Source organism: Oncorhynchus nerka, linkage group LG2, assembly GCF_034236695.1.
Source record: "Oncorhynchus nerka isolate Pitt River linkage group LG2, Oner_Uvic_2.0, whole genome shotgun sequence".
In the NCBI taxonomy this organism is placed as follows: domain Eukaryota; kingdom Metazoa; phylum Chordata; class Actinopteri; order Salmoniformes; family Salmonidae; genus Oncorhynchus; species Oncorhynchus nerka.
In genome coordinates this window covers 23,248,784-23,369,941 of record NC_088397.1, presented here as the reverse complement: position 1 = coordinate 23,369,941, position 121,158 = coordinate 23,248,784, and the positions used below count along the sequence as shown (strand labels likewise).

Here is a 121,158-nt window from a genome sequence, read left to right as displayed (position 1 = left end):
AATGTTGTGATTGACAGAGTCGAAAGCCTTGGCCAGGTTGATGAATACGGCTGCACAGTAATGTCTCTTATCGATGGCGGTTATGATGTCGTTTAGAACCTTGAGTGTGGCTGAGGTGCACCCATGACCAGCTCTGAAACCAGATTGCATAGCGGAGAAGGTATGGTGGGATTCAAAATGGTCAGTCTTCTGTTTGTTAACTTGGCTTTCGAAAACCTTAGAAAGACAGGGTAGCATTGATATAGGTCTGTAGCAGTTTTGGTCTCGAGTGTCACCCCCTTTGAAGAGGGGGATGACCGCGGCAGCTTTCCAATCTTTGGGAATCTCAGACATTACGAAAGAGAGGTTGAACAGGCTAGTCCGGGGGTGTCCTCGGATGGGGCCACAGTGTCTCCTGACCCCTCCTGTCTCAGCCTCCAGTATTTATGCTGCAGTAGTTTATGTGTCAGGGGGCTAGGTTCAGTTTGTTATATCTGGAGTACTTCTCCTGTCCTATTCGGTGTCCTGTGTGAATCTAAGTGTGCGTTCTCTAATTCTCTCCTTCTCTCTTTCTCTCTCTCGGAGGACCTGAGCCTTAGGACCATTCCCCAGGACTACCTAACATGATGACTCCTTACTGTCCCCAGTCCACCTGGCCGTGCTGCTGCTCCAGTTTCAACTTCCACCTGACCGTGCTGCTGCTCCAGTTTCAACTGTTCTGCCTTATTATTATTCGACCATGCTGGTCATTTATGAACATTTGAACATCTTGGCCATGTTCTGTTATAATCTCCACCCAGCACAGCCAGAAGAGGACTGGCCACCCCACATAGCCTGGTTCCTCTCTAGGTTTCTTCCTAGGTTTTGGCCTTCCTATGGAGTTTTTCCTAGCCACCGTGCTTCTACACCTGCATTGCTTGCTGTTTGGGGTTTTAGGCTGGGTTTCTGTACAGCACTTTGAGATATCAGCTGATGTACGAAGGGCTATATAAATAAATTAGATTTGATTAATAGGGGTTGCAACAATTTCGGCAGATAATTTTAGAAAGAGGGGGTCCAGATTGTCTAAGCCCGGCTGATTTGTAGGGGTCCAGATTTTGCAGCTCTTTCAGAACATCAGCTATCTGGATTTGGGTAACGGAGAAATGGTGGGGGCTTTGGCGGGGTGCTGTGGAGGGTGCTGGGCAGTTGACCGGGGTAGGGGTAGCCATGTGGAAAGCATGGCCAGCCGTAGGAAAATGCTTATTGAAATTCTCAATTATAGCGGATTTATCGGTGACGATGGGTGATGACGACTGATGATGACTCTAATGATGATGCTATGAACCACAGCTCTAGCGTCGACTAGTCCCAGCCTGCCGGCTTGGCAGTGACCGTCGACTAGAAAATATCCTTGCATGAAATCTTTGAGAGTGTGCAAGGTGGAACCTCAGTGTGTAGCATACACCTACTGCCATGGCATCCTCATCCAAGTTTGATAAATTCAGTTCTTCAAAGACAGAGACATCCATCCCATTGTTCAAATACTTTGTGCGTGAGCTCCAATGTACTTTGACCATGCCAAATGACAGAACCCTAGCCATGCCAAGCCTTGCGAATTTCCATTTCCACCATATGGACAAATCATTTGCTTCGCTTGTTCTGCCTGATCTCTCCGTCACAGTTCAGACTAGAGGTCTTCACGAATCCACCTGTGCCCGAATACCCGAGACTAGATCCTGGACCTGAGCAGGTTCGGATCCAGAATTATATATATATATTGTCACGGGTCTGGGTCAAATCTGATATGATTGTCACGGGTCTCAGGTATGTGTAATTATAACTGAGTTGTCCTGTCACGCCCTGACCGTAGATTGCTTTGTATGTTTCTAGTTTTAGTTTGGTCAGTGTGTGATGTGGGTGGGTATTCTATGTTTTGTTCTATGTTTGTATTTCTATGTGTTTGGCCTGGTATGGTTCCCAATCAGAGGCAGCTGTCAACAGTTGTCTCTGATTGAGGACCATACTTAGACTGCCTGGTTTCGCCCTTGAGTTGTGGGTAGTTGTTTTCTGTCTTTGTGTGTCTGCACCAGACAGAACTGTTTCGTTTGTTCCGCTTTGTTGTTTTTTTGTTCTAGTGTTCAGTTTCTTTATTAAATTTACCTTGAACATGTACCACGCTGCACCTTGGTCCTCTTCACCTTCTTCCACCTACGACAACAGTTACATGTCCGGAAGGACCTGTATAGAACCAAACGCGATGCTGCAGTATGGAGAGAGACAGAAATTGTATAATTTATGCTGCTGCTCTTGCTTTTTACGAGACTGGCACGTGTAGCTTGTTGTTGGCCAATCGTAAGTGTCGTGACTTTACCTTCATTAATCTGATGACTGTTATTTATTTAATCCACTAGCTATGTTTAATTATTACCCGATTCAATTAATTGTATAACAATTAACTCATTAGGATTTGAGGCACCACGGAAGAAGTTGTTTAGAGTTCCCATCTCCCGAATTAAACTCTATAAGGTCTTTACCTATAGCATCCATAAAACAGTCAACATATTAATTATAACCTCTTATCAATTCTCATTCTGACCTACTTGGATCTGCAAGAACCCCAGCCTTGAGCATTATTCAGTACTATACAAATTGGTTTGATCATTTATTTACTAGCTTACTAAATGAGTGTGAATACACACTTACATGAGACAAGGGTTCCTAGTGGACTGACAAAATATAATGGTTTATTACACAGAGTTGGAGAAAGGCACATTCTATAACTATTCTCAAATTAATCATATACCTTGCACCCAAACCACCGCCCGCTTGGAATAAAAAATAATGAATGTATTTACGTGTGAAATGCCTTCGTTCATGGTTAATCTCAGTCGGAACCAAGCCTTCTCTGAAAGTTGTTGTGGTGGGATCTCCTGTTGGTGTAAGGCTCTGATTGTCCACAAGAGGTCACAATGTACCTCTTCTAAATTGTCTGTAGTTTAAATGATTCCCATTGATGATGAGCATATTAGGGAAGCCTCACTTAGATTCGCTTTTCTCGATATCTGACTTAAGACCGCTAATCAACTGTACCAGTGATTTGTCTGAGGTGTGCTTCTCCTCTCTTCCTCCTCGTGTTGGCATTCAGGATTCGGACCACGATGGACATGAGCTGCAGCTCTTAGTCTCTCTGGAGCAAGGTGAGTTAATTTATTCACCCCGTGTTGAGGTTCAAAGCGTCAACCATTTCAAAACATGTAGCTCTCCTCCTCACGTTTCCTGGTCTAAAGTTTGATTTTGTCACCAAGGCTTTTTATGCACTCTGGCCAAAAGGGGCGTTCTGTCATGCTGACACGATCTCTGAGCTCACTCGAGCGTGGCTAGTTACTGTGCATAGTTTATAGGAAAAACAATTATCTCATTAGAAAACTAAAATCACAGTCCTATCTTAACATAGGATTGTTAAGACATTGCCATTTTAATGTCATCACAAAATAGACATTAGTTTTCCTTAGACCATCTCTCATCATTCCACACAATCAGATGTTAGAAAAATTGTTCCAGTGTTCACTTTTGGGACGTTAGAGTTTTGGGTGTTCCTTTGGTTGATACTAAAGGGTAGAAAGAGAGTCTCCCTCAATGGTAATTTAAGACAGAGTGTGAAGGTCGATCATCCAGCAGCCTCCCCCCTCCTCTGTGGGATAGAGAGAGAGGCTTGATTTTATTGTATTTTTATTTATTAACCTTTATTTACCTAGGTAAGTCAGTTAAGAACAAATTCTTATTTATAATGATGGCCTACCCTGGCCAAACCCGGACGACACTTGGCCAATTGTGCGCCGCCCTATGGTACTCCCAATCACAGCCGGATGTGATTCAGCCTGGACTCAAACCAGGGACTGTAGTGACACCTCTTGCACTGAGATGCAGTGCCTTAGACCGTTGCGCCACACTGTCACAATCTCGCCAGTCTGATCCTCACAGGATAGTCATCAAAGCAGCAATAGGCTACAGTCAAAGAGTTAGGAGATATGTAATCACAGGAATATGGAAATAAAATTATGGAATTAAAAGTTGGAGACGGATAGGCTACAATTACCAAAAGCCAACAGGTAGGCTGCTACTTAATATTCTGAATGGAGTTGTAACTGATTGTAACTGCGTAGGACAAGAAAGCTCATGCAGCCTCAATTAGTCTAGCTATCTTAACTAGATTCTCCCGGTTTGATGCAGTCAAGACCGGTACTATGTAATCATATTGGAGATAAATAATCTTGCTATAGCAGCTATTAGTCTAATATAGTGCGAGTCGGCGTGGTTGGTTGCTGTCTCTCCCTCCCTCCTCCCCACTTACCGTGTCACTTGCTCACACTCACAGTAGCCTACACACACATCACAGGTGAGCTTTCTACCTCCTCACCCTTGCGCCTTATAAGCTCAGGTTAATAAAGTAGCTTAAAAATGTACTTTTCTGCTGCTTCCCTCACTCGGATCGGGTCTGGATCCAACCAGGTCTAATCGGAATGGGTTTAGTTGTCCTTGGGTCCGTTCGGAACTGGTCCAACTTTTTGGACCTGTGAAGGCCTCTAGTTCAGACCAAGAGCTGCCTAACAAATGATGCAGGGCATCTGATTGCTTTCTACGTAGAACACATGACAGCACCTCTTCAGCCGCCAGGCTTACCAATTCAGTAGCGATACTTGCTTTCTATCAGAAGGCGCTGCAGGCACGCCTCGCCGCAAACTACGATGCTGAGACCATGAAAGAACTGTCTACGGTTACAGACCTACTCATCCAATGTCTTCGGGAGAATGCTCAGATTGTTGGGAAATCAAATTAAAAATCATTGGCAACACTGTGTTGGCAACACTATGGTTAGGGCAGTCCAAGCTCCCTGACAAAGAGAAGGTTCCACTCCTAGGTGTACCCATATCACCTGGCCAGACATTTGACCCAGCAGCGGCCCACCTCCTCCAAGTGTCTGAAGAAGACAAGGAAGCAAATATGGTGCTTCATCGCATCATTCCAAAGCCAAGAATGCATCCGGCACAAACCATTACTCCCATCACAGGGCCCCAACTGGGATGCCGAGAAACCAGCCTCAGACTTGTGCTGTACCTGCTCAGGAGTGGAGGAACAGACACTCTCAGCCCTACCGACGAGGTGGTAGCGCAGCATCGCCCAAGAAGCAGAGGTGCACCATGTGCAGGCCGTGTCCCCTCTGCACGCTGAGCAGCACGCTGAGCCTCGTTCCTGACAGGAATGACTCTCTAGCGCAACATCATTTCCTTGAGCACCACCTTTCCAGCTGGAAAAGGTCAACAGCCAACAAATGGGCGCACTACAATTGTCAGTGACCCCTACACTTCAGGGGTGTCTTGAAAACAACAGCTCGCATTTCCTCCTGGAAAAGCATGCAATCGAAGAGGTAGAACCAGAGTAACAAAACTGCAGGTTCTAAACAAATCTATTTTCTGGTGCCAAAAAAGGGCAGAGGCCTCGTTCTGATCCTGGACCAAAGGTGTCTGAATCATAATCGTTCAGCACTTCCCTTCAAAATGCTGCTAATCAAAACCATCCTTCAGTCAGTAAAACCAGGTGATTGGTTCACCACAGTGGATCTGAAAGACACATACTTTCATATCTCATTCTACCTGCACACAGAAAATACCTGAGATATGCCTTCGAAAAGGTGTTTTCAGTTATTTCACTCGCCCCTCGGCTTGACACTGTACACTCAAATCATGTTTTTTTTTTAAAAATTTATTTCACCTTTATTTAACCAGGTAGGCTAGTTGAGAACAAGTTCTCATTTGCAACTGCGACCTGGCCAAGATAAAGCATAGCAGTGTGAACAGACAACACAGAGTTACACATGGAGTAAACAATTAACAAGTCAATAACACAGTAGAAAAAAAATGGGCAGTCTATATACAATGTGTGCAAAAGGCATGAGGAGGTAGGCGAATAATACAATTTTGCAGATTAACACTAGGGTGATAAATGATCAGATGGTCATGTACAGGTAGAGATATTGGTGTGCAAAAGAGCAGAAAAGTAAATAAAAAAAATTAAAAAACAGTATAAAAACAGTATGGGAATGAGGTAGGTGAAAATGGGTGGGCTATTTACCAATAGACTATGTACAGCTGCAGCGATCGGTTAGCTGCTCGGATAGCTGATGTTTGAAGTTGGTGAGGGAGATAAAAGTCTCCAACTTCAGCGATTTTTGCAGTTCGTTCCAGTCACAGGCAGCAGAGTACTGGAACGAAAGGCGGCCAAATGAGGTGTTGGCTTTAAGGATGATCAGTGAGATACACCTGCTGGAGCGTGTGCTACGGATGGGTGTTGCCATCGTGACCAGTGAACTGAGATAAGGCGGAGCTTTACCTAGCATGGACTTGTAGATGACCTGTAGCCAGTGGGTCTGGCGACGAATATGTAGCGAGGGCCAGCCGACTAGAGCATACAAGTCGCAGTGGTGGGTGGTATAAGGTGCTTTGGTGACAAAACGGATGGCACTGTGATAGACTGCATCCAGTTTGCTGAGTAGAGTGTTGGAAGCCATTTTGTAGATGACATCGCCGAAATCGAGGATCGGTAGGATAGTCAGTTTTACTAGGGTAAGCTTGGCGGCGTGAGTGAAGGAGGCTTTGTTGCGGAATAGAAAGCCGACTCTTGATTTGATTTTCGATTGGAGATGTTTGATATGAGTCTGGAAGGAGAGTTTGCAGTCTAGCCAGACACCTAGGTACTTATAGATGTCCACATATTCAAGGTCGGAACCATCCAGGGTGGTGATGCTAGTCGGGCATGCGGGTGCAGGCAGCGATCGGTTGAAAAGTATGCATTTGGTTTTACTCGCGTTTAAGAGCAGTTGGAGGCCACGGAAGGAGTGCTGTATGGCATTGAAGCTCGTTTGGAGGTTAGATAGCACAGTGTCCAATGACGGGCCGAAAGTATATAGAATGGTGTCGTCTGCGTAGAGGTGGATCAGGGAATCGCCCGCAGCAAGAGCAACATCATTGATATATACAGAGAAAAGAGTCGGCCCGAGAATTGAACCCTGTGGCACCCCATAGAGACTGCCAGAGGACCGGACAGCATGCCCTCCGATTTGACACACTGAACTCTGTCTGCAAAGTAATTGGTGAACCAGGCAAGGCAGTCATCCGAGAAACCGAGGCTATTGAGTCTGCCGATAAGAATATGGTGATTGACAGAGTCGAAAGCCTTGGCGAGGTCGATGAAGACGGCTGCACAGTACTGTCTTTTATCGATGGCGGTTATGATATCGTTTAGTACCTTGAGCGTGGCTGAGGTGCACCCGTGACCGGCTCGGAAACCAGATTGCACAGCGGAGAAGGTACGGTGGGATTCGAGATGGTCAGTGACCTGTTTGTTGACTTGGCTTTCGAAGACCTTAGATAGGCAGGGCAGGATGGATATAGGTCTATAGCAGTTTGGGTCCAGGGTGTCTCCCCTTTGAAGAGGGGATGACTGCGGCAGCTTTCCAATCCTTGGGGATCTCAGACGATATGAAAGAGAGGTTGAACAGGCTGGTAATAGGGGTTGCGACAATGGCGGCAGATAGTTTCAGAAATAGAGGGTCCAGATTGTCAAGCCCAGCTGATTTGTACGGGTCTAGGTTTTGCAGCTCTTTCAGAACATCTGCTATCTGGATTTGGGTAAAGGAGAACCTGGAGAGGCTTGGGCGAAGAGCTGCGGGGGGCGGAGCTGTTGGCCGAGGTTGGAGTAGCCAGGCGGAAGGCATGGCCAGCCGTTGAGAAGTGCTTATTGAAGCTTTCGATAATCGTGGATTTATCGGTGGAGACCGTGTTACCTAGCCTCAGTGCAGTGGGCAGCTGGGAGGAGGTGCTCTTGTTCTCCATGGACTTCACAGTGTCCCAGAACTTTTTGGAGTTGGAGCTACAGGATGCAAACTTCTGCCTGAAGAAGCTGGCCTTAGCTTTCCTGACTGACTGCGTGTATTGGTTCCTGACTTCCCTGAACAGTTGCATATCACGGGGCTATTCGATGCTATTGCAGTCCGCCACAGGATGTTTTTGTGCTGGTCGAGGGCAGTCAGGTCTGGAGTGAACCAAGGGCTGTATCTGTTCTTGGTTCTGCATTTTTGAACGGAGCATGCTTATCTAAAATGGTGAGGAAGTTACTTTTAAAGAATGACCAGGCATCCTCAACTGACGGGATGAGGTCAATGTCCTTCCAGGATACCCGGGCCAGGTCGATTAGAAAGGCCTGCTCACAGAAGTGTTTTAGGGAGCGTTTGACAGTGATGAGGGGTGGTCGTTTGACTGCGGCTCCGTGGCGGATACAGGCAATGAGGCAGTGATCGCTGAGATCCTGGTTGAAGACAGCGGAGGTGTATTTGGAGGGCCAGTTGGTCAGGATGACATCTATGAGGGTGCCCTTGTTTACAGAGTTAGGGTTGTACCTGGTGGGTTCCTTGATGATTTGAGTGAGATTGAGGGCATCTAGCTTACATTGTAGGACTGCCGGGGTGTTAAGCATATCCCAGTTTAGGTCACCTAACAGAACAAACTCTGAAGCTAGATGGGGGGCGATCAATTCACAAATGGTGTCCAGTGCACAGCTGGGAGCTGAGGGTGGTCGGTAGCAGGCGGCAACAGTGAGAGACTTATTTCTGGAGAGGGTAATTTTCAAAATTAGTAGTTCGAACTGTTTGGGTATGGACCTGGAAAGTATGACATTACTTTGCAGGCTATCTCTGCAGTAGACTGCAAGCAAGCATGTGAGCAACACTCTCTCCAGAAAGAGTGGTGTCATTGCCAAATTGCCTTTCAACATTCAAACCGAGAAAACAGGTGACCGTGCTAGAGAGTCAGAGGCTCCTAGCTGCTGCAGTCCATGTTGTACCATTGGGCTTGCTCCACATGTGGCCAATAGAGTGCTGGTGTCCCAGAAGAGACTAGCACAAAAAGCTGACAATTTCAATGAGTTGCTGGAGAGCAATACAATGGTGGTGCCTAGCACTTCAAACTCCCAGTGGAGTTCTCCTAGCCACAGATTACAACCGGGTGACTTTGACCACAGACACCTCCCTACAGGGATGAGGAACAGCCTTGAACTAGTCAGGGGTCTATGGTGTATGGTCAGCACCATGGACAACACCTCACATCAACGTACTGGAGCTCAATGCGGTTCACCGTGCACTCCGTCACTTCCTCCCAGTACTATAGGACTAACGTGGTTGCACACATCAACCACCAGGGCGGACTGAGGTTTATAGCACTGCAGCAGGTAGTAATGGAGCTACTGCTTTGGGCAAACAGACACCTTACATTCCTCAGAGCAATACACCTGCCGGGTGTGGGGAATCAGGCAGCATACCTTCTCTCTAGTGGAGGCCCTTATCCTTCAGCCTGGCGGATACAGTGGGCTGCTGGAAGAGTTTCCAACAATTCTCTTGCTCCGTCAAGGTCTTGAGGAAGATCAGTCTCGAGAGCACGTCAGTTCTACATGTTTGATCCACATTGGCCACAGCATCACTGGTTTTCAGACCTTGTACAGCTGACAACCTCCCAACCATGGGATTCCCCTCTTCGAAAGGACCTCAGCATACTGAAGTTGTGGGTGTGGCCCCTGAACGTGACTGCCTTGTAGCTGCAGGGTTGCCCTCCTTGGTAATTGATACAGTTCAGGCAGAGAGGGCATCCTCTATGCTGGAAAGTGGAATTTGTTCTGTAATTTGACTTTTCTCCAGTAGCTTATGTCTGCAGGGAAGTCCCCATCTATACTGAAGTGTTGGTCCCATGTCTCATGAGCAGAAATAAAAGTTCCCAGAAATGTTCCATACGCACAAAAAGCTTTGTTTCTCTCACATTTTGTGCACAAATTATTTTGCATCCCTGTTAGTGAGCATTTCTCCTTTGCCAAGATAATCCATCTATCTGACAGGTGTGGCACATCAAGAAGCTGATTAAACAGCATGATCATTACACAGGTATACCTTGTTCTGGGGACAATAAAATACCACTCTTAAATGTGCAGTTTTGTCACACAACACAATGCCACAGATGTCTCAAGTTTTGAGGGCGCACGCACCTGGCATGTTGACTACAGGAATGTTCACCAGAGCTGTTGCCAGAGAATTGAATGTTCATGTATCTACCATAAACAGCCTCCAACGTCATTTTAGAGAATTTGGTAGTATGTTGAACCGGCCTTACAACCACATGTAACCATGCCAGCCAGGACCTCTACATCCAGCTTCTTCATCTGTAAGATCATCTGAGACAAGCCACCCAGACGGTTGATGAAACTGAGGAGTATTTCTGTCTGTAATAAAGCCCCTGCTCAGTCATGTGAAATCCATAGATTAGGGCCTAATGAATGTTTTTTAATTGACTGATTTCCTTATATGAACTCAATAAAATCGTTGAAATTGTTGCATGTTGCGTTTATATTTTTGTTCAGGATACATTAAAAGTGTATATGGCAGCCATCTTTATGGGTCATGGCCAGATTGCAGGTGCATCAGAGGCATTCTAGAATTACAATTAATTAAAGGTGCCCAACAGGCTATGGCCCTCCAACGCTCCTTCAATACCCTCATGGGCGTTAGATGTTGTCCTACGATCACTTATGAGCCCACCATTTGAGCCCCTGCCTTCACTTGAGCTATACCACATGACCAAAAGTATGTGGCCACCTGCTGGTTGAACATCTTATTCCAAAATCATGGGCATTAAAATGGAGTTGGTCCCCCCTTTGCTGATATAACAGCCTCCACTGTTCTGGGAAGGCTTTCCACTAGATGTTGGAACATTACTGCGGGGACGTTACTGCGGGGCTTTAATTCAGCCACAAGAGCATTAGTGAGGCCGGGCACTGATGTTGGACGATTAGGCCTGGCTCGCAGTCAGCGTTCCAATTGATCCCAAAGGTCAATGGGGTTGAGGTCAGGGTTCTGTGCAGGACAGTCAAGTTCTTCCAAACCGATCTTGACAAACCATTTCTGTATGGAACTCACTTTGTGCATGGGGGCATTGTCAAGCAGAAACAGGAAAGGGCCTTTCCCAAACTGTTGCCACAAAGTTGAAAGCATAGGATCGTCTAGAATGTCATTGTATGCTGTAATGTTAGGATTTCCCTTCAATGGAACTAAAGGGCCTAGCTCAAACCATGAAAAATAGCCCCAGAACATTATTCCTCCAACACCAAACTTTACAGTTGGCACTATGCATTGGGGCAGGTAGCGTTCTCCTGGCATCCGCCAAACCTAGATGCGTCTGTCGGACTGCCAGATGGTGAAGCGTGATTCATCACTCCAGAGTCCAATGGCAGCGAGCGTTACACCACTCCAGCCGAAACTTGGCATTGTGCATGGTGATCTTAGACTTGTGTGTGGCTGCTCAGCCGTGGAAACCCATTTCATGCAGCTCCCAACCAACAGTTTGTGTTCTGATGTTGCTTCCAGAGGCAGTTTGGAACTCGGTTGTGTGTTGCAACCGAGGACAGAAGATTTTTACTTCAGCACTCGGCGGTCCAGTTCTGTCAGCTTGTGTGGCCTACCACTTTGCGGCTGAGCCATTGTTGCTTCTAGACATTTCCACTTCACAATAACAGCACTTACAGTTGACAGGGGCAGCTCTAGCAGGGTAGAAATTTGACAAACTGACTTGTTGGAAAGGGGCATCCTATGATGATGCCACATTGAAAGTCACTGAGCTCTTCAGTAAGACTATTCTACTGCCAATGTTTGTCTATGGAGATTGCACGGCTTTGTGCTCGATCTTATACACCTGTCAGTAACGAAATAGCTGAAACCACTCATTTGAAGGGGTGTCCACATAATTTTGTATATATGGTGTATGTGAGCTCTCAGTCAATTGGCTATTGTTTCAGCCAAGCGTGTTGGAGAATTACATGCTCTTTCTACCCATCCTTCCAGCCTCACTTCAGCAGAACATGGCTCTAAGGCAGTGCTTCTGCCAAATCTAGCAAATCTAAGGTGCTTTCATCGTCACATGCTAACCAGCCCTTAATCATAGAAGCATTTCACCTGCCTCCTCACAGGAGTCATGAGTTGCATATCCTTTGCCCAGTTAGGGAACTGACTGCCTATCTTGCTGCAACAAGAACTGTTTGTCAAACGGAACATTTTTTTGTGTGTTAATAGGGAGAACACCAAAGGTTGCACTGTTTAGAAGCAGAGACTGGAACATTGGATTACCAATGCAGTGTCAAAATCATACACTGCAGCAGGTACACCAAGTCCAGACAGCGTGGTAGCACACTCCACCAGGGGTATGGTCACTTCATCGGCCCTGTTCAGAGGGGCCTCCCTGGACTCTATCTGTGCTGATGCAAGTTGGAAAACACCCATGACTTTCATGAGGTACTACACACTCAATGTTATGCCCACACCATCAGTGGGGTGTGTGAATCTGGACACAGCACACTAGCTCAACCCAGAAAAGTGAGCGCACCGTGAACCTTGTACATACTTACTTATCAACCATCAGTGAGATGGACGTTCTAAACATTGACCTTCCACTCTTGGTGCTGTTGCACCCAGTCGAAGCCTCATGTTTTAAGTTCTAGCTTTCAGCTTGCTTGTCTATAAGGTTGTAAATCACAGTTGAAAGTCTGTGTTACCCTGTTGGGTAATTATATTTTGCTGCATCCTGTGTGGATACAAGGATGTCCCTTGGACTCATCTGGACTAAGTTAAATGGGGGGTTATCCCACTCTGTTGTCCGAAAGAACTCTTTGGTACCACCTCTCCCATAGGTTGTTTAGTGACATGTTGCAAATCGAAAGAGAACGTTACGGATGTAACCTTGGTTCTCAGAGTTGAGTAACAGGTCGCTAAGCTTTCATGTCTTTCCGCCACCTCCATGGGGTTATGTGAAGTAATAGACATGTAACGCCACACCGCCTTTTATAATGACAGGTCACGTGAGTACAGTAAGGGTGTGGAGTGACTGTACAATGGTTGGTTCTAATCCTGAATGCTGATTGGTTAAAACCGCATTCCAGTCGGTGTCTATTTCACAAGTTACCACCGGCTAAATCTATGACGTTGAAATGCCTATTTACTCTGTTCCATCTCACTGCACAATCCACTGTCTCATCCACCCTGCCAGGAAATGTATAAACTTGACCTCCACTATAAAAAACAGACATTATCTCCCTTTTCTTTTAAAGACTAGAATTTGGTTTTCAACAGCAGACTTGTATAAACCTTGCTGTCTGTGTCTCTGACCTTTTCAATATTGTTTCAATGTTGGATTGCGATCTCCACTGCCCCATATAAAATGAACATATCAGAACGACACTGACAGCATATTGAGCTGGTTGTCATAGCAACATACTTTTTCAGTTGACTGGCTAAATCGATACTTTGTTGCGATAACTAAAATGGACAAGTGGAACATGTATTTTGATCTTTTCGACGGCATTACTATGGATGAATGGGAAAAAGAGATGGCAATAATACCCAGGCATGCAGATTTGAAGGATACCGCATTGAATGACCTAGAGAAAAGCTGCAACGAAAAAAAACACAGTTAAGATACAAACTGAACTGTGCGTTGCTTCGAGGGCTGGCTAGCAGAGAATAAAACAGTTGTTGACTTCAAAACGGTCACTAAGGAAGAGTTTAACATCCTTCTCCGACAGTTTTATGGAAATGTACGAAATGGGAAGGGGGAGCAGTACAGCATATGTAGTTACCTGGCACTCCGGAGTGGGCTCAACCGGTTTCTAAATAACCCACCCATCGGTCGCAGCTGGTGCCTTATGCAGGACACTGAATTTACCACCTCATGTATTTCAGGGAAACATCAAACAGCTAATACGACAAGGAAAATATATCACAATCAGCCACCCTCCCTTCATCGATAAGGACATGGCCCAGCTCCAAAACTCCCAGGCTCTGAATCCCGGTACACCAAGGGGTCTGGTCCAGAAAGTGTGGTTCGACCTCCAGTTACATCTGGGTCGAAGAGGAAAAGACGGGAACAGACAACTAAAGCCCAACGGCCTAAGGTATGTTGTTCATAACCTGTTTGTTATTTCTAAGGTGCACTCGTAATTACGCTACTGGAAAACAATATAACAATGCATTCTCTCAGATACGCCACTCTCGCATATAACGAGGCCATAAAGAATCATCTAGACCCAAGGGAGACACCGGTGCCAATATATCCAACAAACACCGGCCTCTCGGGCATTATAACTTAAGTCAGCTGTGGTGGATAACAACGTGAATGTATGGTTTCATTTATTAAAATCAGCTCAAATCAATATCATGAATTGTCTTTATTTTGTCTGAATAATATATAAGAACGTTGCCAGTCGGTATGGCATTTAGAACGAACGACTGGGTCGCGTCCACTGATACAGAACAAAAAGAATGAAGCAACCCTAGATTTGTGTCAGGACTATATCTTGTGGAAGGATGAAATAGTACAAATAAATGTATCAAAATAACTTTTTTTATGAAAATATGTTGATCATTATTTCCCTAAGTTGGTAACCCGTTGTAAAAAAAAAAGTGATAATGCCCTAGAAGCTGACATTATCACTTAAACGTTTGATATGTCTCAGCCTCCAGTATTTATGCTGCAGTAGTTTGTGTGGGGGGGCTAGGGTCAGTTTGTTATATCTAGAGTACTTCTCCTGTCCTATTCGGTGTCCTGTGTGAATTTAAGTGTGCTCTCTCAGGGGACCATGCCTCAGGACTACCTGACATGATGACTCCTTGCTGTCCCCAGTCCACCTGACTGTGCTGCTGCTCCAGTTTCAACTGTTCTGTCTTATTATTATTGGACCATGCTGGTCATTTATGAACATTTGAACATCTTGGCCATGTTCTGTTATAAGCTCCACCAGGCACAGCCAGATGAGGACTGGCCACCCCACATAGCCTGGTTCCTCTCTATGTTTCTTCCTAGGTTTTGGCCTTCCTAGGGAGTTTTTCCTAGCCACCGTGCTTCTACACCTGCATTGCTTGCTGTTTGGGGTTTTAGGCTGGGTTTCTGTACAGCACTTTGAGATATCAGCTGATGTACGAAGGGCTATATAAATACATTTGATTTGATAGTAAGCGTTTCAATCACATCGCGTGAAGGAGTTCCCATAAATCGCTTGGCGACAGACTACTCAGAGAACCAAGGCTACATCCGTAACCCAACGTTGTTAGCGGGCACATGGCGATGTCAATATTGATGCAGTGAGACAAGGAACTGACAGTGGTGAGGTTTTCAACTGCACAAAATAGGTTGGTTTTCATTTGCATTTTCTCACGTTACCTCTGAGGTTGCTTTTCTATAGACACCTACCTTTCCAATGTTATTTCCGGTGCAGTGGGAATCCCATTAGCTTTGACAGCTTTACATACACACTGTAGGCGTAGAGATGTTATACAATCTATGCAAATGTACAGCAGCATGAATTGTTTTGGTAAAAAAAAATAAAAGCACGTCATAATTGTGTCTAAAACACGCTGCTCAGTGCCCTGAAAATAAATCCCATACATTCCTAATTGCATTCCAATCCAATTATTTAAATTGCACTGTAGGCTAGCCTTCAGCTGGGAGGTGAAGAGGAATGTATTTCTTTAGTAATAGCTCCGTGGAACAAAAGGAGACACTTGCGTTGCATTTCAACAGAAACTAATTTGCATAATAACGCTTACATCACTTGTTGATCTGAGGAGATTCCCTCTGATAGGACATGAAATGTGATTCATTCAGATGGCGCGCCAGGTAGTGGTTAGAGTGTTTGACTTGTGACTGAAAGGTTGCAAGATCGAATCCCAGAGCTGACGTGGTACAAAATCTGTCGTTGCAGTTAACCCACTGTTCCTATGCCGTCATTGAAAATAAGAATTTGTTCTTAACTGACTTACCTAGTTAAATTTAAAAAAGCATAACTTAATGACACACTAAAGCACATAGCTGTCACTGACCAAACCTTTAAAGTAGAATTAGAATGTTAGCTGTGGCTATATGTTGTCAGTCTGAGTCCTGTTCTGAGCCCCAGCTGTTACTGTGCCACATCTTGTTTACAGCAGGGGCTATGGTTGACCTAGTTGCTGCTGACAAGCCTAGGGGCCAACATCACAGACATGGAAACACACACACACAGATTGTAATTCAATTTGTATGTTTCTAGACACACGCTCCACTGTGATTAAGAAAGAATAAAGCAGGTCAATTCCATGCTAACAGAATGCTGAGACTCTGATTTTTCAATTCTAAATGTTTAACATTTTTCCAAAAACACATTTACTTGAACAGTGCAGATGCAAAGTTTGGTAACAGAAGGACGGCACAAACAGCACAAACCATTCTTCTGTTAACAAACTTTGAATTTGCACTGTTCTTCAAATGTTTTTGTAAATTGTTCAATGGAAATTGTTAAGTCGTCCTTGTGCATAGAGTTTTATGGTTTGTTTAACTTTGCAATCATTGGTTTTTGTTTGGCATACATTTTAAAAAATCGGAGTCAGCATCATTACCGTGGAATTGCCTAGCAGTCAGTTGCTTGATCATTTATCTGAACATAATGGCAATGTGATTGTCTTAACCTATACACTTGGCAGCCTAGCGGTTAAGAGCGTTGGGATAGTAGCCAAAAGGTCGCTGGTTTGAATCCCGAGCTGACTAAGTGAAAAATCTGTTGATGTGTGCTTGAGCAAGACACAACCCTAAGTTGCTCTGGATAAGGGCGTCTAGCTAAATGACGAAAATGTAGTGCTTTTCCTCAAAGTTCTACTGAATAATGGGACCACAACTTCAGACCCACTGGCTCTCAGCCTCATGTACTTTGCACACAATGTCATGACAAAGGCAGTGAATTTCAGACCTGAAGATACTGTGTCATTATTGGCATTTATATTAAATATGTTGGAAATCATTTAAAAGTTCCAGACAAAGCGATTACATTTACAGTATAAATCATAATACAGCATCAATACATATTTTGTTGAGCGAATAAGTAGGTCTCATTTTCCATTCAACAGGAGTAAACAGAACAGAGTAGTCAACATCAAAAGAAACCAGTATGTCCTCAGGGGTGAGGAAAGTCCCACCCACCATTGTCTGTCTGTGAGGATGGCTATGATTGGTATCGGAGTATTTCAGCTGCTGTCATTGGCTGTCAGTCTTGGGCCACGGACTCGTTCCATGGTAAACTGAGCAGCTCCTGGATCTTCTGTATGTCCTTGTCTACATCCTGGATCCGCCCACTGCTGCTCAAATCACCAATCAGGTCATCCGTCAACTGCAAACGGGCACTCCTTGAGGGCGTAGGAAAAAGTGAGTGAATACTAGGAGTAAAAAAGTGTGTGTGTGTGTTTTGATGCCCATGGAATGTACCATTCTGCCAGTTTTAGTTCATACAGCTCTCTGCGCTCCCTCCTCTCCCGGACTGTTTCTCCTGCCAATCCCTGCATGGTGCTGATCAGAGCTCCAGCCAATCCCTGCATGGCGATGATCAGAGCTCAAGCCAATCCCTGCATGGCGATGATCAGAGCTCCTGCCGGCACCCTGACAAGAGATGACATGAGCCGAGCTGACATCACCTTCATTCCAACATGTCAATGTTCTGCGTCACATTAAATTCTGTCACTGTGGCTGTCACTTACTCTCAGTAACCCTCAGACTGTTATACAATATAGAGAATTTGGCCAACTTTAGAGATGGACGCCATGTTGCTACCTCTCTGAGCATTTCACCCGATATCAACTACAGTTCTCATTCCAACCCCCCTAAACTCAGTTTAGCATGAAGAGCTGTGGTGGCTGTCACTCACTTAGTAACCCGCCCCGCCCCTATCACCTCATCCACGTGTCAGGACTATGAGGGAGGTAGGGGCAGACATTTGGAGCGTGATGTGTTATCTGATTAGCTGCCTGCTTTCATCCCCCCACGTTGCACCTGGCTGAGGCTGTGGGTGCTCCCGGGACTGTTTGCACACATCAAACACTCAGTCCAGGTGGCTGGGCACTGAGGCAGACATGAACAGCGCTCTGCTTCGCTCTGGAGACACAGCAACATGGATGTTGGATCACATACACCCAGTTCATTACTACTCTAAAAACCTTTACTGACACATTAGATATACATACAAATCAAAAGGGGAAGAGAGGCAGGAGAGGAAAAAGAGGGAGAAGACAGGTGAAGAGGAGAGGACAGAAGGGACTAGTGCAGCAGAGATAGAGGAAGCTGGATGGAGATGAAACGCTGGCGTAACAATGGGGTGGTAAAAATAGAGGGGCAGCTGCTGCCTTGGCCTCCCTCCCTGCTCTTCTGCCCAAAACACAACCCTCTGCAACGCACATGAGTCCCTCTGGCACCCAGCGCATGGTTAGGGGGAGGGAGGGGGCAGCTGGGTAGCAGAGGGGTTGCAGGGAGGGGGGCAGCTGGGTAGCAGAGGGGTTGCAGGGAGGGGGCGCAGCTGGCAGCCAGAGACTTGCTTCTCACATTCTTCAGGCTGTAGTATCTGGCTCCCTCAAATTGCTCCTCAAACCCTCAAATTGCTCCTCAAACCTCTTCACTGTAAACACTATTAGTCCAGGTAACCACTTTGTTCAAAACCAGCCCGTTATTTTGCCACTGAAAACCCTTATATCATATCCCACCCCATGGTTGCTCCTATGGCCGTGCCTGCCACCAGTCACCCAGAGACCCAGGTTCAGCCTGAATAGGCCTCCTGTCACAGCTGCTCAAACTCACACAGGTAGGAATGTCATACTCACACATTTACAAAATCACACTTACCAAGTGCCTTCAGAAAGTATTCACACCCTTGACTTATCCTACATTGTGTTACAGCCTGAATTCAAAAGAAAAAATGCTCACCCATCTAAACACAAGTGAAAACATGTTTTTAGAAATTAGCAAATGTATTGAAAATGAAATACAGAAATGTCTCATTTACATAAGTATTCACTCGAGTTAATACTTTGTAGAAGCACCTTTGGTGGGGATACAGCTGTGAGTCATCTTGGTTATGTCTGTATCAGCTTTGCACATCTGGATTTGGGGATTATTTCAACCTGTTAAGTGAGATGGGGAGCGGTGGTGTATTTCCACAGATTTTCAATGGGATTCAAGTCTGGGCCACTCAAGGACTTTCACAGTCTTGTTCTGAAGCCATTCCAGCATTGCTTTGGCTGTATGCTTGGGGTCATTGTCCTGTTGGAACGTAAATCTAAGGTTGTTTGCAATGAAGCAGGTTGTCATTAATGATTTGCCTGTATTTGTCTCCATTAATTGTTCCCTCTGTCCTTACCAGTCTCCCAGTCCATGCCACTGAAAAGCATCCCCATAGCATGATGCTGCCACCACCATGCTTTACGGTAGGGATGGTGTTAGATGGGTGATGAGCTGTGCCTGGTTTTCTCCAGACGTAGTGCTTTGCATTCAGGCCAAATCATCAGACTACAGAATCTTTTGAGTCTTTCACTCCAGGCGTGCTGTCATGTGCCTTTTTCTCAGGAGTGGCTTCCGTCAGGCCACTCTCCCATAAAGCCCGGATTTCCCAATGATGGAGACCACTGTGATCTTGGAAAATTTCATCACTAGAAATTGTTTTTATACCCTTCCCCAAGATATATGCTTCCTCACAATTCTCTCTCGAATATTTACTGTTATGCACTGTCAACTGTGGGGCTTTATATAGACAAGTGTGTTTCTTTCTAAATCATGTCCAAACAATTGAATTGGCCACAGGTGGACTCCAATCAAGTTGTAGCGACATTTCAAGGATGATCAAAGGAAATTGTATGCACCTGAGCTCAATTTGGAGTGTCATAGCAAATGGGCTTGAATACTCATGTAAATTAGATATGTTTTTCATTTTCAACAAATTTGCTGAAATATCTTAACATGTTTTCACTTTTTCCATTATGGGGTATTGTGTGTAGATGGGTGACAAATATTTAATCCATTTTGAATTCAAGTTGTAACACAACAAAATGTAGAATAATTGAAGGGGTATGAATACTTTCTGAAGACACTGTAGGAAAAGTATTCATTATCAGCGTTTTCTTATCTAATAAATTATATCATAATTAACAGTATATATCAACAATTATTTCACTAGGACCCATTTATACTAAAACACTATCGTAATGATATTTTCATAAATCACAAGACTCATATACAGTGTCTTCGGAAAGTATTCAGACCCCTTGACTTTTTCCACATTTTGTTACATTACACCCTTGTCCTAAAGTGGATAAAATAAATAAAAAATCTTCAGCAATCTACACACAATACCCCATAATGACAAAGCAAAAATAGTTTTGCAAATGTATTAAAAATAAAAAACAGAAATACCTTATTTACATAAGTATTCAGACCCTTTGCTATGAGAATCAAAATTTAGCTCAGGTGCATCCTGTTTCCATTGATCATCCTTGAGATGTTTCTACAACTTGATTGGACTTGGGGCGGCAGCAAGTAGCCTGGTGGTTAGAGCGTTGGGCTAGTAACCGAAAGGTTGCAAGATCGAATCCCCGAGCTGACAAGATAAAAATCTTCGTTCTGCCCCTGAACAAGGCAGTTAATTAAATTGATTGGACAGGATTTGGAAAGGCACACATCAGTCTATATAATGTCCCACAGTTGACAGTGCATGTCAGAGCAAAGACCAAGCCGTGAGGTCGAAGGAATTGTCCGGAGAGCTCCGAGACAGGATTGTGTCGAGACACAGATCTGGGGAAGGGTACCAAAACATTTCTGCAGCATTGAAGGTCCCCAAGAACACAGTGGCCTCCATCATTCTTAAATGGAAGAAGTTTAGAACCACCAAGACTCTTCCTGGAGAGAAGGGCCTTGGTCAGGGAAGTGATCACGGGAAGGTCACTCTGACAGAGCTCTACAGTTCCTCTGTGGAGATGGGATAACCTTTTAGAAGGACAGCCATTTCTCTCACTCCTCAGTAAAAGGCACATGACAGCCCACTTGGAGTTTGCCAAAAGGCACCTAAAGGCAAAAAACCCCCAAGATTCTCTGGTCTGAATGCCTGAATGCCAAGCGTCATGTCTGGAGGAAACCTGGCACCCTCCCTATGGTGAAGCATGGTGGATTGAGGGAGAGATGAATGGAGCAAAGTACAGAGAGATCCTTGATGAAAACCTGCTCCAGAGCACTCAGTAGACTGGGGCAAAGTTTCACCTTCCAACAGCACTGCCTGGTATGGCAACTGCTCGGCCTCCGACCTCAAGGGAATACAGAGGGTAGTGCGAACGGCCCCGTACATCACTGGGGCCAAGCTTCCTGCCATCCAGGACCTCTATACCAGGCAGTGTCAGAGGAAGGCCCTAAAAACTTGAACATCTCTGGAGAGACCTGAAAATAGCTGTGAAGCAACGTTCCCCATCCAACCTGACAGAACTCTCCAAATACAGGTGTGCCAAGCTTGTAGCATCATACCCAAGAAGACTGGCTGTAATTGCTTCAACAAAGTTCTCAGTAAATGGTCTGAATAAGAATGTAAATGTGATATTTCTGGTTTTGCTTTGACACTATGGGTTATTGTGTGTAGATTGGTTAGGGAAAAAACTATTTAATCAATTTTAGAATAAGGCTGTAACCTAACAAAATGTGGGAAAAGTGAAGGGTCTGAATACTTTCCGAAGGCAATGTAGGCAATTCAAGGGTTTTTCTTTATTTTCTACATTGTAGAATAATAGTGAAGACATCGAAACTATGAAATAACACATATGGAATCATGTAGTAACCAAAAAAGTGTTAACCAAATCAAAATATATTTTGATAAAAATATAGCCACCCTTTGCCTTGATGACAGCTTTGTACACTCTTGGCATTCTCTCAACCAGCTTCATGAGGTAGTCACTTGAAATGCATTTCAATTAACAGTTGTACCTTGTTAAGTTAATTTGAGGAATTTCTTTCCTTCTTAGTGCGTTTGAGCCAATCAGTTGTGTTGTGACAGGGTAGGGGTGGTATACAGAAGATAGCCCTATTTGGTAAAAGACCAAGTCTATATTATGTCAAGTACAGCTCAAATAAGCAAAGAGAAACGACAGTCCATCATTACTTTAAGACATGAAAGTCAGTCAATGTGGAACATTTCAAGAACTTTTAAAGTTTCTTCAAGTGCAGTCGCAAAAAACATCAAGCGCTATGATGAAACTGGCTCTCAGGAAAGGACGACCCGACACAGGAAAGGAAGACCCAGAGTTACCTCTGCTGCAGAGGATACGTTCATTAGTTACCAGCCTCAGGAATCGCAGCCCAAATAAATTCTTCACTGAGTTCAAGTAACAGATACATCTCAACACCAACTGTTCAGAAGAGACTGCGTGAATCAGGCCTTCATTGTCAAATTTCTGCAAAGAAACCACTACTAAAAGGACACCAATAATAAGAAGAGACTTGCTTGGGCCAAGAAACATGAGCAATGGACATTAGACCGGTGGAAAATGTGAGATTTTTGGTTCCAACTGCCGTGTCTTTGTAAGAAGCAGAGTAGGTGAACAAATGATTGCAGCATTTGTAGTTCCCACCATGAAGCATGGAGGAGGTGTGATGGTGTGCTTTGCTGGTGACACTGTCGGGTGATTTATTTAGAATTCAAGGCACACGTAACCAGCATGGCTACCACAGCATTCTGCAGCGATACACTATCCCATCTGGTTTGCGCTTAGTGGGGCTGGCATTTGTTTTTCAAAAGGACAATGACCCAACACACCTCCAGGCTGTGTAAGGGCTATTTGACCAAGAAGGAGAGTGATGGAGTGCTGCATCAGATGACCTGGCCTCCACAATCACCCGACCTCAACCCAATTGAGATGGTTTGGGATGAGTTGGACCACAGAGTGAAGGAAAAGCAGCCAACAAATGCTCGGCATATGTGGGAACTCCTTCAAGACTGTTGGAAAAGCATTCCTCATGAAGCTGGTTGTGTGTGCAAAGCATTCATCAAGGCAAAGGGTGGCTACTTTGAACACTTTTTAGGTTACTATATGATTCCATATGTGTTATTTAATAGTTTTGCTGTCTTCACTATTATTCTACAATGTAGAAAATAGTAAAAATAAAGAAAAACCCTTGAATGAGTAGGTGTGTCCAAGCTTTTGACTGGTACTCTATGTCTTGTGAATTATTACTGTAAAGTCATTGAATAAGTGTGGGTGTGTATAATACATTGAGGCATCCTCTCCATTTGAAGTAACTCACCTCCTGCGTAGTGGCTGAGGGTATACTTGTCTCTGCACACAGTGCTGGCAGAACACACACACACACACACACACACACACACACACACACACACAGCGAGAGAATCAACCAATGTCAATCAGCACAGGAGAACAAACTAATATAGTGGCCACATAGGAAAGAGTCCCATAGCCATGTAGTCATTGTTTACTTGAATAATGTGACGAAGGCTGCTACTCTCCAGCTCCACCTCCAGCCGTACCGCACAAAGCCCCGGATGGCTGCGTTATGGGCAGAACGCTGGGGGAGACACAAACAATAGGAGAGAGGCGTCACGGTCATAAATTACTCCCTGCCGAAGAGATCCTTGATGCAGTCCCATCCAGTGTCTGGGAACTCTGGCTTACCCACGAGGCTGGGTAGGGGGGAGGGGATCTGTACCGGGGCAGGCGTCACACTGTCAGCTGCATGGACCCTGGGGAGGAGGCGGCCCAGGGAGGGCATGGCTAGCTGGAGACCCCGCAGTGGTCCGGTGCAGAGGGTGCCCTGGGGGGCCGAGGCTGCCTGCTGACATGGGGCTGGGGACACCCAGGGCCGTCCAGGAGGATGCATCATGAACGCTTCACCAGCAATGGGAGCTGGATCTGAGAACACATGGCCAGGAGCTAGGATGTTACAGCTAATCCTTCTGCTAAATAAATGCCTTTTGGGCAGATGAAGAGAGAGCAAATGTACAAGATACATACACAGTGCAACAGCTGTTTTAATACCGCATCTGACATTGCAGTCATTGTTGATATATGCATATTATGTACTGTATGAAGTAGAGTGTGCAATATTCTAAAATACAATACCTACTGTACATTTTCAGGGTTGGTATTTATTGTTATGGAACTTTAACACTTGCTGGAACATTGACAAATAATGTCTACACTGGTTGGAAGTGACATGTGGGTCAACAACACCCAAGCCAAAGTAAAGGTGATCACTTACGTTATGTAGCTATCGTATGAAGCAGAACGACACTCGATACAATGTTACGTTTGCATTCAAGTGGAGCAGGTGAGGTGACACGGTTACCAAAGACGGTACATGTCTTCACCATAACTTCACGTTCTCAAAGCATATTGTTCCATGCGAAGCAGGCAGCGAGATAAGGGGGCTTCATCATGCTAACTGTGTAAGCTGTTCAGCAGTTCCGTGCTTTATGAAGCAGTCTATTATTTGTCTAACGTAGTTAATCATTGTTATATCACAGACTACGTTTGAACGGTTAAATTGTTTACCGAGTATTTACCTATTTAATGTGAAATGTCCTTGTATTTTGTTTTTCTGCTTCTGCTTTCCACCCGCACACCGCTGAACTGCTAGCTGGTAAATTGAAGATATTTAGTTGGAGAGCACCCCCTTCAGGTGGAGGACCAAACATACACATTATACGGAGACCATTCTGAATTTACTTGAGATTTGAATGGTTTATTAGAGGTAAAAAATGATACATTCGATATAAAATGTTATTGCATCATATCACAACATTGTCATTGTGTTTCATGCCAAAAAATAGCATCAATTACTGTTAATTAAAGGCCAACAGACAAACCAAAACCATTCCACTGATTTTGCAGGTGAATCACCTGCCATTGATAGTACAATTTCTGTGCATACAATACTCTGACTAACCATGAAGATCACGTCATATGTTTTGACCACAAGCTGAACATAGTTTTTTGGCATTGTACCTCTTACTCTTTGGTCAAGACAATACACAGCACAAAGTACCTTCCATATGTGTGTGCCACAGCTGTAGAATCAGAGAACTATAACACATACATTCTACGATGGGAATACTAGAACATATTCAACATTTCGGGACCATTGTGGCTTATACTCATCTTTTCCAAGACAGGTCCAAGTAAAGTAGTGTAGTGACAGTGGGTTTGACATGTCATTCTACATGAATGAATAATGTTCTATTGGCACTTGGTGTTGAGTGTAGTTATTTACTGCTTAATATGTAGTGTTTCAAGCTACATCGTATCTCTACAGTATATGGCAATGGTTGTGCATTATTCTTCTTAAACAGAGGCAACACTCTTGAGGTGAGGAGTGTTTTGGTTGTGTTTGTAGTTGAATGGACCACTGGAAATCAAATGGAAGATGTAAGTATCAACTCCTGAGCAGTATACAGGGCTTCGGTCACACACTAGAGGGCAGTAAGGGAAAGCTGTTGGAAAATAGCCTTTTAGGTGTAATTTCCCAGAAACAACCAATTTCATTGATTTTTCACACAATTTCAGTGTGGGGTGAGATAGTAGAAATCAGTTGATGGCAAACGCTATCAAGCTCTTCCTAAATCCTCTACTCTAAGTTCCTTTCAAGGCATAAAGTCACTGATATTTTGAGCATGGAAAGACTAAATACCAGGCCTGGGTTAAAATAAATGTGTATTTGATCATTTGTTATTTAAATACTTAAATACAGAGAAAATAAGTATTTTCAAATAATGCGGCCCGAATCAACTACTTCTATTGGAATTATTTGAAAGTATTTTCAAATAACTTCCTATAAACAGCCTACTATTTGAAAGTACTGTATTTTCAGAGGGTTTGCGTTAAATGCAGAAGACACATTTCAGTTGTACAACTGAATAGGTATCCCCCTTTCAAATACTAATTTCAACAACAACAATAATCTAATACCTGGACTAAATGCATGGGAGTGTATTTGAGTATCTTCAAATACTTTCCAAGTGTATTTCCAAATACACTCCAATATTCAACTACTATATTTGAAAGTAATTATAATACCCTAAACAGTATTTGAACCCAGGTCTGCTAAATACAAACTGTAAACCGTGTGATAGAACCAACATATACAGTATCCTACTCTTTCTGTGTGCTAATCCCAATGGTCATTTCAATCCCAAATAGCCACTTTCTTCTTATAGCGTTTTTTCAACTCCTAAATCTTCTATAACACAATACTTTAAAAAAAAGGTACTCCATTACATCTAACCATATGGAGAATCTATGGGGAGACCACAGCCTAAATGTGAAGACCAGCAATTCTTCATTCTAAGACCAGCATTAGGGACATTAATAAGCAGTGTGAACAAATATCAATCTGCAGCTATCTATTGACTGGATCTCCATATAGTCTAGACAGTTATGACACACAGCCAAGCCAGATGGGTCACCTGAGGTCAGAGAGGTCCTGTTTGACAGGGATGTAGTGTACCCAGGGTAGCAGCTGGGGATAGAAGAACTCCATCCACTCCCTCCCTACATGGAAGACCAGAGAGCCACACAGGAACAGGTGCTTGAGGCGGAAGCTGGCCGCCACGCCCCGGAAGTTAAACAGGTACCTGAGGGGTTAGAGGTCAGATGATGAGGTAGGAATTGTGGTGGAAATCACAATGTGTACAGGGTAAGGAAAAAGTTAACCCTGTCCTTGGTAACTGGTAGTCTGTAACAGGTGGGGCCACGATTTGGAGCCCTGGCCTTACGTGCAAATGTAACTGAAGCTGACAATGCACACCTGTAGTGTTTCATACCATAGCTGAAGGTGTAAGATAAATAACCAGGGTTAATTAACTGACCTTTGAAACAAGTAACGAAAGTTTCCCTCTCAAGTCATGAAAACCAGGGCCATGTTTACTCAGTCAATCTATAAAATCTCTGAAGCTAAAAACATTTTTTTTTAACAAGTCTAATTTTAGAGTGAAGCCACATCTATGCACTTGATGTAAAACATTGTATACACAAAACCAAGCGCAATACATTTCCACCATAATATCTTGTTCTTACTTGTATTGACAGTGCTCCACCAGGGGAATCTCCTGAGCTGGTGGTCTACCTAGTGTGTCCTTGGCAAAAAATAAGAAGATATTGAACAGTTGTTGATATTGCGGTCGAAAAACATAGCACTGCTCTCAGTGCATTTCAAGCGGCAGGTAGCCTAGTGGTTAGAGTGTTGGGCCAGTAACCGAAAGGTTGCTAGATCGAATCCCAGAGCTGACAAGGTAAAAAAAAAATGTTGTTCTGTCCCTGAACAAGGCAGTTAACCCACTGTTCCTAGGTCGTCATTGTAAATAAGAATTTGTTCTTAACTTACTTGCCTTGTTAAATAAAAAAGCCACTGTCACACAGACATTTGCATTGGTAGTTCCAGATAGACTTCCAGGCCTGGTTCTTGGTGTACTCAGCATCCACCAGGTCTGGAGCCTCTCTGGACCAGGGGGTCCCTCTCAGGACTAGTCCTGGAGCCTCTGAAGAATCCTCTGGACTCCTTCCTCTTCCAGGGCCACTGTGCTGCCGATCTAAGACAGTGTTTGTGAATAACAGAGAAAATGATCTGGTAGTATAAATAAAATACAAATGTTTCCTTGTACCACAAGTAGGTCAACCCTACTTTTTAAGAGGTCCCATCATCCATTCCAGTGGGATATATGGGCCCCCCTCCCAAAACGTCCAGGCAGGATACATGATGTCATGGTAGTCAGCAGTCTAAATGCACACAACACACTTTAATTTTACACTAACAAATGCCATCACATTGGACAACTCTCTTTTACTACTTCCAACAAATATATCTAATGTACAAAAGTAAAAACATATTTCGAAATAACATAAACAAGCAACACTGTTGTGTGTGTATGTGTGTGATGAGGACATGCATGGTTGCAGAGCTGACCTTACTGAAAGACAGGACAGGCAGGATAGGCTGCACCCAGCCTGGCACCTGAGGGTAGTCCCACACGTCCTCCACGTCACGTCTGTCAATCACCTGCAGGATGAAGTGCTCCACCCCACTACACCTAAACCAATCAGAGAGACAGGCGGGTGAGACATGACACTACACCTAAACCAACCAGAGAGACAGGCGGGTGAGACATGACACTAAACCAATCAGAGAGACAGGCGGGTGAGACATGACACTACACCTAAACCAACCAGAGAGACAGGCGGGTGAGACATGACACTAAACCAATCAGAGAGACATGATGACGGTATCATATTAACTAGCTCGCTACTGATATTGGCCTAAAGATAATAAATGTTACTAAATGATCGACCACTAATTAATGGACCACATTTATCATACAAAACCAGGGTCTGACTTCTAAGCTTGATGAGAAACACTTGCGCACACACAAACTCAAATTTGTACACAGACTAATTGTAATGTTTTTATTTCCTCACCTGGCTGGGAACATACAGTTCTGTTCCCGACACAGTTTACCATTAATGATTTGGTAATGGGTGCCCACACCACGACAAAGCGTGTCCGTCATGAGCTCCTCAGACACTCCCTCTCTGAAGGGTCGTAGGTTATCATTCAAGACACTGGATGGATTGAGGACAATGGAGAGAGAATGAAAGATCTGCTCTAACAAGGTAAACAACGGCTTTTTGGTAAAAAGCTGAAACCCTTTTGTATAGCAATATTGTTTTCATGGGGAGGAACATCTGTTCTCCTGCATGCATTAACTGCAGTTGTATGGGCTGCAAGGCTTGTATTGTTGCGTGGCTTTGGTGATATTTTCAAGGTATATCTGCCACCTGTCACCATTACCTAATAAAACAGAGCTTGTTAGGCAAAGAGCATGCACTTCCTGGACTACTGAAATACAGATCAGTATGCATGATTGCTTACACACTGAAAGCCTGTGGCAAAGGCTACTTACACTGCCTTGGGTTGTAAATATGGGATAAGCTGCACACTAGTATTTAGAAGAGACTGAGGTCAGGAAAGGCAACCTGGTCTCAGAGCATTTCGTATTATTCTGTACATAAATCTAAGACACTCCATTTCATATGATATGTTACAAATTGCAATTAATATGATATGTTACGTATTCCAATTTGTTGTGACTAACATTAGCTAGGTGGTTAACTTTAGCTAGCGGTTTGGGTTAAGGTTAAGATTTAGGTTTGCTAACCTTTTTAAAGTAGTTGCAAAGTTGCTAGTTAGCTAAAATTGTCCATGATGAGATTTGAACTCGCAACCTTTGGGTTCCTCGACATTTGCGTTATATGCCCACCGGACCAACCACCCTCCATTCGTTTTTCCCTTGAGTAACCTTCTGTCTTATGTAACCATACTAAACGTAAAATACTGTATTTTACTAATTTACTATGTTATGATTTACATTTACTATGTTACATCTAGTCTATGAGACCAGGCTGGGTTAGGGTAAACATAAGATAATCCGAAGTAACATTACTACAAGTAGCGTTACTACAAGTAACGAAGCTAGCACCAATTAGCCTGGAACTAGCCCATGCTAGGCCCCTATCCCGGCTAGCAGAAGGCCAACAGCCACTCTTAGGCTATAATACCCTTTTTGCCAACTGACCCGGACCCCCTTCTACTGCCGGTACGGGACACGGAACCCCGCCGATTCTTCACGACTGGACTACCGACGAAATCTGCTCGATGGGGTACTTAAACTGACTAGCCCGCTAACGTTAGCTGTCTAGAGCACACCGGACTGTTAGCTTAAGAGGCTCATTGGACAAATTCTTCGGCCACTATACCTATTTTGCCAATTGGCTTGGTTTACCACACGGAGCCCTGCTGATCCGTCTGCTGACATATTCAGCACGAGGGGGCCACAACAGACTTTCTTCCGTCGCGACGTCCTTCTAAGTTGCCTTCTGCTAGCTGCTAGCCACGGCCCTCTAGCTGCCTGAAGCCACTCACTGGACTCCCATGAATACTCGGCTACGCATGCCTCTCCCTAACGTCAATATGCCTTGTCCATTGCTGTTTTGGTTAGTATTTATTGCCTTATTTCACTGTAGAACCTCTAGCCCTGCTCAATACACCTTAGTGAACACTTTAATTCCACCTCCAACACATTCAGTGACATCACCTGGTTTTCATTGTCACTCTATGCACAGGTTTACCCCCACTGTATTCACATCCTACCATACCTTTGTCTGTACATTATGCCTTGAATCTATTCTACCGCACCCAGAATTCTGTTGCTTTTACTCTCTGGTCTGAACGAACTAGGCGACCAGTTCCTTTAGCCGTACCCTTATCCTACTCCTCCTCTGTTCCTCTGGTGATGTGGAGGTTAACCCAGGCCCTGCAGTGCCTAGCTCCACTCCTATTCCTCAGGCTCTCTCATTTGTTGACTTCTGTAACCTTAAAAGCCTTGGTTTCATGCATGTTAACATTAGAAGCGTCCTCCCTAAGTTTGTTTTATTCACTGCCCTAGCACACTCTGCCAAACCGGATGTCCTAGCCATGTTTGAATCCTGGCTCAGGAAGACTACCAAAAACCCTGACATTTCCATCCCTAACAATAACATTTTCCGACAAGATAGAACTGCCAAAAGGGGCGGAGTTGCAATCTACTGCAGAGTTCTGTCTTACTATCCAGGTCTGTACCCAAACAATTTGAGCTTCTATTTTAAAAATCCACCTTTCCAGAAACAAGTCTCACTGTTGCTGCTTGCTATAGGCCACTCTGCCCCCAGCTGTGCCCTGGACACCATATGTGAACTGACTGCCCCCCATCTGTCTTCAGGGCTCGTGCTGCTAGGTGACCTAAACTGGGACATGCTTGACACCCCGGCCATCCTAGAATCTACAGATTTGGGTTTACAGATTTGGGGTTGTTGATGCCCTCAATCTCACACAAATGATCAATGAACCCACCAGGTACAACCCCAAATCTGTAAACACGGGCACCCCCATAGATATCATCCTAACGAACTTGCCCTCCAAATATACCTCTGCTGTTTTCAAACAAGATCTCAGCGATCACTGCCTCATTGCCTGCATCCGTAATGGGTCCGCGGTCAAACGACCACCCCTCATCACTGTGAAACGCTCCCTAAAACACTTCAGCAAGCAGGCCTTTCTAATCGACCTAAGCATGCCCCTTTCAAAAAATGTCGAACCAGGAACAGATATAGCCCTTGGTTCTCTCCAGACCTGACTGCCCTTGACTAGCACAAAAACATCCTGTGGCGTTCTGCATTAGCATTGAATAGCCCCCGTGATATGCAACTTTTCAGGGAAATTAGGAACCAATATACACAGGCAGTTAGGAAAGCTAAGGCTAGCTTTTTCAAGCAGAAATTTGCATCCTGTAGCACAAATTCAAAATAGTTCTGGGACACTGTAAAGTCCATTGAGAATAAGAGCACCTCCTCCCAGCTGCCTCCCCGATTTCTCCTTCACCCAAATCCAGATAGCTGATGATCTGAAAGAGTTGCAAAATCTGGACCCCTACAAATCAGCTGGGCTAGACAATCTGGACCATCTCTTTCTAAAATTATCTGCCAAAATTGTTGCAAACCCTATCACTAGCCAGTTCAACCTCTCATATCGTCTGAGATTCCCAAAGATTGGAACGCTGCAGCGGTCATCCCCCTCTTCAAAGGGGGAGACACTCGAGACCCAAACTGCTACAGACCTAGATCTATCCTACCCTGCCTTTCTAAGGTCTTCAAAAGCCAAGTTAAAAAACAGATTACCGACCATTTCGAATCTCACCGTACCTTCTCCGCTATGCAATCTGGTTTCAGAGCTGGTCATGGGTGCACCTCAGCCAAGTGACAGGTCCTAAATGATATCATAACTGCCATCGATAAGAGACATTACTGTGCAGCCGTATTCATCGACCTGGCCAAGGCTTTCGACTCTGTCAATCACCACATTCTTATTGGCAGACTCAATAGCCTTGGTTTCTCAAATGATTGCCTCGCCTGTTTTACCAACTACTTCTCTGATAGAGCTCAATGTGTCAAATCGGAGGGCCTGTTGTCCGGACCTCTGGCAGTCTCTATGAGGGTGTCATAGGGTTCAATTCTCGGGCCAACTCTTTTCTCTGTATACATCAATGATGTCGCTCTGTATACATCAATGATGTCGCTCTTGCTGCTGGTGATTCTCTGATCCACCTCCACGTAGACGACACCATTCTGTATACTTCTGGCCCTTCGTTGGACACTGTGTTAACTAACCTCCAGACGAGCTTCAATGCCATACAACTCTCCCTCCGTGGCCTCCAACTGCTCTTAAATGCAAGTAAAACTAAATGCATGCTCTTCAACCGCCCGTCCAGCACCACTACTCTGGACGGCTCTGACTTAGAATATGTGGATAACTACAAATACCTAGGTGTCTGGTTAGACTGTAAACTCTCCTTGATGACTCACATTAAGCATCTCCAATCCAAAATTAAATCCAGAATCGGCTTACTATTTCGCAACAAAGCATCCTTCACTCATGCTGCCAAACATACCCTTGTAAAACTGACCATCCTACCGATCCTCGACTTTGGCGATGTCATTTATAAAATAGCCTCCGACACTCTACTCAACAAATTTGATGCAGTCTATCACAGTGCCATCCGTTTTGTCACCAAAGCCCCATATACTACCCACCACTGCAACCTGTACGCTCTCGTTGGCTGGCCCTCGCTTCACTCTCGTCGCCAAACCCACTGGCTCCAGGTCATCTACAAGTCTCTGCTAGGTAAAGCCTTGCCTTATCTCAGCTCACTGGTCACCATAGCAGCACCCACTTGTAGCACGCGCTCCAGCAGGTATATCTCACTGGTCGCCCCCAAAGCCAATTCATCCTTTGGCCGCCTTTCCTTCCAGTTCTCTGCTGCCAATGACTGGAACAAACTGCAAAATTCACTGAAGCTGAAGACTCATATCTCCTTCACTAGCTTTAAGCACCAGCTGTCAGAGCAGCTCACAGATCACTGCACCTGTACATAGTGTTATGAGAATTATGTTCTCAATGTTCATAAACTGAACCTCAATTAACTACTCAGTCTGAAACCCAGAATTTATAAGATAGTGGTTGAAATGAAAACCGAGGCCCAGCCATCAATAGTCGAATGTTTATTCACGAGGACGTCCTAGTCCGTTGTACAAAACGATCCATTCTTATACTGGCTCCTTATGCACATACCTTCACACACAAACAGCAGGTATCCTATGCACATACTGTATCACTACCCAGCCAACAAAGATTAGGGAGACGGTGAGAAGTACTCCCTGTCCTCCCCCAAGATTAAGGAGACCCTGAGAAGTACTCCCCGCCCCTCCCAAATCTCTGAGGCCTAGCCAGGTCGGCACCGAATTTTGCTCAGACAGTCTGTGTTTAAGATACTATAAAGATATTTTGTACAGATATATTTTACCCTAATTCTGACTAAAACTACACACATCATTAATTATAATTTTACTTACTAAAACTACACACATCAGATTATAATTTTAGGATTCTAATAATTTTCATAGAATTATAAGGTTTCAGAGTGAATTATTTCATCATTATCTTTCAACATTTTTTTTTTCTTCACATAGCCAATCTGTAAATAGCCCATCCAACTACCTCATCCCCAAACTGTGTTTATTTATTTATCTTGCTCCTTTGCACCCCAGTATCTGTACTTGCACATTCATCTTCTGCAAATCTACCATTCTGCAAATCTACCATTCCAGTGTTTAATTGCTATATTGTAATTACTTCGCCACCATGGCCTATTTATTGCCTTAACTCCCTTATCTTACCTCATTTGCACTCACTGTATAGACTTTTTGTTTTCTTTTTTATACTGTATTATTGACTGTATGTTTGTTTATTCCATGTGTAACTCTGTGTTGTTGTATGTGTCGAACTGCTATGCTTTATCTTGGCCAGGTCGCAGTTGCAAATGAGAACTTGTTCTCAACTACCCTACCTGGTTAAATAAAGATGGGGGAAAAAGTGACAGACCTGTTGCATTACATTAACTAACCTTAGCTAAAGTAACAGTTTGAGCCACACCGTTAATCCAAGTTCCTATTTTTTTTAAAGGGTGCCTTGGGAAAACTCTGTATCCGATATTGTATTAAGATTTCTGCTAAAAATGAAGAAATATATATTATTTCGCATGCAACCAGTTGTTTCTACTTGCTACGTTAGCTAACTTAGCCCAGTTAACGTTAGCTAACAAACTAACTAGCTGGGATGAAACCCGGCCACAATGAAATCAACTCCACAAAACTGTAAAGTTAGAAGAGGGATGAAGAGCCACGGCAGCTTCGTTTTCTTCGCTCAGACAGTTAGCAATGACTGATGCTTGGTCAGCCTCTAGTTGGGTCTGAAAACACTTACCGTAATTACAGGTTTTGACGTATCTCCCCGTAATATTGTGACCATTTTGTGTGTGTTCTGTCACCCTGGTCTCATAGACTAGATTTAACATAGAAAACGTAAATCCGAGACACCCAAATTAGTATGATATATTATGTTTGGTATAGTTACATAAAACAGGTTACTGAAAGCTACAATATTTTTAATTTGGAAATATATTTCACAACGATTTAGATGGTACAATGATTCTCTACACAATGACTGCTTGTTTTGTTACATAAACTGAAATTAGGCGAACTATTCGAATTTTAGCAACCAGGAAATGGCAGAGCTATTACTGCATAGTGCCTCTTTATTAAAGAAGCACTATGCAGAAATCGCTCCTCCATTTCCTGGTTGCTAAATTCTAATAGTTCGCCTAATCTCATGACGGATAACTTTAGCATTTTAGCCACTTTGCAAATACTTAACATGTTAGCTAACTTTAACCATTTAACCTAACTCCTAACTCTATCCTTAACTCCTAACCTTAACTCCTAGCCACCTAGTTTATGTTAGCCACAACAAATTGGGATTCATAACATATTGTACGAATTGCAATTCGGAACATATCATACGAAATGGATGATGGACATCCACAAATTAATACATACCATAGGAAACGTAACATATCGTACTACATGGCGGGAGACAGATTTCCTTTAACTATGTTTACATGTAGCTCTGAGTCCAGGTTGGTTCTGTACATTGCTTCTTTTTGTTTCAATGGAAAGAGGCCTCAATCTGCTGCTCACTTGATTTGAATTTGATCAAACACAAAACGCATTCAATCACAGTTATGTACACACCCTTGTTCCACGCTGTTAGTCCTCCTGACAAATATAGGACACAGACATATTACATTTGTAAACTTTTCTCTCATGTCTTAGATGGCATTGTAAGTGTTATTTCAGCCCTCTCTACCCGGCCGTGGAGCTACATTACACAATGAACAAATCTGTATTCAGTACGCTCATCTGCACCATGGTAACACATTGTTAGTCTGGGTACCAGTCTGTTAAGATATCATTCCACTCCTTGCCATTTGGCATATGACACGAAGTACAAGGATTGGAATGTTAGCTAAACACACTGTGGCTTCCTTAGCACAAACAGTGGCTTGTGTGAGGGCAATGATTACATTTCCTTCACATTGTAGATCAGGCTTTAGACCTATTATTCTTTAAACACTCTACTGTATTAGGATAACATGCATTGCTGTAACAGCACTTCACATTACTGAAAACACACTCATTGCTAAAATAATGGGGATCCTGATCAACTTCTCTCCTCCGCCCCACACCCCAACTCCTTGGCTATTCCCCCGACAGCTAGAGAGATGTTTCATCATGTCAGGCGCTGATAGAGAGACAGTGGAAACCCCCTGGGGTTCTCCTATCTATCTGTCCTCTTTTCTGCAGCCCAACAGTTATTTTAAGCCCAGAAACAACTGGCCTCCTAAAAATACCCCGAAAGTGCGATAGAAAGGTGATCACTTGCTATTTTATTGTGAGATTTCCACTCTGCCAAAACTCCCCGGATTCACTTTTGGGGACCTATTTTTTTCAACCACAGTGTGAGGCAGGCAAGAGAGAGAGCAGGAAAGAGAACTAGAGAGAGAGAAAGAGAGAGAGAACGAGGAAGGAAAAGAGGCAGAAAGAGAGCTAGAGAGAGTGCGGAAGAGAGAGAGAGAGGGAGGAAGAGAGAGAGGAAGGGGAAGCGAGAGAGAGGCAGAAAGAGAACTAGAGAGAGAGAGAGTGAAATAATACAACCAAAGCTGGAGACTTTAGGATAAACAATAATTCTTCTCTTGCTTGTTATTTTCAAAAACGTATTTTTCTGTTTCTTTAACTGGTGCAAATTGGTGGCTAGTACTGGCTACTACCCATTGAAGGCTCAAGGGTTCTAGTTCTGTATAGTTTCCCCTGCTTCTTCCAGTTCCTACTCATTGTCCACTAGTGGGCATTTCCCTCTAAGAAGCATGCAGCTCCTCTGGCTGTCCCTATTGCCCTGTCTGTACCTGGCCTCGCTGTGCTCTGCAGAGCAGGGACTGGAGTTCCCCAGCTTTGACGGGAAGGACCGCGTTCTGCACATCAACGAACGCAACTACAAGAAGGCTCTGAAGAGGTTTGACATGCTATGCCTACTCTACCATGAACCGCAGCCGGCTCACAAAGGCAGACAGAAGCAGCTTCAGATGACTGAGCTTGTGCTGGAGGTAAGAGGGGGAAGAGGAGATGAGGTGAGAGTGGAGGAGAGAGGGGGGGAGAAAGTAGTGCAGGGATGTTCAGATGCTATAGGTCAGCCAACAGGGGCCAACATTCCTTGTCTGAGGGTCAGTGTTATCCGGAATCCTTGGGATGTCCCTACCCCCCATTGAAGTTGAAATTTAAAATGTTTAAATTAAGAGTTAAGATTAGGGTTAGGTAAGGGTTATGGTTAAGGCAAAGGTTTAGGGTAGATACGTTCCAAGGATCCCGGATAGTAAATGTTTTCTGGTAAACAAGGTCAATAAGGTAGTGAATAGGATTATGGGATTATTATTCAACCCCAAGACAAAATGTGTAGAGCACAGACAAAAGGTAATTTTAACAGATGAGGATGGGGACATGTAGAGCTTTAAGGCTTAATGGTAACCACCGTGAATGTATACATTTAATTTGATAATTGACATGGAAGATATATTACACATCCTAGTTCCTTGGATACATCTTTGTAAAAGCACCTGTTTGTTCCCAAGGTCAGCATCGTCTTTCCATCACATTCAAGCTGGTTGATTTACATGGCTTCCCTCGCTGAAGTTAACCGTCTGTCACTTCAACTCCGGTGACATCTTAAATAGAGTTGACATCTTTATGCGCTACCAGGACATTTTAAATGAGGATTGCTGGACACTGTGTGGACAAGAGAAATAAGTTCTGTGCCTGGACAGCTGCTATATGACCATATTAGAAGCCTTTGTAAAACAAAGATTTGATGTCAGAGATTACTCAAAGCCAAATGGCACCTCAATCACACATACCTTTCTGTCACCCAACTACCTCATCCCTATATTGTTATTTATCTTTTGCTCCTTTGCACCCCAGTATCTCAACTTGCACATTCATCTTCTGCACATCTATCACTCCAGTGTTTAATTGTTAAATTGTAATTATTTCGCCACTATGGCCTATTTATTGCCTTACCTCCCTAATCTTACTACATTTGCACACACTGTATATAGATATACTGTATGTTTGTTTAGTCCATGTATAACTCTGTGTTGTTTTTGTCACACTGCTTTGCTTCATCTTGGCCAGGTCGCAGTTGTAAATGAGAACTTGTTCTCAACTGGCCTACCTGGTTAAATAAAGGTGAAATTTAAAAAAAAATGAAAACTGTTGATTGGTAATTTCAGAGAGAGAATTACCTTGTTTCTCTTGTAGAACAGAGCAATATCATACCATCAGGTCGTGATGATTATGGGTATTCCCATGTTGATTCCCCCAATGTCCCAGCACTGTTTCTAGGTCAGCTTATAATTATAGTTTATACAGTGCATTCTGAAATTATTCAGACCCCTAGACTTCTTCCACTTTTTGTTACATTACAGCCTTATTCTAAAATAGATTCAATTACAAATGTTCAATCAACACACAACACCCCATAATGACAAAGTGAAAGCAGGATTTATACATTTTTGCTCATTTATTAAAAATGAAAAAGAGAAATACCTTATTTACAAATACTGTGCTTCTACACCTGCATTGCTTGCTGTTTGGGGGTTTAGGCTGAGTTTCTGTACAGCACTTTGATATATCAGCTGATGTAAGAAGGGCTATATAAATCAATTTGATTTGAATAAATTTGATATACATAAGTATTAAGACCCTTTGCTATGAGACTCGAACTTGAGCTCAGGTGCATCCTGTTTCCATTGATCATCCTTGAGATGTTTCTACAACTTGATTGGAGTCCATCTGTGGTAAATTCAATTGATTGGACATGATTTGGAAAGGCACACAAGGTCTCGTATGTGGTCCGACAGTTGACAGTGCATGTCAGAGCAAAAACCAAGCCATGAGGTCGAAGGAATTGTCCCACAGTATTGTGTCGAGGCACAGATCTGGGGAAGGGTACAAACATCTTTTTGCAGCATTGAAGGTCCCCAAGAACACAGTGGCCTCCATCATTCTTAAACGGAAAAAGTTTGGAACCACCAAGAGCAATAGGGGGAGAAGGACCTTGGTCAGGGAGGTGACCAAAAACCCGATGGTCACTCTGTCAGAGTTCCTCTGTGGAGATGGGATAGCCTTCCAGAAGGACAAACATCAACAATCAGGCCTTTATGGTAGAGTGGCCAGACAGAAGCCACTCCTCAGTAAAAAGTATATGACAGCCCACTTGGAGTTTGCCAAAAGGCACCTAAATGACTCTCAGACCATGAGACACAAGATTCTCTGGTCTGATGAAACCAAGATTGAACTCTTTGGCTTGAATGGCAAGCGTCACGTCTGGAGGACATCTGGCATCCCTACGGTGAAGCGTGGTGGTGGCAGCATCATGCTGTGGAAATGTTTTTCAGCGGCAGAGAATGGGAGACTAGTCAGGATTGAGGAAAAGATTAATGGAGCAAAGTACAGAGATTCTTGATGAAAACCCGCTCCAGAGCGCTCAGGACCTCAGACTGGGGTGAAGGGTCACCTTCCAACAGGACAACAACCCTAAGCACACAGCCAAGACAATGCAGGAATGGCTTGATCCCTGAATGTCCTTGAGTGGCCCAGCCAGAGCCCGGACTTGAACCCGATCGAACATCTCTGAAGAGACCTGAAAATGGCTGTGCAGCGACGCTCCTCATCCAACCTGACAGAGCTTGAGAGGATCTGCAGAGAAGAATGTGAGAAATTCCCCAAATACAGGTGTGCAAAGCTTGTAGCGTCATACCCAAGAAGACTCGAGTCTGTAATCGCTCCTGAAGGTGCTTTAACAAAGTACTGAGTAAAGGGTCTGAATACTTATGTAAATGTTATATTTCAGTTTTTTCTGTTTAATAAATTTGCAAAAATGTCTAAACCTGTTTTTGCTTTGTCATTATGGGGTATTGTGTGTAGATTGATGAGGGAAAACAACTATTTAATCCATTTAGAATAGAATAAGGCTGCAACATAACAAAATGTGAACAAAGACCAGGGTTCTGAATACTTCCCGAATGCACTGTAACTACTTACTTGGCTCATGAACGTGAACTAATTAATGAAAGAGGCTCCATTGCTTCTTGTGACAGTAAAGATGCATACTAAACAGTAGCTTAACTATTTGCAAACATCTGTTTTTCAAAAAGTGAGAAGTACCCACCCCAGTCACAACAAAAGGACCTCAGTCAAACTCCACTTTAGCCCTCTGCAGTGCAGTGGGAGTTTGGAGGCCTTTGTTCCTCTCGGAGGAAGTGTTCTCTGAACAGTAAACAGTGCTGACACTTACAAAGGAGTTTCTCCCACAGTCAGTCCACAGGGTGCTCTCCTCTATGACCTTGGTGATCAAAGCTGTGTAGACAAAGACAGCACTGGCTGCTGTTGCTAGCCCAAATTCCAAGCATCAGGGAGAGAGGAAGTTGAGCTTGAAAGCAGGTTATATATTTATAATTCCCACAGTGGACTAATGCAATGCTGAATATGTCTAATGATTTGAGGTGGATCATAAGGAAATAAGTGCCCACAACACCCCAAACAACACATTGTTGCTACGTTGTTGAAATACGTTGTTGAAATAATAAAAGTTGGCTGATGACAAATGTTGTGTCTTGTTAAATCCTCAGCTGACTGCACAGGTCCTGGAGGACAAGGACATTGGCTTTGGGATGGTTGACTCTCAGAAGGATGCCAAAGTTGCCAAGAAACTGGGTACGTCATAATTTGTCATAAACTCAGCAAAAAAAGCGAACATCCCTTTTACAGGACCCTGTCTTTCAAAGATCATTTGTAAAAAGCCAAATAACTTCACAGATCTTCATTGTAAAGGGTTTAAACACTGTTTCCCATGCTATGTTCAATGAACCATAAACAATTAACGAACATGCACCTGTGGAACGGTCGTTAAAACACTAACAGCTTACAGACGGTAGGCATTTCAGGTCACAGTTATGAAAACTTAGGACACTTCTACTGATTCTGAAAACACCAAAAGAAAGATGGCCAGGGTCCCTGCTCATCTGCGTGAATGTACCTTAGGCATGCTGCAAGGAGGCATGAGGACTGCAGATGTGGCCAGGGCAATAAATTGCAATGTCCGTACTGTGAGACGCCTAAGACAGCGCTACAGGGAGACAATATGGACAGCTGATCGTCCTCGCAGTGGCAGACCACGTGTAACAACACCTGCACAGGATCGGTACATCCAAACATCACACCTGCGGGACAGGTACAGGATGGCAACAACAACTGCCCGAGTTACACCAGGAACGCACAATCCCTCCATCAGTGCTCAGACTGTCCGCAATAGGCCGAGAGAGGCTGGACTGAGGGCTTATATGCCTGTTGTAAGGCAGGTCCTCACCAGACAACACCGGCAACAACGTCGCCTATGGGCACAAACCCCCTGTCGCTGAACCAGACAGGACTGGCAAAAAGTGCTCTTCACTGACGAGTCGTGGTTTTGTCTCACCAGGGGTGATGGTCAGATTCGCGTTTATCGTCGAAAGAATGAGCATTACACCGAGGCCTGTACTCTGGCGTGGGATTGTTCTGGTGGTGGAGGGTCCGTCATGGTCTGGGGCAGTGTGTCACAGCATCATCAGACTGAGCTTGTTATCATTGCAGGCAATCTCAATGCTGTGTGTTACAGGGAAGACATCCTTCTCCCTCATGCGGTACCCTTCCTGCAGGCTCATCCTGACATAACCCTCCAGCATGACAATGCCACCAGCCATACTGCTCGTTCTGTGCGTGATTTCCTTCAAGACAGGAATGTCAGTGTTCTGCCATGGCCAGCGCAGAGTCCGGATCTCAATCCCATTAAGCATGTCTGGGACCTATTGGATCGGAGGGTGAGGGCTAGGGCCATTCCCCCCAGAAATGTCTGGGAACTTGCAGGTGCCTTGGTGGAAGAGTGGGATAACATCTTGCAGCAAGAACTGGCAAATCTGGTGCAGTCCATGAGGAGGAGATGCACTGCAGTACTTAATGCAGCTGGTGGCCACACCAGATACGGACTGTTACTTTTTATTTTGACCCCCCTTTGTTCAGGGACACATTATTCCATTTCTGTTAGTCACATGTCTGTGGAACTTGTTCAGTTTATGTCTCAGTTGTTGAATCTTATGTTCATACAAATATTTACACATGTTATGTTTGCTGAAAATAACGCAGTTGATAGTGAGAGGACATTTCTTTTTTTGCTGAGTTCATATTCCTGGTCAGGTCATATGGTCAGGCAAATCCCTGGTCACAAAACACGAATATGGAAACAAGGCTTCTGAACTAATCCTTTACATCAAAATACCATAACCTCTACAAAATAGGTATTTGTCAAGGCTTGTTTTCCAGTTGGCACTCAGTCACCAATGCTTCCTGAATCCTCCTTTCCTCTGGGCTCTCAGGTTTGGAGGAGGAGGGCAGTATGTACATCTTCAAGGACGACCGTGTGATCGAGTTTGACGGGGAATTCTCAGCAGACACCCTGGTGGAATTCCTGCTGGATGTGAGTAGGATCAAAGGGGAGGGAAGCGGGAGGTAGGAGGAAGAGGGAGGTGGGACAAGGGAGAGAGAGGGAAGAGGGAGGTAGGAGAGAGAGGGAAGAGGGAGGTAGGAGAGAGAGGGAAGAGGGAGGTGGGACGAGAGAGAGAGAGAGAGAGAGGGAGGGAGGAGAGAGAGGGAGGGAGGAGAGAGAGGGAGGGAGGAGAGAGCGGGGAGAGGGAGGGAGGAGAGAGTGGGGAGAGGGAGGGAGAGGGAAGAGGGAGGGAGAGAGAGGGAAGAGGGAGGTAGGGGAGAAAGGTAAGAGGGAGGTGGGACAAGGGAGAGAGAGAGGGAAGAGGGAGGTGGGACAGGGAAGATGGAGGTAGAAGAGAGAGGAATGAGGGAGGTAGGGTAGAAAGGTAAGAGGGAAGTGGGAGAGGGAAGAGGGAGAGGGAAGAGGGAGGTAGGAGAGAGAGGGAAGAGGGAGAGGGAAGAGGGAGGTAGGAGAGAGAGGGAAGAGGGAGGTGGGACAGGGAAGAGAGAGGTAGGAGAGAAAGGGAAGAGGGAGGTGGGACATGGGAAGAGAGAGGTAGGAGAGAAAGGGAAGAGGGAGGTGGGACATGGGAGAGAGAGGGAGGTGGAAGGGGGAGGTAGGAGAGAGGGAAGGGTGAGGTAGGAGAGAGAGGGAAGAGAGGTAGGAGAGGGAGAGAGGGGGAAGTGGGACATGGGAGAGAGTGGTAAGAGGGAGGTGGAAGACAGCAGGAAGAGGGAAGTGTCTCTTCCTCCAGTGTAAGAGGGATAGAACCGCAAGGGGAGAAGACTTCCTAGCTCATCATGTTATAAAAAATGAACAGCCTCTGCCTCATTAGATGATATGTAAATGCTGCAATGTAATGCAAGGCTCAGCAGGAGAATACTAAGTCCTCTCCCCCTTGTCTTTCCTGGGAAAATAAACAGAGTTAGTGTTTGAAGGGATGTTGTAACTGGTAAAGACAGCTGGTGGTGTAGTTTGAAGGGATGTTGTAACTGGTAAAGACAGCTGGTGGTGTAGTTTGAAGGGATGTTGTAACTGGTAAATACAGCTGGTGGTGTAGTTTGAAGGGATGTTGTAACTGGTAAATACAGCTGGTGGTGTAGTTTCAAGGGATGTTGTAACTGGTAAATACAGCTGGTGGTGTAGTTTCAAGGGATGTTGTAACTGGTAAAGACAGCTGGTGGTGTAGTTTGAAGGGATGTTGTAACTGGTAAATACAGCTGGTGGTGTAGTTTGAAGGGATGTTGTAACTGGTAAATACAGCTGGTGGTGTAGTTTCAAGGGATGTTGTAACTGGTAAAGACAGCTGGTGGTGTAGTTTGAAGGGATGTTGTAACTGGTAAATACAGCTGGTGGTGTAGTTTGAAGGGAGTAGAGAGGCAACATGATAAATGAATAAAAGATAAACGCAAGGAGTAAACTTCTGTTGCTCATGTACAGTACAAGCAAAGCTTTTTGCCTGGTACACGTGGCAACTATTCTGTTATTAAAGGCAACTCACTCATCACAGCCCACTCTCTCCCACTGTGTTAATTAATGGCCATGCTGTTGTGCTGCTCTGCCCCATAGGTGTTGGAGGACCCAGTGGAGCTCATCAGTAACCCTATGGAACTGAGGGCCTTTGAGAGGATGGAGGAAGACATACGCCTCATTGGTTACTTCAAGGGAGAGGACTCATGTGAGTCTGTGTATGCCAAGGCATGCATTATGAGATGGCCTGTTCACACGAGTCAAACAAGTGAATTGTGTGAGGAACTCATGGGAGTGAGAAATTGTCTCTTGCTTTAAGGTGCACTCGTCTCAGTGTAGTTTCATACGTCAGCTGTCCAAATCAGCCCCCTTAAAATCTCCCTGCTGTTCCTGCCCAATACTCCCCAGAAGCTCACTACTCCACATAGGACCTAATAGAGGCAATTAACCATTAAGCCAGATGCTATAAAGACACTTTGCTCTGGGCTGATCTACACTCCTTCTTGCCTCCCGAGAGGCTTTTAATAGTTTCTAGTTCTCTGTCTAATAGGTCGAGAGCAATTATAGACAGTGCTGCTCCAAAGAAGAAACAGAGAAACGAGAGAAGGGAAGATAAAATCTCATATTTGACAGAGGCGTGATGCAGCTTTTATTAGGAAAAATCCTATTTCGGAGAGAAGATTGTAGGTCCTACGGCCGTGACCTTATTGAGAGGATAGCCTGGCGCCTCAGAAGCTGGATGTAAAATGGTTCTGTTACTGAGGAGGAGGAGGAGGGAGAGAGATTACGCTGGGAAATTGAAATTGAATGTCAACCCTTGTTTTCCTGATCACAGCTTTCTGAAGGAAGATGAGTTTTGAATGCAATCCTACCAAACTGTAATCTGTTTCTTTCTCTCTCTCTCTTCCTCTTCTTCCATTCTATCAGACTACAAGGCGTTCCAGGAGGCCTCAGAGCGGTTTCAGCCCTACATCAAGTTCTTCGCCACATTCGACAAAGCTGTAAGTACAGTACAGTCCACAAACCTGAATCGAGTCAAACCTGTGTGCGTGTAGACAGTATCTAGGTCCGTTTCTACACAACATCGGTGATGGATAAGTTGTGTGTTGTGATGCAGACGGCGAAGCACCTTTCTCTGAAGATGAACGAGGTGAACTTCTATGAGCCCTTCATGGAAGAACCAGCCATCCTCCCTGGCAGGCAACTCTCAGAGATGGAGATAGTGGAGTTTGTCCACCAACACAAAAGGTAACCCGAAAAAAGAGTTCATTTAAGGGCTTGAACACACCAATAGCGTTTGCCTCCCGAGAGTGAACCCTGTGTGCAAACCGATTTTACATGTAGAATCGCGTGAAAATGTTGTCAGTCAGACTTCACTGAACGATCGGTAGATGAACAGGAGATCCACATTCAATGCGACCCTTTAGTTCTGTGGTTCTAACTTCTCCCGTTGGTGCAGATGGATCATTAGAATCCAGTCATTTTTCATATCATCACTGCTATTCTTCCTGATCTCATATGGATGACCCAGTTTACTGTTGGATATTCTTGAAAAGTTGTGTGTCTGCGGTCTGTCTTCCGCAGGGCGACTCTGAGAAAGTTGCGTGCAGAGGACATGTTTGAGACGTGGGTGAGTTACCTACAGTGTTACTGTACCTCTCCCTGAGAAAAGGGAATTATACTGGTGGTATTATATGTGTACCCTTTACAAATTCAACGTCCCTTTCCCAGGAGGATAACCTGGATGGGATCCACATCGTAGCCTTTGCTGAGGAGGAAGACCCAGGTTTGTTGATCTTTTATCTTCTCATTTGTAAAACTGGAATCCTTAAATGGTGAAACTGCAACGTCCGTTTGGAATGTTACAACAACAAAGATGGAACAGCAGAATATGTACTGCAATTTCCTCTTTGGCCACACAATAAAAATAATAACAAAGGTGCTGGGGCGGACAGTGGCGCTGTTTCCCCTAATGCGGAATCCATATTTAACACAGTACATGGGTAGGGACACAAATGGGTGCGTACAAATATCTCTAAGCTGTCCATCTGTGATTTCTCCAGATGGTTATGAGTTCCTGGAGATCCTGAAAGACGTGGCCAGAGACAACACCAACAACCCTGAGCTCAGTATAGTGTGGATAGACCCTGATGACTTCCCACTGGTATGACCTCTGACCCCACACACACCATCATACTGTATATAATTACCTATTTCATCTGGTGTGCTTGGTCAGCTTTATAAACTGCACCAATGCCTTGTCTGTCTCCCCGATCTAGCTGACCACATACTGGGAGAAGACCTTCAAGGTGAACCTGTTTAAGCCTCAGATTGGAGTTGTGAACGTGACAGATGTAAGTTGAGCTCTCCTTTAACTTAAGTTGTGTTCCACCTGTTGGTTCAATTTAATGGTAAGATAACACCTCTGGACATCTCGTTACAATAGAATCTGTATTACCTCATGAGCTGAAGACAAAATTGAATTGGATGAGGTGGCCAGTGGTTGAACTTTGATCCCCACTGTGGCAGGCGGACAGTGTCTGGCTGGACATGTCCAACGATGAAGACCTGCCCACAGCTGAGGAACTGGAGGACTGGATCGAAGACGTGCTGTCTGGGAAGGTCAACACTGAGGATGACGATGATGTGAAGGACGATTATGACGGGGTTGACCGGGAGGATAGGCACCAGAGTGACGATCACGATGATGACTATGACGACCATGATGACAGTGACTAACCTGCAGTCCAGCAGAGATTGCATGTTTTATTGAACAGTCTGGTATTTTATCTTGTATTTTCATGAAAATTGTAGGGTAAAATGGTAGTTATAGAGAATTATCGAATAGTAAACGCTTGGTTTCTTTGGGATTTATTTAAAGATGTCCATGTATAGCTTTACTACTTGATACCAGGTATCTGCAGTGATATCTGCAGTGTTCAGTTCTTTGTACTAGAAGCACTAAAATAACCAATTGTTACAATGCAATTTCTCAGACCATAGCACGTAAATACTTAATTAGACTGTGAAATAAACTGCAACACCAGTACATCATAGAATGACTTGTTACATTTTCTAAATGAAAGCTAAAGCTTCTTTATGGCAGAGGATTGTAAAGGTTCTTATGAGTCCAGGTTGTGTTGTCTTGATTCCATAAATACTTGATTGTATAATTATGTGATTGTGTATGAATAAATGTAATGTAACCTAAAGGTTTTGGGTGTGTGATGTGTGTGTCCCAGTGGAGGCTGGTGGGAGGAGTTATAAGAGGGCGGACTGTTGTAATGGCTGGAATGGAATAAATGGAACGATATCAAACATATAGAAACCACGTTTGATTCCGTTCCATTTCTTCCATTCCAGCCATTACAATGAGCCAGTCCTCCTATAACTCCTCCCACCAGCCTCCACTGGTGTGTACATGCAGTGGTGTAAAATACTTCAGTAAAAATACTACTAAGTAGTTTTTTGGGGTATCTGTACTTTACTTGACTATTTATATTTTTGACAACTTTAACTTCCCTACATTCCTAAAGAAAATAATGTAGTTTTTACATTTTCCCTGACACCCAAAAGTACTGGTTACATTTTAAATTCTTAGCAGGACAGGAAAATGGTCCAATTCACTTATCAAGAGAACATACCTGGTCATCCCTACTGCCTCTGATCTGGCGGACTCACAAAACACACATGCTTAAATTGTAAATGATGCCTGAGTGTTGGGAGTGTGCCCCTGGCTATCCGTAAATTTAAAAAACAAGAAAATGGTGCCGTTTGGTTTGCTTAATATAAGGAATTAGAAATCATATTTTAACTTTTGATACTTAAGTATATTTAAAATCAAATTATTTTAGACTTTTACTCAAGTAGTATTTTACTGGGTGATTTTCACTTTTACTTCAGTCATTTTCTATTAAGGTATCTACAACTCCACTGTGTCCTCCTCCCAGAGCGCTAAGAACCTTGGCGTGATCCTGGACAACACCCTGTCGTTCTCAACTAACATCAAGGCGGTGGCCCGTTCCTGTAGGTTCATGCTCTACAACATCCGCAGAGTACGACCCTGCCTCACACAGGAAGCGGCGCAGGTCCTAATCCAGGCACTTGTCATCTCCCGTCTGGATTACTGCAACTCGCTGTTGGCTGGGCTCCCTGCCTGTGCCATTAAACCCCTACAACTCATCCAGAACGCCGCAGCCCGTCTGGTGTTCAACCTTCCCAAGTTCTCTCACGTCACCCCGCTCCTCCGCTCTCTCCACTTGCTTCCAGTTGAAGCTCGCATCCGCTACAAGACCATGGTGCTTGCCTACGGAGCTGTGAGGGGAACGGCACCTCAGTACCTCCAGGCTCTGATCAGGCCCTACACCCAAACAAGGGCACTGCGTTCATCCACCTCTGGCCTGCTCGCCTCCCTACCACTGAGGAAGTACAGTTCCCGCTCAGCCCAGTCAAAACTGTTCGCTGCTCTGGCCCCCCAATGGTGGAACAAACTCCCTCACGACGCCAGGACAGCGGAGTCAATCACCACCTTCCGGAGACACCTGAAACCCCACCTCTTTAAGGAATACCTAGGATAGGATAAAGTAATCCTTCTCACCCCCCCCTTAAAAGATTTAGATGTACTATTGTAAAGTGGCTGCTCCACTGGATGTCATAAGGTGAATGCACCAATTTGTAAGTCGCTCTGGATAAGAGCGTCTGCTAAATGACTTAAATGTAAATGTAAATGTATCTATACTTTTACTTAAGTATGACAACTGGGTACTTTTTCCACCTGTGTGTGTGCGTGTGCATGTGTGAGAGAGTGCACTTCAGGCCCGTCATTACAGGGGCTTCTGGGTGGCGCAGTGGTCTAAGGCACTGCATCTCTGTGCAAGAGGCATTACTGCAGTACCTGGTTTGAATCTAGGCTGCATCACATCTGGCCATGATGGGAGTCCCATAGGGCGGCACACAGTTGGCCCAGCGTTGTCCAGGTTTCACTGGGGTAGGCCGTCATTGTAAATAAGGATTTGTTTTTAACTGACTTGCCTTGTTAAATAAAGGTTAAATAAAAAATAATAAAATACTGAGGTCAGATCTCACACTGCCAGCCAGCCAGAGTCCTGACCAGCATCCTCTCTGGCTATTCACTTCTCACTATGAATTATTCAAACCGTTCTGAATAATGCAACATCGTTAGTCCTTCTAATGCAGGGTGAGAAGCACAGGCAGCCCACCCCACAACCGCAACCACACACACACTTAACATACACACACTCTGGGTGAATCGGTGTTACTGGGTATAAATGAATAATGAGAGATTCAGTTAAAATCACCCCCCTCCAGCTACTCATATGCTGTGGTATGCAGACGGTATGTTTGGATTATGGCAAAATGCATAAACATGCCATTCTATGGCTGAAGGGATGTGGTGGAGGAGCTAAGAGGTTGTATCCGCAGGAGACAGGACAGATGACTGCATGTTCTCCCTGCACCAAGGGAACCAGGGAATGAAAACACTTAAGACCAGAATGAGTGTGTGAATTATGGTTGTGGCCCCCAGTGAGGGTCTCCAGGGCCTTCAGTTTTATTGATACCCGTGTCATGACAAAACGTGATGTTCAACATGAATAATGGCTGAAGTAAATGCAAAGAGCGGCTGGCATGTAGTTCATTGGTTGGGTTATTCAGTGTCCAGCACAAGCTCTATGAAAGATGGGATTAAGGAAGGGTTTGGTCGAGAAGGGATACAGCTTTTGTTCAAATTGACTTTTCGGAGCTGGTTTAGGAGAAGCAGCAGGTTAGGGTAATTAGGTTAATGTTAGGAAAAGGGTTCGTTTTTTTTATTTTAGGGTTAGCTAGAATCATTTCTAGACATGGCCCTAAGATAGAGGATAAGAGTAGGTAGAGAAGGAGGCTGGATGGAGATGACCTCTATCAGCTCAACAGTGTGGCCCTAACACTTGTTCATTTTTTGTGGGGTACTTAGAGGGAGGTTTATTGCAGGTACAAAATCAATGAAAAAGAGACGATTGATTGAGGGGGAGAGTTACAGTGCCTTCGGAAAGTATTCAGACCCTTTGACTTTTTCCACATTTTGTTACGTTACAGCCTTGTTCTAAAATGGATCAAATCAAACCAATTCCTCAATCTACACACAATACCCCATAATGACAAAGCGAAAACAGGTTCAGAAATAGCTTATTTAGGTAAGTATTAAGCCCCTTTGCTATGAAACTCGAAATTGAGCTCAGGTGCAGGCCCCTAGAGCTGGCCACCCGGCCAAACTGAGCAAACAGGGGAGAAGGGCATTGGTCAGGGAGGTGACCAAGAACCTGAAGGTCACTCTAACAGAGCTCCAGCGTTCCTCTGTGGAGATGAGAGAATGCCAAGCGTCACACCTGGAGGAAACCTGGCACCATCCCTACGGTGAAGCATGGTGGTGGTAGCATCATGCTGTGGGGATGTTTTTCAGCGGCTGGGACTGGGAGACTAGTCAGTATCGAGGCAAAGATGAATGGAGTAAAGTACAGAGAAATCCTTGATGAAAACCTGCTCCAGGGCGCTCAGAACCTCAGATTTGGGAAAAAGGTTCACCTTTCAACAGGACAATGACACTAAGCACTCAGCCAAGACAACGCAGGAGTGGCTTCGGGACAAGTCTCTGAATGTCCTTGAGTGGCCCAGCCAGAGCCCGGAATCCGATCGAACATCTCTGGAGAGACCTGAAAATGGCTGAGCAGCAACGCTCCCCATCCAACCTGACAGAGCTTGAGAGGATCTGCAGAGAAGAATGGGAGAAACTCATCAAATACAGGTGTGCCAAGCTTGTAGCGTCAAACCCAAGAAGACTCGAGGCTGTCATCGCTGCCAAAGGTGCTGCAACCAAGTACTGAGTAAAGGGTCTGAATACTTATGTAAAAGTGCTATTTTTGCTAATAAAAAAATATAAAAAACTGTCTAAACCTATTTTTGCTTCGTCACAATTCAATCAATTTTACAATAAAGCTGTAATGTAACAAAAAATTGGAAAAAGTCAAGGGGTCTGAATACTTTCCGAAGGCACTGTATGTGCACCTGCCACTATTAGTGCACATTTAAAGGCCCAATAAAATCAAAAATGTGATTTCCTGTGTTTTATATACATTTCCACAAGGTTGGAATAATACTGTGAAATTGTGAAAGATGCTATTTTAGTGTAAACGCTACTTGAAAAGACCACCTGAAATTTCAGCCTGTTTTGGTGGGATGCAGTAAATTATGTTATAAATTAAATCTCAATGTAATTGTAATGTTTCAGATTGCTTTGGGTGATTTCACTATTTTTTTTTTTTTTTACTTACCCCAAGCAACGATTCACTTCCTCATCATCGTTGTGCAGTACGGGGCCTCTAAAAAAACATGAACAAATGCTCCAAAAACACCCAAATATGTCATTTTAGAAACGGAAACGCTCTCAGTATCGTGATGCAGGTGTTTAGATGTTGTACACATTAAATTGTCATTCCGAATATGATCCACAACGTTATATTCCATGCGATGTTTCCCCTACCCAGCTGTTCCATTCTCCGTGTAGCCTCCTGCTGGAATGGAAATAGAGATATCGCTCGAGTCGCAACAAAACGGAATATAATGTTGCAGTTAAAGTTCTGAATGTTTTTGGAGCCTTTGTTCATGTTTTTTTCAGAGCCCCCATACTGTGTACTTTTCTCAAAAACAAGTGAAATCACAAAAAAAAGTGTCTGGACCCTTCTATAACATGGAATTTACATTAAAAACATAGATTTTGTTGTGAAAAAGCAAACTTCTCATTTAATAGACCAATAAGAAAGAGTTTCAAACCTCTGCCAATAACAGCCAATTTTCTGTTTTCCCCTCCCCTCTCAGACCACTCCCAGATAGTTCCAGCAACAGTAAATTCTTGCTTGAGAAATTGCCCTTTGCTATTTTTGTTTATTTTTCGACCATTTTAATTGAAAATAATCAGAGTAAGGTACTTAATTGTTACTCAGAAATAATTTGATATTGTGATAAAAACAGCTGCATTGGTCCTTTCAGTGTGTATTCCTGATGTGTTTCAGAGTCAAGCTCCTTGGTCAGGAGAGCTTCGTCAGACTCTGTGAGCACAGGGTAGTACTATAGATCTGCCCTACCCAGAACTGATCTTGTTCAGCAGAGCCCAAAGCCCAAAAGGCCCGACGCAGCGCAGGCTGTGAGAATAAAATACCACTGATCTCTCCCCTCTGCTTCAGTCGGTCTGCACACAGCCAGGCCAGCACACATCACCAAGTCATTACAAAACCAAATGAGGGAAAGTATGAGAAAAAAAAACATTCTATTTAGATGCAAATGCTTCTCGTTTCCTCTCCACACTCTTGACAATGTATTTCTGTGGCTCTTCTGGAGAGCGAAGGAGAAGCGAGGGTTAAACCGGTGATAGATGAGTAGTGACAGGTGGGCCCGCAGCAGGTTTTCGGGGGATGAGGTCGTGTGCGTCGCCGCTGCACACATTCATTTACCCACAAGGCTGTGTGGGGCCCCACTGAGAGCCTGACAGCAAGCCAATTACTATGGGCACCATGACAACAACCAGCCAGCCCCAAAATAACCCAACAAGGTGACATTTGGCTCATATAGCAGGATCAAACTGTTAATGGGCGATGACAGAGCAGAATGTTTAAAAATGGGGTTTGACAGTTAATAGGTCATAACACACTGTGGTACTTGTGGGTAGTCTGGCTGCACTGTAATAATTTATAAAGTAGTGGAACTCTAGTCTGGACAATTATACACACTGACAGCTCCTTATTGAGCCTTCACAGAAGAGGCAACAAGTAATGGTCATTTCACTTTCTCTGCCTGGGTGACAGTCAATACAAGAGATTTCTTAGTAGCAACGTCACTCATCGTCGCACCTATAACCACCCTAGGACCACAGAGATGCCTAGGATATAGTTGTGTGGTCCAAAAAAATATCCTTTCAATGGAATGCTTGAAAAACAGTCCTTCTTAGAGCCAGTTAATACATGTTCATACAAAAGTTTATTTTACACAAATGCCTGTTGTATAGTGAAATTGACACATTGATTACAATGTGTTGTCAGGTCAGTAAAAAGCAGAGGTCTACAGTATGGGTGCAACCTGGCTAACCTTTAGCCTGGTCGCAGATCAGTTACTGCCAGGTTAGCAGAACCTGGCAGTAACAGCACAAACAGATCTGTGACCAGGCCAGCAAACCTTGACAGAGGTCAATACCCAGGTTAGCATTTATTGGGATGACTCCTGTACCGGAGGCAGCTCTACAGAGTGGTCACTAGCTGGCACAGGCACAAAGGCATGATATTAACCACACTGCTAACACTAACCTTAAATTAAGAACAAAAAGCTATTTTTTTGTTTTGATTAATTTTTGCCATACAGACAATTTGACTTTGCCACTGGCACATCTAGCGGAAATCGCTCAGTTCTGCCTCCAGGGCAAGACTAATCCCAATAAACGTCAATCTGCGGTCAGTACAGGGAAGGCTGAGCATGTGATAAGGGAATGGTATATGCACACGCTTAGCTACATAAATACATACAGTGTAAAGACAAAGTCCATCAATTATGGGTACAAAAGACTCCCAGTGCTAAGTATAAAAAAATTGTTTTCATGACGACTGAGAAAACAAAGAGAGTTGCATTTCCAAGTGGCTTTTATGAGCCACATGCTAACGGTTAAAAATGGTTTGTGTATAACCTGCCACGGCACCATGCGTTTGTTTGTGAATGTGTCAGCACCCAACAGTAACCCATTGCCATTGTCTGACACCTTCTGGTTTGTCTGCCAGGGGGCGCCCACGGACAGTTTTGTTTTCATGAATGACATGCAGAGCTGTAATACCGTGGAGGACCTCGACAAACCGGAAGTCCATTCTACATGGGGATTTATGAGATCTTAAGTAGATAGGATCCTGATCACCTCTGAAACAATTCATCCTGGATGGATCTCAATCTGCCACCCACATTCACATGGGGAGAATATAGGATTCTGATGTCATGAGTGATTTTTATGTTCATCCTTTTAAATAAGGAACAGACTCAAAGCTATCAGGTCCCCAGATTCACAGCTCAACATGATATCTCGCTTGATGACATTGCAATAGAAGATGAACCAGACGGGTGAGTTACAAGGGAGGCTCCTCTTCACCCCCTAGTACCATACCATCTCAAGAGGCGATTAGCTTAATTAACCGCTTAGACTTTCAATGGTAATAGCTGCAGAATAATCTATTTATATAGCCCTTCTTACATCAGCTGATATCTCAAAGTGCTGTACAGAAACTCAGCCTAAAACCCCAAACAGCAAGCAATGCAGGTGTAGAAGCACGATTCTGAATAGAGTTCTGCGTACCGTGTACAAGGTACACAGGCAGATTGAGGCTGTGGTCCAAATCAGTGTCATACATTAGTTGTATATGTGTATCTTCTCTCCCGGAGTGCTCTATCAGGCAAAGTAAGCGTGATATAAGTGAAAGCCTGAACCCTGAGAAGAGATATATGCGGGGAATGAATGTGTCGCTTTATAAAAAGGTAACTTAAGTTTCAGCAAATGCAGGGTCCTTAATGGACACGTTATCAAAATATGACTACGCTGGGAAGTGGGACCATCCTATGAAAAATGTAAGAGTGGAACGAGACAGCAGCACATCTCCAAAATCCATTACAGAAGCTGTAAATATTGACTTACATCAGCAATCAGGATCCTATGGGATTCCTAATATGGGCGACTATGGGATTCCTAATACGTTTGAAGAGCTCTGCTTTACAAACCAGCCATGAGTGTATAATGGTATGTTGAAAATGTTACATAAGTTAATTTGGGATATGGATGGACCATTCTGAGCCCGTTTTGACAGTAGTACTTATAAAAGAACATAGTCCTGTATAGTACAGAATAACCTGGTTATAGAGAGAGATTTGTGGACGAGATGTACTGCAGTATAACATGCTGTTCTATTGCGACATTGCGCCTGGGAAAGTGCTGCTGTATGCATAAAGCCATACTACAGTACACACTTTGAGGTCTAAAATATATATATTTTTAACAGATCCCCTTGGGGTGGTAATCGTATAAATTGGCATTGAATTAGAATTTCTATTTAACATCACCAATAACAGATAAAACAAGGTTGTTTTTAAAAATATCAGAATAACAATGAATGCCACCGATATTTATGTCTTGCTCTGTACATCCACAGATCGGGATATAAGGAAATGGGAGGGAGATTGACCCAGTACACAGACTTAAACAACATATCACAATGTGTTTATACATAATCAATATACAGATGTAGAGAACATGTGCATGTAACATTAAAAAAGACAATTAAGTAGCTATAGTTTCAGAACAGCAGACAGGCCTGAGACGTGTGTTAAAATAAACATTTTGTCCAGAAGTTAAATAGTGGCAGTTCACCATCTGTAGTGGTTTGGCTGAGGGGGAATGAAGGAATGTCCATGGCAACAAACAGTAATGTCATTTGACTCTTTGGTGAGATGTCAAAATGGCCGTCCCCCTCCTTCGGTCTCCACCTTCTGTCTGGAGTCATGGAATTAAAATAATTCCTTGTCTTGAGCTCTGCATCAGTCTTTCAGAGGTGGAACAACTGATTGTGTTCATAGACATTGACACATATGCAGTTGTGTGCACACATTGTTCATCTACAGTTCCATCTCCACAGAGTCCAGTTCAATCTTCTGTGTGTGCATGCAAGACAAGTCAAATTAATCACCGGTGTATATTTTTTTTTAAACATTTTTTTTATATTAACTCATAAACCAGGTAAACCATAGATAAAAAAGGATAATATATTCCAACATGTGTAACATATATTCATATATAATATAAAAATCCAAAAATAAAATAAAACTGCAAACCCAAAATAAACACATTTTGAAAACAAAACTAAAAAAAGGTGTGTGGTGGTAAAAACAGTTGTCCAGTTCTACACAGAGGTCTCTGACTGTAGCCGCAGGACGAACTTGTGCGACTTGGGGTCGATGAACTCCTCTGAAAGCTGGATGTAGGGGATCCTTTTGGCCGTCACCACCAGGCTGAAGTCTATGCACTTGAGGAGGAAGATGGCGCCCTCCTTGAGGCCACTGGTGACCGACACCTCGCTGACCAGAGTCCACTGCCGGGCCAGCCAGCGCTCGCGGCCATACTGCAAGGTGGGCCAGGGGGTCAGGTAACTCTCCAGGAAGGCCTATGAGGAGAGGAGTTAGCACTTTCCCAATAACATAATTATTTGTTACTACTATACAAGTAAGGTGCCACTCAAAGGAGTTGGTCAAAACCAGTGGGGGATGATGGTGGACGGGCTCATTGTAATGGCTGGAATGGAATGAAATCCCAAACTATTCCATTCCAGCCATTTCAATCTGCTCGTCCTCCGATTTCTCCTCCCACCAGCCTCCACTGATGAGAACACTTGGTCACCTTGGGCGTCATGTTGTTGGTGATGCAGAAGGCCAGGTGCTGCTGGATGCTCTCCATGCTGTGGCAGTGCTGCTGCCTGGTGGTGCGAAGGTACTTCTGCAGGGAGCGGGCCATGGAGGGGAAGATGGCCTGGGCGGCCTCGCGCGGGTCCATTACGTCCCCGGGGGCTTTCTTCTGCTCCTCCTCCTGCATGCGCCTGATGTGTGTGAAGGCCTCCTCTACCGCCACCACCAGTCTAGGAGGGCACATGAAATGTGGTTGTTCAGTGCGCAATGTGGTTGTTCAGTGCACAATGATGGAGTGTATACTTCTACTACCGGGGCTTTGGAAACATCTAAAAAGGCTTTACATGGCATAGGAGTAACTACAAAAATATATAGAACTAAAACAATTACCTGCACTTGTCTTGAATTAGCTTTTAACTACAGTACCAGTCAAAAGTTTGGACACCTACTAATTGAAGGGTTTTTCTTTATTTTTACTAAGACATCAACACTATCAAATAAAACATATGGAATCATGTAGTAACCAAAAACGTGTTAAACAAATCAAAATATATTTTATATTTCAGATTCTTCAAAGTAACCACCCTTTGCCTTGCTGACAGTTTTGCACACTTGGCATTCTCTCAACCAGCTTCATGAGGTAGTCACCTGGAAAGCATTTCAATTAACAGGTGTGCCTTGTTAAGTTAATTGTTGGAATTTCTTTCCTTCTTAATGTGTTTGATCGAATCAGTTGTGTTGTGACAAGGTAGGGGTGGTATACAGAAGATGGCCCTATTTGGTAAAAGACCATGTCCATATTATGTCAAGAACAGCTCAAATAAGCAAAGAGAAACAATAGTCCATCATTACTAAGACATGAAGGTCAGTCAATCCGGAAAATGTCAAGAACTTTGAAAGTTTCTTCAAATGGAGTCGCAAAAACCATCAAGCGCTATGATGAAACTGGCTCTCATGAGGACCGCCACAGGAAAGGAAGACCCAGATTTACCTCTGCTGCAGAGGATACATTCATTACCAGCCTCAGAAATTGCATCCCAAATAAATGCTTCAGAGTTTAAATAACAGACACATCTCAACACCAACTGTTCAGAGGAGACTGCGTGAATCAGGCCTTCATGGTCTAATTTCTACAAAGAAACCACTACTAAAGGACACCAATAAGAAGAGGAGACTTGCTTGGGCCAAGAAACATGAGCAATGGACATTAGACCGGTGGAAATCTGTAATTTATTTAGAAGTCAAGGCACACTTAACCAGCATGGCTACCACAGCATTCTGCAGCAATATGCCATCCCATCTGGTTAGCGCTGAGTCGGACTATCATTTGTTTTTCAACAGGACAATGACCCAACACACCTCCAGGCTGTGTAAGTGCTATTTGACCAAGGAGAGTGATGTAGTGCTGCATCAGATGACCTGGCCTCCACAATCACTTGACCTCAAACCAATTGAGATGGTTTGAGATGAGATGGACTGCAGAGTGAAAGAAGATCAGCAAACAAGTGCTCAGCATATGTGGGAACTCCTTCAAGTCTGTTTGAAAAGCATTCCAGGTAAAGCTGGTTGAGAGAATGCAAAGCTGTCATCAAGGAATAGGTTGCTACTTTGAAGAATCTAAAATATATTTTGATTTGCTTAACACTTTTTTGGTTAATACATGATTCCATGTGTGTTATTTCATAGTTTTGATGTCTTCACTATTATTCTACAACGTAGAAAATAGTACAAATAAAGAAAAACCCTTGAATGAGTAGGTGTGTCCAAACTTTTGACTGGTACTGTACTTTATTTAGGGAAAACTTTCTTACTACAACTGTGTCTCACCTAGCTATCTTAAGATTAATGCACTAATTATTAGTTGCTCTGGATAAGAGCATCTGTTTAGCGATTCAAATGTAAATGTGATCTAATATCAAACCAAAGAGAGGAGACATACTTTAGTATCCGTTTGGTTGGTAAGTCCAAACGGCTCCTTTACCACAAATATGTAGAGAAACAATCCCCATATGTCCTTCCATTCATTTACCAAACAGCCGAAAACCCCCCAAACCTGTCTCTCACCGGGCCTTGCGTTTACGGACGCGTCTCTCGTGCTCCGCCTCCTCGTAGTACAGCTCGTTGTGACTGGTGTCTCGGCGGCGGGCGGCAGCGGCAATCATAGCCCGAGACTGGGAGTGGGCCAATCCGGTCGCTGCGTTGTTCTCAGGGCCTAGGGAGGCAGACAACAGAGGGATGTTCGGTTAATACAGGTGTTCATTACTTCCATTGATACAGAATCTTGCAAAGTCAGAGTGTCAAGATATCTCCACAGTAAAAAAACATGCCATATACTCAAAGTAACACAGACATATAGACACCTTTAAAAAACTGTGTGACAACTGAACAAACACTGTCTTTGAATAGTAGTAAACCATAAAATCGTAAAGGACAGAACACAGTAATCAAAAAAAAATTGGATATAGTTGAAAATGCATGTACCAAGTTCAAACCACCACACCCACGCAACCACTGTAACATTCTGTTATTCCGGGTTCTTAGCTACTCCGCCTCTCTGTGTCTTTGAGCGGAGCCGAGTGTCCGTCTTAATACACTTCCCCGGCCAACTTCAAAAGTTGAATGTCAGTCGCATGTCATTATGAGAGTGTTAATATGCAAGAGAGCGACGGCTCATGTTAATAGAGGCTAAGAGAGGGAGCTGCTGCAGTATTCATGTAGGCTGGCAATTCAGGACTGGAGAATTGTATTATATATCCAGGCCCTATTTCTCCAGTCTGAGAAACGGCAGCCATGTTTGCACTGCCAGTCAGGTCATGAACCCGTCAACTCACCAACCCAAAAGAGATTTGTTTTCTTTTGAAGTAGTAATGTTGGGGGTTAATACCACAAATAAGAATTACCTGGTGATCAAAAGAACACGGCTTGCTTGATGTAAAGGAGAGAGCCCTGTGGGTCTGTACATGGGCATGTCAGTATAAAATATAATACTGAAAAGCTAAACATTTGGAATTAAGGGTGCCTGTCTATGACTATCATGATTCATTTCAGCAAAGTCATGTCTCCTGCCAACTCATCTGAAGTGTGTGTTCTAACAGCCTCTACCATGCTTAGTGGTTAGGTGATGGACCTTGGTCATGGATAATGGAGGGAGGACAGTCTCTCTCCTAGACTACCCCAAATCACTGTCCCTGCTGCAGTTACTGTGATGACACTCCCCAGAGACCAGCTCCTCAATGAGGAGAACAAGAGGAGAGTGACAGTGGGCAGTATAGCTATTGATTTAACACTGCTGGCTGTCTCATCTCTGAGCTCTACTGGAGGGAGGAGGGAGGCAGAGAAAGAATAGAGGGAGGAAGAGGGCAAGAGCCAGAGCGAAAGAGAGGCAGGGGGGGTACACTTATGGGGAACACAGAGAAGGAAATTGCTTCATGAGTAGTCACAAGCAGTCCTGATGCCTCTTCACTTCAAAACATGTTCAAACAAATGCATTTATTTCGTTTCCCTCTCTCCAGATATCCTATTAGATTTCGCTCTTGCCCAGAGCTGATTTTACAAATTATTATTCCATATCAGAAACAGTCAAAGCAAGTGTTCAGCTAAAAGTGAAAATGTATAACACACTAGTAAATAGAAGCAGCGATAAATCGTCACTGGGTCAATGTCGATAGTGACATCACATGTTTTGGGTGTGGCCTACACAAACGAGTTTAATCATTTCACAGCTGTGTCTCTAAACCAATGAGGCATGCCAATTACAGTGGAGAGCAAGGGGATTGGTTTGGTGTGCAGCTCCAGTGAGAGAGAGGCGGGTTAGTCAGTGAGTCCAGACAGTGTTCAGAGATGCAGGGTTTTAGTGAGAGACAACTACTGAACTTACTGTCCAAAAGGTAAGCTTTCAGTTTGGCTTTAAAGACCTCTGGGTGTTAGAGAGCAACCGAGGAGAGGAGAGAGTCAAACATCAAGCCCAAAGGACAGATAAGAGAAACAGATATAGAAGAAATGGATAGATAAACCCAAGGAGTCTCCATGCACTCACCAGTGGCGGGGGATGCCGGGAACTCACCATCCACATTATAGACCTTAAGGCCGGCCAGGTGCTTGGCGGCCCGGGACTTCGAGGCGGTGAGCAGGGCCGGGTTGTGGACAGAGAAGTCCCTGTAGTAGTTCTCTATGATGGCCAATGCCGCCCGCTGAATACTGAGCACACACAGGCACACACACACACACACACGCAGGCACACACACACGCAGGCACACACACACGCAGGCACACACACGCACGCAGGCACACACACACACGCAGGCACACACACACACGCAGGCACACACACACACGCAGGCACACACACACACGCAGGCACACACACACGCAGGCACACACACACACGCAGGCACACACACACGCAGGCACACACACACGCAGGCACACACACACGCAGGCACACACACACGCAGGCACACACACACGCAGGCACACACACATGCAGGCACACACGCAGGCACACGCAGGCACACACACACACACGTAGGCACACACACGCAGGCACACACACGTAGGCACACACACGCAGGCACACACACGCAGGCACACACACGCAGGCACACACACGCAGGCACACACACGCAGGCACACACACGCAGGCACACACACGCAGGCACACACACACGCAGGCACACACAGATAGAAAGAATAAGGAGAAGTAGATTTAATTGGAACCTGGACATAGGATACATTTTTTTTACTTAAGCTAATAAAATCCACGATCAGAGACACAGAGCGAGAGACACACAGACAGAGAAAGAGAGACACGCACAGAGAGAGAGACAGACACACAGAGAGAGAGAGAGACAGACAGAGAGAGACACACAGAGAGAGAGAGAGACAGACAGAGAGAGACACACAGAGAGAGAGACATAGATAAAGGGAGAGAGAGAGAGAGAGAGATATGGAGAGAAAGAGGAAGATTGAGAGAGGAGTGGAGTCATAAGCACCAGGAATGTGAGTGTGACTGTGTTACTTTGAGCCATCATGTTATCATTAACCCCCCCTGAACACAGGGACATATCCCTGCTGTCTAGGCTCTGTCAAATTAAACCAGAACAGAACCTCACAGCACCGCTGGGAGAGAGCGGCTGAGGTTAGAGAGAGACAGACTACTTCCTATTGCTGCTGCAGCATAGACACCATGTCCCGGCACAACATGCCATGTCTTGCCTCTCAAAGACGGCAATATTTCACCAGTTGAGACTTTACATACGTGTTCTGTTCTTGTGCTTTAGCAATCCATTATGTAGCAACCGAGTATGGCCTGAACACATCTCTAAGTCATTGTCTACACAGACATGTAGTCAAGTGATCAATGTACCAGTGCTGATTAGCCAGATACACAATACCAATTCATTAAGCGTGTGTATCCATTTTGTTTACGTGCCTTTACGGTTTTGATCTAGAAATGCCAGGGATAATTTTCTGCTGTAGCTCATTGTAGCCTACTGATCCAATCTAGCCCTGTTAGTACGCTGCTGAGACAGTCAGAGCCCAGTTCCTCTGCGTTGTAACTGCGTTGGGCCCACTACCAGAGCAGCAGCAGATGCAAGCAGCTTTTCACAGGCCTACAGAAGCACAGGGCAGGCCTTTCTCCTCCCTCTCCCCTTTCCCCTCCCTTCCTCTACCAGGGACTCATGTCATTTGTTAAGACGAGCGAGGGCGCTAACTTTACTGTTGCAGACAGAGTCAGTGAGGAAGTACCACGTGCTGGCCTGGAAGCATGTGCTTCCTATTTCCCCCTGGGGCAGCCAGGCAGCACACTGAGGCTACTGTCCCTCTCTGTAGACAGACACAGGCCTCTCTTCTAACCCATCCTCTTTATTCCCCTATTGATACTACACCATGAGAAAGGTTTACTGCTGTGTACCGTTCCACATGGAAGAGTGAGTAGGAGAGAGAGAGAGAGAGCGAGGAGATAGAAACTCTCTTGGGACGTCCTAACAGTAGTGACATGGTGGGGGGGGGGGGGGGGGGAGAGGTATGCAACTTTACACACCCAGTGCTGACGCAGGGGAAATGTCAGGCTAAGTGACAGGACATTATGGACATGTTCTCGCCCTCATTCCAGTGCAGTATATATATATATATACACACACACACACACACACACACACAGTGCCCTCAGAAAGTATGCAGAAGCCTTAACTTTTTCCACTTTGTGGTGTCACAGCCTGAATTTTAAATGGATACTATTTAGATTGTGTGCCACTGATCTACACATAATACCCCACAATGTCAAATTGGAATTGTTTTTCTGAATGTTTTACAAAATTACATTTTTTTTATGATTACTCCATATCTGTACCACGCATACAATTAGCTGTAAGGTCCCTACAATACAAAAACATATCTTTGAGCATGGTGAAGTTATTAAATTACACTTTGGATGGTGTGTCAATACACCCTGTCACCGCAATGATACAGGCGTCCATCCTAACTCAGTTGCTGTAGAGGAAGGAAACTGCTCAGGGATTTCACTATGAGGCCAATAGTGATTTTAAAACAGTTACAGAGTTTAATGGCTGTGATAGGAGAAAACGGAGGATGGATCAACAACATTGTAGTTACTCCACAATACTAATCTAAATGACAGCGTGAAAAGAAGGAAGTCTGTACAGAATAAAACATATTCCCAAACATGCATCCGGTTTCCAATAAGGCACTAAAGTAATTTTGTCCTGAATACAAAAGCGTTTTGTTTGGGGAAAATCCAACTGAAAACATCACTCACTGATTACCACTTCATATTTTCAAGCATGGTGATGGCTGCATCATGTTATGGATATGCTTGTCATCAGCAAGGACTAGGGAGGGTTTTTCTGGTTAAAAATACATGGAATAGAGCTAAACACAGACAAAATCCTAGAGGAAAACCTGGTTCAGTCTGCTTTCCAACAGACACTGGGAGACAAATTCACCTTTCAGCAGGACAATAACCTAAATCTCAAGGCCCAAATATACGCTTGAGTTGCATTGAATGTTCCTGAGTGGCTTTGTTACAGTTTTGACTTAAATCGACTTGAAAATCTATGGCGAGACTTGAAAATGGCTGTTTAGCAATGATCATCAACCAACTTGACAGAGCTTGAAGAATTTCAAAAATAATAAAAATGGGTAAACATTGTACAATCCAGGTGTGGAAAGCTCTTAGAGACTTACCCAGAAAGACTCACAGCTGTAATCACTGCCAAAAGGTATTGGCTCAGGGGGTGAATATCTATGTAATCAAGATAGTGTTTTATTTTTTAATTCATCTTAAAAATATATATAATTTTTCTTTGTATTTTGTAAAGATTAAATGTCACGCCTTGGTCTTAGTATTTTGTGTTTTTAGTTATTTGGTCAGGCCAGGGTGTGACATGGGTTTGTTGTGTTGTAGTATTGGGGTTTTAGTAGGCATTAGGATTGTGACTGAGTAGGGGTGTCTAGCATAGGCTTGGCTGCCTGAGGCGGTTCTCAATCAGAGTCAGGTGATTCTCGTTGTCTCTGATTGGGAACCATATTTAGGTAGCCTGGGTTTCACTGTGTGTTTGTGGGTGATTGTTCCTGTCTCAGTGTGTTTGTATTTCACTAGATGGGCTGTATAGGTTTTCGCGTTTCGTTTGTTGTATTGTATATAGTTGTTATTTCATGTATCGTTCATTTTTCATTAAAGAACATGAGTAACCACCACGCCGCATTTTGGTCCGCTCCTCTTTCAACAGACTAACGCCGTTACAGAATCACCCACCACACCCGGACCGAGTGGCGTGGTAACAGGCAACAGCGACAGAAGCAGCAGCGAAAGGAGGAACGGACATGGGAGGATGAATTGTTCGGAGAAGGACCCTGGGATCAGCCTGGAGAATATCGCCGCCCCAAAGAAGAACTGGAGGCGGCGAGAGCTGAGAGGCGCTGTTATGAGGAGAAGCAACAGCGGCAGCAGGATCAACAATATCGGGACTACACTACTTGGGAGGATATAGACAGGTGGGCGGTCGACCCAGAGAGAGTGCCGGAGCCCGCCTGGGATTCGCTGGAGCAGTGCGAAGCAGGTTATAGGAGAATGGAGTTGGAGAGACAAACACGGCGGCGCAGAAGAAAGCCCGAGAGTCAGCCCCAAAAATGTATTGGGAGGGGGCTCAGGGAGAGTGTGGCAGAGTCAGGAGTCAGACCTGAGCCAACTCTCCCCGTTTATCGTGAGGAGCCAAGGAGGAGACCAGAACCAGAGCCGGTGTTAGAGGTGAGCGAAGCAGAGACTGTGAAGGAGTTAATGGGGAAAGTGGAGGAGAGAGTAATGAGGGAGTTGCTAGTTTGGTGCTTTAGGTACGATATTCGTCCGACGGAGCGTTTCGGGGATTTGATGGCACCTGGGTCAGCGCTCCATACTCGTCCTGAGGTGCGTGTTAGTCGGCTGGTGAAAATTGTGCCAGCCTCACGCACTAGGCCTCCTGTGTAGCTACCTAGCCTTGCACGTCCTGTGCCAGCCCTGCTCTCAGGCTCTCCAGTACACCTTCACGGTCCGGTCCATCATGTGCCACCTTCACACACCAGTCCTCCGGTGGCAGCTCCCCGCACCAGGCTTCCTGTGCGTGTCCTCGGTTCAGTACCACCAGTTCCAGCACCACGCACCAGGCCTTCAGTGCGCCTCGCCTGTTCAGCGCAGCCAGAGCCTTCCTCCTCTACAGCGCTGCCGGAGTCTCCCGCCTGTTTAGCGCAGCCAGAGCCTTTCTCCTCTCCTGTGCTGCCGGAGCATCCCGCCTGTTTAGCGCAGCCAGAGCCTTCCTCCTCTACAGCGCTGTCGGAGCCTCCCGCCTGTTCAACGCAGCCAGAGCCTTCCTCCTCTACAGCGCTGCCGGAGCCTCCCGCCTGTTTAGCGCAGCCAGAGCCTTCCTCCTCTACAGCGCTGTCGGAGCCTCCCGCCTGTTCAACGCAGCCGGAGCCTTCCTCCTCTACAGCGCTGCCGGAGCCTTCCGCCTGTTTAGCGCAGCCGGAGCCTTTCTCCTCTCCTGCACTGCCGGAGCCTCCTGCATGTTCAGCGCAGCCAGACCTGTCAGCCCGCATGGAGCAGCCAGAGCTGTCAGCCCGCATGGAGCAGCCAGAGCTGTCAGCCCGCATGGAGCAGCCAGAGCTGCCAGTTTGCATGGAGCAGCCAGAGCTGCCAGTCTGCATGGAGCAGCCAGAGCTGCCAGTCTGCATGGAGAAGCCAGAGCTGCCAGTCTGCATGGAGAAGCCAGAGCTGCCAGTCTGCATGGAGAAGCCAGAGCTGCCAGCCCGCATGGAGCAGCCAGAGCTGTCAGCCCGCATGGAGCAGCCAGAGCTGCCAGTTTGCATGGAGCAGCCAGAGCTGCCAGTCTGCATGGAGCAGCCAGAGCTGCCAGTCTGCATGGAGAAGCCAGAGCTGCCAGTCTGCATGGAGAAGCCAGAGCTGCCAGTCTGCATGGAGAAGCCAGAGCTGCATGGAGAAGCCAGAGCTGCCAGTCTGCATGGAGCAGCCAGAGCTGCCAGTCTGCATGGAGCAGCCAGAGCTGCCAGTCTGCATGGAGCAGCCAGAGCTGCCAGTCTGCATGGAGCAGCCAGAGCTGCCAGTCTGCATGGAGCAGCCAGAGCTGCCAGTCTGCATGGAGCAGCCAGAGCTGCCAGTCTGCATGGAGCAGCCAGAGCTGCCAGTCTGCATGGAGCAGCCAGAGCAGCTAGATCTGCCAGTCAGCCAGACTCTTCCAGATCTGCCAGTCAGCCAGACTCTTCCAGATCTGCCAGTCAACCAGACTCTTCCAGATCTGCCAGTCAACCAGACTCTTCCAGATCTGCCAGTCAACCAGACTCTTCCAGATCTGCCAGTCAACCAGACACTTCCAGATCTGCCAGTCAACCAGACTCTTCCAGATCTGCCAGTCAACCAGACTCTTCCAGATCTGCCAGTCAACCAGACTCTTCCAGATCTGCCAGTCAACCAGACTCTTCCAGATCTGCCAGTCAACCAGACTCTTCCAGATCTGCCAGTCAACCAGACTCTTCCAGATCTGCCAGTCAGCCAGACTCTTCCAGATCTGCCAGTCAGCCAGACTCTTCCAGATCTGCCAGTCAACCAGACTCTTCCAGATCTGCCAGTCAACCAGACTCTTCCAGATCTGCCAGTCAACCAGACTCTTCCAGATCTGCCAGTCAACCAGACTCTTCCAGATCTGCCAGTCAACCAGACTCTTCCAGATCTGCCAGTCAACCAGACTCTTCCAGATCTGCCAGTCAACCAGACTCTTCCAGATCTGCCAGTCAACCAGACTCTTCCAGATCTGCCAGTCAACCAGACTCTTCCAGTCAACCAGACTCTTCCAGTCAACCAGACTCTTCCAGATCTGCCACCCACTTTCTACTGTGTTATTGACTTGTTAATTGTTTACTCCATGTGTAACTCTGTGTTGTCTGTTCACACTGCTATGCTTTATCTTGGCCAGGTCGCAGTTGCAAATGAGAACTTGTTCTCAACTAGCCTACCTGGTTAAATAAAGAAAAAAAAACATTAAAAAAAGAAAGACAATTAAATCCCAATTGTAACAAAAAAAAGGTGGAAAAAGGCATGTGAACACTTTCTGAAGGCACTAATATATATATATATATATAGCAGCTTTACCACTGCAGGGAGTATTGTGTAGACTAGCAGCAGCTGTGTGTCCCCTATAGAGGGATTAAATCCTGGGATTCATCTCAGAGTAGTGCTGGATATCCCATATGACTGATACAGAGAAAACATCCACTAACACCCTTCGTCCTGCCGTGGTCGTGAACATATGGAGGAGGCAGGTGGGTTCACAAACCCACAACTACGATGTCAAATACATGGATGTATAAACATATTGCTGCTATGGTACACAGACAGACCGCTGGTATGTTACACAGACAGACAGACACACACCGCTGGTATGGTACACAGACAGACAGAGACACACCGCTGGTATGTTACACAGACAGACCGCTGGTATGTTACACAGACAGACAGACACACACCGCTGGTATGGTACACAGACAGACAGAGACACACCGCTGGCATGACACACCACTGGCATGGCACACAGACAGACAGAGACACACCGCTGGCATGGCACACAGAGACACCGCTGGCATGGCACACAGAGACACCGCTGGCATGGCACACAGACAGACAGAGACACACTGCTGGCATGGCACACAGAGACACACCGCTGGCATGGCACACAGAGACACACCGCTGGCATGGCACACAGAGACACACCGCTGGCATGGCACACAGAGACACACCGCTGGCATGGCACACAGAGACACACCGCTGGCATGGCACACAGACAGACAGAGACACACAGACAGAGACACAGACAGACAGAGACACACAGACAGACAGAGACACACAGACAGACAGAGACACAACGCTGGTATGGCACACAGACAGACATTCTGACATCGCCAAAACAAAGGCACACTAAAACAACTTTGTCAAGTTTTAAATCCACTTATAGCTATGATTCATTTATACATACTGTATGAAGATGTTTCGTCAGACACACGCAGTTGTGCATTAGCACAAACCACTAAACCAACTTCCTAAAGTTAACTACACTATATACACCCATTGTGACTAAGGCAGCACTTTGAGCAGTCAGGGTCTCCGGTGCTCGGTACTTTGATCAATTATTAAACTACAGCAGAGAGAGGAGACGAACCAATAAAGCCCAAACACTGACCTAGATATGAGCCTGCCTGTGGCTCTTCTCTACCATAAGTAGCGACTTCTTATGGTAGACCACACTGGAGATGGGGGACAATTAATGAGGAGAATAGCGAGATTCTTGCAGAGGTGAATCTCTGGTAATGTTGGTGTTAGGATCTTGAGCATTTCCTCAGGCTTCTTCTGCCCTGAGATTGGCATCAAAGAACAGCCAGGTCAGAGTCAGACAGGAGAACAGGCCTCCTGGACAGGTTCATTGTTCTGATATCCCATCAGACACTTGCCAGACAACCTGCCTGCCAGACACAGAGGAATGTCCTCACCAGTTGCCTGGGAATGGAGGAGGACAGGCATGGGTAAATGGCTGGAAACACACCCAGTCTCCACTGGAACCTGAGAATCTGTGCGTGTGTGTGTGTTATGAGTGTGTTTGGTATGAATCTTCTCTGACCAGATGCTCAGTGTGGCCTGTAGGGAGCACTAATTAGCTGTTTGTTTACAAGTGCATACAGACAACAGAGAGAGTGATGCTGCGTTGGCCAGCTGAGGAAAATAGCACGGCGCTTTATGAGCGACAACAGCCCCAGGGCAGCCTCTAACAACACTAGTGAAGCAGAGGCTAAAGCACTTTATATGTCCATCATTTGCCACTGTACTGAGGTAGACAAAGGTGAACCAAAGGGCCCCGGCATAATACCAACATATGTCATGTTTGAGGCCCTCACAAAGGGGGATATGCGAGAGTGAGAGAGGATTTTGACAGTCTTACTACATCTTTCAGCAACTCGTCATGAGGTAAAACCTCTTCCTGGTACAGTCAGACGGCACATCAAAAGGACAGTCATTACAGACCAGGTTCTTCTAGTCTGAGCTGTTCTCTCTGGCTTATTACTTCTATTACTCACACACACACACACACACACATCTTACTTTCTTTTCTCTGCTCTCTCCTTCTCAGCCTGCTCTACCCAATGAGTTGTCCTGTCTTAATTTCTTGAAAGTATCTCCTCTCGCATCCTCCCCCTCTCCGTACCCCCCCCCCCCCCCCCATCAGTCTCCCTTCCCCTGCCCCCTCTCACTCACCCGCCCTCTCCCTCCGCATCTCACCTGAGCTGGCCCAGGTTGTAGTGGCGTGTCTCTCCGTCGGTGGAGCGCGTGACGCAGACAGAGAAGGCGGGCTGCAGCTGCCTGAGCTCCAGCAGAACGATGGCCAGGTAGTGGATGAAGAGCAGAGCGTCCACTAGAGATACAGCGTACTGTACGATGCCCTGGTAGTTCTCATCCTGGGAACAACAAGACAACCCAGCAGCTGTTAGTGTCAATACACTACATACAGTCGTGGCCAAAGGTTTTGAGAATGACACAAATATTAATTTTCACAAAGTCTGCTGCCTCTGTTTGTATGATGGCAATTTGCATATACTCCAGAATGCAATTCATCTGATCACTCTTCATAACAAAGTCCCTCCTTGGCATGCAAAGGAACTGAATCCCCCAAAAACATTTCCACTGCATTTCAGCCCTGCCACAAAAGGACCAGCTGACATCATGTCAGTGATTCTCTCGTTAACACAGGTGTGAGTGTTGACGAGGACAGGGCTGGAGATCAGTCTGTCATGCTGATTGAGTTTGAATAACAGACTGGAAGCTTCAAAAGGAGGGTGGTGCTTGGAATCATTGTTCTTCCTCTGTCAAACATGGTTACCTGCAAGGAAACACGTGCCGTCATCATTGCTTTGCACAAAAAGGGCTTCACAGGCAAGGATATTGCTGCCAGTAAGATTGCACCTAAATCAACCATTGTCGGATCATCAAGAACTTCAAGGAGAGCGGTTCAATTGTTGTGAAGAAGAAAGTCCAGCAAGCTCCAGGACCGCCTCCTAAAGTTGATTCAGCTGCGGGATTGGGGCACCACCAGTACAGAGCTTGCTCATGAATGGCAGCAGGCAGGTGTGAGTGCATCTGCACGCACAGTGAGGCAAAGACTTTGAGGATGGCCTGGTGTCAAGAAGGGCAACAAAGAAGCCTCTTCTCTCCAGGAAAAACATCAGGGACAGACTGATATTCTGCAAAAGGTACAGGAATTGGACTGCTGAGGACTGGGGTAAAGTCATTTTCTCTGATGAATCCCCTTTCCGATTGTTTGGTGCATCCGGAAAAAAGCTTGTCCGGAGAAGTCACGGTGAGCGCTACCATCAGTCCTGTGTCATGCCAACAGTAAAGCATCCTGAGGCCATTCATGTGTGAGGTTGCTTCTCAGCCAAGGGAGTGGGCTCACTCACAATTTTGCCTAAGAACACAGCCATGAATAAAGAATGGTACCAACACATCCTCCGAGAGCAACTTCTCCCAACCATCCAGGAATAGTTTGGTGATGAACAATGCCTTTTCCAGCATGATGGAACACCTTGCCATAAGGCAAAAGTGATAACTAAGTGGCTCGGGGAACAAAACATTGATATTTTGGGTCCATGGCCAGGAAACTCCCCAGACCTTAATCCCATTGAGAACTTGTGGTCAATTCTCAAGAGGCGAGTGGACAAACAAAACCTCACAAATTCGGACAAACTCCAAGAATGGGCTGCCATCAGTCAGGATGTGGCCCAGAAGTTAATTGACAGCATGCCAGGGAGGACTGCAGAGGTCTTGAAAAAGAAGGGTCAACACTGCATATATTGACTCTTTGCATCAACTAATTGTAATTGTCAATAAAAAGCCTTTGACCCTTATCAAATGCTTGTAATTATACTTCAGTATTCCATAGTAACATCTGACAAAAATATCTAAAGACACTGAGGCAGCAAACTTTGTGAAATTTAGTGTGTGTCATTCTCAAAACTTTTGGCCACGACTGTAGGAACACACCAGTGGAGGCTGCAGAGGGGAGGACGGCTCATAATAATGGCTGGAACAGAGCGAATGGAATAGCAGACACATAGAAACCATGTGTTACATAACATTCCACTTATTCCGCTCCAGTCATTACCACGAGCCCGTCCTCCCCAATTAAGGTGCCACCAACCTCCTGTGGTACACACACATTCATGACAAGAGATCTACACAGATGAAAGCAATGCCAAACAAACTGAATACTTGAAGAGGCAGATGTGGTGGCCAGTAATTAGACGCATTACAAACACTGTGAGTGTGAGTCTCTCGCTCTCTCTACTGTACCTGGGAGTCCAGTATCCTTACGCCATAGAACAGCCAGTAGGACACAACGAACAGCAGCACCAGCACGGCCAGCAGCGCTCTGAACACAAACACACGGGGCAGGCCGGCGCGCGGAGCCCGGAAGAACAGCGCCCACACGGCCAACAGCAGTATCAACAGCTTAAACGCCACGGAAATAAAGAGGCCCTCGCAGGCCGTGCCGCACACCAGAAGCTTGTCAGGCCAGAGGAGGTGGGGGAGAGCCAGGAAGGCCAGGGGAGTGAGGAAGACCAGCAGGCCCAGAACCACAGCCAGGGTCAGGCTAAAGTAGCGCCGGCAGTCCAGGCCCACGCTATCCTCCAGGTCCTTGGTGATCCGGACAATGTCCTCCTGGGACAGGCTGTGTTCCGACGTCCCCGTGACGGCCGTGGTGGTCTCGCCCCAGTTGTCATCCTGGGAGGGGGGGGGAGAAGAGTCAGTGTTAAATACTGTAGCATATGAGCATGTTACTACTAGAGTCAAATTTATTAGAGACAGGAAAAGTTATAAATCTGGCAAGTCAGGCTGGAATTGTCTACTCTAGGCTCAGTTCTATAGACAGCTTAAAGCTGTGCTCATTTCCGTTCAAAAGTCAACCAGGGAGGGGATGACGAGCAAACAAAGAGTTAGAGAACAAGAGAAAGAAAGATGGGAAATGGAAAAAGAAAACAGAATGGACTGACTGCCTGGGGTACGCGAGGCGCTGACGTCTGTGTTTTCTGGCAACCACAGATAATAAAGGTAATTTGTGACTGGCGAGAGCTACTAAAACAACACAGATAAGAGCCTTTATAACACTGTACCAACACAGGCCCACAGTAGACTGCTAACTGAGCTGACAGAGAGGGCTACCCAATACAAACCAACAGGGAGACTGGACAGACAAGACCAGAGACTATCTATCCATCTTGCTGCTCTTTCCCTAGTTCCCCAACGACAACAGATGGAGCCTGATTTGATTTCCTCAGCAGACTCCAATTTAAATCAGCAGGCAGCTAAAAATAGCACAGAGGGGAGAAAAAGGGAATTCATACAGGATGCATTTACCATCCATCTGTATAGGGGACTGCACAGTGTGTGTGTGGGGGGGGGTTCTCTCTGTCCCATGGCCCTAGGAGTTAAAACAGCACAGGATGGGCAGAAGGAGGCAGAACACTAGAAGACCAAGCTTTACAGAGACACTATCCCCAGTCGGAAAGATGCAGCATCCACAGTTAATATCCCACTGTAATCAGGCCAGCTCCTACTGCAGTGTCCAGAGACAAACTACATTTAGTTAAATGTTGCTGTTGTGGGTTCAATACATTAGAAGTGTATTTGATGTCCCTATCCCAAGCCCCTTACAGACAACCCACCATGGTTATTACATTGTGTTCAACTTCAAAAGGAGGTCAAAATTGAATGAAGTCAGAGAGCACCAAGTGAGACATATAAAATCTAATTGTATTTGTCACATGCGCAGAATACAACAAGTGAAGACCTTAGTGAAATGATTACTTACAAGCCCTTAACCAACAACGCAGTTAAGAAAAATATCTCCAAAAATAAGAAATAAAAGTAACAATTAATTAAGAGCAGCAGTAAAATAACAATAGCATGACTATATACAGGGGGTACCGGTACAGAGTCAATGTGGAGGCTATATACAGGGGGTACCGGTACAGAGTCAATGTGGAGGCTATATACAGGGGGTACCGGTACAGAGTCAATGTGGAGGCTATATACAGGGGGTACCGGTACAGAGTCAATGTGGAGGCTATATACAGGGGGTACCGGTACAGAGTCCGTGTGGAGGCTATATACAGGGGGTACCGGTACAGAGTCAGTGTGGAGGCTATATACAGGGGGTACCGGTACAGAGTCGATGTGGAGGCTATATACAGGGGGTACCGGTACAGAGTCAATGTGGAGACTATATACAGGGGGTACTGGTACAGAGTCAATGTGGAGGCTATATACAGGGGGTACCTGTATATAGGAGTCTTATGGCTTGGGGGTAGAAGCTGTTTAGAAGCCTCTTGGACCTAGACTTGGCGCTCCGGTACCGCTTGCCGTGTGGTAGCAGAGAACAGTCTATGACTAGGGTGGCTGGAGTCTGATCATTTTTAGGGCCTTCCTCTGACGCCAACTGGTATAGAGGTCCTGGATGGCAGGAAGCTTGGCACCAGTGATGCACTGGGCCGTACACACTACCCTCTGTAGTGCCTTGCAGTCGGAGGCCGAGCAGTTGCCATACCAGGCAGTGATGCAACCAGTCAGGATGCTCTCGATGGTGCAGCTGTAGAACCTTTTGAGGATCTGAGGACCCATGCCAAATCTTTTCAGTCTCCTGAGGGGGAATAGGTTGTGTTTGGTGATGTGTACGCCATAGAAACTACACCTCCGCCGCTCCTCCATTCCTACAGGCTGAATTCCATCCATTTAGTAATAAAACCTCTTATATCAAGACTTTCTGCCAATTCAAGCGGGCCAAGGGAGGGGTTGACGACACAGTCAAATGTCCAGGTTCTTATCTGAAACAGTAAAACTGACCCACCTAACGGATAACATTCCTGATACAATCCTGACCGATAACATCCTGACAGTCGTAAATACCCATTAGTCCAGTGAGTCTGGCCTCCAGAGAATAATCCTTATAATGGACCAATGGGTAGGCTGTAAATCAGTGTAGAGCTGCTGTATGACCTTTGGGGCGAGGAGGTCACAGGGTCAAGACAAAGGTGGTTGTTATGTAACTGCACATTTCCATTTAGGTGGAAAACAAACATCCACATCGGATTGAATGTTCAGGTCACATGGCTGGCTTGAATTGCACCATTCAACACTGGAACATATTTCAGTGCCATTTCAACAGTTCCCTCCTGTGATTTTGATATAGGAGTCAGCTGACCCCATTGTGTAATTTCCGGGTGGTGTTGAGCATCAGCACCTTAACTCTACCACCACAGTCCATAGCAAAGTCTCCACCTCCCCACTGAACCAGGAATAGCTGTGTGTCCACAGAGAACACACCAGGGTTATTACCTGACCTACAAACCCAAACCTGCCACAGTAATGAGTGGGGAAAGGGGTAGAGGAGGAGAGGCAAGGGAATTGATGCAGCTCTCAACTGTGTGAGAGTGAGAGTGTGTGTGTGTATAAGAGAGCCCTCATTAACACTAAAGGGTGTTGAAGAGGTCCTTTGCCACGCCATGGTGAGAGTGTGAAACAATGGATTCTTCAAAACACAAAGAGAGAGAGAGAGACAGAGAGATGACTTTAAGAATAGAATCACATTTTAAATCAATCGTCTCATTCTGATGAAGTGATCTAGAGAAACACTCCATTAAGGGTTTTCCATTGGTTGTCCCGTACCAACCAGGGCTGGCTTTAGATAGAGAGTTTGGCGATTTTGGATGGGGAAGTTTGGGCCCTTGCCTGCCTTGGGTTTCCCTGGGCTTGCCTGAGTATAACACTGACCCAAATCTCCTGATAGGACTAGAGAATCATCAGGGTGCTGATCTAAAAGCAGAGAGAGATGCCTGCACCTGGCTGGCACCACTACCATTCAACACATTCACCGTCACAGACACACAGAGGAGGAAAGGGGGAAGACAACATAGCGAGAGAGGAGAGCCGAAGGGAGACAGGAGAAAAGGTGAATGAGAGAGAAGGGAGAGGGATTGTAGAGTATTACATCCCCCACACACACCTGTCAGGCCTGTCCACAACATAGTGGTGGGGGAGGGGTTATACAGTGAAAAGTCAGCTGAATAGCCATTGAAACATCCAATTTGACATGTTCTCTCCCACACGCTGATACGCATTCAGAAAGAGGGGGGAGAGGAGAGGGGAGACGGTAAAGAGAGTACACTGGATAGAGGGGAGTGAGCGTCACTGACATCCCAATGGCAATGAGCACTCCTGTGAAATCTGAACAGACTGAAGGAGCGACAGACAGAGACAGACAGAAAGACAGAGGTGCCTAAAAACTAACATTCTGAGTGCTGAGAAACTGGGCAATAAGACATCTACCCAATCTATACACACGCTAGGCAGCCTAGCAGCTAAGAGTGTTGGGCCAATAACCGAAAGGTCGCTGGTTAGAATCCCTGAGCCGGGCAAGGTGAAATAAATCTGTCGTTTTACCCTTGAGCAAGGCAGTTAACCCCCTAACACCACCTGCTCCCCGGGCGCCGATGACCTGGACGTCGGTTAAGGCAGCCTCTCTGATTCAGAGGGGTTGGGTATGAATGCAGAAGACATTTTGGTTGAATGCATTCAGTTGTGCAACTGAGTAGGTTAATCCCCACTTCCCTTTCACACATGCAAATAATCCAAACATTTTCACTCAGGACTACTTTCATTCTATTATAAAAAATGAAGAGACAATCAGGAAGGAAATGTTTGTCAAACCAAAGTGTAGAAATATTAATGTTGCCAACCATTCAGTGTGTGTGTGTTTCTAACGTGTCACCGGTGGGAATCTTTCTCCACATACAAATTAAGTGAAATAGAGTAACACTATGCGTGACTATAAATACAAGCTATTGTCTCCAATGTTAAATCACATGTCCATAAAAAGGGCTGGGTGCTGCTGTGGTCTGTGGGGTAGATCAAACAGGGCCCTTTGCTCAGAGACGGAGCATAAGCACTCAACAGACTCCCGGGAAATGAGCGGTGTGTGGTTCTATAAATATAGCAACGTACAGGGGACATTCCTAGAAGCTGTTAACATTCAGCACCAACCACAGTTGTGACAAGCAATGCAAAGCAAACAAAGCTGCCAATTACATGTCAAGACAGAGAAGGTGGGCAGTAGCAATGTTCTACACGAACATGGAGGAAGTAGGTGGAACAGTCCGGAACAAGGTGGGAGTTCAGACTGCCAGAAAGAGTCAGTAGGGATAAATAGGAGTTCTCCAGGTAAAATGATGACTTCTATTTAAACTAAACACTTGTCCTCTAACCCTCCTATCACATTGTGAGATGCGGCTCATTTTGAAATTCATGTAAAATGACCATAAGATTCCAGCTTTGTCATCACCGCCGTCATCACAGAGCAGATTTCTCCCTCCAAAAAGACAGACATTTTTAAATCACTTCTAAAACAGTGGTCTCACAGACAACAGCCACACCAAAAACACTGTCTCTCTCTGTATTTAACAAATGCACGCACACTACTTGAACACGAATGGCTTGCCAGTTGCATGCATGTCAACTCCTTGGATCCAGACCTCAAATATCCACTTATATAGAAGGACATGTTACAGCCCTTGGCCATCCAACACACAGTCCGTTGTTACTGTGTCTTACCTGGCCTGACTCTGTGCATGGCCCTGGGCTGAGAGCAGGAGTGTCCCCAGGTGGAGCGCTGGAGTCTTCCTCTTCCTTGGAGGTCTCCACCACCATCACCACCTCCACAGTCTCCATCAAAGCGGAGAGCTCATGTTGACACGGCAAACTTTAACGTGTAACAGCGTCGCCCGGCCAGGACAGGGAGAAGCTTGGCCATAGAGATCCAGCTAGTGTATCTCTCCACTCGGAGACAACCTACACTGCTGCAGCCTCACCACTAGATCTCCATCACTCCCCGAGAGAGATTGTACTGTATGGGCTGTGTGTCTCTGGGTTTAAGTACAGGCTTTGAAAAGCAACACACTCACACAGAGAGACATCACATGGGATGGGGGGGTGAAAGGGCCAGTGGAGGATGAAAGGGGGTCCATTAAAGAAACAGCCATGCCCCCCAGAGAGAGAGAGAGCAAACAAAATAATAAACCAATTAGGCTCAGAGGGCTCCTGCTTGCCACCCCATTATCCCCCCCATCTTTAAACGCTCTTTTCTATTCCTTCACTTCCCTGGGGCAACTTCTCTCATTCTCTCTCTGCTCATCTTTGCTCCAGTGAAAACCACTCTGTCCATTCCTTCTGAGCCACTGAGCACTGCAGTGTTACGACTTCCCTGATCCCTCGTCAGCAAAGGGCCTGTAGAGGGATCTGGGCGGTTTGGGCCAACAAATGAACACACGGTGACGATGACAGTCTTTGTACGGATGAACTGTTCATAGACATTGGATTGCAGGGTTTTAGCAGCCTCTATGTAGGATGACAATACAACCACACAGTCACACCAACGTTAGAAGACCCCTTGCTACTAAAAGACGGAGACGTCCTTAAAATAAACATAGAAACTCTTCAGATTCAAGTAAAACTCAGATCTCCAAAAGGACTGGAGTGGACATAGTAACTCACTTCCTGTGTGAAGAAGCGACGTCATTAGGGTTGCACATTTTGGGGAATATTCAAAGGTGGAACATTTCCATGGGAATTAACAGGAATTAAAGGAAATATATGGCAATTAATTGTAGATGTTTTTTGCATTGGATTTAAATACCATATCATAAGGGACACAGAAACATAACCATTTTTCTTTATAAGTAGACATAATTGCAAATGATTAAATCCTTCCAATAGAAATAAAATGTAAAAAAATTGTTACGAATTTAACTTTAATTAAATGAGTTGACTCGTCACATGTGATGATTTCACTGAACAACAAAAGGGAATATTGAATAATCCCCAATGATCCATCGCATCTCCCAAAAATATTTTCAACATATGTCTGAAAATGATAATCTAGCAACTAAAGCTTTGGTTGTCTTCCTCTCAGGCTTCCATGTCTTCTCCCTGGACCTCCTCAATGTCCACCTCTTGAACATCAGACTCTGAGGCCTCATCTTCACTGTCAATTTCCAACCTTGCTGAGGATGGCTATTTGTCAGGCTCAAAAATACTCAATTTCCCAGGTGGCCACCAATTATTCAACCCTTGTGTTGGTCAGCCTGTTGTGTGCATTGGTGTGTGTGTTCCCAAACAAGGACCAGTGGCGATCTGAGGCAACTGATGTTGGTGGGATTTAGAGGATGGTGGAGGCAACAGAGAAAGAGCCTCTGATCCACAAAGTCCCTTCCACCAGGTGGCTGATGAGATATATCTAGAGTATTTCTCCTGTCCTGTTAGAATTTAAGTACGCTCCCTCTAATTCTCTCTCTCTCTCTGAGGACCTGAGCCCTAGGACCATGCCTCAGGACTACCTGGCCTGCTGACTTCATGCTATCCCCAGTCCACCTGGTCATGCTTTCAACTGTTCTGCCTGGGGCTATGGAACCCTGACCTGTTCACTGGATGTGCTACCTTGTCCCTCACCTTCTGTTTTGGACTCACTCTCTACCGCACCCGCTGTCTCTGAATGATTGGCTATGAAAAGACAACTGACATTTACTCCTGAGGTGCTGTCCTGTTGCACCCTCTACAACCAGTGATTATTATTATCTGACCATGCTGGTCACCTATGAACGTTTGAACATCTTGGCCATGTTCTGTTATAATCTCCACCTGGCACAGCCAGAAGAGGAATGGCCACCCCTCAGAGCCTGGTTCCTCTCTATGTTTCTTCCTAAGTTCCTGACTTTCAAGGGAGTTTTTCCTAGCCACCATGCTTCTACATCTACATTGCTTGCTGTTTGGGGTTTTAGGCTGCGTTTCTGATGTAAAAAGGGCTTTATAAATACATTGATTTTGTGATAGGCCTCGTTGATCTCTGCACCAGACAGGATGCTTTTGCCAGTATACGTGGGGTCCAACATGTACGCAGCAGCATGTATGGGCTTCAGGCAGCAGCATGTATGGGCTTCAGGCAGCAGCATGTATGGGCTTCAGGCAGCAGCATGTATGGGCTTCAGGCAGCAGCATGTATGGGCTTCAGGCAGAAGTCTAAACGCTTTTTTTTGTATTTCAGAACTGCAGTTTCCTCTGTTTGGAGCAACTGTGAAGTGGGCAGGGCAGTATGGATTTCTTCTCTTACATCTACAAGCAGAGTCTGGACATCAGACAGGATGGCATTGTCTCCCTCAATCCGTTCAATGGCTACCGCTATAGGTTTCAGGAGTTTCAGGATGCTTACCACTCTCTCCCAAAATACATCATCCAGGAGGATCCTCTTGATGGGGCTGTCCATATCGGCAGACTGTGATATGGCATTTCTTGGAGAGACTCCTTCCCCTCCAAGAGACTGTCAAACATGATGACAACACCACCCCAAAAGGTGTTGCTGGTCAGGTTCAATGTGGTGCTCTTATTCTTCTCACTTAGCTTGGTGAGGTAGATTGCTGCTATATCTTGATGACCCTTCACATACCTAACCATTTCCTTGGCTCTCTTGTAGAGTGTATCCATTGTTATTAATGCCATGATGTCCTTGAGGAGCAGATTCAGTGCATGAGCAGCACAGCCAATGTGTGTGATATGAGGGTAGGACTCCTCGACTTTAGACCAAGCAGCCTTCATGTTCGCAGCATTGTCTGTCACCAGTGCATATCTTCTGTGGTCCAAGGTCATTGATGACGGTCTTCAGCTCATCTGCAATGTAGAGACCGGTGGCTCTGTTGTCCCTTGGGTCTGTGCTCTTGTAGAGTACTGGTTGAGGGGTGGAGATGTTGTAGTTCAACCACCCATCAGAGACATTCAACCACCCATCAGAGATGATTGCAATACAGTCTGCATTCTCTATGATTTGCCTGACATTCACTTGAACTCTGCATCCAGCAAAAGAATAGATAAAGCATGTCTGGTTGGAGGGGTGTATACTGGGTGAAGAACATTCAGAAATCTCTTCCAATACACATTGCCTGTGAGCATCAGAGGTGAACCAGTTACATACACAGCTCGAGCAACACATTCATCAGTATTTCTGACTACGTTACTCCATTGAGTAAAAACAACGTCTGATTCTAGGAGGTCCATGAGCTGTTGCTGTCCATAAGGTGTCTAATTCATCATTTTTCACCCCAAATAGAAGTGGAGGGACTTTGGTCAGAGGTTACTTGTTGTGAGCGCTGAGGGAACCTTATGCACTTGGCCAGATAATTCTGCATCTTTGTTGCATTCTTCACATATGATTTGGCACAGTATTTGCAAATGTACACAGCTTTCCTTTTACATTAGCAGCAGTGAAATGTCTCCACACATGATAGTGGCCGTGGCATTTTCCTGTAAAGAAAAATGAGTAAGAAACCCCAAATGCAATTCCATGTAGAGATAAATAGTTAAGCAGTTAGATGAAACAACTCCTTCGTAAGATAAATGTTTTAAAATGAAACATGTATGGAAACAGGTGAATTAACACTCAGTTAGCAGGCTCAAGCAAGCTAAAAACCCAAAACGAACTAGTAGAAATTGTTAACAAGTTAGAAATGATTTAAACACACTTTGCTGTAGGCTACTATTTACTAGTTAACAAAAAATAATGCATGTCGTATAAAATATATTCACCCCACCCAGTATTGGAATCAAAACTTACCAGAAAGCATGTAGTCCTTGGCTCAGACAGTGTAGTAGTGTGGGCTCAATAGCATCTCATTAGTGTGCAAGATCTTGAGAATCAGCTGTATGCAGAGGTTGGCTTTGAATTGGGGATAGTTTAACCAAAATATGCCACAAGACCTAGAATTACCATTTGTGTATCCCACAAAAAAAAAGGTTCACTGTTATAAGCTAACTTTCTGAATGAATTTAAGCAAAATTCCCTAAATTAACTTCCCATGGAAAACTTCTGGAAACTTACCGGAAAGTTTCCGACCCTTTGCAACCCTAGACGTCTTCAACCACTTGTCTCCTGCATAGACGGCCTAGAACTCGCCTCAACCCCAAGAAAACCGTGCCAGAGCAAGGAACTTGCATGAACAGAAAACACACAGAAACATGGAATAATTTTGTTTAAGAGACCACAACTCGTAGAGAAGGAGACTCAACTCACCATGGAACAATGGGGGGTGTGGAAAAAGACATGAGAACAAGCCCCGTGCTGCATCCAAGGTCCCGACATCGCTACTACTGTACCTCGTACTTCCCCAACACAGACCTACCTGCAGTCTGCTTAGAAATGCACTGTAGTCTGGTTGTTACCTCTTTACCTAACCATCTCAGAGGACAGGCACGGCTTTAATTGGGCAGAGTTAAACTGGAGGGAGAGACGGGGGTAGACAGGGGTGGGGATGTAGAGGTGCACATGTTATGGGGTTGGGGATCAGAGGCTGACAGAGGTTAGTTTGATGTCCCATACGCCTGTCCCCCTTTGGATTCTGACTGCAGTAAATTACTACAAAGACCAATTGGCAGCCGAAAACCGGATTCTCATTCACTTCAAAGCCGAGGTCAGGTAGTACACGATCATCACACAGATGTGAACACGTGCACTGGGGAGTACATGTGCAGCACACTGTGTAATGTGCCTTTACAAAACAGAATTAGCCTACATAACACAAACAAGCTTTGAGGTGGAGGCCTGGAATGAGTCACACACACACACACACACACACACACACACGTACCATGTCTAATTGTTGGGTTCTAAGGATTCTGATTTCATTGACATCCCGTGAACTATAAATAAAGCTAGATCCACTTTCTCTTTTCAAACAGTCCTCTGTCTGTGTCAGCAGGAGAGGTGGGAGGTGGAGGGCTGTTCATTCTCAAAGAATGCTTCTTGGCTCTTACATATCATGTTTCTCCTGGGTGCCACTTCACATAATGGTGGAGCAGAAAGGACCTAGAGTGCATTCCTCAGATGCACAACTCTTATACCCGAGATGAGTACTTCAGAAGTCACCATTCCACATCTATGGTCTACCGTTACAACACTGATATAATGTATCATACGTGTATGCGAGTAGTCAAGACGAATAGGGACCGCTACTGTTCTCTCGACTGGAGAGGGTTGAGAGTCAGCGCACTAGCATAGCCTGGAGGCTGGAGCTTTGGACTGGTTCCCTCAATGGCAGCCGTTCAATATTGTAGCAAACTGCTCTGTTCAAACATCACTGCAGAATCACCTAGAGCTGCAAGCTCATAAAACTGTCAAGGCAAATGATGAGAAAATGGAGCATTTTGAGACCAACGCCCTGATTTGCCAATTCAAATACTGTACCCAAACACACAATGACAAACATACCGTATAAAGTATTTACAGTGTCACACAACAAGTTTTCCTGACAAGCTCAACGGAAAACCCCCCGAAACACACACAGTCACACACACATGCACCCTGACACACACAGTCACACACACATGCACCCTGACACACACACATGCACCCTGACACACACAGTTCTTTCTGGAAGGCTGGTTATAGCAGAGTAACAGAGGGACACAGCTACACTGAGAGGTCACAGCTTGCTGAGGGCTGGCACCCTCCTGACAAACACAGCCCCTGCATCCGGGCTCACACACCGTGTCAAAGACACCACACAGTACACACACACACAGTGTCAAAACATAAAAGATATTCACACATACACAGCGCTACAGCCAACCCCCAGACACACACACACTAACCAATTACACAAGGTGAAAAGCATGTGAGTATGTCTGGATACATATTTCCAGAAAATAAACTTCCAGCCGGTCTGTACTAGGGATATGCACGGTTACTTGAATATTCGAATACTAACGGACGTTAGTAATCAAATACTTGTGCGAGAATTCATTTTAGCAAGCAAAAAATTATTATCGGCCTAATTTAACACTGAAAAAACTCTAAATAAAATGTTAATATCCATGTGATATGACAATGATACAAGGATATACCATGACATTTAAAATTATTCATTTAATAAAACTAACTTCTCAATGTAGTTTTTATTACGCGACCCACAAAAAGACCGGTAGCTTTCGCGTATGTAGCATGTTGTTTATGCCTTTCACTAATGCAATGCAAGATGGATTAAAATAACAGAATTAAAAGCTAGCAAAATGAGAAGTGGTAGGCTACAACGAACTACCAACAGGTAGGCTGAATGGGGTTGGGGAGAAAGCATAGCATGTGGCCTCAATTAGCCTAGCCAGCTATAGTTGGCTAGCTTAGCTAGCTTCTCTAGGCTACTCCAGTCAAGATAGATATGGGAGGCTGCTACAAATCAGCTAGTCTTGGCTATAGCCGAGTTGCATTGGCTACTGCTTCTTGCTCTCCTCCCCCCCGCACAGACGTTACACACACACACACACACACACACACACACCGCCTTAGCCACCTTAGTGAGTGGTAATGAGTGCAGCCCTGTACTGTGGGGACTGTGAGACTGGCAGGGCATAGCTTTTAACACAGCAGCTCCTCTCCATCTCTGAGGAGATTCCCAGAGAGCCTGTATTATTCTGTCTGATGCCTATAGTACGCCTGTCAGCATTACCGCAGGCAGGCTGGGCCACAACATGAACACATATACTGACTGAGTACTGCTGTTCGCTGGCAAATCCTGTTGAGGCGCTTAATATATCACACACGCACGTGCATATATACATGAACAGTACTAAATACACACCCTGTGTCGTGGGCACAAGTCTTGTTCATCCCGAGGAAGGGAGTTTGTCAAGTGGGTCAGTAAGGGTTATTGTAATGGCGAGAGAAGGGCTGGTAGTGGTAGTGTTGCTCTGGGCTATACTCCACTGTAGTGAAGATAGAATTTGCACGTGAACGGCAAAATCTCTTGTCCTCCAGTCTGTGTATAAGCCATAACATCTGGATCTGTCCAACTGTCTGTCTTGCTGTTAACATCTATTTTTATATCCCTCCCTCCATCTCTTCAAGGGCCAGGCAGACCTAGCACTCAAAGCCCACTTTCAGCAGTACTTTATCAGCCAAAGCCAGAAACCCTTAAAGCCAGAAACCCTTAAAGCCAGAAACCCTTAAAGCCAGAAACCCTTAAAGCCAGAAACCCTTAAAGCCAGAAACCCTTAAAGCCAGAAACCCTTAAAGCCAGAAACCCTTAAAGCCAGAAACCCTTAAAGCCAGAAACCCTTAAAGCCAGAAACCCTTAAAGCCTGAAACCCTTAAAGCCTGAAACCCTTAAAGCCTGAAACCCTTAAAGCCTGAAACCCTTAAAGCCAGAGTGCCCAGTGTTTAACACCAGAGACTATGTGCACATTGATCAGCTTGCTGTACAACACAAAGGGACATAAACATACTGTGTGTAATCTGAAAGCCTCAATCAGGCCTGTGAAGTCCTCAGCTCAACCAGAAAGGCACAGGGCTTACCCGGACAGTAGATAGACTCGCTCCCATGAGGGGATTTATACATTTGTATTACAAAGAAGTTGTTTACCATAAATCCAACTACAAACACTGATAAACAGCCACGTGAGCTGAGCTGTCCACCGGGGCATACTGTATGTGTCTGTACCTTTATGATTAAATTACCATCAAAATGAGGCATTGCACAATAAATACAAAATCAGGGGGGGAAAAAAACAACATAGGAATACAGAAATGTAAAAGTTAAGGAGTTGTCATGTGAGAAAAAAGGTCAAGTTCATATTTGGAGGGTTTCCAGCAATGTTGTTTGTTCCCTGTCTGGGCTGTGTGGGCTGTGTGGGCAGGGATTGGCCTACCTGGACCTCCTCCCCCAGTACAGACGAGTCTCCCAGCAGTGGTTCTGCTGGCGGTGCGTTGATGGTGACAGACTTCTCCGAGCGGCTGCCATCCTTGCTGCGTGACTTGTGGTGGTCGCGGCTGCGTTCCCTGAGAAACAACGACAGGTACACCGGGTGAGTCGACGGGTACGGGGTTACCATGACAACCAGCAGACCGGAGGAGAGGAAGAGAGCATGTCGGCGTGGCGATAGCAATGGACTGCCACACACTGGATTTCAAGCAAAACCTCATGTTATTTCTCTCTTTGGTTCCCATTCTCTCCCTCTTTCCTCCATAGCGTCAGCAACAACAGGGTTAAAGGAGCCATCATCCCCTACGACATTAATCCTGCTGGCTTTTACTTTGAATTTCTTTAATTAGTATTTTTTCACAGTGAACGTCTGCAGGGGCTTAGCTGAAAACTCAGACACACACGAAAATGCTAGAACAGGCAGACATTGTTTGAATCAGAAAAGAGGACCAGGGGCCAAGGGGAATAGAGGACGAGAGGAATAGGGGACTAGGGAACCAGAGGAATAGAGGACCAGGGGAATAGAGGACTGGGGGACCAAATGAATAGAGGACTAGGGAACTAGAGGACTAGGGAACCAGAGGAATAGAGGACTAGTGAACCAGAGAAATAGAGGACCAGGGGAATAGAGGACTAGGGGACCAGAGGAATAGAGGACTAGGGAATCAGGGGAATAGAGGACCAGAGGAATAGAGGACTATGGATTCAGGGGAATAGAGGACTTGGGGACCAGAGTAATAGGGATCCAGGGGAATAGAGGACTAGGGATCCAGGGGAATAGAGGACTAGGGATCCAGGGGAATAGAGGACTAGGGAACCAGGGGAATAGAGGACTAGGGAACCAGGGGAATAGAGGACTAGGGAACCAGGGGAATAGAGGACTAGGGACCCAGAGGAATAGAGGACATGGGGAATAGAGGACTAGGGAACCAGAGGAATAGAGGACTAGGGAACCAGAGGAATAGAGGACCAGGGGAATAGGGGACCAAAGGAATAGAGGACTATGGATCCAGGGGAATAGAGGACTTGGGGACCAGAGTAATAGGGATCCAGGGGAATAGAGGACTAGGGATCCAGGGGAATAGAGGACTTGGGGACCAGAGTAATAGGGATCCAGGGGAATAGAGGACTAAGGATCCAGGGGAATAGAGGACTAAGGAACCAGGGGAATAGAGGAATAGGGAACCAGGGGAATAGAGGACTAGGGAACCAGGGGAATATAGGAATAGGGAACCAGAGGAATAGAGGACCAGGGGAATAGAGGACTAGGGAACCAGGGGAATAGAGGACCAGAGGAATAGAGGACTAGGGAACCAGGGGAATAGAGGACCAGAGAACCAGGGGAAAAGAGGAATAGGGGAATAGGGGACCAAAGGAATAGAGGACTATGGATCCAGGGGCATAGAGGACTTGGGGACCAGAGTAATAGGGATCCAGGGGAATAGAGGACTAGGGAACCAGGGGAATAGAGGACTAGGGAACCAGGGGAATAGAGGACTAGGGGACCAGAGGAAAAGAGGACCAGAGGACCATTAATATAACTTAACCCTTCTTTTACCAGGTAAATTGACTGAGAACACATCCTCATTTACAGCAATGACCTGGGGAATAGTTACATGGGAGGGAGGGGGGGGGGGTGAATGAGCAAATAGGAAGCTGGGGATGTATAGGTGGCCATGATGGTATGAGGGCCAGATTGGAAATTTAGCCAGGACACCGGGGTTAACACCCCTACTCTTACAATAAGCTTCATGGGATCTTTAGTAACCACAGAGTCAGGACACCCGTTTAATGTCCCATCTGAAAGACGGCACCCTACACAGGGCAATGTCCACAATCACCGCCATGGGTTATTGGGATTATACATTTTTTGACAAGACAAAAGAGTGCTTCCTACTGGCCCTCCAACACCACTTCCAGCAGTATCTAGTCTCCCATCCAGGGATCGACCAGGAACAACCCTGCTTAGCTTCAGAGGCAAGATAGCCATGGGAGACTAGGGGAGCAGAAATCTAGGGGATTGGGGACCAGGAGAGTAGAGGACTGGGGGACCAGGCCTTTAAATGCTGATTTAAAGCATATTCCATTCCTTGCCTACCTCATGATCCAACTACTGCCAACTACCAACCAAACCGTTGTGAACTCTCCACTACTTCATCCCATGTTAAATCTCCCCGCGAGGCCCATTAGCATACTGACCCTCTTCACCTCCCCACTCCCCAGATCCTGTGTGGGAGTGAGTGACAGACAGGGTTTCTCCATCCATCCCCATACAGTACTACACATGGTCTGTGACCACTGCAGCTCTGTCATGGCTCTACTACCCCGGACACCGAGGAGGCTCATCGCCCTCCCAGCCTCCACTAATCTGATCTCTAGTCAATCCCATTCTATTTCCAATTGCCCTCAGCCATGGTACTGTGCTGTAGCTAGATACTCATGGTCTGGTCTGTTACAGAGGGGCAGTGTGAGAATAGAAGAGAGATGAGGAGAGAGAGAGAGAAACAGGCTAGTGTGGAGATAGCAGGGCAGGCTAGGTCTGATCTAATTTATCGAAGAGGGATTACGGGGGAAACAAGTTACAGAATGAAATTGTGTTACGACATTATTAAAACCTCCAGGAATTGTAAATGCTAGACAACAAGGGCTGAATTCTAACCGGAGTGCCACCCAGTGACATCTACAAACAACTTCTGGGACAACCATGATTTAAAACACACACAAACCTCTAGTTATGTTGAAGACCAAGTACAGTTCAAGATATTGCTGCCATTTTTCTTTTGACCCAAAATGTTAATTTCTTGTCCTCTGAGCTTATCTCCGTGTTAGGAGTCTTCTGTGAAGACTAGGGTTGCAAAGGGTCGGAAACTTTACAGTAAATTTCCAGGAAATTCTTCTAAAAAATGTCCATGTGAAGTTACTTTTGGGAATTTTGCTTAAATTCATCAAAAAAAGTTAGCTTACAACCGTGAACCTTTTTTGTGGGATACACATGGCAAGTCTAGGTCTTGTGGCATATTTTGGTTAAACTATCCCCGATTCAATGGAATTGCAACCCTTTGCATGCGCAGTGCACTCTTCCATCACATGCGCAGTGCACTCTTCCATCACATGCGCAGTGCACTCTTCCATCACATGCGCAGTGCACTCTTCCATCACATGCGCAGTGCACTCTTCCATCACATGCGCAGTGCACTCTTCCATCACATGCGCAGTGCACTCTTCCATCACATGCGCAGTGCACTCTTCCATCACATGCACAGGTGATTCTCAAGATATTGCACACTAATAAGATGCTATTGAGCCCCAACTACTACACTGTCTGAGCCAAGGACTGTATGCTTTCTGATAAGTTTTGATTACAACACTGGGTGGGGTGAATATATTTCTTGTGACATACATTATTTTTTTGGTTAACTAGTAAATTGTAGCCTAAAGCAAAGTGTGTTTAAACAATTTCTACTAGTTCGTTTTTGCTACCAAGTGAGTTTTAACTTGCTTGAGCCTGCTAACTGAGTTAATTCACCTGTTTCCATACATGTTTCATTTTAAAACATTTATCTTACAAAGGAATTGTTTAACCTCTTGCGTGTAGGGGGTAGTATTTTGATGTTTGGATGAACAATTATCCAAAACTAAACTGCCTATTTCTCAGGCCCAGAATCTAGACAATACATATAATTGTCAGATTAGGATAGAAAACACAAAAGTTTCCAAAACTGTCAAAATATTGTCTGTGAGTATAACAGAACTGATATTGCAGGTAAAAACCAGAGGAAAATCCAACCAGGAAGTGCTGTTTTTCCTGAAACCTCTGTTCCATTGCATGCCTTCCCTCCATTTAAAGGGATATCAACCAGATTCCTTTCTCTATGGCTTAAACATGGTGTGAACAGTCTTTAGACATAGTTTCACGCTTTTATACTGAAAAATTAGCGCGAAAGATCACATTGTTTCATTGTATGGCTGGGTGCCACCAGAGTTTTGCATGCGCAATAACTTGGAGCAGACATTTTTTCTCTCTCTCCTATTGAAAAAGCTACGGTCCGGTTGAAATATTATCGATTATTTATTGTAAAAACAACCTGAAGATTGATTATAAAAAACGTTTTACGGATACTATTTGGAATTTGTCTGCCCCGTCGTGACCACTCGAGCCTGTGGATTTCTGAACAAAACGCGCCAAACAAATGGAGGTATTTTGGATATTAAAATAATCTTTATCGAACAAAAGGAACATTTATTGCGTAACTGGGAGTCTCGTGAGTGCAAACATCCGAGGATCAAAGGTAAGCGATTAATTTTATTGCTTTTCTGACTTTCGTGACCATTCTACTTTGCTGCTAGCTGTTTGTAATGTTTTGTCTGCTGAGAGAGATGTCCTAACAAACGCTTGGATAGCTTTTGCTGTAAAGCTTTTTTGAAATCTGACAAGCAAGGTGGATTAACAACAAGCTAAGCTGTGTTTTGCTATATTGCACTTGTGATTTCATGAAAATGTATTATTTTGAATTTGAATTTGGCGCTCTGCAATTCAGCGGATGTTGATGAAAATGATCCCGCTGAAGGGATCAGTGCGCCAAGAAGTTTTAATCTAACTGCTTAACTATTTATCTGTACATGGAATTGTTTTTTAGTTTTTTACTCATATTTTTAAAATCTTTACAGGAAAATGCCACGGACACTATCTGATGTGTGGAGACATTTCAGTGTGCCAAATCATGTGAAGAATGCAACAAAGATGCAGAATTATCTGGCCAAGTGCATAAAGTTTCCTCAACACTCACAATAAGCAAAAGTCCCTCTACTTCTATTCGAGGTGAAAATGATGAATCAGACACCTTATCAATAGCAACAGCTCATGGTCCTCCAGGAATCAGAAGTTTTTTTTACTCAATGGAGGAACGTAGTCAGAGAAATGCTGATGAATGTCTTTCTCGAGCTGTGTATGCAACTGGTTCACCTCTGATGCTCACAGGCAATGTGTATTGGAAGAGATTTCTGAATGTTCTTCACCCAGGATACACCCCTCCAACCAGACATGCTTTATCTGCTCATTTGCTGGATACAGAGTTCAACAGAGTTCAAGTGAAGGTCAAGCAAATCATAGAAAGCAGACTATTGCAATCATCTCTGATGGGTGGTTGAATGTTCGTGGGCAAGGAATAATTAACTACATCATCTCCACCCCTCAACCAGTATTCTACAAGAGAGAACAGACACGAGACAACAGACATACCGGTCTCTACATTGCAGCCTGAAACCTATAGCAGTAGCCATTGAACGGATTGAGGGCGACAATGCCATCCAGTCTGATGTTCAGACTCTGCTTACAGATGTAAGAGAAGAAATCCATACTGCCCTACCCACTTCACTGTTACTCCAAGCAGAGGAAACTGCAGTTCTGAAATACATCAAAAAGCGTGTAGACTTCTGCCTGAAGCCCATACATGCTGCTGCGTACATGTTGGACCCCAAGTATGCTGGCAAAAGCATCCTGTCTGGTGCAGAGATCAACGAGGCCTATGGTGTCATCACAACAGTGTATCGCCACCTTGGCCTGGATGAGGGCAAGGTTCTTGGCAGTCTGGCGAAGTACACTTCCAAGCAAGAGCTTTGGGATGGAGATGCCATGTGGCAGTCGTGCCAATATATATCTCATCAGCCACCAGGTGGAAGGGACTGTGGATCTGAGGCTCTTCCCCCTGTTGCCTCCATCATCCTCCAAATCCCACCAATATCAGCCGCCTAAGAGCGCAACGGGTCCTTGTTTGGGAACACACACACACAAAGCACGCAAGAGGCTGACCAATACAAGGGTTGAAAAATGTATGGCCATCCAGTCAAATTTGAGGCTTTTTGAGCCAGACAAATAGCCATCCTCAGCAAGGTTGGAAAGTGACAGTGAAGATGAGGCCTCAAAGTCTGATGTTCAAGAGGTGGACATTGAGGAGGTCCAGGGAGAAGACATGGAAGCCTGAGAGGAAGACAACCAAAGCTTTAGTTTCTAGACTATCATTTTACAGACATATGTTGAAAACATTTTTGGGAGATGCGATGGATCATTGGGGATCATTCAATATTCCCTTTTGTTGTTCAGTGAAATCATCACCGCTGTGCAATCTGGTTTCCGAGCCGGTCACGGGTGTACCTCAGCCACGCTCAAGGTACTAAACGATATCATAACCGCCATCGATAAAAGACAGTACTGTGCAGCCGTCTTCATAGACCTTGCCAAGGCTTTCGACTCTGTCAATCACCGTATTCTTATCGGCAGACTCAGTAGCCTCGGTTTTTCGGATGACTGCCTTGCCTGGTTCACCAATTACTTTGCAGACAGAGTTCAGTGTGTCAAATCGGAGGGCATGCTGTCCGGTCCTCTGGCAGTCTCTATGGGGGTGCCACAGGGTTCAATTCTCGGGCCGACTCTTTTCTCTGTAAATATCAATGATGTTGCTCTTGCTGCGGGCGATTCCCTGATCCACCTCTACGCAGACGACACCATTCTGTATACTTCCGGCCCGTCCTTGGACACTGTGCTATCTAACCTCCAAACGAGCTTCAATGCCATACAACACTCCTTCCGTGGCCTCCAACTGCTCTTAAACGCTAGTAAAACCAAATGCATGCTTTTCAACCGTTCGCTGCCTGCACCCGCACGCCTGACCAGCATCACCACCCTGGATGGTTCCGACCTTGAATATGTGGACATCTATAAGTACCTAGGTGTCTGGCTAGACTGTAAACTCTCCTTCCAGGCCCATATCAAACATCTCCAATCGAAAATCAAATCAAGAGTCGGCTTTCTATTCCGCAACAAAGCCTCCTTCACTCACGCCGCCAAACTTACCCTAGTAAAACTGACTATCCTACCGATCCTCGACTTCGGCGATGTCATCTACAAAATTGCTTCTAACACTCAACTCAGCAAACTGGATGCAGTTTATCACAGTGCCATCCGTTTTGTCACTAAAGCACCTTATACCACCCACCACTGCGACTTGTATGCTCTAGTCGGCTGGCCCTCGCTACATATTCGTCGCCAGACCCACTGGCTCCAGGTCATCTACAAGTCCATGCTAGGTAAAGCTCCGCCTTATCTCAGTTCACTGGTCACGATGGCAACACCCATCCGTAGCACGCGCTCCAGCAGGTGTATCTCACTGATCATCCCTAAAGCCAACACCTCATTTGGCCGCCTTTCGTTCCAGTTCTCTGCTACCTGTGACTGGAACGAATTGCAAAAATCTGCTATCTGAGCAGCTAACCGATCGCTGCAGCTGTACATAGTCTATTGGTAAATAGCCCACCCATTTTCACCTACCTCATCCCCATACGGTTTTTATTTATTTACTTTTCTGCTATTTTGCACACCAATATCTCTACCTGTACATAACCATCTGATCATTTATCACTCCAGTGTTAATCTGCATAATTGTAATTATTCGCCTACCTTCTCATGCCTTTTGCACACAATGTATATAGACTTTTCTACTGTGTTATTGACTTGTTAATTGTTTACTCCATGTGTAACTCTGTGTTGTCTGTTCACACTGCTATGCTTTATCTTGGCCAGGTCGCAGTTGCAAATGAGAACTTGTTCTCAACTAGCCTACCTGGTTAAATAAAGGTGAAATAAAAAATAAAATAAAAAACGTGACGAGTCACCTCATTTAGTTAAAATTCAATTCATAACTACATTATTTATTTTGTATCTATTGGAAGGATTTAATCATGTCTACTTATGATTTACATTTACATTTACATTTAAGTCATTTAGCAGACGCTCTTATCCAGAGCGACTTACAAATTGGATAAGGTAAAAGGTTTGTTTCTTTCTGTCTCCAAAGTTTCCACCTCTGAATATTCCCCAAAATGTGCAACCCTAGTTAAGACTATAAAATGGAGGGGATTTTCTTGCATCTTTCCTTCACTGCAGGCAGTAACATGGCCACCTCAGTCTCAGGCAGAGGACCCTGGTGTGTTACAGTATGCCTTGTTTAGGGATGTTCAAATCCTTTAGAATACCTCACGTTGTCATATCAGATTCACTTTTTGGTGCAAAGCACTGTAGATATGTATTCCTTATGCATTAGGATAAATGCCACAAACAACGTATGATGGTTCAATGGGTGTTACTGGCACATTTTACCCTGCCGTTATGGAACATGGGCATGGATTTGGTTGTAAGAACTCGACGCCAGGACATGAAATGCAAGCTTAAGAAAAGTGCAATGTGGATATTCAATGACATTGATCACATAGATCCATTATTGATTGACCTAAAGCAATCAAACAGCAATCAGTTTAAACTAAATAGATGAGTCACACTTCAGAGGGCCGCTTACGCATACAGCATAGATAAAAGTGGTTGGAGGATCAATGCTGATCGGACGGCCCATCAGGATATCCTGACATTAGGCTCATCAGGGAAGTGGTGTGATTGGCTGCTATGGAAGTAATGGACCTCTATAGATGCCAATGTGTTGTGATAGAAGGGTGTTCACCTCTCTGTTTCCTGCCTCTATTCTGGTGTTTCCCTTTTGAACAGGACACGGTTTCACACTGAAAATGACCACAGCCAACTTCCCAACCACAAACGCAGGTAAATACCCCAAAAATGCATTATTTAACAATTGCTTAAAAGAAAGTTCAACATTCAAAGCAAAGATAATTGGAACAAAGTGGTGCAGGATTTGTATGAAACATATTTATTCATTGACACAGGGAAATCTGAAGTCAGTCATAGTGGATTGGCATTTTGTACCATTCATTTTCACTGGGGACTCCCAGAGAGAACATTGACATTACATTACTTCAACACTGCATGGTACTCCAGAAATAACAGGAGAGGCACCAAGAGACATTCAGAACTAATACATTGAATCTAGAAGGAAGCGTAGATCGAAGTAATCCTTAAATAAATGGATATCATTACTAGTGCAACAATTAGTCCAGCGAGGAGCATGATCATCATTCACACTGACAATAATGATGATTAGTAATTGGAGGAGCACTAATTGGAGGAGCCCTATTGGGAGATACAGTTGAAGTCAGAAGTTTACATACATTTAAACTCAGTTTTTCACAATTCCTGACATTTAATTGAAGTAAAAATTCCCTGTTTTACGTTAGGCTTGAGGTCAGGGGCTTTGTGATGGCCACTCCAATACCTTGACTTTTGCTCCAATACCACTCCAATACCTTGCCATTTTGCCACAACTTTGGAAGAATGCTTGGGGTGATTCTAGATTTGGAAGACCCATTAGCGACCAAGCTTTAACTTACTGACTGATGTCTTGGGATGTTGCTTCAATATATCCACATAATTTTCTTCTTCATGGTGCCATCTATTTTGTGAAGCGCACCAGTCCCTCCTGCAGCAAAGAACTCCCACATCATGATGCTGCCAACCCCGTGCTTCAGGGTTGGGATGGTGTTCTTTGGCTTGCAAGCCTCCCCCTTTTTCCTCCAGACAAAACGATGGCCATTATGGCCAAACAGTTCTATTTTTGTTTAATCATACCAGAAGACATTTCTACAAAAAGTACGATCTTTGTCCCTATGTGCAGTTGCAAAGCGTACTCTGGCTTTTTTATGGCGGTTTTGGAGCAGTGGCTTCTTCCTTGCTAAGCGGCCTTTCAGGTTATGTCAATATAGGACTCGTTTTACTGTGGCTATAGATACTCTTGTACCCGTTTCCTCCGGCATCTTCACAAGGTCCTTTGCTGTTGTTCTGGGATTGATTTGCACTTTCCGCACCAAAGTACGTTAATCTCTAGGAGACAGAACGCGTATCCTTCCTGAGCGGTATGATGGCTGTGTGGTCCCATGGTGTTTATACTTGCGTACTATTGTTTGTACAGATGAACCTTCAGGCATTTGGAAATTGCTCCCAAGGATGAACCAGACTTGTGGAGGTCTACTAATGTTTTTCTGAGGTCTTTGCGGATTTCTTTTGATGTTTCCAATGATGTCAAGCAATGAGACACAGAGTTTGAAGGTAGGCCTTTGAAATACATCCACAGGTACACCTCCAATTTACTCAAAATGTCAATTAGCCTATAAGAAGCTTCTAAAGCCATGACATCATTTTCTGGAATTTTCCAAGCTGTTTAAAGGCACAGTCAATTTAGTGTATGTAAACTTCTGACCCACTGGAATAAACAGTTGTTAAAAATGACTTGTGTCATACACACAGTAGATATCCTAACCGACTTGCCAAAACTACAGTTTGTTAACAAGAAATTTGTGGAGTGGTTGAAAAACTGGTTTTAAATGACTCCAACTTAAGTGTATGTAACCTTCCGACTTCAACTGTAGATGATGGTGAGAGTGGGTGAGGAACTTATTACAGTAGTCATTAATATGGTACTGTACTACTGCACAGGTCAGGGTTGGGTAGAGGGGGATACTACAAAGCAGGATCAAGGAGTTAGCCTGCTAACTATTAGAAAGATAAGTAGACCTTTAAGCTTAACTCAACAACCAAAAATTCATATCGAAGTTTAGCTTTATGAACAAAAAAAGAACTCGTTTTTTCTGGTGGTTAATCAAAGTTAGCTGGCTTACTTATTGATATTCCTTTCTTGTAATACCCCTCTAACTAATACCAGGTCATGTGAAACATAGGGGTTGTAAGTTAGATACGGGTAGGATCAGTTAAGTTGTTTTATATGGGAGACGATGTAAAGATTGGATGACTCATACACTGGCGCATCTGGAGGCAGCTGCTTATGACTGGTGTGATTGTTTAAAATCAATGTAGGATGGAAGATGGAAGATGAAGGAGAGAGTCTCAAGCACCCTTTTTATATCCCAGCCTGCCTTTCAGAAACAGACTTCGGGAAAGCAGAAAGTAGCTTGTGGGCAAATCAATGTGCAACTCTTCCTCCTCTCATCCTCCTGCATCATTAACACACAACGCCAGCCAGCCTCATTGCTATTCTACAGCCCTCCTCTGGTATCATTTGATTAAAAGGGAATTTGACTTCCAGCGTGGCTTCCTAAAGCAGATATGGCTTTTAGATGGAGGATGGAAGCCTGGCAACCTACGGCAGCGCCAAACCTGGGAGCGATTTCCACCGCAACACCCGCAGCCAAGTCTGACACTGTCTGTGCACCCCCTCACACTGACACACTGGGCTGCGGGAAACGGGGCCAATTTACACCTCCTCCGCCAAGAGTCTGGATGAATTTGCTCGCGTTCCACATGGCTGGCCAGCCAAACCACACACCTGTGTAAAATAGGCCCCGTGTCAATGCAGAGCTCAGAGCCCGCGAAGCTCGGTACTTACTGCCAGTGTCAGCTAACAGGAGGATGACGACGAGCCAAATACATAACCACACTCTCAGAACAATCATATTACAGAGAGCGAGAGGCCGTTTTCACTTCACCTTGAGTGGCCGTGCTCAATGACACTGGCAGCTCTGCTCACTCTGTGTAACTGTAACGAGGAAGGGGGGCGAACAGGCAAAGAGGTGTGGCTGACAGAAAGACAACATTAAACTAACAAAGGCCATTTACTCAAGTCTAGGTCAACACAGCCACGGTTTCTATAGCTTCATGCCTGGCCATGGCACATTCATTTGCCCATCCCTCATATTGACTGGGAGAATCCATGGCGGCAGCATTGCTCAATGACACTTCTCCACAGTGTTGAGCCAGAGAGAGGGGCCCGGGGAGCAGTGTGTGATAAGAGCCGAGGTGAGGCCAGACTGTTGGCTAGGATTAGCTCCACTATCAGGTGACATTGTACCCACTGTATGACATGTACCAGTGTTTCCACTATAGCATTAGTCAGGCAAGGCGGGTCCCTCTTCTTGACTTGCTCTGTAGTCCCATGACTAAAATAAATGTAGTTTCAGTTAGAAATTGAAAAAGCAGCATGTGGGTAAGGGGACTTTTCACTCCACTTGGCTTTTCCATAAGCATCAACTCTAATCAGAAAGTTCCAGAAATAGGGTGTCTCTCCAAAATGTGGCCTGCCTCATAAATGGGAACAGTTTGGGGAACCATAATACCCAAGCAGCAAAGGGATTAAAAGTTTGGCATGAGATAGTGTAATTCATTCAATTCCCTGTGTTAAAAAGAGTGTGCCGCCATATAATTGGAGTTCTACCAATCAAAAAGAGCCAATTTTCCACATGACTGACTACCAATGTGAGACTCACTAGTCAATGATCATTGGCTCCACAGCCACAGAAGAGCCCCTCTCTGGAGAAGAGAATGGAGCCTCAGAAGTTACTGTCGTAACTCAACACCACCATTACAGTGGATGCAGAAAGGCAGGTGATCTTGGTCTGGGAGAATCGTCAGTAGCTAGCAAACTACTCTGATGTCCTTCAAATGACCAAGCACCACTGTCTACAGAGGCACAGTGGCTTACAATGGGGCCTGACTGGGTTCCCTGTGTATAAATCGCACTAGAGACAACACTGCAAAAACAACACAAGGCAGTGACCCGGAGTCATTGGGAGAGACGTTTAACGTGGTATAGTAGCACGCAGCTTGAGCCATGGTAAGATCTTGGAAATCCACCTCCTGCTGTGGACCATCAAAGTTCATTCTGTAGTATGTTTTTTAGCTTTAGTTGTGTACCATGGCTAGACACGGGATCTCAGAGACACACAGCTGTTTACATGTCTGCTTGTGTGTGTGTGTTTGTGTGTATCCGTCAAAGTCTGGCACAGATACAATTAGACAATGGCAACCTGAAGCCTCTTCATGAATGGCACCCGTCGGAGTAAAAGGATTATACTTCAGATGAGACAGGGGTTTTCAAAGCCAAGCGTTTCTTCTTTGTCTAATGAATTAGAGGCCAGCCAGTGGCCTTAGCATTGTGGGAGAGAGGAGCGAGTGGAAAGGTGTTTGGCAAGGAGGCCCTGTATCGCCGTCACTCACTTCCTGCATCCCAAACGGCACCCTATTCCTTACATAGTGCACTACTTTTGACTAGAGCCCTGTGGGCCCTGGCCAGAAACAGTGCACTATATAGGGAATAGGGTGATCTTTAGGACACAGTCACTCTCTCCAGAGTTACAGATACAGGAAGAGAGGGATTGGGTGGTCTTTAGGACAGTCACCCTCTCCAGAGTTACAGATACAGGAAGAGAGGGAATAGGGTGATCTTTAGGACACAGTCACCCTCTCCAGAGTTACAGATACAGGAAGAGAGGGATTGGGTGGTCTTTAGGACAGTCACCCTCTCCAGAGTTACAGATACAGGAAGAGAGGGAATAGGGTGATCTTTAGGACACAGTCACCCTCTCCAGAGTTACAGATACAGGAAGAGAGTGGATTGGGTGGTCTTTAGGACAGTCACCCTCTCCAGAGTTACAGATACAGGAAGAGAGTGGATTGGGTGGTCTTTAGGACACAGTCACCCTCTCCAGAGTTACAGATACAGGAAGAGAGGGGATTGGGTGATCTTTAGGACACATTCACCCTCTCCAGAGTTACAGATACAGGAAGAGAGGGATTGGGTGGTCTTTAGGACAGTCACCCTCTCCAGAGTTACAGATACAGGAAGAGAGGGAATAGGGTGATCTTTAGGACACAGTCACCCTCTCCAGAGTTACAGATACAGGAAGAGAGGGATTGGGTGGTCTTTAGGACAGTCACCCTCTCCAGAGTTACAGATACAGGAAGAGAGGGATTGGGTGGTCTTTAGGACAGTCAACCTCTCCAGAGTTACAGATACAGGAAGAGAGGGAATAGGGTGATCTTTAGGACAGTCACCCTCTCCAGAGTTACAGATACAGGAAGAGAGGGAATAGGGTGATCTTTAGGACACAGTCACCCTCTCCAGAGTTACAGATACAGGAAGAGAGGGATTGGGTGGTCTTTAGGACAGTCACCCTCTCCAGAGTTACAGATACAGGAAGAGAGGGATTGGGTGGTCTTTAGGACAGTCACCCTCTCCAGAGTTACAGATACAGGAAGAGAGGGAATAGGGTGATCTTTAGGACACAGTCACCCTCTCCAGAGTTACAGATACAGGAAGAGAGGGATTGGGTGGTCTTTAGGACAGTCACCCTCTCCAGAGTTACAGATACAGGAAGAGAGGGAATAGGGTGATCTTTAGGACACAGTCACCCTCTCCAGAGTTACAGATACAGGAAGAGAGGGATTGGGTGGCCTTTAGGACAGTCACCCTCTCCAGAGTTACAGATACAGGAAGAGAGGGGATTGGGTGATCTTTAGGACACAGTCACCCTCTCCAGAGTTACAGATACAGGAAGAGAGGGAATATGGTGATCTTTAGGACACAGTCACTCTCTCCAGAGTTACAGATACAGGAAGAGAGGGGATTGGGTGATCTTTAGGACACAGTCACCCTCTCCAGAGTTACAGATACAGGAAGAGAGGGAATATGGTGATCTTTAGGACACAGTCACTCTCTTCAGAGTTACAGATACAGGAAGAGAGGGGATTGGGTGATCTTTAGGACACAGTCACCCTCTCCAGAGTTACAGATACAGGAAGAGAGGGATTGGGTGGTCTTTAGGACAGTCACCCTCTCCAGAGTTACAGATACAGGAAGAGAGGGAATAGGGTGATCTTTAGGACACAGTCACCCTCTCCAGAGTTACAGATACAGGAAGAGAGGGGATTGGGTGATCTTTAGGACACAGTCACCCTCTCCAGAGTTACAGATACAGGAAGAGAGGGATTGGGTGGTCTTTAGGACAGTCACCCTCTCCAGAGTTACAGATACAGGAAGAGAGGGATTGGGTGGTCTTTAGGACAGTCAACCTCTCCAGAGTTACAGATACAGGAAGAGAGGGAATAGGGTGATCTTTAGGACACAGTCACCCTCTCCAGAGTTACAGATACAGGAAGAGAGGGATTGGGTGGTCTTTAGGACAGTCACCCTCTCCAGAGTTACAGATACAGGAAGAGAGGGAATAGGGTGATCTTTAGGACACAGTCACCCTCTCCAGAGTTACAGATACAGGAAGAGAGGGATTGGGTGGTCTTTAGGACAGTCACCCTCTCCAGAGTTACAGATACAGGAAGAGAGGGATTGGGTGGTCTTTAGGACAGTCACCCTCTCCAGAGTTACAGATACAGGAAGAGAGGGAATAGGGTGATCTTTAGGACACAGTCACCCTCTCCAGAGTTACAGATACAGGAAGAGAGGGATTGGGTGGTCTTTAGGACAGTCACCCTCTCCAGAGTTACAGATACAGGAAGAGAGGGAATAGGGTGATCTTTAGGACACAGTCACCCTCTCCAGAGTTACAGATACAGGAAGAGAGGGATTGGGTGGCCTTTAGGACAGTCACCCTCTCCAGAGTTACAGATACAGGAAGAGAGGGGATTGGGTGATCTTTAGGACACAGTCACCCTCTCCAGAGTTACAGATACAGGAAGAGAGGGAATATGGTGATCTTTAGGACACAGTCACTCTCTCCAGAGTTACAGATACAGGAAGAGAGGGGATTGGGTGATCTTTAGGACACAGTCACCCTCTCCAGAGTTACAGATACAGGAAGAGAGGGAATATGGTGATCTTTAGGACACAGTCACTCTCTTCAGAGTTACAGATACAGGAAGAGAGGGGATTGGGTGATCTTTAGGACACAGTCACCCTCTCCAGAGTTACAGATACAGGAAGAGAGGGATTGGGTGGTCTTTAGGACAGTCACCCTCTCCAGAGTTACAGATACAGGAAGAGAGGGAATAGGGTGATCTTTAGGACACAGTCACCCTCTCCAGAGTTACAGATACAGGAAGAGAGGGGATTGGGTGATCTTTAGGACACAGTCACTCTCTTCAGAGTTACAGATACAGGAAGAGAGGGGATTGGGTGATCTTTAGGACACAGTCACCCTCTCCAGAGTTACAGATACAGGAAGAGAGGGATTGGGTGGTCTTTAGGACAGTCACCCTCTCCAGAGTTACAGATACAGGAAGAGAGGGGATTGGGTGGGAAAGTGAGTGCCCCCTCCCTCACATCCAAGCCCACTTTCATTTACAACAGTGTGCCCAGTTTTCATTGCCTTGCTTCAGACTACAAGGTCAAATCTTCCCCTCGGGAGAACGTGAGAGGAGCGCTGGGGCAGGGGAGCGGAGAGGCCTCTCCATCCAGTGATACGCCTGTCCCCGTCTATCCCATGGGAGTGGTGGTGACACCACTGGAGAGAGGGAGCGAGGGAGGAGGTCAAGTGGAGATTAACGAGGGAGGGCAGCTGCTGGCTTTTCAACACGTCCGGGGCTTGGGAGCGAGGGATCGGCGACTGACTGGAGCCGAGTGGGCGCGTGAGAGACAAGAGAGCATAGAGAAAAAGGAAATGAGCGAGAGATAGCGAGCGAGGGAGAGGTAGAGCGAGAGAGATATTAAGCACATGAGGGTTTCAGGGGGTCCCACCAGATTCAGCCATAGAGGGATCCTTTCCCCTGGGTAACAGGTCCCAGAGAGAGAGAGAGGGAAGGAAGAGGGAGAGAGAGGGGGATGTGCTGGCTGGATAAAGGAGGAGCTGTGTGAAACAGGAGCCCCTTGCTTGTGGCCCTCCACGTATCAGCTGAGCCATCAGTCAGGCCTCTTCAGCACCTGTCCCCCTCTCCCTTCCTGAGCCTGTCAGATACTGCTATTCCACTAATGACAGACAAATAACCCCACACTGCCCTGTGGTGGACAGATGGAGGGATGGGAAAGAGGGGACAGAGACCGAGTGGAATGAGGGAGAGAAAGAGAGGAAACAGAGGCGAGGAAGAGAGAACAATTTATTAGAGGTTCCGTGACCGTCTATCCATCAAACTAGAGAGGATATGAAAGCCAAGAAACTTGTTCCTCTTACCCGTGTCTGTGGGATCCCCGGGAGCGACCAGAGTAGTATGAGTACCCTGAGTAGGTGGACTCCGTGTCCATGGCGACGAGGTCCTTCCTCCCGGGCGATTGGCCAAGGGCCTCGCGGAGGTTGCTGGGCTTTGCCGCAGGCAGACGCAGCGGAAGCTTGTGGGCAGTCTTGTCCGGTGGCAGGCGGAGATCGCTCAGGAGATTGGCAGAGGCCGCAAGCTGTCGGGGGTCAATCTTGAAAGCAACCCTGGGGGTTCCCGACTAGGAAACATCAACCTGGGGAGGAGACAGAGAGAGAGAGACAGCCAGGTCTGGTCAGAGGACAGAGTTTTGGGTTGAAATGGTGATCTACAACAGCCCAGTTGATACTGAAAAACATGGATGTGTGTTGCAGATATCTCTGCACATAGCTTCCACTTTGCCTTTTACTCTGGAATGAACATTCCAGGAGATAAATATGAGAAAAACACAATCACTTCATTTAAGCAGCATTTTCTACATTCCCATTAGGCAGGCTGGGGAAATCTTTATTTTAATGAAGATTGGTGTGTGTGTGGGAGGAATCGCACAAATGAAGCTTGACACAGGAGAGCCTTGAAACCATTGGACTAGTTTCTGTTGATTCTAATATAAAAGGTAAATTGTGAAAGGCTCTTCTTACTTCTAACCTAATTGACAACTCAAACCTACAGTAGTTCACAGAGAGTTTAAGCACTAAGCACACCCACAAACAACAGAACAGCAGCAGACCTAGCTATGAACCCCTCCCTCAACAAATAGACCTTTCCAGACAGACTGGCCTATGAGAAGAGAGATTGAATTGGAATGTTGTGCAGAGCATGCAGGTCTACGTTTGGAGCTTCAACAAACAAAAAACTAGTCGGATGGAGAGCAAAACCCCACTGCCCCCCACCCCCCCTCCTCCTCCTCCACCACCACACTCAGCACTATCAATGAGAGCCATCTCCAGAGGGAAATCTGGCAGTGACCAGCTCCAGCAGCGAGGCGAGGCTCTCCTCTCTTCCATTCCACTAGCATGACATCATCACACAGACGAAGTGCTCCAGGTGAAACCACCAAACACTATCACATTATTAAACCAAGAAACTTTCAGAGGGGAATTGAGACAACCAGCCAACACACAAACAGATGCCGTAAAATATTGAATATAGCTTCAGGCCTATATTCTGTGTTTAAGTCTATAACATTGGAAACGTTCTTTCCCATGAGGATAAATCTCCCAGACAAATGCTAAAAAGCTGTGTGGATGCAGAGGACCGACCGAAACTCAAACATCAAGTGGATTTCAATATCAAAGGCAGGACAAAAAAAAACTCCCCACTAATTCCATAGCATTAGTTCTACTCCCAGGCCTGGCTAAAGGCTTTACAGCATCCACTAGGAGATGCAGGTCTGATAAGAGCGTTTATTGGGTGCCCTTGATTTGATTACATATACAGGAGGATATGATTTAACAGTTGTCCTTAAATGACTGAAGATAAGAGGGAACAGAGGGGAGTGAACAGGGTGAAAAGGAAAGAGTAGAAACAGCCGTGGTGAAATAACGAGATTACGATGAGGCACAGGGCTGAGTAACGATGCATGGGGAAACAGAGAGACAAGTGAGTTGTGGCATACACTCCTACGGGGCTGGGAGAGCTGGGGACAGACGTACATACACACACAGCAGGTAAACCATCAGGGCTGAGTAACAATGCATGGGGAAACAGAGAGACAAGTGAGTTGTGGCATACACTCCTACGGGGCTGGGAGAGCTGGGGACAGACATACACACACACACACAGCAGGTAAACCATCAGGGCTGAGTAACAATGCATGGGGAAACAGAGAGACAAGTGAGTTGTGGCATACACTCCTACGGGGCTGGGAGAGCTGGGGACAGACATACACACACAGCAGGTAAACCATCAGGGCTGAGTAACAATGCATGGGGAAACAGAGAGACAAGTGAGTTGTGGCATACACTCCTACGGGGCTGGGAGAGCTGGGGACAGACGTACATACACACACAGCAGGTAAACCATCAGGGCTGAGTAACAATGCATGGGGAAACAGAGAGACAAGTGAGTTGTGGCATACACTCCTACGGGGCTGGGAGAGCTGGGGACAGACATACACACACACACAGCAGGTAAACCATCAGGGCTGAGTAACAATGCATGGGGAAACAGAGAGACAAGTGAGTTGTGGCATACACTCCTACGGGGCTGGGAGAGCTGGGGACAGACATACACACACAGCAGGTAAACCATCAGGGCTGAGTAACAATGCATGGGGAAACAGAGAGACAAGTGAGTTGTGGCATACACTCCTACGGGGCTGGGAGAGCTGGGGACAGACATACACACACAGCAGGTAAACCATCAGGGCTGAGTAACAATGCATGGGGAAACAGAGAGACAAGTGAGTTGTGGCATACACTCCTACGGGGCTGGGAGAGCTGGGGACAGACATACACACACACACAGCAGGTAAACCATCAGGGCTGAGTAACAATGCATGGGGAAACAGAGAGACAAGTGAGTTGTGGCATACACTCCTACGGGGCTGGGAGAGCTGGGGACAGACATACACACACACACACAGCAGGTAAACCATCAGGGCTGAGTAACAATGCATGGGGAAACAGAGAGACAAGTGAGTTGTGGCATACACTCCTACGGGGCTGGGAGAGCTGGGGACAGACATACACACACAGCAGGTAAACCATCAGGGCTGAGTAACAATGCATGGGGAAACAGAGAGACAAGTGAGTTGTGGCGTACACTCCTACGGGGCTGGGAGAGCTGGGGACAGACATACACACACACACAGCAGGTAAACCATCAGGGCTGAGTAACAATGCATGGGGAAACAGAGAGACAAGTGAGTTGTGGCATACACTCCTACGGGGCTGGGAGAGCTGGGGACAGACATACACACACAGCAGGTAAACCATCAGGGCTGAGTAACAATGCATGGGGAAACAGAGAGACAAGTGAGTTGTGGCATACACTCCTACGGGGCTGGGAGAGCTGGGGACAGACATACACACACACACAGCAGGTAAACCATCAGGGCTGAGTAACAATGCATGGGGAAACAGAGAGACAAGTGAGTTGTGGCATACACTCCTACGGGGCTGGGAGAGCTGGGGACAGACGTACATACACACACAGCAGGTAAACCATCAGGGCTGAGTAACAATGCATGGGGAAACAGAGAGACAAGTGAGTTGTGGCATACACTCCTACGGGGCTGGGAGAGCTGGGGACAGACATACACACACACACAGCAGGTAAACCATCAGGGCTGAGTAACAATGCATGGGGAAACAGAGAGACAAGTGAGTTGTGGCATACACTCCTACGGGGCTGGGAGAGCTGGGGACAGACATACACACACAGCAGGTAAACCATCAGGGCTGAGTAACAATGCATGGGGAAACAGAGAGACAAGTGAGTTGTGGCATACACTCCTACGGGGCTGGGAGAGCTGGGGACAGACATACACACACAGCAGGTAAACCATCAGGGCTGAGTAACAATGCATGGGGAAACAGATAGACAAGTGAGTTGTGGCATACACTCCTACGGGGCTGGGAGAGCTGGGGACAGACATACACACACACACAGCAGGTAAACCATCAGGGCTGAGTAACAATGCATGGGGAAACAGAGAGACAAGTGAGTTGTGGCATACACTCCTACGGGGCTGGGAGAGCTGGGGACAGACATACACACACAGCAGGTAAACCATCAGGGCTGAGTAACAATGCATGGGGAAACAGAGAGACAAGTGAGTTGTGGCATACACTCCTACGGGGCTGGGAGAGCTGGGGACAGACATACACACACACACAGCAGGTAAACCATCAGGGCTGAGTAACAATGCATGGGGAAACAGAGAGACAAGTGAGTTGTGGCATACACTCCTACGGGGCTGGGAGAGCTGGGGACAGACATACACACACACACAGCAGGTAAACCATCAGGGCTGAGTAACAATGCATGGGGAAACAGAGAGACAAGTGAGTTGTGGCATACACTCCTACGGGGCTGGGAGAGCTGGGGACAGACATACACACACAGCAGGTAAACCATCAGGGCTGAGTAACAATGCATGGGGAAACAGAGAGACAAGTGAGTTGTGGCGTACACTCCTACGGGGCTGGGAGAGCTGGGGACAGACATACACACACACACAGCAGGTAAACCATCAGGGCTGAGTAACAATGCATGGGGAAACAGAGAGACAAGTGAGTTGTGGCATACACTCCTACGGGGCTGGGAGAGCTGGGGACAGACATACACACACAGCAGGTAAACCATCAGGGCTGAGTAACAATGCATGGGGAAACAGAGAGACAAGTGAGTTGTGGCATACACTCCTACGGGGCTGGGAGAGCTGGGGACAGACATACACACACACACAGCAGGTAAACCATCAGGGCTGAGTAACAATGCATGGGGAAACAGAGAGACAAGTGAGTTGTGGCATACACTCCTACGGGGCTGGGAGAGCTGGGGACAGACATACACACACACACAGCAGGTAAACCATCAGGGCTGAGTAACAATGCATGGGGAAACAGAGAGACAAGTGAGTTGTGGCATACACTCCTACGGGGCTGGGAGAGCTGGGGACAGACATACACACACAGCAGGTAAACCATCAGGGCTGAGTAACAATGCATGGGAAACAGAGAGACAAGTGAGTTGTGGCATACACTCCTACGGGGCTGGGAGAGCTGGGGACAGACATACACACACAGCAGGTAAACCATCAGGGCTGAGTAACAATGCATGGGGAAACAGAGAGACAAGTGAGTTGTGGCATACACTCCTACGGGGCTGGGAGAGCTGGGGACAGACATACACACACACACAGCAGGTAAACCATCAGGGCTGAGTAACAATGCATGGGGAAACAGAGAGACAAGTGAGTTGTGGCATACACTCCTACGGGGCTGGGAGAGCTGGGGACAGACATACACACACAGCAGGTAAACCATCAGGGCTGAGTAACAATGCATGGGGAAACAGAGAGACAAGTGAGTTGTGGCGTACACTCCTACGGGGCTGGGAGAGCTGGGGACAGACATACACACACACACAGCAGGTAAACCATCAGGGCTGAGGCATATAGGGAGGTGAGGGGGTCGGTTCTCTGTGGCATCAGAGATGGGGCCTCGTCCAGACAGAGAGCCTTTAACAGCTGGAGGTAACGGGACAGGAAGGTGAATGGCGCCCGTTACATAAACTCACACCCATCAATGCAATAATATGGCAGAAGAGCTGATAACCCTAAGGATTCCATTTTGACCTAGAACCCTCCAATCACATTTAAAGAAGAATTCAATGAAAATGTAGCATTTCAGAAAGGAGCGTTAACATATGTTGTATTGTAACACAGGTGATAAATAATGTATACAGCACAGGAGGCTGGTGGCACCTTAGAGAGAACAGGCTCGTGGTAATGATTGGAGCGGAATCAATAGAATGGTATCAAAACCATTAAAACACATGGTTTCCAGGTGTTTGATGTCATTCCATTAACTCCATTCCAGCCATTATTATGAGCCGTCCTCCCCTCAGCAGCCTCCTGTGGTATACAGCTTGTATTGGGCCAAAATCCCTAGTGAAATCTTCAATGTAAACAAGGAGCTGAAGGAGAGAGGTTAAGGTGAACCTGGTTTAATTTACAAACATATCCCAGAAACGAGCACACTCACTGGGCAGTACACTTAAAGCATTCCATCTCCCATGACACCTTGCAGCAGAGGAAGTCCACTCTAACTGACCCAGATCTGTTGTGAAATTAACCAGAGGGCTACAGTCACCACTCTCCGTCTCCACCACAGTCACGTCCTGCTGTCCTGGCGTGTTTGGAGTTAGCAGTATAGTATGCATGTTCATTCAAACACTTTTGGAATATCACTAGTGTATCAGTATAGCTTCCGTCCCTCTCCTCACCCCTACCTGGACTCGAACCAGGGACCCTCTGCTAACATCAACAACTGCCTCCCACGAAGCATCGTTACCTATCGCTCCACAAAAGCCGCGGAAACAACTACTTCATGGTCTCGGTGCCAGTGACGACTGAAATGGCTAGCTAGTTAGCGTGCACCCCACTAACTAGCTAGCCATTTCACACCGATTACACAAGCAAAGCACACTTGTGCACACATTAACTACCGCAGCAGTCACAACGGAAGCCATGGGAAGTAGAGCGGGGCTCAAACTCTCCCTTGGGGCACACCCTCTGTTTTCATCCTGCTGCTGCTTTCATAACCACATTTGTTCCAGTCGTTTCATTGAAAAGAGCTGCTCATCCAAGATACCGCCCCGTGCCATCTTATCTGCCACTTAGAAGGGAAAACTAGAGAAATACTAGAAACTAGTGGCAGTTGAGGTGAATGTAAACAATGACCCATATAGTGTGTGTGTGTGTACATGGGGATTGAAAAAGCTAGTTCTATCAAACAAAGTCTAAATATTATTTTTTTTTTTTAAACGACAGCACTCTTGCTGACACGCTTTTAAACGTCTGAATCATCGGAGGGAATACTGAACAACATGATGACAAACCTCTCTAAAGCTGTTTTATTCTACTGAAGAGCCAGCTGCCAGCTCAGTCACTGTGCCAGTAAGGCAAACAAAATAGCTCTGGTGTGAGACAGAATGGCTGCTTTTAGACAGGTAGCACAATTATGATTTTTTTTTTAAACGAATTAACCAATCAGATCAGCACTGAAATATCTGATGTGATATGTCAAAAGACCAGGTAGGACAATCCAGACTCTGGCAAGAGTAAAGCAGGGCTAAATACAGCCTCCAGACACTCTGGCAGGGTGAGGCAAGGTTACAGACACTGTGGCTAGGATAAGGCAAGGTTACAGACACTGTGGCTAGGATAAGGCAAGGTTACAGACACTGTGGCTAGGATAAGGCAAGGCTACAGCCGCTGTGGCTAGGATAAGGCAAGGTTACAGACACTGTGGCTAGGATAAGGCAAGGTTACAGACACTGTGGCTAGGAGGTTACAGACACTGTGGCAAGGCAAGGTTACAGACACTGTGGCTAGGATAAGGCAAGGTTACAGACACTGTGGCTAGGATAAGGCAAGGTTACAGACACTGTGGCTAGGATAAGGCAAGGTTACAGACACTGTGGCTAGGATAACAGGTTACAGACACTGTGGCTAGGATACAGACAGGCTAGGATAAAGGTTACAGACACTGTGGCTAGGATAAGGCAAGGTTACAGACACTGTGGCTAGGATAAGGCAAGGCTACAGCCGCTGTGGCTAGGATAAGGCAAGGCTACAGACGCTGTGGCTAGGATAAGGCAAGGTTACAGACACTGTGGCTAGGATAAGGCAAGGCTACAGCCACTGTGGCTAGGATAAGGCAAGGCTACAGCCGCTGTGGCTAGGATAAGGCAAGGCTACAGCCACTGTGGCTAGGATAAGGCAGAGGGCCTGGGTTGAGGACTACAGATACTGCTACAGGAGCAGACAGAGCGCAGACAGAGCACAGAGTAAATAAGGCTGGTTCTGCAGACAGCATCACAGAGGTATTTCCATCTCCTGTGCTAATCCTTTAAAGAATGAGGGATGAAACAGAGATTAACAGGGTTAAATAGATGGGGGTCAGAGAGAGAAGACCACAGCCACCTTGCCAGTCACCACCTGCCCAACAGCCCAGCTAAGCGGCTTTATGTCAACGAATTTGGATGAAATGAGTTTCAATTGAAGATGTTGGTGACTGAAGGCAGCTTTGAGGGCTGTCTTCAACAGATCTATAAGGGAAACACTAATCTGGTCCCTGGTCTTTACTTATAGTGGTGCCAGTGGCCGTGCAGCACTAAAGCCTGTGCCCCCCCCCCCTCCCCACACACTACTTAGGGAAGCCATCAGGTTATCCATGGCAGCCGAAGCCAGCAGCGTTTGCCTGCCTCTGATTTGGTCTACGGCGGGACAAGCTGGCAGCGGCCCAGAGCCTGCCAATGAGAGCCTGCTTGTTTATCTTCCTCCATTCAGTCGCTCTTTTTCTTTTTACACTGAATAAACATCCTCTCACTGTGAAGGACCACACCCTCAGAGAGCCGGGAAAGAGAGGCATGGGGACTGATCTGCAGGGTAGAGAAACACACACACACACACACAGGTGTGACTCTGGGATTCATGCTTGAGGAACTGCGGGAGTGTAAATACCCACGAATGAAACGCACAGGATGACCAACATGCGGCAGCACACCATCAAAGCAAAGAAACAAGAAAACAACCATCTAACCAGCAACTCATTAACAAAGTCGCATCAAGTGCCGGCTAACCAAATCCAGACACATCCTCAAGACCTCCCACACATCCAACACATCCTTCTTCCTCCAGAGCAGGTTGTAGTAACAGTCTGTTGATAACAGAGCAAACAAAACAACAACAGACCAACACAGGAACGATAGAGTAGTCATGTAGTTCAACCCTTGTGAAAAAAACTAACATTTGTATTGCATTTTTCTTTTTTACGTAAAAGGTCATTTCTTCATTCATGGTTTCAACAGCGACAGTGAGTCCACAGATTGGTCTTGTAATTCCAACCAAGCTTCCGGCTCCAAAGACAGTAATCTAATCCCACTGTATATGACAGCCTAATTTACAGATCCTTCACTACTCACAGCCTGTAATAGGAGATGGGACTCTCTCCCAAACTGGGGAAGAGACAAACTAGACTACTGTACTTTCCCAAAAAGATTCATTCTCTCTTGTGACCGAGTCTAAGCACAAGGCTCTGCCAACTGGGACAGGTATTCACGAACAAAGGGGAGCCCTGACTGAAGCCATCTCCTGTGCTAGCCTGTGACCAGGAAGTACAGCTGTACCATGTGCCAAACAGAGCCCCTCCCACACCTCACCACAACATAAACAAAGGGCCTATTAAAAGCTCATCATCATTACCAGCCAATGATATGCCTGACCTTCATTAGCCAAGGTACTCCAGCTAGGCCATATGTATCAGAGGCAAACAGCTGTGTTGTGGTGGTGCGGATGTGAGAAACTAAGACATTTAGCTGTGATACAGAGGAGCGTTCCAATCACTGGAGGACAAAATGACAACACTGACATTTGTACAAGCAGCTCCCAACGAGACACGCCCTTCCTGCCCTGTTTCTTTCACATGAAACAATATTCATTGAGAATGCATGCACACGCATACCGGCATACACATACTGTAAACACACACACGTCCAATCATACTTCTCACTGTAAAATCTACTTGGACTCTATTAACTCCAAGCTAACACAAGCGTAATGAAAGACAAGCTGAACACGGGAGAGATGACGACTTATTAAGGTAACATGATTCATCTGAGACGCCGGAGGTATGGGGGGTGGAGGGGGTTCGACCGAGGGAAGAAACACGAGTCAGCGACTAAATGTGTTCCTCGGAATCACATGGTGATCGAGATGCTGTCCATGGAGCAAATGAACCCATTAATTGTATCCACATTCCAGAATGTCACCCTCTCTCCCGGCCATTCATTAGTGTCAAAGATGCAGAGAAGCATACGGCTCTGGTCAAAAGTAGTGTGCTATATAGGGAATATAGCGTCCTAGGGGCCCTGGTCAAAAGTACTGCACTAGAAGAGAGTGCCATTTTGGGACTCACAAGAGAGGCAGACACCGCAAGTTATTAAGGCCGAGTTCAGACAGGCTGCTCTATTCTGATCTTTTTTTCCCACTAATTGGTCTTTCGACCAATCAGATCTGAAAAATATATGTTCTGGGCCTCCCGTCTAAACAGAGCCTTAGAGCCTAAAGAGACAGCTCTCATAGCACATGAGGAGCATAACAATTAAGCTGGGATTTCTCTATATAAAATGATAAGCTCAAAAAGAGGAGAAAGCACAGCAGAATAAAAGAGCTAGATTCCAAGGTGTAGCCTGTTACTATAATGTTGCAGCAGTGTTACCGTCTGTGTTGCAGTACTTTGGCTTCCAAACATACTGGATTAAAATAAGATAAGATAAAGAACTCCCTTCTTGCTGTTGTATGTACTTTGTATGGTCGCACATTATCTAAGATTATGGTGAAAGATGTCCTCTTGGACTTTTTCCCAGGATGCAGCTGTCTCTCTGTCCTTCTGTAGCTGAGCAGAGGCACTTGATCTGCGATTACTCCTTCAAGCAATTCCCACCTGGTTTGCAATCACATCTCTCTTGATCACCGACACAAATACCACAATACTACACCTAAAGCTCTCACAGGGGCAGTATCCCTCCCCATCCATGTTGACGATCACTCACACGAGGAGCTTATGACAGTTATCATGTCATCAGCTTTAAAATATTCTCTTTGCAAACGTGAAGAGACATACAAACTGAAGCCATTTAGCCTACCAGAATGGAGAGCGCTGCAGGAACATGTCATGTTCAAATGCCACAAGGAAACTACCTATAATCACATTTCCCTGACATTAGGCTCGGTGTAAAGTTAAAAGAGATGATAATGGCTTCAGTGAATTATTCATGGTCAGATAGGAAGATACACTCACGAGTGAAAATGTAAGTATTCTCTTGTCTGAGACAAGTCAGTCATGTTGAACAACACAAAGGGAGTTTCATTGTTCAGCGTTTCCTAAGCACTACCACCAACCAACCATCCTGGTTCCTTACTGCACCTGGGGGCCGTGGAGTTTCAATAGAGCTGTATATTGGAGTCAATTCCATCTGAGCATCTAGAGAATTTATGAAGGTTAGCTACATCGTATTCACACAGTCTGCGTATTCACACAGTCTCCTATTCTTATGAAATCATCTTAAACACTGAGTAAATGTGTTGGTTTGGGTTTGTTTATTCAACACAGAGGTGTACCATCTACTGTGGTCCTTCACGGTCTGTTCAGATGAATTACCATACCGGTCTATTGTATGTTTTGGGACTGACAGTCCATAAGGTTCAGGTAGCACTACATTACATTGTTACACCTTCACTACAGCCTGGCTAACACCAAGCATGTGGTGAAGGCAAATCATGGGAATTCTACTCATTTATTCCCTACTCTACCTAATGCAAAGTGCTAGTTTTCGGATTGGACAGTCATTTTCATACAACAGCATAATCAGACTGTAGTGAAGTTATACAGTTGTTTCTCTGCCTGACCCTACCTGTAACCCAAATGGCTGACTTCCATAGGAAACTCCCTGGTCTCTGCTAGGCCTCCTGAGCCCTGCCCAGACAGTTGGTTCGATAACTAAAATATTAAAAAGAGCAAGCTAATGTTTAAGGATAAATGTTTATGAAATTAAACTGTCGGCACGCGAGTGAATGATATCAATGAACCACTGTGCAACATTGTTTCTGGAGACGCAACGCTGTCGCCGATGGTAACAAGATAAGCAGACTGAACTACAAACGAATTCGGTCAACCGTGTGCAAGAAAGTGGTTCAAAGTTAAGTCCGAACATTTGTTTGAGACTTTTGAGTTAGGTTATTATTGAAGCAATTGAATTGAACAACACGCGACTATTGTCATTCTAATTGTAACGCTTTAGAAAACATTAACTCCTGCTTTAGATGACGTTCAAGGGTTAACTTTACACTCTACATTGGCTGACTGCAGTCCTTTAGATTGAGGGAATTCTAAATCACATTTTCTCTCCACATGTAGCCTACAGCTCATGTAGCGTATTAGAAAACACAAACGGTTACTCGTAGGTTGTACTAATACAATGTAGGCCTGTCTACCTGTAAAACAAAAAAAAAACGAAGAAAAATAAGTAGTAGTGTAGATTACATGAAGCAGGAACAAGCCAACCAAACTCCCAATTTACATCGGGCTCAATCGCACTCATAAAATTCAACGAACAACTCCTCAACGTGGGATGCAGATGTTGGAATTCTGACTGTTTCGCGCACGGCTACTCACCTTCACTGGAGGTAAACCATTCCAAGAAGAGATTTCATCCAAAAATGTAAACGAAATAGTTCTCCCTTCGAGCACACGGTACAGTCAGGGACCAGCCCGGGTTCAAGCCGTTGTACAGGGGGCAGCACTTACATGATGAGAGAAAGGGAAATGTGTAGTGCGACAATGGTGCGCTAGGGGGGAATGGTGATGGCTGTGAACTGTCAAGTGATTACAGTAGGCTGTACAATGCAAATATAGTCAAATAGGATAAAACCGCAGCACCAAATGACTTGGCAAAATCTTCTTTACTTTTCTGACAGGTAGGCTACAGGTGTTTGCAATTTATTTCTGATTCAGAGTCCAGTTCACACCCACATTTCAAAGTTGTGTTTTGCGCTGACCAAACATTCAACACTTTCGGTGAGTGTCAGAAACACCGGCAGCTCGGCTCTGTTAGGGGGACATGTTACAAATGGCTGAAGTGGGACAAGTGACAGGAGAGTGCAAATAGCTTAGGGTTTGGTGCCATGGAAACCAGGGAAAGTAAAACAACATTCACCCTCCTGTCTCCGGGGGATGTTTTCAGTGAAGTGCCCAGTACATGCATTGCAAGTCATATATGTACTTAGCCTTGCCTAACTTGTATTTATTAATCCGAATATGAACATTCAAAACAAATCAAATTGTTTTGGTCACATACACATGGTTAGCAGATGCTATTGCGAGTGTAGCGAAATGCTTGTGCAATCTAGTCCCGACAGTGCAGCAATATCTAACAAGCAATATCAAACAATTCCACAACAGATAGCTAATATGCACAAATCTAAGTAAAGGAATGGAATAAGAATATTTAAATATAATTATATGGATGAGCAATGACAGAGCGGTTTAGGCTAAAATGGCTAATAGATAGTATAGAACACAGTATATACATTTACATTTAAGTCATTTAGCAGACGCTCTTATCCAGAGCGACTTACAAAAAAAAAAAAGAATACAAATACATATGAGATGAGTAATGAAAGATATGTAAACATTATTAAAGTGGCATTATTATAGTGACTGGTGATCCAGTTATTAAAGTGGCCAATGATTTCAAGTCTGTATGTAGGCAGCAACCTCTCTGTGCTAGTGATGGCTGTTTAACAGTCTGATGGCCTTGAGATAGAAGCTGTTTTTCAGTCTCTCAGTCCCAGCATTGATGCACCTGTACTGACCTCACCTTCTGGATGGTAGCAGTGTGAACAGGCAGTGGCTCGGGTGGTTGTTGTCCTTGATTATCTTTTTGGCCTTCCTGTGACATTGGGTGGTGTAGGTGTCCTGGAGGGTAGGTAGTTTGCCCCCCGTGAAGCGTTGTGCAGACCGCACCACCCTCTGGAAAGCCCTGTGTTTGTGGGTGGTGCATTCATGAGGCTTATTCCATTATATAGATTCTAGAATAATGAAATGTATCCTGTTATATAAAGTGACATCCTCTTGCTTGAGTACCATCATGGTTTATCTCATTGCAACATGAACAAAGCAGATGAGTGATTAGCATCATGTTTTATCAGTGCAGTCCATCGGACCATAGAGAGATATAGTAGGGTGCTTGGTTCCAGTCAGTGAAAGACAACAAAGAGCTCAGTGAAGCCTTAGAGCTGGCTCTTAAAGGGGAATGTAAATAATGTGTGGGGTTTTCTTCCCTCGGACCTCCAGAGCCTCTATGCTAGTCAACGTCAGATGGTGTCAACGATGTGTCAGTCTGCAAAATACCTTCAGAGCACCTCATTGGCAAGGAGTCTGCTCTGAAGACCAATCGATTCTCAACTATTTCACCTCTCCCCCACCCAGATGCGTGGAACAGGAACTACTAGGAATTGTTCCAAACGGGTTTAGTGTATTATTCATTTATAATACAAATATAAATCAAATCTAACACAACAAAGCTGCTGAGCAGGGAGATGACATCATGTGATGACATGTGTATTTTGGCCTCTTCAGCCCCCCACCCCCAAAAATACCTCCTCCCCTCAGCAGAGAATAAAGGTCATGACCGGGACATGACCCCCTGATCCTTCCTTTCTGTCCCTCCCCACTGAGGGCCATGCAAACACAGAGGCTGGGGAAAGGAGGTTTAACTGACAAGTACATAATGCCATTCTAAGGTTCAATGAATGGTGAGGTTGATAAAAGTGGATCATCAGGGTTATTTATCTGTATGTTGACAGAAACATGAGGTGAAAACAAGAAGGCATAAGACTACCAATAGGCTCCTAAAACTCACTCATCACACAGTTACATCATTTAGCAGACAGTCTTATCCAGAGCAATTTACAGGAGAAATTGGGGTTAAGTGCCCTTGCTCAAGAGTACAGACATTTTTCACCTAGTTGGTTCTGAGATTCAAACCAGCAACCTTTCAGTTATTGGCCCAAAGCTCTTAACTACTAGGCTACCTGCCGCATATTAGTCAAGGTCGATTCCTGAGACTATATGACATGTTTGGTCAATAGCCTGCATACCTCATTACAACAGAACATAAAGTTGAGCATTGGGTTTTCTCAGATTGTAAGGTTAGTGCGCCCCGCTCTGGCCATATCAGAGTAGTACAGTTTCATTACAGTATAACGTGCAGCACTGCACAAGCTGTTCCTTTCCAAAGGAGGTGCCTTTGGGACCACCTTATGTTGTTGTTTTTAAAATATATTGGGGTTTGAGATAATGTTTTATGTTGGCATGGATAGATAAATAGCATGACCTTTAGAATAGAATAGTTTAGGTTTTACTTTAGTTTTATACTTTGATAATCAACACATGAAACATTTTGTGTCATATTTTGCAGTATCAAATCAAATCAAATCAAATGTATTTATATAACCCTTCGTACATCAGCTGATATCTCAAAGTGCTGTACAGAAACCCAGCCTAAAACCCCAAACAGCAAGCAATGCAGGTGTAGAAGCACGGTGGCTAGGAAAAACTCCCTAGAAAGGCCAAAACCTAGGAAGAAACCTAGAGAGGAACCAGGCTATGTGGGGTGGCCAGTCCTCATCTGGCTGTGCCAGGTGGAGATTATAACAGAACATGGCCAAGATGTTCAAATGTTCATAAATGACCAGCATGGTCCAATAATAATAAGGCAGAAGAGTTGAAACTGGAGCAGCAGCACGGCCAGGTGGACTGGGGACAGCAAGGAGTCATCATTTCAGGTAGTCCTGAGGCATGGTCCTCCGAGAGAGAGAAAGAAAGAAAGAGAGAAAGAGAGAATTAGAGAGAGCACACTTAAATTCACACAGGACACCGAATAGGACAGGAGAAGTACTCCAGATATAACAAACTGACCCTAGCCCCCGACACATAAACTACTGCAGCATAAATACTGGAGGCTGAGACAGGAGGGGTCAGGAGACACTGTGGCCCCATCCGAGGACACCCCCAGACAGGGCCAAACAAGAAGGATATAACCCCACCCACTTTGCCAAAGCACAGCCCCCACACCACTAGAGGGATATCTTCAACCACCAACTTACCATCCTGAGACAAGGCTGAGTATAGCCCACAAAGATCTCTGCCACGGCACAACCCAAGGGGGGGGGGGGGGGGGGGCAGACAGGAAGATCACATCAGTGATTATTTTTGCATTTAAAAAAAAATTGCCTGCCGGCCATCTTCAGCAAATTCTAAACACTGGCTAACAGCAACAAGAACAAACTATATTCGCAATTTATTATCATTGCAAGTTTGCGGACAACATTTTCTTGATTTTCTCAACTAAGCATGAATTAATTAAATAGGACAGCATAAGTTGACAAAAGAGACCCCTCACCAATCAATCATTTTGAGTGAAAGCAGTTCATCTGATTAGACAGTACTATGGATGTGTGAGACAAGCACTCGCATTTAACTAGGCACGCGTGTAGTGTGAGTCACAGCACCCACTATCATATTTAGCTTTTATTCAAGAAGGTAAGTGTCGAGTGCAGATGGTCTCTATTGAGCATGCAAGGTGGGCCCATGAGATCATTAAATTTAGTGTCCGGAAGATGGATGGATGCCTCTCCGAAGACACACAGTTTATGAGTTTAGGGATTTTGGTAAAAAGAAAAAAGAGAAATGAAGGCATGTAAAATGAAGACGAAGTGAAAAGAGATGCAGTTTATGAGACCACACACACACACAAAAACACACACAAACGAACACACATCAACAAGGATGTTATTTGGGCTGACTTGGATTCTCCAAAAAAAATTTACCTAAATGAGAGATTCTCATTGCAATTTCATTCAGTGTGTGTGACAAATTATTTGTATTTGCTTATTTTGAATTTAGTTTGCCTGCTCAACCATCAAAATGTGACAAATGGTTGTGCTTTTTTATTGGTCTGGGCATGTGTGCGGGCAAAAGCAAGAACAATTCTATTGAGATACATCTATGAGTTATTTTCAATTTTTCTATCCTCCATGTCATTTTACATTGAACATTGAACATTTCTATTTCAAAGGCCTGAAATGCACCATCAGGACTGAAAATGCATTATTTGTGGTCAGAAATAATCTAAGTATTGTTTACCATTTTAAAGCTGGAAGCATCAAAGACACAACAATTGGAAAACAAATCGTAAACAAATTCAAAGCTCATGAATATGGCATATTAACGTGCCAGATTGGGACGTGTAGTTTTGTATAATGAATGCATTGCACACACACCTTATGACATGTCCACTGTACAGATGGTAGGAGCGTGAGTCTGAATGAGAGCGGGACCATCCAGGGCTGCTGACGCATTGTGAGGGCCGCGACGCCTTCAATACCCAGAGTTAATGAGAACAGACTGACTCGCCCCCCCCCCCCCCTCCCCGTTTCCATTCATCTCTTCCCGTGTCTCTCCTCCTCCTCTCCTCTTCGCCTCTCTGCCCGTTTCCATCTGTTTGGAGACAAAGGGCCACGAGCCAGCTCGAGCCCTGGGACCCTGCTGGTGAAGTGCGCAGGGATAATGCGTCCCATCCCGTGGGTCGCATTTCAACACATGGACCTGCCTTTGTCCTGCTGTGTGCTGCTCGCTGCTTCAAGGACCCACACACACTTCACAACACACACCTCCGATGGGGTGGACGAGAAGAGGAGAGGAGGAAGCAGGAGTGGAGGAGAGGGGGGGGGGGGGGGTGCCTTGAACATTGATAATTGTTATAATATCCAGACTGGAGAGAAAAAAGGTAAAGGATAAAAAAACTGAGCGGTACAAAACCCTCAAATGCTGTTCCTCTATTCCTCACACAGGGAACATATGGCTGTTTGTTGTCATATTTTTTGTCCCTAGCAAATTCACACAAAGCTATCAAGCCCCTTAGAATGAAAGAATGTGTGTGTCTCCTACTCCAGGCTTTAAAGGACTCTACCTGAATGATGAACGGGAGAGGACGGCCAAATGTTGATAATGGTCATAGTCATCCCAGGCCGTCTGCACACTTCCTGACATATGGTCACTTGTAGGCCTCCGCCATGACATAATCCACGGTGAAAAGGGGGAAGCAATAGGGCTCTTTCTCACACACAAACACATATGCACCGGTCACACTCGCAGTCTGTTCACTGCCCACAGCAGTTTGGGCCATGTTTGTCTGTCTGCCTGTCTGTTGGGTTCTCCCCTCTCATGAGTTTGTAAAGAATAAATTGAAGGGGGCCGATGGCGGTGCAACAGAACCTTTTGGGATGGGGAAGGGAACACAAATGGTCTTACAGTTTATGGCAAGTACAGATGGACTGTCTACTTAATAAGCTGAGGCTAAGGTTGGCCAGAATGATGCTGGTTGGTTTACTATCTGGGGAGAAGAGAATATATTCACTATGTGAAATATCTCTGTTGGGAGACTATGGCAGGCAATCTAAAACATGTATAGTATGAAATACTCTCCATTGAGTATTTCCAAATTTCCATACAGTATGTTGAATTACACATCCCATTTTGAGAATGTTAATGTTGTTAAAGAAACAACAAGAGGGATTCATTCAAGTAACAGTTAAACAGTCTACCAGCATTTCATTTAATTAGTAATTCCAAGGAAGGCTGGTTTATTTGAGGTCAAATGTAGGAGAAAGCAATTAGAGAAATGATAAAGGGCCAATGTATAAGAAGCTTTGACTGACTGACAGACAGACGTACTGTATTCTAAGGTCTTCTTGTATTCTAAGGTCATCTTTCTGCATGTGTAGAGCCTTTCTGATTACAAGACTAGGAGAGACCTTGGACATGACAAAAAAAAACATTTCCCTCACTTCTCCTCAGATAAAGAGATTTGAAGCAAGGTCCCCCACCCTTATTTCAGCAGCCACCTGAGGATAGTGAGAAGGAGGAGGAACTCTGTAAAAGATGCAATAAATGTGAACAATATGTGGGACGGTAGCGTCCCACCTCGCCTACAGCCAGTGAAATTGCAGGGCGTCAAATTCAAAACAACATAAATCCCATAATTAAAATTCCTCAAACATACAAGTATTGTACACCATTTTAAAGATAAACTTGTTGTAAATCCAGCCACAGTGTCCGATTTCAAAAAGGCTTTACGACGAAAGCACACCAAACGATTATGGTAGGTCAGAGCCAAGTCACAGAAAAACACAGCCATTTTTCCAGCCAAAGAGAGGCGTCACAAAAAGCAGAAATAGAGATAAAATTCATCACTAACCTTTGATGATCTCCATTAGATGACACTCATATGACTTCATGTTATACAATACATGTATGTTTTGTTCGATAAAGTTCATATTTATATCCCAAAATCTCAGTTTACATTGGCGCGATACGTTCAGTAATGTTTTGCTTCCAAAACACAACATGTTGCAGAGAGCCACATCAATTTACAGAAATACTCATCATAAATGTTGATGAAAATACAAGTGTTATGCATGGAACTTTAGATAAACTTCTCCTTAATGCAACCACTGTGTCAGATTTCAAAAAAGCTTTTTGAAAAAGCACACCATGCAATAATCTGAGTACAGCGCTCAGACAACAAAACAAGCCATACAGATATCCGCCATGTTGTGGAGTCAACAGAAGTCAGAAATAGCCGTATAAATATTCACTTACCTTTGATGATCTTTATCAGAATGCACTTCCTGGAATCCCAGTTCCACAATAAATGTTTGATTTGTTCGATAAAGTCCATAATTTATGTCCAAATACCTCCTTTTTGTTCACTCGTTTAGTACACAATCCAAACTCACGAGGCGCGGGCAAGTCCAGGCGAAAGTTCAGATGAAAAGTCATATTACAGTTCGTAGAAACATGTCAAACGAAGTATAGAATTAATCTTTAGGATGTTTTTATCATAAATCTTCAATAATGTTCCAACCGGAGAATTCCTTTGTTTGTAGAAATCCTATGGAATGCAGGTCGCTCTCATGGCACTCTGGCAGACCTCTGACTCATTCAGCTCTCATTCCCCCCTCCTTCACAGTAGAAGCATCAAACAAGGTTCTAAAGACTGTTGACATCTAGTGGAAGCATTAGGAAGTGCAATATTACTCCATAGACACTGTATATTCGATAGGCAATGACTTGGAAAAACTACAAACCTCAGATTTCCCACTTCCTGATTGGATTTTGTCTCAGGTTTTTGCCTGACATATGAGTTCTGTTATACTCACAGACATCATTCAAACAGTTTTAGAAACTTCAGAGTGTTTTCTATCCAAATCTACTAATAATATGCATATATTAGCAACTGGGTCTGAGTAGCAGGCAGTTTACTCTGGGCATCTTATTCATCCAAGCTACTCAATACAGCCCCCCAGTCCCAAAGACGCTAAGGTCATCTTGCTGCATGTGTAGAGCCTTTCTGATTACAAGACTAGGAGAGACCTTGGACATGACAAAAAACATTTCCATCACTTCTCCTCAGATAAGGAGATTCGAAGCAAGGTCCCCCTCCCTTATTTCAGCAGCCACCTGAGGATAGTGAGAAGGAGGAGAAACTCTGTAAAAGATGCAATAAATGTGAACAATACATCAGAACATGACCCAATCAAAGAAGAGGATGTGAGGCATGATGGGAAGGGACCAAGTAAGCTGTTTTATTTATGTGTCTCAAATCAAATCAAATTGTATTGGTCACATACACATGGTTAGCAGATGTTAATGCGAGTG

General features: G+C 45.2%; 3 protein-coding genes, 1 long non-coding RNA gene and 1 pseudogene across 6 annotated transcripts; 2 read left to right on the top strand and 3 right to left on the bottom strand.

Moving 5' to 3' along the window:
- Nucleotides 1-3,104: 3,104 nt before the first annotated feature.
- On the top strand, nucleotides 3,105-14,238 carry LOC115145041 (uncharacterized). The gene is made up of 3 exons (XR_003865904.2): nucleotides 3,105-3,158; nucleotides 13,784-13,995; nucleotides 14,082-14,238. It is a non-coding gene; the product is annotated as an uncharacterized LOC115145041 (long non-coding RNA).
- A 2,587-nt stretch (nucleotides 14,239-16,825) lies between these two features.
- LOC115144536 (complex I assembly factor TIMMDC1, mitochondrial-like) lies at nucleotides 16,826-24,249 on the bottom strand. Its single transcript, XM_065021538.1, has 9 exons — nucleotides 24,225-24,249; nucleotides 23,603-23,788; nucleotides 23,552-23,559; nucleotides 23,356-23,444; nucleotides 23,166-23,209; nucleotides 17,942-17,993; nucleotides 17,600-17,616; nucleotides 17,331-17,457; nucleotides 16,826-17,251 (listed from the first exon to the last, which is right to left on the bottom strand). The coding sequence occupies exons 1-9, from the start codon at nucleotides 24,247-24,249 to the stop codon at nucleotides 17,113-17,115; spliced, it is 687 nt and encodes a 228-aa protein (XP_064877610.1). The 3' UTR covers nucleotides 16,826-17,112.
- A 443-nt stretch (nucleotides 24,250-24,692) lies between these two features.
- On the bottom strand, nucleotides 24,693-30,652 carry LOC115144525 (protein O-glucosyltransferase 1-like; annotated as a pseudogene).
- Nucleotides 30,653-35,926: 5,274 nt separating this feature from the next.
- On the top strand, nucleotides 35,927-46,878 carry LOC115132680 (calsequestrin-2-like). Its single transcript, XM_065024852.1, has 11 exons — nucleotides 35,927-36,516; nucleotides 40,096-40,180; nucleotides 41,875-41,975; nucleotides 43,554-43,662; nucleotides 44,382-44,455; nucleotides 44,572-44,702; nucleotides 45,039-45,084; nucleotides 45,186-45,240; nucleotides 45,518-45,618; nucleotides 45,734-45,808; nucleotides 45,984-46,878. The coding sequence occupies exons 1-11, from the start codon at nucleotides 36,280-36,282 to the stop codon at nucleotides 46,191-46,193; spliced, it is 1,224 nt and encodes a 407-aa protein (XP_064880924.1). The 5' UTR covers nucleotides 35,927-36,279; the 3' UTR covers nucleotides 46,194-46,878.
- Nucleotides 46,879-52,459: 5,581 nt separating this feature from the next.
- On the bottom strand, nucleotides 52,460-113,255 carry LOC115132656 (vang-like protein 1). 3 transcript variants are annotated; one of them, XM_029665387.2, is made up of 9 exons: nucleotides 113,050-113,255; nucleotides 101,122-101,396; nucleotides 84,263-84,392; nucleotides 70,823-71,254; nucleotides 68,756-68,931; nucleotides 59,986-60,119; nucleotides 57,987-58,134; nucleotides 55,918-56,152; nucleotides 52,460-55,684 (listed from the first exon to the last, which is right to left on the bottom strand). In XM_029665387.2, the coding sequence occupies exons 2-9, from the start codon at nucleotides 101,190-101,192 to the stop codon at nucleotides 55,424-55,426; spliced, it is 1,587 nt and encodes a 528-aa protein (XP_029521247.1). In that variant the 5' UTR covers nucleotides 101,193-101,396; nucleotides 113,050-113,255; the 3' UTR covers nucleotides 52,460-55,423. The 3 variants fall into 3 exon arrangements, with proteins under 3 accessions (XP_029521247.1, XP_029521241.1, XP_029521255.1); XM_029665381.2 differs by having other exon boundaries at nucleotides 59,959-60,119; nucleotides 113,050-113,253; XM_029665395.2 differs by lacking the exons at nucleotides 84,263-84,392; nucleotides 101,122-101,396; nucleotides 113,050-113,255 and adding an exon at nucleotides 76,136-76,430 and having other exon boundaries at nucleotides 59,959-60,119.
- Nucleotides 113,256-121,158: the final 7,903 nt, after the last annotated feature.

Excerpts from the sequence above, each read along its gene's own strand:
- LOC115144536 (XM_065021538.1), bottom strand. The coding sequence starts at position 24,249 with ATGGTGAAGACATGTACCGTCTTTG. Across the intron at positions 23,210-23,355 it reads GCCTTCGTCACATTATTCAA|CACTGTGTGCAGAGACAAGT; the intron begins GTAAACAATGAC and ends GTGTTCTGCCAG. Across the intron at positions 17,994-23,165 it reads CCTCAGCCACTACGCAGGAG|AGCGAAGCAGAGCGCTGTTC; the intron begins GTGAGTTACTTC and ends CTGTGTCTCCAG.
- LOC115132680 (XM_065024852.1), top strand. The coding sequence starts at position 36,280 with ATGCAGCTCCTCTGGCTGTCCCTATTGCCCTGTCTGTACCTGGCCTCG. Across the intron at positions 41,976-43,553 it reads TGGTGGAATTCCTGCTGGAT|GTGTTGGAGGACCCAGTGGA; the intron begins GTGAGTAGGATC and ends TCTGCCCCATAG. Across the intron at positions 45,241-45,517 it reads TGCTGAGGAGGAAGACCCAG|ATGGTTATGAGTTCCTGGAG; the intron begins GTTTGTTGATCT and ends TGATTTCTCCAG.
- LOC115132656 (XM_029665381.2), bottom strand. The coding sequence starts at position 101,192 with ATGGACACGGAGTCCACCTACTCAGGGTACTCATACTACTCTGGTCGC. Across the intron at positions 71,255-84,262 it reads TACTGGGGGAGGAGGTCCAG|GATGACAACTGGGGCGAGAC; the intron begins GTAGGCCAATCC and ends CCCCCCTCCCAG. Across the intron at positions 58,135-59,958 it reads CCCGGCATCCCCCGCCACTG|GCCCTGAGAACAACGCAGCG; the intron begins GTGAGTGCATGG and ends CTGCCTCCCTAG.